Source organism: Ranitomeya variabilis, chromosome 2 (assembly GCF_051348905.1).
Source record: "Ranitomeya variabilis isolate aRanVar5 chromosome 2, aRanVar5.hap1, whole genome shotgun sequence".
Lineage (NCBI taxonomy): Eukaryota > Metazoa > Chordata > Amphibia > Anura > Dendrobatidae > Ranitomeya > Ranitomeya variabilis.
Genome location: NC_135233.1, coordinates 817,076,607 through 817,220,785, shown reverse-complemented (window position 1 = coordinate 817,220,785; position 144,179 = coordinate 817,076,607). Strand labels below are relative to the sequence as shown.

General features: G+C 47.1%; 1 long non-coding RNA gene across 1 annotated transcript; it reads left to right on the top strand.

Moving 5' to 3' along the window:
• Positions 1-45,172: 45,172 nt before the first annotated feature.
• LOC143809941 (uncharacterized) lies at positions 45,173-105,293 on the top strand. Its single transcript, XR_013222548.1, has 3 exons — positions 45,173-45,279; positions 45,622-45,689; positions 105,194-105,293. It is a non-coding gene; the product is annotated as an uncharacterized LOC143809941 (long non-coding RNA).
• Positions 105,294-144,179: the final 38,886 nt, after the last annotated feature.

Genomic DNA, 144,179 nt, shown 5'->3' with positions numbered 1-144,179 from the left:
TCAATTGGCACTTTACAGTCTAAGTTTATTTTGTCTGTGACCTTGATTTGTTCATTATCGTCAATTACCGCGGATGCCTATGTCGACTCTGGCGCCGCTTTGAGTCTCATGGATTGGTCCTTTGCCAGGCGCTGTGGGTTTGATCTAGAGCCTCTGGAAGTTCCTATACCTCTGAAGGGTATTGACTCTACACCATTGGCTAGTAATAAACCACAATACTGGACACAAGTGACTATGCGTATGAATCCAGACCATCAGGAGACGATTCGCTTCCTTGTGTTGTACAATCTACATGATGTTTTGGTGCTCGGATTGCCATGGTTACAATCTCATAACCCAGTTCTTGACTGGAAAGCAATGTCTGTGTTAAGCTGGGGATGTCAGGGGGCTCATGGGGACGTACCTTTGGTTTCCATTTCATCATCTATTCCCTCTGAGATTCCGGAATTTTTATCTGATTATCGTGATGTTTTTGAGGAGCCTAAGCTTGGTTCACTACCTCCTCACAGAGATTGCGATTGTACCATAGATCTGATTCCGGGCAGTAAATTTCCAAAGGGTCGTTTATTTAATCTATCTGTACCTGAACATGCTGCTATGCGAGAATATATTAAGGAGTCCCTGGAAAAGGGACATATTCGTCCTTCTTCATCTCCCTTAGGAGCCGGTTTTTTCTTTGTATCTAAAAAAGATGGCTCTTTGAGGCCGTGTATTGATTATCGACTCTTGAATAAAATTACAGTCAGATATCAGTATCCTCTGCCACTGCTGACTGATTTGTTTGCTCGAATAAAAGGGGCTAAGTGGTTCTCTAAGATTGATCTCCGTGGGGCGTATAATTTGGTGCGAATTAAGCAGGGGGATGAGTGGAAAACCGCATTTAATACGCCCGAGGGCCATTTTGAGTATTTAGTAATGCCTTTTGGTCTTTCAAATGCCCCTTCAGTCTTTCAGTCCTTTATGCATGACATTTTCCGGGAATATTTGGATAAATTCATGATCGTGTATCTGGATGATATTTAGATTTTTTCGGATGACTGGGATTCTCATGTCCAACAGGTCAGGAGGGTTTTTCAGGTTTTGCGGGCTAATTCCTTGTGTGTGAAGGGTTCTAAGTGTATTTTTGGGGTTCAAAAGATTTCTTTTTTGGGGTACATTTTTTCCCCTTCTTCCATTGAGATGGATCCTGTCAAGGTTCGGGCTATTTGTGATTGGACGCAACCTTCTTCGCTTAAGAGCCTTCAGAAATTTTTGGGCTTTGCTAATTTTTATCGTCGATTTATAACTGGTTTTTCTGATGTTGCTAAACCTTTGACTGATTTGACCAAAAAGGGTGCTGATGTTGCTGATTGGTCCCCTGCTGCTGTGGAGGCCTTTCGGGAGCTTAAGCGCCGCTTTTCTTCCGCCCCTGTGTTGCGTCAGCCTGATGTTACTCTTCCTTTTCAGGTTGAGGTCGATGCTTCCGAGATTGGAGCTGGGGCGGTCTTGTCGCAGAAAAGTTCCGATTGCTCCGTGATGAGACCTTGTGCGTTCTTTTCTCGAAAATTTTCGCCCGCCGAGCGAAATTATGATGTTGGTAATCGGGAGCTTTTGGCTATGAAGTGGGCTTTTGAGGAGTGGCGTCATTGGCTTGAGGGGGCTAGACATCAGGTGGTGGTATTGACCGATCACAAGAATTTGATTTATCTTGAGTCTGCCAGGCGCCTGAATCCTAGACAGGCGCGCTGGTCGTTGTTTTTCTCTCGGTTTAATTTTGTGGTCTCATACTTACCAGGTTCTAAAAATGTGAAGGCGGATGCCCTTTCTAGGAGTTTTGAGCCTGATTTCCCTGGTGATTCTGAACCTACAGGTATCCTTAAGGATGGGGTGATATTATCTGCTGTTTCCCCAGACCTGAGACGGGCTTTGCAGGAGTTTCAGGCGGATAGACCTGATCGTTGCCCGCCTGGTAGACTGTTTGTTCCTGATGATTGGACCAGTAGAGTCATCTCGGAGGTTCATTCTTCTGCGTTGGCAGGTCATCCCGGGATCTTTGGTACCAGGGATTTGGTGGCTAGGTCCTTCTGGTGGCCTTCTCTGTCTCGAGATGTACGAGTTTTTGTGCAGTCTTGTGATGTTTGTGCTCGGGCCAAACCTTGTTGTTCTCGGGCCAGCGGATTGTTGTTATCTTTGCCTATTCCAAAGAGGCCTTGGACTCACATCTCTATGGATTTTATTTCTGATCTCCCTGTTTCTCAGAAAATGTCTGTCATCTGGGTGGTGTGTGACCGTTTTTCAAAGATGGTTCATTTGGTCCCCTTGCCTAAGTTGCCATCCTCTTCCGAGTTGGTTCCTCTGTTTTTTCAAAATGTGGTTCGCTTGCATGGTATTCCGGAGAATATCGTTTCTGACAGGGGGACCCAGTTCGTGTCTAGATTTTGGCGGGCGTTCTGTGCTAGGATGGGCATTGATTTGTCTTTTTCGTCTGCGTTCCATCCTCAGACTAATGGCCAGACTGAGCGAACTAATCAGACCTTGGAGACTTATTTGAGGTGTTTTGTGTCTGCGGATCAGGATGACTGGGTTGCCTTTTTGCCGTTGGCGGAGTTTGCCCTCAATAATCGGGCTAGTTCTGCCACTTTGGTTTCTCCTTTCTTTTGCAATTCGGGGTTTCATCCTCGCTTTTCTTCTGGTCAGGTGGAGTCTTCGGATTGTCCTGGAGTGGATACTGTGGTGGATAGGTTGCATCGGATTTGGGGACAGGTGGTGGACAATTTGGAGTTGTCCCAGGAGAAGACTCGGCATTTTGCTAACCGCCGTCGTCGTGTTGGTCCTCGTCTTCGTGTTGGGGACTTGGTGTGGTTGTCTTCTCGTTTTGTCCCTATGAGGGTTTCTTCTCCTAAGTTTAAGCCTCGGTTCATCGGCCCGTATAAGATTTTGGAGATTCTTAACCCTGTGTCCTTTCGATTGGACCTCCCGGCATCTTTTTCTATCCATAATGTCTTCCATCGGTCATTATTGCGCAGGTATGAGGTACCGGTTGTGCCTTCCGTTGAGCCTCCCGCTCCGGTGTTGGTTGAGGGTGAATTGGAGTACGTTGTGGAAGATCTTGGACTCCCGTGTTTCCAGACGGAAACTTCAGTATCTGGTCAAGTGGAAGGGCTACGGTCAAGAGGATAATTCTTGGGTGACAGCCTCTGATGTTCATGCCTCTGATTTGGTCCGTGCCTTTCATAGGGCTCATCCTGATCGCCCTGGTGGTTCTTGTGAGGGTTCGGTGCCCCCTCCTTGAGGGGGGGGTACTGTTGTGAATTTGGTTTTTGGGCTCCCCCGGTGGTCGCTGGTGGTACTGGACTTGTGTGCTTCACTTTCTCTGTTCACCTGTTTCCATCAGGATGTGGGAGTATCCTATTTAGCCTTGCTGCTCAGTTATTCTAGTGCCGGCCATCAATGTAACCAGAGCCTTTCTGTTGCATGTTCCTGCTTCTAGACTACTATCAGCTAAGTTGGACTCTTAGTCCTAAGTTTGTTTGCATTTTTGTTCCAGTTCACAGTTATGTTATGTTTCTGTAGCTGGAAGCTCTTGTGGGCCGAAATTACCACTCCGGTGTCATGAGTTGACACATGAGTCTTAAAGTAATTTCTGGATGGTATTTTAATAGGGTTTTCAGCTGACCGTGAAGTTCCCTATTGTATCTTCTTACTATCTAGTAAGCGGACCTCGCTTTGCTGAACCTACCTTCATACTGCGTATGTCTTTTCCTCTGAACTCACCGTCAATATATGTGGGGGGCTTCTGTCTCCTTTTTGGGGGAATTTCCCTAGAGGTAAGCCAGGTCTGTTTTTTCCTCTATTAGGGTTAGTTAGTTCTCCGGCTGGCGCTGGGCGTCTAGGGATAAAACGTAGGTACGTCACCCGGCCACTGTTAGTTGTGTGGTAGGTTTAGCTCACGGTCAGCTCGAGATTCCATCACCCAAGAGCTAGTCTGTTATTTAAGTTCTCTGACGTTCCCTTGCCATTGGGAACCATGACAGGTGCGGTTCGCGATGACCATGAATCCCAGCCCCGCAGTGTCTTAACATTGTTAAAACACTGCGGGGCTGGGATTCATGGCCTGGCGCAGCACATATGTTAGCCTCTCACACTCGGGTCCTTACACCCGCTTCAGACTGTGCGGCGTCAGCTGATCCCTTATCGCATGCCACGGCCATGAAGCCGCACAGTCTGAAGAAGGCGGAAGGAGATGAGGGACAGGCGAACTGATACACTGATCATGCCCATCAATCACACCCTCGCAGTCCCAATAAATAAGACACCGAGGGGCGTTGTGTGGGTCAGGGCGGCCGCAGAGGCGCAGGCAGCCAAACAATGATGCCAGAAGACGGGCAGCGCTACCAAGGGGGTTGCAGCGTGTCATTACAAAGGAAAGTCACACCACCGGGACGGTTAAATGGTCACACAGAGGACACATTTTAGACGTGTTTTCAGTTCCACATGTGCGAGGAGAATACGTTTATGAGCCACCTTGCACACATGCAGCATTACCGCTGTACAAGGTGGCTGTAAAACGTACAAACGCCTGGGGGAGGGGGGACAGGTTCCCTTCAATTTCAGTTCTGGTGTCTGCGTGGCTTTTGCAGGACACGATGCCGGCTGCACAGCAGGGGAACAGCTGGCGGTGCTGAACCCCACTGACACATTGGCTGGTGTTTTTCTCTGTGCAGCTAGCAGTACCGGGCCCCAACTGGCGGTGTTAGAGCCTGGGGTCAGCAGGAGGAGGAGAGGGAGCAGAGTGTAGGCCGAAGCCTGCACTGGCGGCAGCTTTGGGTCTGTTGTGCCTGCGTGGCAGTTGCAGGACACGTTGCCGGCTGCACAGCAGGGGAACAGCTGGCGGTGCTGAACCCCACTGACACATTGGCTGGTGTTTTTCTCTGTGCAGCTAGCAGTACCGGGCCCCAACTGGCGGTGTTGGAGCCCGGGCTCTGCAGGGGGAGCAGAGTGTAGGCCGAAGCCTAATTGAACCGATTTTAAAAGTAACCTTTAACCCCCCCTCAGGGGTTACAAAGTAGAAGAGCCACAGCTTATGCAGCAGTAGTGCTGCACAAGTCAAAGGTTGCTCTTTTAATTTTGCTCCTTGCACACGCTGAATGAAACACGTATAACATTTAGCCCTTTATACAGTCAAACTGTGTTGGAGGCGCGAGTTCCCTTTGTAATGAGACGCAGCACAGATGTCAAGAATCCCACCTTGGTGCTGGGTGCAGCCTCCTGAGCGTTGTTATTTGCTGTACAGGAGTCTGCGCTGTCGTGTTATCCCCTGGTTTAGCGCTGTTAGCGCTGCCCATCTTCTGACATCATTTAATGTCGGCTGGTGCGGTTCGCGATGACCATGAATCCCAGCCCCGCAGTGTCTTAACATTGTTAAAACACTGCGGGGCTGGGATTCATGGCCTGGCGCAGCACATATGTTCGCCTCTCACACTCGGGTCCTTACACCCGCTTCAGACTGTGCGGCGTCAGCTGATCCCTTATCGCATGCCACGGCCATGAAGCCGCACAGTCTGAAGAAGGCGGAAGGAGATGAGGGACAGGCGAACTGATGCACTGATCATGCCCATCAATCACACCCTCGCAGTCCCAATAAATAAGACACCAAGGGGCGTTGTGTGGGTCAGGGCGGCCGCAGAGGCGCAGGCAGCCAAACAATGATGCCAGTAGACGGGCAGCGCTACCAAGGGGGTTGCAGCGTGTCATTACAAAGGAAAGTCACACCACCGGGACGGTTAAATGGTCACACAGAGGACACATTTTAGACGTGTTTTCAGTTCCACATGTGCGAGGAGAATACGTTTATGAGCCACCTTGCACACATGCAGCATTACCGCTGTACAAGGTGGCTGTAAAACGTACAAACGCCTGGGGGAGGGGGGACAGGTTCCCTTCAATTTCAGTTCTGGTGTCTGCGTGGCTTTTGCAGGACACGATGCCGGCTGCACAGCAGGGGAACAGCTGGCGGTGCTGAACCCCACTGACACATTGGCTGGTGTTTTTCTCTGTGCAGCTAGCAGTACCGGGCCCCAACTGGCGGTGTTAGAGCCCGGGGTCAGCAGGAGGAGGAGAGGGAGCAGAGTGTAGGCCGAAGCCTGCACTGGTGGCAGCTCTGGGTCTGTTGTGCCTGCGTGGCAGTTGCAGGACACGTTGCCGGCTGCACAGCAGGGGAACAGCTGGCGGTGCTGAACCCCACTGACACATTGGCTGGTGTTTTTCTCTGTGCAGCTAGCAGTACCGGGCCCCAACTGGCGGTGTTGGAGCCCGGGCTCTGCAGGGGGAGCAGAGTGTAGGCCGAAGCCTAATTGAACCGATTTTAAAAGTAACCTTTAACCCCCCCTCAGGGGTTACAAAGTAGAAGAGCCACAGCTTATGCAGCAGTAGTGCTGCACAAGTCAAAGGTTGCTCTTTTAATTTTGCTCCTTGCACACGCTGAATGAAACACGTATAACATTTAGCCCTTTATACAGTCAAACTGTGTTGGAGGCGCGAGTTCCCTTTGTAATGAGACGCAGCACAGATGTCAAGAATCCCACCTTGGTGCTGGGTGCAGCCTCCTGAGCGTTGTTATTTGCTGTACAGGAGTCTGCGCTGTCGTGTTATCCCCTGGCCTAGCGCTGTTAGCGCTGCCCATCTTCTGACATCATTTAATGTCGGCCGGTGCGGTTCGCGATGACCATGAATCCCAGCCCCACAGTGTCTTAACATTGTTAAAACACTGCGGGGCTGGGATTCATGGCCTGGCGCAGCACATATGTTCGCCTCTCACACTCGGGTCCTTACACCCGCTTCAGACTGTGCGGCGTCAGCTGATCCCTTATCGCATGCCACGGCCATGAAGCCGCACAGTCTGAAGAAGGCGGAAGGAGATGAGGGACAGGCGAACTGATGCACTGATCATGCCCATCAATCACACCCTCGCAGTCCCAATAAATAAGACACCGAGGGGCGTTGTGTGGGTCAGGGCGGCCGCAGAGGCGCAGGCAGCCAAACAATGATGCCAGAAGACGGGCAGCGCTACCAAGGGGGTTGCAGCGTATCATTACAAAGGAAAGTCACACCACCGGGACGGTTAAATGGTCACACAGAGGACACATTTTAGACATGTTTTCAGTTCCACATGTGCGAGGAGAATACGTTTATGAGCCACCTTGCACACATGCAGCATTACCGCTGTACAAGGTGGCTGTAAAACGTACAAACGCCTGGGGGAGGGGGAACAGGTTCCCTTCAATTTCAGTTCTGGTGTCTGCGTGGCTTTTGCAGGACACGATGCCGGCTGCACAGCAGGGGAACAGCTGGCGGTGCTGAACCCCACTGACACATTGGCTGGTGTTTTTCTCTGTGCAGCTAGCAGTACCGGGCCCCAACTGGCGGTGTTAGAGCCCGGGGTCAGCAGGAGGAGGAGAGGGAGCAGAGTGTAGGCCGAAGCCTGCACTGGCGGCAGCTTTGGGTCTGTTGTGCCTGCGTGGCAGTTGCAGGACACGTTGCCGGCTGCACAGCAGGGGAACAGCTGGCGGTGCTGAACCCCACTGACACATTGGCTGGTGTTTTTCTCTGTGCAGCTAGCAGTACCGGGCCCCAACTGGCGGTGTTGGAGCCCGGGCTCTGCAGGGGGAGCAGAGTGTAGGCCGAAGCCTAATTGAACCGATTTTAAAAGTAACCTTTAACCCCCCCTCAGGGGTTACAAAGTAGAAGAGCCAAAGCTTATGCAGCAGTAGTGCTGCACAAGTCAAAGGTTGCTCTTTTAATTTTGCTCCTTGCACACGCTGAATGAAACACGTATAACATTTAGCCCTTTATACAGTCAAACTGTGTTGGAGGCACGAGTTCCCTTTGTAATGAGACGCAGCACAGATGTCAAGAATCCCACCTTGGTGCTGGGTGCAGCCTCCTGAGCGTTGTTATTTGCTGTACAGGAGTCTGCGCGGTCGTGTTTTCCCCTGGCCTAGCGCTGTTAGCGCTGCCCATCTTCTGACATCATTTAATGTCGGCCGGTGCGGTTCGCGATGACCATGAATCCCAGCCCCGCAGTGTCTTAACATTGTTAAAACACTGCGGGGCTGGGATTCATGGCCTGGCGCAGCACATATGTTCGCCTCTCACACTCGGGTCCTTACACCCGCTTCAGACTGTGCGGCGTCAGCTGATCCCTTATCGCATGCCACGGCCATGAAGCCGCACAGTCTGAAGAAGGCGGAAGGAGATGAGGGACAGGCGAACTGATGCACTGATCATGCCCATCAATCACACCCTCGCAGTCCCAATAAATAAGACACCGAGGGGCGTTGTGTGGGGCAAGGCGGCCGCAGAGGCGCACCCAGCCAAACAATGATGCCAGAAGACGGGCAGCGTTACCAAGGAGCTTGTTGCGTGTCAATACAAAGGAAAATCACACCTGAGGGACGTTTTAATGGTCACAGAGGACACATTTTAGACGTGTTCAGTTCCACGAGTGCAAGGAGAATAAGTTTCTGAGCCACCTTGCACACATGCAGCCAGGGCCGGACTTAGCCCAAAAGGCGCCCTGTGCGAGACTGCAGGACGGCGCCCCCCCCCCTCCAAACTTTGAAAGAAAACAATAACTCTTTAATATTCACAACAACACGTTTGCTTAGAAAACTTGTGTTTCCCTGCAAAACACTTGAAGAAACACTAATATTGCAATAACGGGAATTATAAAGTGCTTTAAAGCGGACCAAAAGGAAAAAATGACGCTTGGTCCAAAGCCATATGGGCTGACAGCCAATCAGAGTGCAGAGCGGCGGCCTGCAAGGCCAAACACCGCCACACCATGACCAGATGACATATTACCACCACAGTGATCGAATAATATCAAATACAAGGAACGAATACCACAACATCATGACCAGACCACATATTACCACCACATAGTGACTGAATACTACAATACTGATCAATAATAAAAAAAACCACAATACTATCACCATAAGTGCCATTATACACAGGAGATCTGTACTTAGTATGCAGCGTCTGTGTATAGGTAATACAGTGATCACCGGTGACATACACAGGACCTCAGTATATAGTATACAGTGTATAGTGTCAGTGTATAGGTAACACACTGACTCACCAGTGACATCTCTAGGTGAAGTCCTTCATCTTTCATCCCGCACAGACCGCCATCACTTCATCCAGCCAGGACTCGTCTCTGCAGGAAATAACACAGTTATCTCGAGTTCCACTTGCAGAACACATTACTTAATTTTCCCAACTTCTACATTACACCACATGAAGAAGGCAACATAGTGTCACTCTACACAGTAATAGGACCGCCCCTCCATTTAAAACAGTATACTCAAAAAATAAAATAAATACATCACTGCAGTAATAATATCCCTTAATTAGCCCCTATGGTAATAATATTCGCCATCCTGGCCCCCGTGTGTCTCATTCCTGGCGTCAGCCATATATTCTCCCATCCTGCCCTAATGAGTATCTATCCTGCCCCATATGATCTTCCCATCCTGCCCCATCTGTCTCCATCGTATCCATCCTGCCCCATCTGTCTCCAATCCTGCCTCCAGTGTCTCCAGTCATGACGCCATGTCTGTCATCCTGCCCCGTGTCTCCATTCTGCCCCTGTGTCAAGCATTCTGCCCGTGTCCAGCATTCTGCACCAGTGTCCAGCATTCTGCACCAGTGTCCAGCATTCTGCACCAGTGTCCAGCTTTCTGCCCCTGTGTCCAGCTTTCTGCCCCCTGTGTCCAGCTTTCTGCCTCAGTGTCCAGCTTTCTGCCCCAGTGTCCAGCTTTCTGCCCCAGTGTCCAGCTTTCTGCCCCAGTGTCCAGCGTTCTGCCCCCGTGTCCAGCGTTCTGCCCCCGTGTCCAGCGTTCTGCCCCCGTGTCCAGCGTTCTGCCCCAGTGTCCAGCGTTCTGCCCCAGTGTCCAGCGTTCTGCCCCTGTGTCCAGCGTTCTGCCCCCGTGTCCAGCGTTCTGCCCCAGTGTCCAGCGTTCTGCATCAGTGTCCAGCGTTCTGCCCCAGTGTCCAGCGTTCTGCCCCAGTGTCCAGCGTTCTGCCCCAGTGTCCAGCGTTCTGCCCCCGTGTCCAGCGTTCTGCCCCAGTGTCCAGCGTTCTGCCCCCCGTGTCCAGCGTTCTGCCCTCGTGTGCAGCGTTCTGCCCCAATGTCCTTTCTGCCCCCCTGTGTCCAGCTTTCTGCCCCCCCCTGTGTCCAGCTTTCTGCCCCCCAGTGTCCAGCTTTCTGCCCCCCCCTGTGTCCAGCGTTCTGCCCCAGTGTCCAGCTTTCTGCCCCCCAGTGTCCAGCTTTCTGCCCCCCCCTGTGTCCAGCGTTCTGCCCCAGTGTCCAGCTTTCTGCCCCCCAGTGTCCAGCTTTCTGCCCCCCCCTGTGTCCAGCTTTCTGCCCCCCAGTGTCCAGCTTTCTGCCCCCCCTGTGTCCAGCGTTCTGCCCCAGTGTCCAGCTTTCTGCCCCCCAGTGTCCAGCTTTCTGCCCCCCCCCTGTGTCCAGCGTTCTGCCCCAGTGTCCAGCTTTCTGCCCCCCTGTGTCCAGCTTTCTGCCCCCCTGTGTCCAGCTTTCTGCCCCCCAGTGTCCAGCTTTCTGCCCCCCAGTGTCCAGCTTTCTGCCCCCCAGTGTCCAGCTTTCTGCCCCAGTGTCCAGCGTTCTGCCCCAGTGTCCAGCGTTCTGCCCCAGTGTCCAGCGTTCTGCCCCCGTGTCCAGCGTTCTGCCCCCGTGTCCAGCGTTCTGCCCCCCGTGTCCAGCGTTCTGCCCTCGTGTGCAGCGTTCTGCCCCAATGTCCTTTCTGCCCCCCTGTGTCCAGCTTTCTGCCCCCCAGTGTCCAGCTTTCTGCCCCAGTGTCCAGCTTTCTGCCCCAGTGTCCAGCGTTCTGCCCCAGTGTCCAGCGTTCTGCCCCAGTGTCCAGCGTTCTGCCCCAGTGTCCAGCGTTCTGCCCCCGTGTCCAGCGTTCTGCCCCAGTGTCCAGCGTTCTGCCCCCCGTGTCCAGCGTTCTGCCCTCGTGTGCAGCGTTCTGCCCCAATGTCCTTTCTGCCCCCCTGTGTCCAGCTTTCTGCCCCCCAGTGTCCAGCTTTCTGCCCCCCCCTGTGTCCAGCGTTCTGCCCCAGTGTCCAGCTTTCTGCCCCCCTGTGTCCAGCTTTCTGCCCCCCTGTGTCCAGCTTTCTGCCCCCCAGTGTCCAGCTTTCTGCCCCCCCCTGTGTCCAGCGTTCTACCCCAGTGTCCAGCTTTCTGCCCCCCTGTGTCCAGCTTTCTGCCCCCCTGTGTCCAGCTTTCTGCCCCCCTGTGTCCAGCTTTCTGCCCTGGGCCCCCCCCCGATCGCCGCTCTCAATAAAAAAAAAAAACAAAACAAGTTCTGCTTACCTGACCGCGATCCTGCTCTGTCTGGTTATCGGTGGGGGCGGCCATCTTCCTGAGGCCGCGCGTGCGCAGGTGGAGTGCTCTGCTGCCTGGGGCTTCAGGAAAATGGCCGCGGGATGCCGCGCATGCGCAGATGGAGATCGCGGCGGCCATTTTTCTGAAGCCGACATGCGAACAGGTAAATTCTGCGCCGCCGGCGACCCGCCCCCCGCATTGTGCCGCCCCCCGCATTGCGCCCCCCTTCCTACGCCACTGCTTGGCGCCCTGTGCGGCCGCACAGGTCGCACAGGGCAAAGGCCGGCCCTGCATGCAGCATTACTGCTGTACAAGGTGGCTGTAAAACATAGAAACACCTGGGGGAGGGGGGACAGGTTCCCTTCAATTTCAGTTCTTGTGTCTGCGTGGCGGTCGCAGGACACGTTGCCGGCTACACAGCAGGGGAACAGCTGGCGGTGCTGAACCCCACTGACACATTGGCTGGTGTTTTTCTCTGTGCAGCTAGCACATCTGGGCCAAAACTGGCGGTGTTAGAGCCCAGGGTCAGCAGGAGGAGCAGGGGGAGCGGAGTGTAGGCCGAAGCCTGCACTCGAGCAAGTTGAAAGGAAACCTTTAACCCCCCCCCAGGCGTTTGTAGCTGAAAGAGCCATTGTGTACAGCACTAATGCTGGAAAAGGTAAACTTAGCTCTTTTAATTATGGTCCTTGCACATGCTGAACCTAACACTTATGAAATGTGTCCCCTCACAGCGTTAAACCGTCCGGTAGGTGGAACTTTCCTTTGTCGTGTGACGCAGCACAGCCATCATTTTTACCCCCTTGGCGCCGTGCGCCGCCTCCTCAGCGTTGTTTGAATCTGTCCCGGAGCCTGCGCTGTTAGGTTAGCCCTTGGCCATGCACACATGTTGCGCTGCCCGTCTTCTGACATCATTTGGTGTCAGGCTGGCTGCACCTGTGCGGGTGCGCTGGCCGAGATCCCGCCTCACAGTGTCGTCTAATGTAATCCCACCGCGGGCCTGTGATCCGTGGCCATGCGCAGTGCATATCCTCGCCTCTCACTCCCCTCCCTACGGCTTCTTCAGACTGTGCGGTGTCACGGCCGTGGCATGCTATTAGGGATCAGCTGACACCGCACAGTCTGAAGGCGCGAGTTCCCTTTGTAATGAGACGCAGCACAGATGTCAAGAATCCCACCTTGGTGCTGGGTGCAGCCTCCTGAGCGTTGTTATTTGCTGTACAGGAGTCTGCGCTGTCGTGTTATCCCCTGGCCTAGCGCTGTTAGCGCTGCCCATCTTCTGACATCATTTAATGTCGGCCGGTGCGGTTCGCGATGACCATGAATCCCAGCCCCGCAGTGTCTTAACATTGTTAAAACACTGCGGGGCTGGGATTCATGGCCTGGCGCAGCACATATGTTCGCCTCTCACACTCGGGTCCTTACACCCGCTTCAGACTGTGCGGCGTCAGCTGATCCCTTATCGCATGCCACGGCCATGAAGCCGCACAGTCTGAAGAAGGCGGGCCTGTGATCCGTGGCCATGCGCAGTGCATATCCTCGCCTCTCACTCCCCTCCCTACGGCTTCTTCAGACTGTGCGGTGTCACGGCCGTGGCATGCTATTAGGGATCAGCTGACACCGCACAGTCTGAAGAAGCCGTAGGGAGGGGAGTGAGAGGCGAGGATATGCACTGCGCATGGCCACGGATCACAGGCCCGCGGTGGGATTACATTAGACGACACTGCGAGGCGGGATCTCGGCCAGCGCACCCGCACAGGCGCAGCCAGCCTGACACCAAATGATGTCAGAAGACGGGCAGCGCAACATGTGTGCATGGCCAAGGGCTAACCTAACAGCGCAGGCTCCGGGACAGATTCAAACAACGCTGAGGAGGCGGCGCACGGCGCCAAGGGGGTAAAAATGATGGCTGTGCTGCGTCACACGACAAAGGAAAGTTCCACCTACCGGACGGTTTAACGGTGTGTGGGGACACATTTCATAAGTGTTAGGTTCAGCATGTGCAAGGAGCACCACGAAAAGAGGCACTTTTTCCCTTTGCATCATTACTGCTGCACAAGGTGGCTCCTTCAGTAACAAACGCCTGGGGGGGGGACAGGTTCACTTAAATTTAACTTGTTGTGCCTGCGTGGCGGTCGCAGTACACGTTGCCGTATACACAGCAGGGGAACAGCTGGCGGTGCTGAACCCCACTAACACATTGGCGAGGTGTTTGGCTCTGTGCGTACAGCACTTCTGGACGGCAACTAGCGGTGTTGGAGCCCAGGGACAGGTGGAGGAGGAGGAGGTGGAGGAGGTAGGTGGAGGTAGGAGGGATTGCCACACACACAGCAGGGGAACAGCTGACGTTACTGAACCCCAATAACAGAGGAGGGACTGTTGGGACTGTGCGGACAGCACTTCTGGATGGCAACTAGCGGTGTTGGAGCCCAGGGACAGGTGGAGGAGGAGGAGGTGGAGGAGGTAGGAGGGATTGCCACACACACAGCTGGGGAACAGCTGACGTTACTGAACCCCAATAACAGAGGAGCGACTGTTGGGACTGTGCGGACAGCACTTCTGGACGGCAACTAGCGGTGTTGGAGCCCAGGAACAGGAGGAGGAGGAGGAGGTGGAGGAGGTAGGAGGAGGTAGGAGGGATTGCCACACACACAGCAGGGGAACAGCTGACGTTACTGAACCCCAATAACAGAGGAGGGACTGTTGGGACTGTGCGGACAGCACTTCTGGACGGCAACTAGCGGTGTTGGAGCCCAGGGACAGGTGGAGGAGGAGGAGGTGGAGGAGGTAGGAGGGATTGCCACACACACAGCTGGGGAACAGCTGACGTTACTGAACCCCAATAAAAGAGGAGCGACTGTTGGGACTGTGCGGACAGCACTTCTGGATGGCAACTAGCGGTGTTGGAGCCCAGGGACAGGTGGAGGAGGAGGAGGTGGAGGAGGTAGGAGGGATTGCCACACACACAGCTGGGGAACAGCTGACGTTACTGAACCCCAATAACAGAGGAGGGACTGTTGGGACTGTGCGGACAGCACTTCTGGACGGCAACTAGCGGTGTTGGAGCCCAGGGACAGGTGGAGGAGGAGGAGGAGGAGGAGGTAGGAGGAGGTAGGAGGGATTGCCACACACACAGCAGGGGAATAGCTGACGTTACTGAACCCCAATAACAGAGGAGGGACTGTTGGGACTGTGCGGACAGCACTTCTGGACGGCAACTAGCGGTGTTGGAGCCCAGGGACAGGTGGAGGTGGAGGAGGTAGGAGGAGGTAGGAGGAGGTAGGAGGGATTGCCACACACACAGCAGGGGAACAGCTGACGTTACTGAACCCCAATAACAGAGGAGGGACTGTTGGGACTGTGCGGACAGCACTTCTGGACGGCAACTAGCGGTGTTGGAGCCCAGGGACAGGTGGAGGAGGAGGAGGTGGAGGAGGTAGGAGGGATTGCCACACACACAGCTGGGGAACAGCTGACGTTACTGAACCCCAATAAAAGAGGAGCGACTGTTGGGACTGTGCGGACAGCACTTCTGGACGGCAACTAGCGGTGTTGGAGCCCAGGGACAGGTGGAGGAGGAGGAGGTAGGAGGAGGTAGGAGGGATTGCCACACACACAGCAGGGGAACAGCTGACGTTACTGAACCCCAATAACAGAGGAGGGACTGTTGGGACTGTGCGGACAGCACTTCTGGACGGCAACTAGCGGTGTTGGAGCCCAGGGACAGGTGGAGGAGGTGGAGGAGGTAGGAGGAGGTAGGAGGGATTGCCACACACACAGCTGGGAAACAGCTGACGTTACTGAACCCCAATAAAAGAGGAGCGACTGTTGGGACTGTGCGGACAGCACTTCTGGACGGCAACTAGCGGTGTTGGAGCCCAGGGACAGGTGGAGGAGGAGGAGGTAGGAGGAGGTAGGAGGGATTGCCACACACACAGCAGGGGAACAGCTGACGTTACTGAACCCCAATAACAGAGGAGGGACTGTTGGGACTGTGCGGACAGCACTTCTGGACGGCAACTAGCGGTGTTGGAGCCCAGGGACAGTTGGAAAAGCAGAGGAACACAATGTAGGCCGAAGCCTGAGAAAGTCGAAAGGGAACCTTTAACCCCCCCCCCCCAAGGCGTTTGTAGCTGAAAGAGCCAGCTTGTGCAGCACAAAAGATGCAAAAGGAAAAGGTGGCTCTTTTCATCATGCTCCTTGCAAACACAGAACTAAACACTTATAAAATGTGTCCCCTGAAACCGTGAAACCGTCCCGGAGGTGGGACTTTCCTTCGTAATATGACGCAGCACAGCCGTCATTCCTACCCCCCCGGCGCAGCGCCCCGGCTCCTCAGCGTTGTTTGATTCCATCCCGGAGCCTGCGCTGTTATGTTATCCCGTGGCCAGGCACACTTAGCGCTGCCCATCTTCTGACATCATTTGGTGTCAGGCTGGCTGCGCCTGTGCGGCCGCGCTGGCCGAGAGCCCGCCTCGCAGTGTCTTCTGATTTAATCCCACTGGGGGCCTGGGATCCATGGCCATGCGCAGTGCATATCCTCGCCTCTCACTCCCCTCCCTACGGCTTCTTAAGACTGTGCTGTGTCACGGCCGTGGCATGCTATTAGGGACCAGCTGACACCGAACAGTCTGAAGAAGCCATAGGGAGATGAGTGAGAGGTGTAGGTTCAGATATGCACTGCACATGTCCATGGATCCCAGGCCCCCAGTGGGATTAAATCAGAAGACACTGCGAGGCGGGCTCTCGGCCAGCGCGGCCGCACAGGCGCAGCCATCCTGACACCAAATGATGCCAGAAGACGGGCAGCGCTAAGTGTGCCTGGCCACGGGATAACATAACAGCGCAGGCTCCGGGACGGAATCAAACAACGCTGAGGAGCCGGGGCACGGCGCCGGGGGGGTAGGAATGACGGCTGTGCTGCGTCATATTACAAAGGAAAGTCCCACCTCCGGGACGGTTTTACGGTATCAGTGGACACATTTTATAAGTGTTAAGTTCTGCGTGTGCAAGGAGCTAAACAAAAATAGCTACCTTTTCCTTGTGCAGCATTACTGCTGCACAAGGTGGCTCTTTCAGTAACAAACGCCTTGGGGGGGGGGGACAGATTCCCTTACATTTCAGTTGTTGTGTCAGCGTGGCGGTCGCAGGACACATTGCCGGCTACACAGCTGGGGATCAGCTGACGTTACTGAAACCCAATAACACTGGGTCGTATGTTTTGACTGTGCAGACGGCACTTCTGAGCCTCAACTGGCGGTGTTGGAGCCCAGGAATTTAAGTTCAGGTGGTAGAAAGATGAACACAACAGGAGACCTGGATAACGTATACAGTGACCTAATTATTTAATCAGGAAGAGGAGTGGCAAATTCCTGCGAGATCCAGGCCTTGTTCATTTTCAGGAAAGTAAGCCGGTCAACGTTATCGGAGGATAGTCGCATGCGACGGTCAGTTAGTACACCACCTGCAGCACTAAAGACACGTTCCGATAATACACTGGCCGCAGGGCAAGACAGCACCTCCAATGCATACTGGCTTAGCTCTGGCCATGTATCCAGCTTTGAGACCCAAAACTTGAAAGGGGAAGAGCCGTCTGGGAGTACAGCAAGAGGGCAAGACATGTAGTCTGTCACCATCTGACGGAACCGTTGCCTCCTGCTGACTGGAGCCATCTGTGATGGTGTAGACTTTTGTGGGGGGCACAGAAAACTGTGCCACAGTTGGGCCATACTGGTCTTGCCTTGGGCAGAGGCACTGCTTCTGCTCCCTCTTTGTGCAGAGCCTCCACCACTGCCTGGACGCACTGAGCTGCTTTGGAATGCAGTAGCAGCACTTCTCTCAGTTGGAATGGAAAAGATGATGGAATTCACCAGTGTGTCTTGGTACTCCCGCATTTTTTGCTCCCGGTTCAACGGTGTGATGAGGCTTTCTACGTTGTCCCGGTAGCGAGGATCGAGGAGGGTGAACACCCAATAATCAGACATGTTGAGAATGTGGGCGATGCGGCGGTCATTTCTCAGGCACTGCAGCATGTAATCCACCATGTGCTGCAGACTGCCAACTGCCCAAGAAACGCTGTCCCCTGCTGGAGGCGTGATCTCTGCCCGCTCGTCATCACCCCACCCTCGCTGTACACACTGAGTACTGGACAATTGTGTAACTCCCTCCTCTGGACGGATGTCTTCCTCCTCCATTGACTCCTCCTCATCCTCCTCACAAACTGTCCCCTGCCTACGCGTTTGTGAGGAACCACGTGGCGCTGGCTGTCCAGAAGATGATGGAAATGGTGAATCCTCATCCTCCACCTCTTCCACAACATCATCCCTTAGCGCTTGCAGTGATTTTTCAAGCAGGCAGATAAGGGGGACAGTCATGCTGACTAGTGCATCATCTGCACTCGCCATCCGCGTGGAATAATCAAAGGGACGCAAAACCTGGCAGACGTCATTCGTAGTGGCCCACTCTGTGGTTGTGAAGTCTGTACGGCGCTGAGTGCGACTTCTTTGCGCCTGAAGCAGCTGGTACTCCATTACAGCTTGCTGCTGCTCACACAACCGCTCCAACATATGTAACGTGGAATTCCACCTGGTAGGTAGGTCACATATGATGCGATGTTCCGGCAGGCGGTGTCGGCGCTGCAGAGCCGCAATGCGCGCTTTTGCCGTGCTGGAACGCCGCAAGTGAGCACACTCTAGGCGGACCTTGTGCAGCAGTGCATCAAGATCCGGATAGTCCCTCAAAAAGCTCTGCACGACCAAATTGAGCACATGTGCCAGACATGGGATGTGAGTGAGGTTGCCGAGGCCCAGAGCTGCCACCAGATTTCGGCCATTATCACACACTACCATGCCTGGCTGGAGATTCGCTGGCACAAACCACACATCGCTCTCCTGCTTTATGGCATTCCAGAGCTCCTGCGCTGTGTGGCTACGATTCCCCCAAAAAATTAATTTCAAGACGGCCTGTTGACGTTTGGCCACGGCTGTGCTCATGTCGGTCGTAACAGGTACACGTTCATCACGGGTCCATGTGGAGGTGGACTGTGACGGCTCCTGCAGCGATGATTCTGAGGAACTGGTGTAAGAGGAGGAGTCAATGCGTACAGAATGGATTCCTGCAATCCTTGGAGTGGGCAGGACACGTCCTGCGCCACTCGCACGGTCTGTACCCGGCTCAACGACATTAACCCAATGGGCAGTGAGGGAAAGGTATCGCCCCTGTCCATGTTGACTGGTCCACGCATCAGTGGTGAGGTGGACCTTGCTACTGACGGCGTTCAGTAGCGCGTGTTTTATGTGTCCCTCCACATGCTTGTGCAGGGCAGGGACGGCTTGCCTGCTGAAGTAAAAGCGGCTGGGCACATTGTACTGTGGGACTGCCAATGACATCAAGTCACGGAAGCTGTCAGTCTCCACCAGCCTGAATGACAGCATTTCCAGTGACAGAAGTTTGGCAATGCCTGCAGTCAGAGCCTGTGCTCGTGGGTGGTTTGACGAGAAAGGCCGCCTTTTCTCCCATGCCTGTACTACCGATGGCTGTACACTGGGCTGGGAGTGTGTGGATGACTGGGAAAGTGGTGCTGCGGGTGGAATTACAGTGGGTCTCTGGACAACAGGGCCAGAGGTTCTTCCACGGCGATCCTGGGAGGAAGCCGAACCAGCTGCGTGTGAGCTGGAGGAAGAGGCAACACGAGCTGAAGAGGTGGTAGCTGCCGCTGTTGGTTGGCCTAGCTCTTCAGTGTGTTTTTCTAACTCCGCCGGGTGCCTGGTGCGCACATGTTTCCACATGTTGGAGGTATTGAGGTTGCTGACATTTTTCCCTCTTTTGACTTTTTGATGACACACCTTGCATCTGACATAGCAAATGTCATCTGCAACTGTGTCAAAAAAGGACCAGGCACTGCAAGTCTTGGGAGCGCCCTTTTTGGCTTTTGGAAGAGACATGCTCCTAACGGGTGCCAAAGCGGAGGCTGCAGGATCCGCAGTCTTCCCCCTCCCTCTCCCTCTTTGGGCCGTACGGGGAATCTCTTCCTCAGAGCTGCTCCCACCACCTTCCTGTCCCTCACGCCAAGATGGGTCAAGGACCTCATCATCTACACTACCCTCTGCCCCCAACTGCTCCTCCTGGGTAGTCTCAGCAGCAGAGCACGCACCAGTAAGTGGCACCTGAGTGTCATCATCAGCTGATGCGGCCTGCGATGTGGTGACCGGAGCCACTGGCCCACCCGCCTCTTCAGAGGAAGAGAGAAAAAGCTGTTGGGCATCACTGCACCCTGCCTCTTCTTCCATTTCTCCAATGCTGCTTGGCTGGCCCCCTGTTTCCAAGCCAAGAGATTCAGAGAACAGAAGTAGAGACGGCTCCTGTCCTGGGCTCTCTGTCTGCCTGGGCAATTTGGCAGGTGGTGAAGAGACAGATGGCTGCTCTCCAGTGCTCTGTGTCTGAGAGGATGTGGCACTAATTGAAGTTGATGCATTAGCTGCCATCCATCCGACAACGGCTTCAATTTGTTCTTCACGCAGCAGCGGTGTACGGCGCTCTGACACAAAGCTGCGCATGAATGACTGTTGCCTGGTGAATGTGGGTGCTGATGAGTCACCGGTGCCCGCAGCAGGCACAGAATCCCCACGTCCCCTCCCTGCTCCGCGCCCACGCCCACGCCCACGTGCCTTACTCACTGCCTTCTTCATCTTGGTTGACTGATAAAGATAAGCAGAAAAGTACTAACGGCTTTGTGTGCTTATTCCTGAACAACTCCTCCTAACAAGTATAAGAAACACTAATTTTCTAAAGTGTGGACTAGACTTTAATATGAGCTAATGTGGCCTACACAAATGTAAAGTGGTGTAACTGGTGTGTTTGGTGAACTTTATTATTTATTTATTTTTTGGGGGCTGAACTGACAACAGATAGAGCTGCAGTCACACGGAGACCGTGCAGACAGACGTAAACGGCGCTGCAAGGCCCAAAAACCCTCCTCTACGTTATCCTATGTAGTGTTTTTCCACAAGTTAGCTGGAGACGGGTGGAAAGACACTAATAGGAATTTTTTGAAAAAATGTGCAGCAGCCTGCACTACTTAAAACAAAATGAAAATTGATTTGGCGGTATGACGCAGTGAAGAACCCTGAGCTGGAGACAACCAGGCTATGGCTGCTCACAGACTACAGGGCGAGCTGCAGTCACACGGAGACCGTGCAGACAGCCGTAAACGGCGCTGCAAGGCCCAAAAACCCTCCTCTATGTTATCCTATGTAGTGTTTTTCCACAAATTAGCTGGAGACGGGTGGAAAGACACTAATAGGAATTTTTTGAAAAAATGTGCAGCAGCCTGCACTACTTAAAACAAAATGAAAATTGATTTGGCGGTATGACGCAGTGAAGAACCCTGAGCTGGAGACAACCAGGCTATGGCTGCTCACAGACTACAGGGCGAGCTGCAGTCACACGGAGACCGTGCAGACAGCCATAAACGGCGCTGCAAGGCCCAAAAACCCTCCTCTACGTTATCCTATGTAGTGTTTTTCCACAAATTAGCTGGAGACGGGTGGAAAGACACTAATAGGATTTTTTTGAATAAATTAGCAGCAGACTACACTACTTGGAAAAAAAAAAAAAGAACAGTATGAGGCAATGAACCACCCTCCCTGAACTGAATACAACCAGCTATGGATGGCCTATGTGGCTGCACTCAGACTAGAGAGTGGGCTGCACTCACACACACACACACACAGACCTTGCAGATCGCTGTGAAAACAGCGCTACAAGGCAATAGCAAGGTGAATAGTAGGTGAACACAGCGGTTGCTAAATTAGCCTTTGGAAAGCACAAAGAAGCAAATCGCTATCTCTAAACTGGCCCTCAGTCAGCAAACAGCGTCCTGTCACTAACTGAATTCACAGCAGAGTGATCGCAAAATGGCGCCAGCGACTTTTAAACTGCATCATGACATCATTTCAGCAGCCAATCACAGCCTTGCCAGTAGTTTCATGCCCTCCATGCTAAACAGGATGTGCCCACACTTGGAATCATTCTCATTGGCTGAATTTGTGCATTTTGAATCTGGGAACTTCCGATTCCGGTATCCGATACGCGGCAAGTATCGGAATACCGGTATCGGAATTCCGATACCGCAAGTATCGGCCGATACCCGATACTTGCGGTATCGGAATGCTCAACACTATTCACCACACAATAATTTTACCACTGCCTATTACAAAGAACCAATATTTTCAAAATTAGTCCATTCTTGAGGATAGTGGATCACCAAACTATGTCATCATCATAAATTCTTTCATGAAAAAAATATATAATGAGTGAACATATTGTACTTACCGGTCCACATCATTATGCCTCAACGCGTTCTCACTTGTTTGGTTTGAGGTTCATCAGGAGGTCAAAAAGCAGGATTGACAAAGGTAATGTGCAAATCCCAATCTGGAGTGCTCTGTAGGCTTCATCCCACCACCCTTTTAAAATCCCCCACTCATTTAACTGCCGGTCTACACACGATGTCAGAGGAAAAAGGTCCCATCATTACCTAATTTACTCTTTGTCCCCGAATCCTATTGCACATGCTTCCTACTGCCTCCCAAAAACATCAATACGTTCCACAAAAAACAAGCCCTCACATGACTCTGTGGGCCAAAATATGGAAAAATTATAACTCTCAAAATATGGGGATGCAAAAACTATTCTTTGCACTAAAAAGCGTTTTTTAGTGTGTTTATGTGCTGCATGTAAACAATATTTTATTGTGTGACAGCAGCCAAACATAAAAACTCGCTATAAATCTGGTATCGCTGTAGTCACACTTACCCAAAGAATAAAGTCGCCTAGTCACTTATACCGCTGGAGGAACGGAGTAAAAAATAAATAAAACCAATTCTTCACCTGCTGTTGATTTTTTCATTCTGTCTCCCAAAGATCGCAGTAAGGCTCGGCGTACATTTATCTTGCGCTCTGCGCTGAGCGCTTGCACCAGGGTTTCCTTGTAAATCTCTGAAATACATGATTCAGATAGAACCTCTGGTGGAAGGATCCCTATAATGAGGCAGATCGAGGCACTGTGGACGCCATCTGGCTTGTGATCCGGCGGTGTCTGTCTTTTTAGGATTGCATAAAAGTGCCATCAGCCACAGTTTTGTGCACTTCTGAAAAGAATTACACATCTGAATAGAGGCCAGATGCAGTCCAGAGTAACTCTGCTACCTCATTATAGTGAATGGATCCCTTGGGGGTTTCATCTGAATCATGTCACTTTGAGATTTAGATGGAAACCCCAAAGTAAGTGCTCAGAATTGAGCAGCGGATAAATGTGATGCCAAACATTATGTAAAATGTTACCAATAAAAGCTTCAACTCAATCCACAAAAAAAGCATGTCACCACTCAGCAAATTTTCCACTCCCAAATCCAAATGCCCACCCTCCCTTCTGAGCCCTACAGTGTACCTAAACCACATATAGCGTCCACAGGTTTGGCATTTCTGAAGTGATGAGAGCCCGCTTATCTTTCAGGTGCATGTCTCCAGAATCTTGGGCTGGACTTAATGTACTGGTGACTGCAACGTACTGGTCACTACAGCGTACTGGTCACTACAATGGCTGTTTGCAATTTTCACTCGGCAACATTCTTGTTTCTGGAAAATAACCATGGAGTCAAAATCGTCACTACACCTGTAGATAAATTCCCAAATGAGTATAATTTCCAAAATGGGGGTCACTTGATGGGGATTCTGCTCTTCTAGCAATTAGGGACTCTGTATATTGAGTCTGCAAACTGTTCTAGGAAAATCTGCTTCCAGGAGGCAAATAATGCTCTGTTCCTCCCAAGTCTTTCCATATGGCCATTCTTCATTCTCTATACTCCTCCTTCTAGACCTGTCCTCTGCCTTTGATACAGTTGACCACTGCCTCCTACTACAGATCCTCTCTTCCTTTGGTGTGAAAGACCTCGCCCTATTCTGGATCTCTTCATACCTCACCAACCGCACATTTAGCGTTTCCCACTCCCAGACTACCTCTTCATCTCACCCCCTTCTCTGTTGGTGTCCCTCATGCTCTGTCCTAGGATGTCTTCTCTTCTCAATCTATACCCTTGGCCTGGGACAACTCATAAAGTCCTATGGCTTCCAGTACCATCTATATGCCGATGACACTCAGATCTACCTCTCTGACCCAGATGTCACCTCTCTGCTTTCCAGAATCCCGGAGTGTCTATCAGCCATATCCTCCTTCTTCTCCTCTCGCTTCCTCAAACTCAATGTGGACAAAACCGAACTAATTATCTTTCCTCCATCTCGCACACCTTCCCTAACTGATCTATCTATCACAATAAATGAATTCATACTTTCCCCCATTCTGGTATGGCTGCCTCGGAGTAACCCTTGACTCTGCCCTGTCCTTTAAACCACACATCCAAGCTCTTGCCACCTCCTGTCACCTCCAGCTCAAAAATATTTCCAGAATCCGTCCTTTCCTCAACCCTCACTCTACCAAAATGCTTGTGCATGCCCTAATCATCTCTCGCTTCGACTACTGCAACATCCTCCTTTGTGATCTACCTTCTAACACTCTTTCACTCCTCCAGTCCGTCGTTAATTCTGCTTCCCAACTAATCTCTCTCCTCGCTACACTCCTGCTTCCCCTCTTTGCAAATCCCTTCACTGGCTCCCAATTTCCCAATTTTAAACTACTAACACTGACCTAAAAAGCCATCCATAACCTTTCTCCTCTGTATATTTCTGAACTAATCTCTCAATATCTTCCCTCACATAATCTCTGATCCTCCCAAGACCTCCTTCTCTCCTCCACGCTTATTCGCTCCTCACCCAATCGCCTCCAAGACTTCTCCCGAATATCCCCCATCATCTGGAATTCTGTGCCCCTGTAAGGATTCGGAGAAGAACCCGAGAGTGGACCCTCTGAGTTGTGACTCTAGAGCCCCGGAGGATGAGCTGACCAGATGGAACCACCCCCTATACAGGGAGCATTAGGAGCAGGCCCAAGGGGGATGTAGACACAACAGCTGGAACTACAGGGACGGCTACTAAAACAAAAGAAGAGGACAGACACAGCAGAGACACAGAGTGGGCAAGACTGGAACACGGAGAAGGAACGGCAGAGACACTGGGCTAATAAGGCAGGAGCACAGGGCAGGCACGGTGGAGAGACAGGGCTGACAAGGCAAGTACGCAGGGCAGGCACGGCGGAGAGACAGGGCAGACAAGACTGGAACGCAACTGAGAGAAGGGAGAAGCAGAGCAGCATGGAGCAGAGCCAGGAGCACGCCGAGGGACAGAAGAAGACAGGTAAGTATGTGCGGTCGTAACAGCCCCAACACGTCCGGTTATCCACCACATTTGGATCCTTCAAACGGAACCTGAAAACCCATCTCTTCAAAGAAGCTTACAACCTGTAATGACCACATGACCACCTGAACACCATCGGAGGTACCGCAACCCCCGACCTACTGTCTCCTTCCCCACAATCCTGTAGAATGTAAGCCCGTAAGGGCAGGGTCATCTCTCCTCTGTATCAGTATGTAATTGTTAGTTTATTTACTGTAAGTGATATTTGTATTTTGATGTAACCCCTTCTCATGTAGAGCACCATGGAATTAATGGTGCTATATAATAATAATAATATGGCCAAGTAGTACTGTAGAGCCACATATGGGGTAGAGTAGAAATTGGGGTACAAATTATGGTGCAATTTTTACCCACATCTTGGGTAAAAATGTAAAATCTGGGGCTAAAACTAAATTTTGGTGGTAAAAATGTAGCTATTTATTCTTCACCGCCCAATTTTATAAAATTCTGTGACACACACGTGGTATCAATATGATTATTGCACCCCTAGATGAATTCATTGAGAGGTATAGTTTTTAAAAATAGTTTCACTTATGAGGGGTTCTGCTGTTCTGGAACCTCATGGCCTCTCTCTGTGGGTCATGGCACCTGCAAACCATAACAGTAAAATTTGATGCTCCTTGCCTTCCGAGCTTTGTATTGTGCCTGAAATATATCGTCTGATTACATGTAGGGAATTGACGTACTTAGCAAAAAATGGACCTTAGTTTGTTGTAAAAAAATTTCCTCTAAGCCCTTAGAAAAATTAAAAACTTGGGGCTAAAACAACATTTTAGTGGTAAAAATGCAATTTATTTTTTCTTCTCCCTTCAATGGTATAAAATTCTGTGAGGCACATGTGGTGCCAATATAACTGCACCCCTAGATGAATTCATTAGGGAGTGTAGTTTGTAAAATCAGTTCACATATAGGGGTTTCTGTTGTTCTGGCACCTCAGGGGCTCTGCCAATGTGACATGGCACCCTCCAAACCATTCCAGCAAAATCTGAACTTCAATATGGCGCCTCTTCCCTTCTGAGCTTTGCACTGTGCCTCAAAAATAGTATTCACATATGGGGTATCAGCGTATTCAGTAGTAATTGCACAACAAATAGTATGGTGCAATTTTTCCTGTTACCCTTTTGAAAATGCAAAATTTAGGGCCAAAATAACATTTTTGGGGAAAATGTGATTTTTTTAATTTTCACGGCTCAATGTTATAAACTTCTGTAAAGCACCTGAGAGTTCAAGGTGCTCACCACACATCTAAATACATTCCTTGAGAGGTTTAGTTTCCAAAATGGGGACACTTGCTGGGGGTTTCCACTGTTTAGGCACATCAGGGGCTCTCCAAATGGAACATGTCATTCGCTAATGATTCCTGGAAATTTTACATTCAAAAAGTCAAATGATGTTCCTTCCCTTCCGAGTCTGGCCATGCAACCAATCAGTAGTGTTCTCCCTCATATGGGGTATAGGCATACTCAGGAGAAATTGCATTACAAATTGTATAGTGCAATTTTTCCTCTCACCCTTATGAAAATGCAACATTTGGGGCTAAAAACATTTGTGGAGAAAATGTGATTTTTTTTTTATTTTCACAACTCAACGTTATAAACTTCTGTGAAGCACCTGAGGGTTCAATGTCCTCACCACACATCTAAATCAGTTCCCTGAGGGGTAAAGTTTCCAAAATGGTGTCACTTGTGGGGGATTTTTATTGTTTAGGCACATTAGGGGCTCTCCAAACGCGACATGGCTTCCGCCAATTGTTCCAGCAAATTTTGCATTTAAAAAGTCAAATGGTGCTCCTTCTCTTCAGAGCTCTGCCGTACGCCCAAACAGTGGTTTTCTCCTCATATGGAGTACCTGCTTGTTCAGGAGAAATTACACAACACATTTTTGGGTCCATTTTTTCCTGTTACCCTTGTCAAAGGAAAAAAAATTGGATCTGAAGTAAATTTTTTGTGAAAAAAAGAGAAATGTTCATTTTTTTTGTACCATAATCCAAAAAATTCTATGAAGCACCTGAAGGGTTAATAAACTTCTTAAATTTTATTATTATTATTTATTTATTTATATAGCACCATTAATTCCATGGTGCTGTACATGAGAATGGGGTTAAACACAGATATAGATATCGTTTGCAGTAAACAAATTTACAATGACAGACTGGTACAGAGGGGAGAGGACCCTGTCCTTGTGGACTTACATTCTATGGGATAATGGGGAAGAGACAGAAGGTAGGGGGTGCAGCAGCTCTGTTTGGTGTGAGGCGGCAGAATGGTTATTGCAGGCTGCACACTTTCCTGAAGAGATGGGTTTTCAGGTTCCGTCTGAAGAATCTGAGGGTGGTGGATAATTGGACGTGATGAGGCGTGGAATTCCAGAGGAGGGGGGATATTCAGGAGAAATCTTGGAGGCAGTTGTGTGAGGAACGAATAAGTGTGGAGGAGAGTAGGAGGTCTTGGGAGGATCGAAGATTACGTGAAGGAAGATATTGGGAGATTAGTTCAGAGATATAGGGAGGAGACAGGTTGTGGATGGCTTTGTAGGTCAGTGTTAGTAGTTTGAACTGGATTCATTGGGGAATTGGGAGCCAGTGGAGGGATTTGCAGAGGGGAGAAACAGGGGAGTGGCGAGGAGAGAGGTGGATTAGCCGGGCAGCAGAGTTGAGGACAGACTGGAGTGGTGCAAGAGAGTTAGCTGGGAGGCCACAGATGAGGGTGTTGCAGTAATCGAGGCCGGAGATGATGAGGGCATGCACAAGAGTTTTAGTAGATTGAGGGCTGAGGAAGGGACGGATTCTGGCAATATTTTTGAGTTGGAGGCAACAGGAGGTGGCAAGAGTTTGGACGTGCGGTTTGAAGGACAGGGCAGAGTCAAGAGTTACTCCGATGCAGCGGATTTCAGGTGTGGAAGAGAGTGTGATGCCGTTTACCCTAATAGATAGATCGGGTGGGGGAGATGTGCGAGATGGAGGAAAGATGATGAGCTCGGTTTTGTCTATATTGAGTATTAGGAGGCGAGAGTTGAAGAAGGAGAATATGGCTGATAGACACTATATGATTCTGGAGAGCAGAGAGGTGACATCTGGGCCAGAGAGGTAGATCTTAGTGATATCAGCATACAGGTGGTTGTTGTGTATCCGCTTTTTGGGCTCCCCTGGTGGTTGCTGGTGGTACTGGTGACTTGTTTGCACTTTGCTGCTTCTGTTCACCTGCTTCCATCAGTGTTTGGGAGTTTCCTATTTAGCCTTGCTCTCCAGTCATTTCCTTGCCGGTCATCATTGTAACCAGAGCCTTCGGTTGCATGTTCCTGCTACTAGTCTGCTGATCAGCTAAGTGGACTTTGTCCTTTTGTTTTGTACCTTTTGTCCAGTTTGCAGTTTTTGTAATTCTCTGTAGCTGGAAGCTCTTGCGGGCTGAAATTGCCACTCCTGTGTCATGAGTTGACACAGGAGTCTTAAAGTAATTTCAGGATGGTTTTTGAAAGGGTTTTCAGTTGACCGTGAAGTCCTCTTTTGTATCCTTCTGCTATCTAGTAAGTGGACCTCTCTTTGCTAAATCTACTTTCATACTGTGTATGTCTTTTCCTCTTAATTCACCGTTATTACATGTGGGGGGCTGCTATCATCTTTTGGGGTATTTCCCTAGAGGTAAGCCAGGTCTGTTTCTTCCTCTACCAGGCGTAGTTAGTCCTCCGGCTGGCGCGTGGCATATAGGAAGCCGTAGGTATGCTCCCTGGCTACTGTTAGTTGTGTGGTAGATTTAGCTCACGGTCAACTCGAGTTTCCATCACCCGAGAGCTCGTTCGTTACTTATATGTTTCTTACGTTCCCTTGCCATTGGGAACCATGACAGTATGACCGGCCTGTGTTAAACTTATTGGCAGAAGAAAGGAGAGAAAAAAGAAGTCTGTAAATTTTTTTTTTTCCCTTTTCCCTCTATGCTTGCTCCATAGTTGGATCAGTTGTATTTCAGCTTTAATTACAGCCTTTGCCTTTCTCTCCTTATAATCCTTGAATGGCTCTGAGCTCACCTGTTTAAAGATGGATCCTCAGAGTTTGGCTGCAGGTTTAAATAATCTTGCTACGAAGGTTCAAAATTTACAAGATTTTGTTATACATGCTCCTATTTCTGAACCTAAAATCCCTACACCAGAGGTGTTTTCCGGAGATAGATCTCGGTTTTTGAATTTCAAATATAATTGTAAATTATTCCTTTCTCTCAGACCTCACTCCTCAGGAGATCCTGTCCAGCAGGTTAAGATTGTAATCTCTTTGCTGCGAGGTGACCCTCAAAATTGGGCATTTTCATTGGCACCAGGGGATCCTGCGTTGCTCAATGTGGATGCGTTTTTCCTGGCTTTAGGGTTGCTTTATGAGGAACCTAATTTGGAGATTCAAGCTGAAAAAGCTTTGATAGCCCTATCTCAAGGGCAAGATGAAGCGGAGATATACTGCCAAAAATTTCGTAGGTGGTCTGTGCTTACTCAGTGGAATGAGTGCGCCTTAGCGGCAAATTTCAGAGAGGGCCTTTCTGATGCCGTTAAAGATGTTATGGTCGGGTTCCCTGCGCCTACAGGTCTGAATGAGTCCATGACAATGGCAATTCAGATTGATCGGCGTTTGCGGGAGCGCAAACCCGTGCACCATTTGGCGGTATCTTCTGAAGAGACGCCAGAGAAAATGCAATGTGACAGAGTTATGTCCACAAGCGAGCGGCAGAATTATAGGCGTAAAAATGGGTTATGCTTCTATTGTGGTGATTCTGCTCATGTTATATCGGCATGCTCTAAGCGTACTAGGAAGGTTGACAAGTCCATTTCAATTGGCACTTTACAGTCCAAATTTATTTTGTCTGTAACCTTGATTTGTTCATTATCAGTTATTACCGTGGATGCCTATGTGGACTCTGGCGCCGCTCTGAGTCTTATGGACTGGTCCTTTGCCAGGCGCTGTGGGTTTGATTTAGAGCCTCTGGAAGTCCCTATACCTCTGAAGGGTATTGATTCTACACCTTTGGCTTGTAATAAACCACAGTTCTGGACGCAAGTGACTATGCGTATGACTCCAGACCATCAGGAGATGATTCGCTTCCTTGTGTTGTACAATTTACATGATGTTTTGGTGCTTGGATTACCATGGTTACAGTCTCATAACCCAGTCCTTGACTGGAAGGCTATGTCTGTGTTAAGCTTGGGATGTCGGGGGGCTCATGGGGACACTCCTATGGTGTCCATTTCGTCATCTATTCCATCTGAGATTCCGGCATTTTTGTCTGATTATCGTGATATTTTTGAAGAGCCTAAGATTGGTTCACTCCCTCCTCACAGGGATTGTGATTGCGCCATAGATCTGATTCCTGGCAGTAAATTTCCAAAGGGTCGTTTGTTTAACCTATCTGTACCTGAACATGCTGCTATGCGCGAGTATATTAAGGAGTCCCTGGAAAAGGGACATATTCGTCCTTCTTCATCACTTTTAGGAGCCGGTTTTTTCTTTGTCTCTAAAAAGGATGGCTCTCTGAGGCCTTGTATTGATTATCGTCTCCTGAATAAAATTACAGTCAAATATCAGTATCCGTTGCCTTTGCTGACTGATTTGTTTGCTCGCATAAGGGGGGCTAAGTGGTTCTCTAAGATTGATCTTCGTGGGGCGTATAATTTGGTGCGAATTAAGCAGGGGGATGAGTGGAAGACCGCATTTAATACGCCTGAGGGCCATTTTGAGTATTTGGTAATGCCTTTCGGCCTTTCTAATGCACCTTCTGTCTTTCAGTCCTTAATGCATGATATTTTCCGTGAATATTTGGATAAATTTATGATTGTGTACTTGGATGATATTTTGATTTTTTCTGATGACTGGGAGTCTCATGTTCAGCAGGTCAGGAGGGTTTTTCAGGTTTTGCGGGAGAATTCTTTGTGTGTAAAGGGTTCAAAGTGTGTTTTTGGGGTTCAAAAAATTTCATTTTTGGGGTATATTTTTTCCCCTTCTTCTATTGAGATGGACCCTGTCAAGGTTCGGGCTATTTACGACTGGACGCAGCCTACTTCTCTGAAGAGTCTCCAGAAATTCTTGGGCTTTGCTAATTTTTATCGTCGATTTATAGCTGGTTTTTCTGGCGTTGCTAAACCTCTGATGGATTTGACTAAAAAGGGTGCTGATGTTGCCAATTGGTCCCCTGCTGCCGTGGAGGCCTTTCGGGAGCTTAAGCGCCGCTTTTTGTCTGCCCCTGTGTTGCGCCAGCCTGATGTTTCTCTTCCCTTTCAGGTTGAGGTCGATGCTTCCGAGATCGGAGCGGGGGCGGTTTTGTCGCAGAAAAGTTCCGACTGCTCAGTGATGAGACCTTGTGCGTTCTTTTCGCGAAAATTTTCGGCCGCCGAGCGAAACTATGATGTTGGTAATCGGGAGCTTTTGGCCATGAAGTGGGCATTTGAGGAGTGGCGTCATTGGCTTGAGGGTGCCAGACATCAGGTGGTAGTTTTGACTGATCACAAGAATTTAATTTATTTGGAGTCTGCCAGGCGCCTGAATCCTAGACAGGCACGTTGGTCGTTGTTCTTTTCCCGGTTTAATTTTGTGGTCTTGTACTTACCGGGTTCTAGGAATGTGAAAGCAGATGCTCTTTCTAGGAGTTTTGAGCCTGACTCTCCTGGGAATTCTGAACCTGCTGGTGTCCTTAAGGATGGAGTGGTTTTGTCTGCTGTCTCTCCAGATTTGCGACGTGCTTTGCAAGAATTTCAGGCGGATAGACCTGATCGTTGTCCGTCTGGTAGACTGTTTGTTCCTGACGAGTGGACCACTAGAGTCATCTCGGAAGTTCATTCTTCTAATCTGGCAGGTCATCCGGGAATTTTTGGCACCAGAGATTTGGTGGCTAGATCCTTCTGGTGGCCTTCCCTGTCTCGAGATGTGCGTGTTTTTGTGCAGTCTTGCGATGTGTGTGCTCGGGCCAAGCCTTGTTGTTCTAGGGCTAGTGGGTTGTTGTTGCCCTTGCCTATTCCGAAGAGGCCTTGGACGCACATCTCTATGGACTTTATCTCGGATCTCCCTGTTTCTCAGAAGATGTCTGTCATCTGGGTGGTGTGTGACCGTTTTTCTAAAATGGTTCATTTGGTGCCATTGCCTAAGTTGCCTTCCTCATCTGAGTTGGTCCCTCTGTTTTTTCAAAATGTGGTTCGCTTGCATGGTATTCTGGAAAACATCGTTTCTGACAGGGGTACCCAGTTCGTGTCTAGATTTTGGCGGGCAGTGTGTGCCAGGTTGGGCATTGATTTGTCCTTTTCGTCTGCATTCCATCCTCAGACCAATGGCCAGACGGAGCGAACTAATCAAACTTTGGAGACTTATTTGAGGTGTTTTGTGTCTGCGGATCAGGATGATTGGGTTGCCTTTCTGCCGTTGGCGGAGTTTGCTCTTAATAATCGGGCTAGTTCTGCCACTTTGGTTTCCCCTTTCTTTTGCAATTCAGGATTTCATCCGCGTTTTTCATCTGGTCAGGTTGAATCTTCGGATTGTCCTGGAGTGAATGCGGTGGTGGATCGGTTGCATCGGATTTGGGGACAAGTGGTGGATAATTTGGAATTGTCCCAGGAGAGGACTCAGCAGTTTGCTAACCGTCGTCGTCGTGTTGGTCCCCACCTTCGCGTTGGGGACTTGGTGTGGTTGTCTTCCCGTTTTGTCCCTATGAGGGTTTCTTCTCCCAAATTTAAGCCTCGGTTCATCGGTCCTTATAGGATTTTGGAGATTCTTAACCCTGTTTCCTTTCGTTTGGACCTCCCGGCATCTTTCGCTATCCATAATGTGTTCCATCGGTCGTTGTTGCGGAGATATGAGGTACCAGTGGTTCCTTCTACTGAACCTCCTGCTCCTGTGCTGGTTGAGGGTGAATTGGAGTACGTCGTAGAGAAGATCTTGGACTCCCGTATTTCCAGACGGAGACTTCAATATCTGGTTAAATGGAAAGGCTATGGTCAGGAAGATAATTCTTGGGTAACTGCCTCTGATGTTCATGCCTCGGATTTGGTTCGTGCCTTTCATAGGGCTCATCCAGATCGCCCTGGCGGTTCTTGTGAGGGTTCGGTGCCCCCTCCTTAAGGGGAGGGTACTGTTGTGTATCCGCTTTTTGGGCTCCCCTGGTGGTTGCTGGTGGTACTGGTGACTTGTTTGCACTTTGCTGCTTCTGTTCACCTGCTTCCATCAGTATTTGGGAGTTTCCTATTTAGCCTTGCTCTCCAGTCATTTCCTTGCCGGTCATCATTGTAACCAGAGCCTTCGGTTGCATGTTCCTGCTACTAGTCTGCTGATCAGCTAAGTGGACTTTGTCCTTTTGTTTTGTACCTTTTGTCCAGTTTGCAGTTTTTGTAATTCTCTGTAGCTGGAAGCTCTTGCGGGCTGAAATTGCCACTCCTGTGTCATGAGTTGACACAGGAGTCTTAAAGTAATTTCAGGATGGTTTTTGAAAGGGTTTTCAGTTGACCGTGAAGTCCTCTTTTGTATCCTTCTGCTATCTAGTAAGTGGACCTCTCTTTGCTAAATCTACTTTCATACTGTGTATGTCTTTTCCTCTTAATTCACCGTTATTACATGTGGGGGGCTGCTATCATCTTTTGGGGTATTTCCCTAGAGGTAAGCCAGGTCTGTTTCTTCCTCTACCAGGCGTAGTTAGTCCTCCGGCTGGCGCGTGGCATATAGGAAGCCGTAGGTATGCTCCCTGGCTACTGTTAGTTGTGTGGTAGATTTAGCTCACGGTCAACTCGAGTTTCCATCACCCGAGAGCTCGTTCGTTACTTATATGTTTCTTACGTTCCCTTGCCATTGGGAACCATGACAGGTGGTCCTGGAAGCCATGGGACTTTATGAGTTTTCCTAGGCCAAGGGTATAGATGGAAAAAAGTAGGGGTCCCAGGAAAGAGCCTTGAGGGACACCAACAGAGAGAGGGCAGGATGAGGAGGTAGTGTGGGAGTGGGAAATGCTAAATGTGCGGTGGGAAAGGTATGAGGCAATCCAGGACAGGGAAAGGTCTTTGATGGCTTTGAGCACCTTGAGGGGCTTAGTGTTATGATCCTTAGTGGTTGAGGATCACAAATATCTAAGCTAAGTGACAAACATAGGACAAGCTCTTGGGAGGTGGCAAACTGGACTGACCACAAATCTGAACCTATCCAAACACACTAGAAGTAGCCGGTGAACGTGCCTAAAAATCCTAGACGTCTCGAGCCAGCCTGAGGAACTAACTACCCCTAGAGAGAAAGAAAGACCTCTCTTGCCTCCAGAGAAATAATCCCCAAAGATATAGAAGCCCCCAACAAATAATAACGGTGAGGTAAGAGGAAGGCACATACACAGGGGTGAAAGCAGATTCAGCAAATGAGGCCCACTAATACTAGATAGCAGAAAATAGAAAAGGGAATCTATGCGGTCAGTAAAAAACCCTTACAAAATATCCACTCTGAGATTTCAAGAACCCCCACACCAACTAACGGTGTGGGGGGAGAAACTCAGTCCCCTAGAGCAACCAGCAAGCGAGGAAATCACATTTTAGTGAGCTGGACTAAAAACATAATGAATGCTGATAATCAAAAAATGATCAAACAAAAACTTAGCTTGTCTTGGAGAGACTGGGAGCAAGGTAGACACAAGAAATCTGAAGAGCACTGAATACATTGATAGCAGGCAAGGAACTGAGTATCCAGGTGGGCTAAATAGGAAACCAACGAGGATAACGAACCAGCTGATGCTGCAACCTGCAGAAAGACAACACTACACAGTACCGCTTGTGACCACTAGAGGGAGCCCAAAAATAGAGTTCACAACAGTACCCCCCCCTTGAGGAGGGGTCACCGAACCCTCATCAAGACCCCCAGGGCGATCAGGATGAGCCACGTGGAAGGCACGAACCAAATCGGCCGCATGAACATCAGAGGCGACAACCCAGGAATTATCCTCCTGACCATAGCCCTTCCACTTAACCAAATACTGAAGCCTCCGTCTAGAGATACGAGAATCCAAAATCTTCTCCACCACGTACTCCAATTCGCCCTCGACCAGCACCGGAGCAGGAGGCTCAACAGAAGGAACCACAGGTACCACATACCTCCGCAACAAAGACCTATGGAACACATTATGAATGGCAAACGATGCTGGGAGATCCAAACGAAAAGACACCGGGTTAAGGATTTCCAAGATCTTATAAGGACCGATGAAGTGAGGCTTGAATTTAGGAGAGGAGACCTTCATAGGAACATACCGAGAAGACAGCCACACCAAATCCCCAACACGAAGTCGGGGACCCACACCGTGGCGGCGGTTGGCAAAGCGCTGAGCCTTCTCCTGTGACAACCTCAAATTGTCCACCACATGGTTCCAAATCTGCTGCAACCTATCCACCACAGAATCCACCCCAGGACAGTCAGACGGCTCAACCTGACCCGAGGAAAAACGAGGGTGGAAACCAGAATTGCAGAAAAAAGGCGAAACCAAAGTAGCAGAACTAGCCCGATTATTAAGGGCAAACTCGGCCAAAGGCAAAAAAGTCACCCAATCATCCTGATCAGCAGAAACAAAACATCTCAAATAAGTTTCCAACGTCTGATTAGTTCGCTCGGTTTGGCCATTAGTCTGAGGATGGAAGGCCGACGAAAAAGACAAATCAATGCCCATCTTAGCACAAAAAGTCCGCCAAAACCTGGACACAAACTGGGATCCTCTATCAGACACAATATTTTCAGGAATGCCGTGCAAGCGAACCACACTCTGAAAAAATAGAGGAACCAAATCGGAGGAAGAAGGCAACTTAGGCAAGGGCACCAAATGGACCATCTTGGAAAAACGATCACACACCACCCAGATGACAGACAGTTTCTGAGATACTGGAAGATCCGAAATAAAATCCATGGAAATGTGCGTCCAAGGCCTTTTCGGAACAGGCAAAGGCAAAAGCAAACCGCTGGCACGAGAACAGCAAGGCTTAGCCCGAGCACAAATCCCACAAGACTGCACAAAGGAACGCACATCCCGTGACAAGGAAGGCCACCAGAAGGACCTAGCCACCAAATCTCTGGTACCAAAAATCCCAGGATGACCCGCCAACACCAAAGAATGAACCTCGGAAATAACCCTGCTGGTCCATCTATCCGGGACAAACAGTCTCTCTGGTGGACAACGGTCAGGTCTATCCGCCTGAAATTTCTGCAGCACCCGTCGCAAATCTGGGGAAATGGCAGACAAAATTACTCCCTCTCTGAGAATACCAGCCGGCTCAGAAACTCCCGGAGAGTTAGGCACAAAACTCCTAGAAAGTGCATCAGCTTTCAGGTTCTTCGAACCAGGCAGGTATGAGACCACGAAGTTGAAACGGGAGAAAAACAACGACCAACGAGCCTGTCTAGGATTCAGGCGCTTGGCAGATTCAAGGTAAATCAGATTCTTGTGATCAGTCAAGACCACCACACGATGTTTAGCTCCTTCGAGCCAATGTCGCCACTCCTCAAATGCCCACTTCATAGCCAACAACTCCTGATTACCAACATCATAATTCCGCTCGGCAGGCGAAAACTTTCTTGAAAAGAAAGTACATGGCTTCATCACAGAGCCCTCAGAACTTCTCTGCGACAAAACAGCCCCTGCTCCAATCTCAGAAGCATCAACCTCGACCTGGAAGGGGAGAGAGACATCTGGCTGACATAAGACTGGAGCTGAAGAAAACCGGTGCTTCAGCTCCCGAAAGGCCTCCACGGCCGCAGGAGACCAATTAGTCACATCAGAACCCTTTTTGGTCAAATCCGTCAAAGGTTTAACCACGCTAGAAAAATTAGCGATGAAACGACGGTAAAAATTAGCAAAACCCAAGAACTTCTGAAGACTCTTAACAGACGTGGGCTGAGTCCAGTCATGAATAGCCTGGACCTTGACTGGGTCCATCTCCACAGTAGAAGGAGAAAAAATAAAACCCAAAAAGGAGACTTCTGTACTCCGAAGAGGCATTTTGAGCCCTTCACAAATAAAGCATTAGCACGCAGGACCTGAAACACCATCCTGACCTGCTTCACATGGGACTCCCAATCATCAGAAAAGACCAAAATGTCATCCAGATAAACAATCATAAATTTATCCAGATATTCTCGGAAGATGTCATGCATGAAGGACTGAAACACAGAAGGAGCATTAGAGAGTCCAAAAGGCATCACTAAGTACTCAAAATGGCCTTCGGGCGTATTAAATGCTGTTTTCCATTCATCTCCCTGCTTAATGCGCACAAGGTTATACGCACCACGGAGATCTATCTTGGTGAACCAACTGGCACCCTTAATCCGAGCAAACAAATCAGACAATAGTGGCAAAGGATACTGAAATTTGACTGTGATTTTATTCAGAAGACGATAATCTATACAAGGTCTCAAAGAACCGTCCTTCTTGGCCACAAAAAAAAATCCTGCACAAAGAGGGGAAGAGGATGGGCGAATATGTCCCTTCTCCAAAGACTCCTTTATATAACTCCGCATCGCGGCATGCTCTGGTATAGACAAATTAAAAAGTCGTCCCTTAGGGAATTTACTACCAGGAATTAAATTTATAGCACAGTCACAATCCCTATGAGGGGGCAGGGCACTGGACCTGGGCTCATCAAATACATCCTGGTAGTCAGACAAAAACTCAGGGACCTCAGAAGGAGTGGAAGAAGCAATAGACACCAACGGAGTATCGCCATGAATTCCCTGACAACCCCAACTTGACACAGACATAGCTTTCCAATCTAAAACTGGATTATGAGCTTGCAGCCATGGCAGACCCAAAACGACAACATCATGCAAATTATGCAGAACAGGAAAGCGAATCACCTCCTGATGTACGGTAGTCATGCACATGGTCATTTGCGTCCAATACTGAGGCTTATTCTCAGCCAATGGCGTAGCATCAATTCCCCTCAGAGGAATAGGAAATTCCAAAGGCTCCAGGACAAAACCACAGCGCCTGGCAAATGACAAATCCATCAGATTCAGGGCAGCACCCGAATCCACAAAAGCCATAACCGGGTAGGACGACAAAGAACAAATCAAAGTAACAGACAAAATAAATTTAGGCTGTATAGTACCAATGGTGACAGGTTTAGCGATTTTTTTTAAGCGTTTAGAGCATGCTGAGATAACATGCGTAGAATCACCACAGTAAAAGCACAACCCATTTTGACGTCTATGACTTTGTCGCTCAATTCTGGTCAGAGTTCGGTCACATTGCATAGACTCAGGTCTCTGTTCCGAAAATACCGCCAAAGGATGAGCAGATTTGCGCTCCCGCAAACGCCGATCAACCTGAATGGCTAAAGCCATAGAATCACTCAGACTTGTAGGGGTGGGAAACCCCACCATAACATTCTTAATGGCCTCAGAAAGACCTTCTCTGAAATTTGCAGCCAGGGCACACTCATTCCATTGAGTAAGCACCGACCATTTCCGAAATTTTTGACAATACACCTCTGCTTCATCCTGACCTTGAGAGATAGCCAGCAACGCTTTTTCTGCCTGATTCTCAAGATTAGGCTCCTCATAAAGCAGTCCAAGAGCCAGAAAAAATGCATCTACATTAAGCAATGCAGGATCTCCTGGCACCAGAGAGAAGGCCCAATCTTGAGGGTCGCCACGCAACAAGGAGATAACAATTTTAACTTGCTGAGCAGAATCACCAGAGGAACGAGGTCTCAGAGATAGAAATAACTTACAATTATTCTCAAAATTTAGGAACCTAGATCTATCTCCAGAAAACAACTCAGGAATGGGTATCTTTGGTTCTGACATAGGGCTATGAATAACAAAATCCTGAATACTTTGCACCCGTGCAGTAAGATGATCCACACTAGAAGTCAGAGTCTGAACATTCATGTCTGCAGCTGAGCTCAAAACCACCCAGAGTTCAAGGGGATGAAAGAAGCTAAACAGACTGCAGCAAAGGAAAAGCGGGAGAAAAAAAAAAAAGGTACTCAGGTCTTCTTTTTATCCCACTTCTGCGATGCATTAAACACTTTTTGGCCTGCTATACTGTTATGATCCTTAGTGGTTGAGGATCACAAATTACTCCAGCTAAGTGACAAACATAGGACAAGCTCTTGGGAGGTGGCAAACTGGACTGACCGCAAAAGTGAACCTATCCAAACACACTAGAAGTAGCCGGTGAACGTGCCTAAAAATCCTAGACGTCTCAAGCCAGCCTGAGGAACTAACTACCCCTAGAGAGAAAGAAAGACCTCTCTTGCCTCCAGAGAAATAATCCCCAAAGATATAGAAGCCCCCAACAAATAATAACGGTGAGGTAAGAGGAAGGCACATACACAGGGGTGAAAGCAGATTCAGCAAATGAGGCCCACTAATACTAGATAGCAGAAAATAGAAAAGGGAATCTATGCGGTCAGTAAAAAACCCTTACAAAATATCCACTCTGAGATTTCAAGAACCCCCACACCAACTAACGGTGTGGGGGGAGAAACTCGGTCCCCTAGAGCAACCAGCAAGCGAGGAAATCACATTTTAGCGAGCTGGACTAAAAACATAATGAACGCTGATAATCAAAAAATTATCAAACAAAAACTTAGCTTGTCTTGGAGAGACTGGGAGCAAGGTAGACACAAGGAATCTGAAGAGCACTGAATACATTGATAGCAGGCAAGGAACTGAGTATCCAGGTGGGCTAAATAGGAAACCAACCATGATAACGAACCAGCTGATGCTGCAACCTGCAGAAAGACAACACTACACAGTACCGCTTGTGACCACTAGAGGGAGCCCAAAAATAGAGTTCACAACAGCGTAGTTTTTAGAATGGTGTCACTTTTGGGTATTTATATCATATAGACCCCTGTGAAGTGACTTCAAATGTGAGGTGGTCCCTAAAAAATGGTTTTATAAATTTTGTTGGGAAAATTGAAAATTGCTGGTCAACTTTTAACCCTTATAACTTCTTAACAAAAAACAGTTGCTTCCAAAATTGTGCTGATGTAAAGTAGACATCTGGGAAATGTTATTTATTTACTATTATTTTATGTGACATATCTCTGTGATTTAAGGACATGAAAATTCAAACTTTGAGAATTGCGAAATTTTCTAACTTTTTGCCAAATTTCCATTTTTTTCACACAAATAAACGAAAGTCATATCGAAGACATTTTACCACTATCATGAAGTACAATATGTCACGAAAAAACAATCTCAGAATCTCCATGATTGCCTCATAAAGTGTCAGTGGTCAGAATTATAAAAATTGGCCTTTTTATTAATGTCCAAATCACTTTCGGGTGTAATGAGGTTAATAAAGAATAATTTTAATCAGTTTTGTTTTTCCGTTACAATACCCAGAAGTAGTAACCCATCAATGCCCCTTAATCACATCATGGGGCTGCTGGATGCTAGTGCGCAAGTTCCATGTAAATGCCTCTTAGCAGAAGCATTTACGGTAAGTGGTTAACAGCAGCGTTCAGCTCCAGCCACAACTGGTAGAGACAGATGCCAGCTCTGTCATAAAGCTGACATCAGCTGCATTAGGAGAACACTCAGCTCATGAGCCCCCTCTACACAGGCTGACTCCTTCCCTGTACATTCATTTGAGTCCTAATGTGGTAGAGGTTAACTGTGTTATGCTCATTACACATCCACCAAAGACACGTTATTTATTAGCACACCAGCTTTCCTAAACATGATTATTGTATTTTCCTTAGAACACCCTTGTTTTACAGTACCTGTATTATTTAATCTAAAAAAAGTGTCAAATTAACCCCTTTACCCCCAAGGGTGGTTTGCACGTTAATGACCAGGCCAATTTTCACAATTCTGACCACTGTCCCTTTATGAGGTTATAACTCTGGAACGCTTCAACGGATCCTGATGATTCTGACATTGTTTTCTCGTGACATATTGTACTTCATGATAGTAGTAAAATTTCTTTGATATTACCTGCGTTTATTTGTGAAAAAAATGGAAATTTGGCAAAAATTTTGAAAATTTTGCAATTTTCCAACTTTGAATTTTTATTCAATTAAATCACAGAGATATGTCACGCAAAATACTTAATAAGTAACATTTCCCACATGTCTACTTTACATCAGCACAATTTTGGAACCAAACTTAATTTTTTGTTAGGGAGTTATAAGGGTTAAAAGTTGACCAGCAATTTCTCATTTTTACAACACCATTTTTTTTTAGGGACCACATCTCATTTGAAGTCATTGTGAGGGGTCTATATGATAGAAAATAACCAAGTGTGACACCATTCTAAAAACTGCACCCCTCACGGTGCTCAAAACCACATTCAAGAAGTTTATTAACCCTTCAGGTGTTTCACAGGAATTTTTGGAATGTTTAAATAAAAATGATCATTTAACTTTTTTTCACAAAAAATTTACTTCAGCTCCAATTTGTTTTATTTTACCAAGAGTAACAGGAGAAAATGGACCCCAAAACTTGTTGCACAATTTGTCCTGAGTATGCCGATAACCCATATGTGGGGGTAAACCACTGTTTGGGCGCATGGCAGAGCTCGGAAGCTAAGGAGCGCCATTTGACTTTTCAATGCAAAATTGACTGGAATTGAGATGAAACGCCATGTTGCGTTTGGAGAGCCCCTGATGTGCCTAAACATTGAAACCCCCCCACAAGTGACACCATTTTGGAAAGTAGACCCCCTAAAGAACTTATCTAGATGTGTGGTGAGCACTTTTACCCATTAAGTGATTCACAGAAGTTTATAATGCAGAGCCGTAAAAATAAAAAATCATATTTTTTCACAAAAATGATATTTTCACCCCCAATTTTTTATTTTCCCAAGGGTAAGAGAAGAAATTGGACCCCAAAAGTTGTTGTCCAATTTGTCCTGAGTATGCTGATACCCCATATGTGGGGGTAAAGCACTGGTTGGGCGCATGGGAGAGCTCGGAAGGGATGGAGCACCGTTTGACTTTTCAATATAAAATTGACAGGAATTGAGATGGGACGCCATGTTGCGTTTGGAGAGCCACTGATGTGCCTAAACATTGAACCCCCCAACAAGTGACACCATTTTGGAAAGTAGACCCCCTAAGGAACTTATCTAGATGTGTGGTGAGCACTTTGACCCATTAAGTGATTCACAGAAGTTTATAATGCAGAGCCGCAAAAATAAAAAATCATATTTTTTCACAAAAATGATCTTTACACCCCCAATTTTTTATTTTCCCAAGGGTAAGAGAAGAAATTGGACCCCAAAGGTTGTTGTCCAATTTGTCCTGAGTACGCTGATACCCTATATGTGGGGGTAAACCACTGTTTGGGTGCATGAGAGAGCTCAGAAGAGAAGGAGTGCCGTTTGACTTTTCAATGCAAAATTGACAGGAATTGAGATGGGACGCCATGTTGCGTTTGGAGAGCCACTGATGTGCCTAAACATTGAAACCTCCCACAAGTGACACCATTTTGGAAAGTAGACCCCCTAAGGAACTTATCTTGATGTGTTGTGAGAGCTGTGAACCCCCAAGTGTTTCACTACAGTTTATTACGCAGAGCCATGAAAATAAAAAATCTTTTTTTTCCACAAAAATTAATTTTTAGCCCCCAGTTTTGTATTTTCCCAAGGGTAACAGAAGAAATTGGACCCCAAAAGTTGTTGTCCAATTTGTCCTGAGTACGCTGATACCCCATATGTGGGGGGGAACCACCGTTTGAGCGCATGGCAGATCTCAAAAGAGAAGGAGCGTCATTTGGAATGCAGACTTAGATGGATTGGTCTGCAGGCGTCACATTGCGTTTGCAGAGCCCCTAATGTACCTAAACAGTAGAAACCCTCCACAAGTTACCCCATATTGGAAACTAGACCCCCCAAGGAACTTCTCTAGATGTGTTGTGAGAACTTTGAACCCCCAAGTGTTTCACTACAGTTTATAACGCAGAGCCGTGAAAATAAAAAATCTTTTTTTTTCACAAAAATTATTTTTTAGCCCCCAGTTTTGTATTTTTCCAAGGGTAACAGAAGAAATTGGACCCCAAAAGTTGTTGTCCAATGTGTCCTGAGTACGTTGATACCCCATATGTTGGGGTAAACCCCTGTTTGGGCGCACGGGAGAGCTCGGAATGGAAGGAACACTGTTTTACTTTTTCAACGCAGAGTTGGCTGGAATTGAGATCGGACGCCATGTCGCGTTTGGAGAGCCCCTGATGTGCCTAAACAGTGGAAACCCCCCAATTATAACTGAAACCCTAATCCAAACACATCCCTAACCCTAATCCCAACGGTAACCCTAACCACACCCCTAACCCTGACACACCCCTAACCCTAATCCCAACCCTATTCCCAACCGTAAATGTAATCCAAACCCTAACCCTAACTTTAGCCCCAACCCTAACCCTAACTTTAGCCCCAACCCTAACTGTAGCCTTAACCCTAGACCCAACCCTAACCCTAACCCTAGCCCTAACCCTAACCCTAACCCTAGCCCTAGCCCTAACCCTAGCCCTAACCCTAGCCCTAACCCTAACCCTAACCCTAGCCCTAACCATAAGCCTAACCCTAGCCCTAACCCTAGCCCTAACCCTAACCGTAGCCCTAACCTTAGCCCTAACCCTAGCCCTAACCCTAGCCCTAACCCTAGCCCTAGCCCTAACCCTAGCCCTAACCCTAATAGGAAAATAGAAATAAATACATTTTTTTAATGTTTTAATTTTTCGCTAACTAAGGGGGTGATGAAGGGGGATTGAATTACTTTTATAGCAGGTTTTTTAGCGTATTTTTATGATTGCCAGCCGTCACACACTGAAAGACGCTTTTTATTGCAAAAAATATTTTTTGCGTTACCACATTTTGAGAGCTATAATTTTTCCATATTTTGGTCCACAGAGTCTTGTTTTTTGCGGGATGAGTTGACGTTTTTATTGGTAACATTTTCGGGCACGTGACATTTTTTGATCACTTTTCATTCCGATTTTTGTGAGGCAGAATGACCAAAAACCAGCTATTCATGAATTTCTTTTGGGGGAGGCGTTTATACCGTTCCGCGTTTGGTAAAATGGATAAAGCAGTTTTATTCTTCGGGTCAGTACGATTACAGTGATACCTCATTTATATCTTTTTTTATGTTTTGGTGCTTTTATATGATAAAATTATTTTATAGAAAAAATTATTATTTTTGCATCGCTTTATTCTGAGGACTATAACTTTTTTATTTTTTCTTTGATGATGCTGTATGGTGACTTGTTTTTTGCGGGACAAGATGACATTTTCAGCGGTACCATGGTTATTTATATCCGTCTTTTTGATTGCGTGTTATTCCACTTTTTGTTTGGCGGTATGATAATAAAGCGTTGTTTTTTGCCTCGTTTTTTTTTTTGCGGTGTTTACTGAAGGGGTTAACAAGTGGGATAGTTTTATAGGTCAGGTCATTACGGACGCTGCGATACTAAATATGTGTACTTTTATTGTTTTTTTATTTAGATAAAGAAATGTATTTATAGGAACAATATATATTTTTTGGGGGAATTTTTTTGGGGATTTTTTTTTTTTTTACACATGTGAATATATATTTTTTTTACACTATAACATTGCCCCAGGGGAGGCATCATGTTATATTGTAAGATCGCCGATCTCACACTTTGCTGTGCACTGTGTCAGATCGGCGATCTGACATGCACAGCTCCTGGAGGCTTCCCGGCGCCTGCTCTGAGCAGGCGCAGTGAAGCCACCTCCCTGCAGGACCCAGATGCTGTGGCCATCTTGGATCTGGGCTCGCTGCAGGGAGGAAGAGGTAAGAGACCCACATCGCGTTGCTCCGGGGGTCTCAGGGAAGCACGCAGGGCCCCCTCCCTGCGCAAATCTTCTCTGTACCGCCTTGTACCGATCGTCTCATCTCAGGGAAGCACGCAGGGAGCCCACTCCCTGCGCGATGCTTCCCTGTACCGCCGGAACACTGCGATCATGTTTGATCGCAGTGTGCCGGGGTTAATGTGCCGGGAGCGGTCCGTGACCGCTCCTGGCACATAGTGCCGGATGTCAGCTGCGAAATTCAGCTGACACCCGGCCGCGATCGGCCGCGCTCCCCCCGTGAGCGCGGCCGATCGCGCTGGACATACTATCCCGTCGGTGGTCATACGGGCCCACCCCACCTCGACGGGATAGTACGTCCGATGTCAGAAAGGGGTTAAAAAGAAAATACCATTTACTTTCCAGAACTGAATGGTATATTTTTCTAACCTAAAATTTACATTTTCACAATAATTAACATTGCAAAATATTTATTTTAAAATCCTTAAAGGAAGACATGTTTTCTTTTCCCCTTTTTTACTTTGCTTCTTGACACAATGGAAAAAAAAATATTGTGGGAAATCATTAAACAAAATATTCAAAATTAACCTATACATTGAAATAAGTCAGTGTTCCATTTCTCCAATACCTCACAATGGAGAATAAAGAGAATGCGGCAGACATGCTGTATTTCATAGCACTGTACAGAGCAGATGCTTTGTTCTTCAAGCTATTGTGCTTTCCTTGTATTCCTTTGGGCGGAGGAATCATTTTGCACTTGCTAAAGAATTGGTAAGCTCAGGTCTTGCATTTGAATGACTCCTGGTGCATCAGATCTACATTTTGAAAGTCATCTTTTGAGATAAAAAGAAGCATCAGTTGGGAAAAATAATCATCACATCAATTCAGGGTCAGGAAGAATTTCCTATGCCACAAATGAAATATGAGCTGGTGGAGCCATCTGATCCAGAATAAGAAGCATGACCATTTACAACAGAATTCACAATGTCTTTTGCACCTTAAGGGGATTTTTTTTTTTAAAGCTCAAACATGTAGTCTTTCTTGGTCAATGAGATGTATTGCCTCTCCAGTTTAAATGTAAAAAATGTATTTCCCTATTCTTTTTTTTAATAGCAGGTTTTGCAAGTCCCTGTAGAAGCATTGCGGCTGTGAATAAAAGAAGAGTGGCAAATATGTGAAAAGTAAGAAATGTTAAAAATTGCTAGGTTAAAATTACTTTTTTGGTTTAAATTCAAATTATTGCAGATACCAGTGAAGAAGTAGTACAATGCACAAGTGGATTCAATGCGCATAGATCAAAGTAAAAATCCATAAAGGGTTTATATTTCAAAATAAACACTTCTTTATTTCTATAATTAAAGGAAGCACAAGCGGTAATGAAAGAAAGGAAAATAGAAAAGTTACTTTGTTACAGAGTTACTTTGGTTTTCCCAGTGTGCCAGTCTCTAGCACAGTTAGCATACAAATTAATTTTTATTAATAGTGACTTCAAGCTGTAATTATTGAACTATATTTTCCATTATTTAAACTCTGCAGCATAGGGATGTACTAGAATAAGAAGATATTAATATGATGGAATATGCCATTGTTTTAGATATGTTTCTGTATATTAGCATACAATGTATTTGTTGGACAATAAGTGGGGAACAAAGAAAGGGCAATAGAGTGCTATCCTGATTACATGATGACCAGAGGTGGTAAGGCTCACCTGCTATGGTTGTGTGAGACACAATACTGAAATGGTATAAAAGATAATTCCAGCTGATGCAACCCCTCAGGTTGGTAAATATGACGTGTTAATAGTAGTAGTAGGGAAACAGCAAGTGATCTGCCCTGTTGGTGTGCATCTGATCAAGACATCAGAGTCTTCCAAAGAGATAACGGTGCGGTCTATTCTCTATGCGTTTCACAGTAACCACAGACATTTGTAGTTCTCTTAAAGAAGTTGTAATTACTTTGAAATGTGTAGAGAATAATTAGCACTCTCATCTCTTCTTCTGACTTCTTGATTGTATGCACACCAGCAGCGCAGATCACCCGCTATTTTCCTCCTACTACTATACAATGGATTTGGGTATTTTACAGAAGCATAATTTAGATGACTTGATGTATTTGGCACAGGGATGTGGCTGTCCTTTTCTAATATCCTGCAGATTCCCAGTCTTTCTTAGTCCAACTTGGTGGTCAGTGCCAGTAGCCACAGACTGCCCTCTTCCTCTTTGGGGTTGGCCATTGTTGCTGTGGTTTTATGCTGGTGGGTTGGCGCGGTTTGAAGACAGCATGTTGTCTGCCCTGCCTGTGCATTGCCGCTGTGGCAGTGGTCGGCGCGTGGCTCTGCTCCCTTTGGGTGGTAGAACCCACAACGAGGTTTGCCATGATGTGGCAGTGGGCTTCATACAGTCTGATCAGAATGTTAAACTAAAAACCTCATGTTCAATTATATATTGTAATGTGCTGCTGTAGTGTAGTATTGTGCAACCTCCACCAGGGGGAGCTGGTACAGGAAAAGAGGTTGTACACACAGCACAGCAATACGGAACAACAACACAGGTGTCACAGGTAATGCAAGAGAAGTCAGACAAGCCAAAGGTCATACACATAGAGGTAAGCGCAGTACACAGGGGAAGTCAGAAGAATGGTCGGGGACAAACAAGAAGTCAGAACCTACCGGGAACGTGGTAACAAAACGTGAGACGTAAGACGAAGTCGGGATACAAGCCAAGGGTCAGAACAAGTCATAAACGGGTACAGGCAGTCAGAGGCAAAAAGGAACACTAGTACAAGTGAACAGGTCAGGTGCTCAAGCCGTGCAGCATGAACTATAGCAGACACTGGGCCACAGGCTGCAGAGGACTTAAATAGCTCAGCCAGCTTTAAAGTGAGGCAGAGGGAATTAACTCCCACATGACCAGTCCAGAGACAAGACAGCTGAACATAAACACAGAACTGGATCATGACATATATATTTTTGCCCAGCGGCATTAGATCATTGTATGATTTTTTTTATAGGTGCTGTCCACTCCCTTTGTATCAGCATAAAATCTATTTTGTTTTGCATTTTTAAAGGGTTCTCTGAGAAATGTGTTACGATAAATAATATGTAAGGATTTAAAGATGCCAGCTACTATCAATCACACCCCTGTCCTAGATTTCAGGCCTACGGAAAGCACAAGACAGAGTCCTGTCAGGACTCCTCCATGTCCTGTCAGGTTCAGTGAACGGAGGAATGCAGGTTCAGGATGCTCTAATGTGACCTCTGTCTCCTGCTTTACCCAGCCCCGTCCTGAAATCTAGGACGCGGTGTGATTGATGGTAGATGCCATCTTTGAATCCTGACAGAGTACAGTACATAAAGCATACCTTTTTGCTAAATGAAGGTATTTATAAAAATGTTTACTATTTAAATGTGTATTAATTATTTATTTTAGCACATTTCTCGGAGAACCTCTTTAAGTGCTTGGATAGTGTGCAAAAGTTTAAATTTATTTTAATGAGTTTTGTATGTTTATTTTTGTTTTGTGTCTAATTATTAATATTTGTATTTATGCTTAAAATGTTCGCATGTTTTCTCTACACTTTTTCCTTTTTCTTTAATACTATATTTTGAGGTGTACTGTACAATATAAAATAAAAAACAAACAAAAAAAACAACAACTCGTTTCTGGTATATGGCTCTCCAGTATTCTGGCAGTAATTGTATGCATTTTGTTCCTCCACATAAAAAAGTTTAAATCATGAAATATTACATTCTGTGGTGTACAGCCAAAAAGAAATGACACAAGAAAAATACCTACATTTAATGCACTCATTAATTACTTTCCCTTGAAGAAGGCATTAAATACTGTACAATTATGAATAATCTCTTAGCAAGTATCAGCGCACTAAGAGATAATGCAGTGCATGCTGTAAAAGGTGCTTCAGGCACAGCTTAAACTATCTAATGAATTAGTTCTTAAGTATTCTACATGACTATAAATTCTCAAGACTATATCCTATTTGCATTAAGATTACAGTATGTGAAAATTGTAATGCACTATAATACAGAATTCAGGGGAAGCAGCTTTATAGTTCTATGTCAACCACAATATATTGAGAGATAATTTCAGACTTAATTTTAACCTGTTAAGTGTGACTTAGCAAAGTTTGCAAAGCTGTTTGGCCTGATACATATTAAAGAATTCAATACTTTTTGAATGTTATCCCCTGTTGACTATACAGTATATGTATTGTATACAGCCCATGCTAGCACAGGCTTAATGTCTCAGTGACAGCTACTTTATTACTTTGTCTTCACTAATTGCTGCTTCAATTGGTCACATTTTCTGACACTCAGTTTTGTCTTTACATTTTTTGCACTTTATGTCCTTTTCTCAGGATACTTATTTATATACATTGTATGTCCCTTTTTTAATGACCTAGCATCTTTCTCATTATAATTGTTATATATATATGATTGTATCACTAAAAATTATTTTTTAAGAAGTTCCTTTTGGTCACCACAGCGTTTTACTTTGTGGGTTACCAATTCTGTGATTATTTTAGTCAATTAGTAAAAAATGTATGAAATAAGATAAAATTAGAATTGTAATTCTAGCACTGCTCATTAAAATAGGCTGCTAGGCTCACCTGGTGAGGTGGACTCACAAAGCCATAGTCATGGTAGACACATGGACCCAGGACATTAGCACATGTGGTTGGAAGGAACATGGAACAGAGAGGACTTGGACACATAAGAAGACACAGAACCAAGAGGGTAGATTAAGAAGAAAATGTCAGATCTGAAGTGTCACACTCACACTCTGACTGGTGGGCGTGAGCTTGGGGGGTTTGTACCACTGTACCACAAACCAGACTACCCTGGAAGGGGCGTGACTATGACAGCTGCCTGGGTTTTCACTGGAGCCTCTGATGGTGAGGTCAGGCTTGTGCAGCAGGCAGCTGCCATTTGCTACTCCAGGGTGGTGTCTGGCTGTGGCTGCTGATCCCACTTGGAGAACAGGAACACTAGGACAGGTGCGGGCATCAGGCAGGACTGGCAGAGGAGCACGGCTGAAACTCAGACGAGTAGGCTGGCATGGCTGAGACACAGGGCTGGCAGAGACACGGCAGAGAACACAGGGCTGGCAGGCATGGCAGAGAACACAGGGCTGGCAGTCACAGCAGAGAACACAGGGCTGGCAGGCACTGCAGAGAACACAGGGCTGGCAGGCACGGCAGAGAACACAGGGCTGGCAGGCACAGCAGAGAACACAGGGCTGGCAGGTACGGCAGAGAACACAGGGCTGGCAGGCATGACAGACACAGGGCTGGCAGGAACAACAGAGACACAGGGCTGGTTGGTGTGGTGTATGAAGGAACAGGTAGGGACCTGTTCACACAGGAGGTGCAGGTACGGATATGAAGTATGAAGGAACAGGTTAAGACCTGTTCACACAGGAGGTGCAGGTAAGGAAACAAGCAGGAAGGAATGAAGTATGAAGGAACTGGTTGGGGCCTGTTCACACAGGAGGTGCAAGCAAGGAAGATAAGCAGGAAGGAATGAAGTATGAAGGAACAGGTTGGGACCTGTTCACACAGGAAGAGAAGTGCAAGGCTGCAGATAGGAGTGGAAGAGCAGCAAGAGATTGCGTAGCAACAAAAGCTAAGCAGAGCAGAACCGCAAGGAATGCGGAGAGGAGCTGCAGCAAGAGATTTCTGCAGAATCTAAGCAGAGCGGAGCCACAAGGAATGTGGAGAGGAGCTGCAGCAAGAGATTACTGCAGCAACGGAATCGGAGCAGAGTAGAGTAGAATGGAGCAGAGGTAAAGCCACAAAGGTACAGAGCAGGCAGAGCCGCAAGAGTGCGGAGCGTAAGCAGACTGAGAACACAAGGAAAGACACAGCAGGGAAGGAAGCCACAGACAAGGAGACTGAGATAAGACTAACTTCAGACAAGAAACAAGAGCAAAGACACAGGGACCAGGATATTCTGCCTCCTGGAGGGCGGACAACAAGATCAAGGCAAGAACACTGAGAGAAGCCTCCAGAGAGGGAGTAACACAGAGCAAACTCAGAAGCTAAACACAAACTGAGCTAACACATTGCACAGGCCCAGTCCACTGGGTGGAGCTGCACTAAATACTGGAGGCCTCTTGGTAATTGGTCAGGAACAGATTAGACAGGTGCACCTGATTCCTATAAGAACCAGAGAGTTCAGGCTCCATCCTCCATGCACACAGCCAGGAAGCATGCAGAGAGCAGAGAAACAGAATATGGAGCTGGCAAGAATCAGAAACCACATCATGGCCTGGAGCAGTGGGTAAGATAGTGTGAGAGATGAGAGGCCATGCCGTGATGCCAGCAAAGTTGTTACATGAAGCATCAAACAGATGAAATCACAGCAGATTGTGTTAGGGCTGGCGGAACGCACCGAGTAAATATTGAGGTAGAATAGGTGCGGTTCGCAGACCGGGGTCCACCGTGCAGGAGTGGAACCTGCTGCTAGTAAATGGCGGCACTACCCCTGAATAGACACGGGTTCCATCACCCGGCCTGCACAGGAGCGAACTCTGTTACTTCACAGAGTCGCCGGGATTAAAGAAGACGCTGTGCTCTGTTAACCTCACAGGGGATCAAAGCTCATAAACATAGCAGGTAGCGTACAATGGTCGTACAGTCAGCAACAGCACTCAAACAATTCCTCTCCGGAGGTGCTGGAATTCTAGTGGCTATACGCCAGCCCTGAATTCATACACACAACCTCCTCTCCGGAGGAGCCAGAATTCTAACGGCTTACAGCCGACCTGTCATGAATCCCCAATGGCTAGGGATAGCACAGGATTAGCAAAGTATAATAAATATCGGACGAGCTCTAGGGTGATGGAACCTGGACTGACCACTGCCCTACGCCTGACAAACGCAACTAGAGATAGCCAGGGAGCGTGCCTACGTTGGTTCTAGACGCCACGCACCAGCCTAAGAGCTAACTAGTACTGCAGAGGAAACAAAGACCTCACTTGCCTCCAGAGGAATTAACCCCAAAGATATAGTTGCCCCCCACATGTATTGACGGTGAAATGAGAGGAAGGCACACACATAGAGATGATGTATATAGCTTTAGCAAATAGAGGCCCGCTGAAAACTAGAAAGCAGAATGACACAAAAGGGGACTGAGCGGTCAGCAAAAAACCCTAATCAAAAAAACCATCCTGAGATTACAAGAACCCATGTGCCAACTCATGGCACATGGGGAGAACCTCAGTCCACTAGAGCAACCAGCTAACAAAGAGACATTCTAAGCAAGCTGGACAAAAAAACCAAACAACTGAAAATCAGCACTTAGCTTATCCTGAAAGATCTGGGAGCAGGTAGGCAGGAACCAAACAGAGCACATCTGAACACATTGATAGCCGGCAAGGGAAATGACAGAAAGGCCAGGTAAAATAGGAAACACCCAGCCTCTGATGGACAGATGGAAACCAAAGGCCGCAACCCACCAAAGTCACCCAGTACCAGCAGTAACCACCAGAGGGAGCCCGCAAACAGAATCCACAACACCGACCCTGAGCACATGTTTACAAAGACCACGAGGCAGCTAAGCTCATACACATATAAACATAAGTTGATACTAGCGCATGGCCATGCGTCCATGCGAACCTTTTATAGAGGAAGCTCTCCAGGACCTTCCTAGTGGTCCAATTGGAACTGCTTCAGGACCTGAGCATGTCACCCCCGACCTCCAATGAGAGGACGCCCCTTGGGCATGCTCAGTAGCGGAAAAGCAGGACTTAGTCCCAGGAGCATCTGCTTGCTGCTGAACAGTGCTGGTTACAATGGCTGAACCTCGAAGATCAGCAGTAACCAAGCGCACAGTATCTGACTGAGCCAGATGCTAGGACCGACGTCTCCGCTGAGCAGGCTCCACTGCGACTGAAGAAGAATGGGAGACCGCAGTGGAGGTGGCTCAAGATTCCCCCTGTGCAGCGGCCGGAACTCGACACCTAACATATTGCAATGTAAAGTGATCAGTCTCTAACATCTGTTTGTGATGCTAGTAGCAAACGATGGACCAAACAGCAGCTAACAAGTGGAGACTTAACTAGCAGTTCTGAGTATTTTATATTAACCACTGGCATTTCCAAAGATGAATGCAGTGTAGCATAAATAGTCTCTAAATATCTGTTTGTGATGCTTACTGCAATCAATGAGTTAACTAGCAGGTAGCAAGTAGATGCTTTAACAGCAGGTCAGAGGGTTTGTAGAGATTACTAAAGTTTATAAAGGTCACTGCAACAGAAAACACTGGTTGGGATAAACTCCAAATGCACAGTAACTGAAACTATTCAACTATCTGAATTCTCTGACACAAGGCCTTGGGAGAATGATGTCACTGAAGAATACTAGGCCACTTGTAAGACCATGGAGAAAGAGATCAGAGCTTGGCCCTGAAGGATGTGTAACATTACACCCCCCCCATCTTTTTTTTTTATTTGGGGCCCCTCGAGAATAGACAGTTGAAGAATAAAGAAAAAACTTGGAATTCAATCTCTTAAGCAAAATTGAAGCATTAATGTACTCTTTTGGTACCCAGCCTCTCTCCTCATGACTGTATGCTTTCCAGTCTTATAGTAGAAGAGATTTCCTCTTACAATACACAACTTGGTTAATCTTATATCATACTCTGTGTCTGTATCAGAGGTAAAAGCAGGAACTGTTTTGACTACAGGAGAAAATGTGTTTAGAACCCAGTACATATTGGGGAAATATGAAAAATATTAGGATTTTTTTTTTAGCTCAGAAGGTAGTTGTAGATGTAAAGTGAATGGATACATATCCTGAATTACTTGGAATGGGCTGATGAGCTTAGGAACTAATTTTCTGCAATGAGTCTTCAAACTGATGTTTTTCATTGAAACTGAAAGCTTATCTCCAGTAAAGATGCTGGAAACAGGTCTACAGTCTATCAGCACTCTTCTTTTCCTTTGCCACTGGCAGATTGGATTGCACCGCATCCAGATGTTTTGCTCGCCCTGAGAAATGCTGCACACAGTGAGAACTAGACTTCTTAGTGCAACTGGCAGTGGAAGATGAGGTTCTTGACCATACACTGTAACAAATTGAGATTTCCCAGGAGACTCTGAAGCTAAATTGTTGTGGGTGAATTTTGCCCGAGGAAGTAGATTCAGCTAATTATCAAGATGGAAGTTGAAGAAAATTTGTAGCTATTGCTCCATGAACGGATTAATTATCTCAGTTTGCTCATTACTTTGGTGACGATAGGCTGAGGAGAAGTCTAAAGAAACTTTTAAATTCTTTCAAAGGACCTTCTAGACCCTCCAAACAAATTGCACACCACTGTCAGAAACTGTGCAAGATGTGAGTCCATGGAACTGGAAATTTATTTTGAGAAAAACTTGCACCAACTGTGAAGCAGATGAAATCCTGCTAATAAAACAATACAAGGTATCTTGGCAAAAAATGAAGAAAAAGAAGCCACTATATGTTATGCACACCACCCAAGATCATGTAGTATAAAACAGGAAACTTTTTTGGCAACAAGGTTAAAAGCAATTAAAAACAATGCAACACTCCACCACATAAACCCAATTCCTGTGTAAACAATAGCAATACACAATTATGCAAACTAGAACAGTAAACAATGGCAACCAGAAAAAAGTGTACCTGAGGTAATATGCAGATATAGAATTCTAAACCGCACACTGACCAGGTGGATGGTGCACAGCACCAAGGCATAAGAATATAAATAACACCTTGAATCAAATAAACAACAAAGAATGTGCAACAAGGATATTATAAAACCCTGTAGAGGGATAAGGTGCTAGAGTATAGGTGCAAGGTCCAACCTGTCAGGAGCGGGAGGTGGGGAAGTGGACACCCAACGCGTATCACTGTTACCAGGACAGCTTCGTCAGGGGAAGTGGATATGGAGCTACCAATATGGTGTATAAATACCTGTATCTTTAATGGTAAATGTCGCCCGGTGTGTGTAGCTGGCAGGCCGGAAGATGGAAGTGACGGCTCCTGATCACATAATGCAAGCAGACGTCTCTGCTGTAGTGTGTCTAGTGTGCACACGCTGTTCAAAAGATCAGCGTGCCACACGAGACAGGAAATGAAGCGCATGCGCGTCTCCCATGAGTCAAGACGATAAGGGTTTAGGTACCAGTTAGGTCCCTGGAATCTAAGGACATTAGAGGAACAGTACGCTATGACATTAGTAATATGAGTGAAGGGACTTAGTATGAGGTAAATAGGAATCCCTTAGGATAATAAAAAATGAAAACAAAGAATCTCCTGCGAAAGTCCCCAAGAGCCCCAGGGCTAATCAAACAAGAGTGAAATAGTAAAAAGTAACAAGTAAATTCTTACATTTATTTAAATCCATTTGAATGTGCAAAAGTATGGAATCTGCCAAGAACAATTACAAGATAAAGCATCATTAGATTGGCATGCCCATGTGCAGACTAATATGGAGTAAAAGGAATGGTCGGTATATGTCACATGGACCAGAAAGAATGTAATGGTCCATGCAGCGTGCACCGGGACCAAGTAGTGGGAAAAGATGATATATGTAAATAGGGAAACCCCAAGCAAAAAGGTTGACACAACCATTATTAAAATAAAATATAAGGTATCTTGGATAATTGAACCACTGCAACCCGGATAGAGGTGAAGCCGTGTTCCTCAGGGAGATCCATAAGAAAGTCTATAGAAATTTCAGACAAGGGCTCTAATTGTACAGTTGTGTAGAATGAGTTTGAAGAGAAACAAGAAGTGCTTGATGTGAGGATTTGAACTGCGCACACCGAGGGCAGGATGGTCTAAATTCTTTGACGTCCTGTCTAAATTTGGTCCCCTGTAGAAACCAGTGAGGAGTACAGCAATTTGTTTAACTCCAGGGTGATTGTAGTGAAGAGACGTGTGGGCAGAAGGTAAGCCTTTGCAGCAGAGAGCTTTTGAGATTAGAGAATGTCTGTTAGGTGGAGAATTAGAAGAAGAGATGGTAGTAAAGATACATTGAGGTTCAATTACATGTTAAAATGCATCTTTAGTGGTTTTTAAAAAGATCAAAGGACCTGGATAGGGAGTCAGCCCAGAGGTTTTCTTGCCTGGATGGCAGGTGAGAATAAGAAGGGCAATTGAGCTTGTCAGGGATTCAGCCTATGGTCTGACTGCAGACATTCCATATTTTTATGGTCGGTATAGATGATCACTGGGAAATTATCTACATGAAGACATGTCACCATTATTCAACAGTTAATTTTATGTTTAAGAGCTCATGATCACCATTGGAATAATTTGGCTCTGCTGAAGAAAATTTTGTGAGGGAATAGCTCATACACCAAAAGCAGAGGCTTCCACTTTAAGTAAAAATGATCTGTTGACATCAGGATGGTGTAGGACAGGAGCAGTGAAAAAACAAGATTTTGCTTCTTGGAAAACTTAGAGGAATCCGACCACTTCCAAGAATTGGCTCCCATCTGAATTAGAGCCGTAAGAAGATCAACCACTTCAGAATAGTTTTAAATGCACTGGAAGTAATAATTAGCAAAGCTGAGGAATGTTTAGAGTACTTTGAGAACAACTTGTTGTGGCATAGTCAAAACAGTGTTATTTTATTCTGGATCCATATGTAGACATCCAGAAGAGATGATGTATCAAAGGAATGGAAGTTCATGATGCTCAAAGAGACATTTCTCCAACTTACCATAAAGATGGGTTTGTCGAAATCTTTTCATAATGGAGCAGATGGTGAGACATGCTTGAAAAAGACCTGTAACAGCTAGAGGCGTCGCATCCTGTGTATGGCATAATAGAGATGTTTTGAACTTCATCACCTACTGGACGCTGTTTACTATAATCCTGTGCATGCTTATTCCAAGTATGTTCCTTGTATTTTGGAACTTGAGTCTTCATACTAGAGAATGTCCTGATCTGCTCTTTGGTCTTTTGAAGAGTGCTGAGAAATAACCCTATACGTTTTATGATTGTCATCCAGATAGACAAGTTCCTACTGCTGCATAATGAAAGATCTAATTTACAAATGGCTGGAACCCAGCAGGTTTGTTGCATAACTCAAAATCGTAATTAGATTTGCATAGTGACCATTATGGATATTCAACACAAACTTCCATTCATAGCGTTGTTTAATACAGGTTAGGTTCTAAGCTCCACATGTGTTTAATTTGGTAAAGATGGTAGCACCTTTAGCCCTGTCAAATTGAAATGGACCTGGGAGTATGGGTGGATGACAAACTCACATTTAGTGGCCAGTGTCAGGCAGCTGCTACAAAGGCAAATAAAATAATGGGATGCATTAAAAGAGGCATAGATGCTCATGAGGAGAACATAATTTTACCTCTATACAAGTCACTAGTTCGACCACACTTAGAATACTGTGTAGAATACTGTGTACAGTTCTGGTCTCGGAAAGTTTGGAAAAACAAAGGCTAAGGTGTGATCTTATGTTAATGTATAAATATATGATGGGACAGTCCAAAGACCTTTCTGATGATCTTTTTAATCATAGACCTGAGACAGGGGCATCCTCTACGTCTGGAGGAAAGAAGGTTTAAGCATAATAACAGACGCGGATTCTTTACTGTAAGAGCAGTGAGACTATGGCACTCTCTGTCGTATGATGTTGTAATGAGTGATTCATTGCTTAAATTTAAGAGGGGACTGGATGCCTTTCTTGAAAAGTATAATGTTACAGGGTATATATATTAGATTCCTTGTTAGGGTGTTGATCCAGGGAACTAGTCTGATTGCCGTATGTGGAGTCGGGAAGGAATTTTTTCCCCAGTGTGGAGCTTACTCTTTGTCACATGGTGTTTTTTTGCCTTCCTCTGGATCAACATGTTAGGGCATGTTAGGTTAGGCTATGGGTTGAACTAGATGTACTTAAAGTCTTCCTTCAACCTTAATAACTATGTTAGTAAATATTTCTGAGATGAGGGGTAAATGATATCAGTCTCCCACAGGATTTGATTTAAACCCTGATAGGCTATGCATAGTCTCAGATGCCCAACTTTCTTTTTTATTAAATCAGATCATTTTCATACAACCCTCCTTTCGAGTTTCTAAAGTATGTGGACATTGCCTAGGTCCCTGGAACAGATAGTGGATAAACATAAACTCTCCCTCTGAGTGGTTCATTACCAGGAGAAGGGGAAATGGCACAGTCAAATGGCCACAGAGGAGGTAGTGTCTCAGCATTTTGATTAGTTCAGGCATGATGCAGGCAAATTGGAAGCAATGGAAACAGAGTAGAGTTTCAGAGAAGGTGGTTGATCTAGAGATTTGTGGCATTAGATGGCTGCCAGACAAAAGATGTTTCAGCCTACCGTTCAGCGGGTAGCCATCACAACTGACTATCTCATAAATAGGAGCGCTCCTGAGTTCTTCATGAGAAAGATGTCAGCATCTCCCAAACAATCACTCGACCGATGCAGCCTACATATCATAATGTCACTGAACCTGTCAATATCAGCAGGTTAGGCTAATATTTGTCTAATATTTATGGGGACCTACAGAAAAGGAAGGTCCATAAAACATCATAAAGTAGCAAACTTTAATCAGAAATTAAGCGAAACGGATCGAACATTTTCAAAAGTCGCCGACTTTTGGCAAAGTCGGGTTTCGTGAAAACCCGACCCGATCCCAGCGTGGGATCGGCCACGCGGTCGGCGATCTTCGCGCCAAAGTCGCGTTTCGTATAACGCTTTCAGCGCCTTTTCTCAGCCAATGAAGGTGGACGCAGAGTGTGGGCAGCGTGATGACATACGTCTCGATTCCCACCATCTTAGAGAAGGGCATGACAGTGATTGGCTTGCTTTCTGCGGCGTCACAGGGGCTATAAAGGGGCGTGCACGCCGACCGCCATCTTACTGCTGCCGATCTGAGCATAAGGAGAGGTTGCTGCCGCTTCGTCAGAAGCAGGGATAGCGTTAGGCAGGGTACATTAACCCCTAAACCGCTTGTGCTGTAACGATTTCCACTGTCCGACACCACCTTTTCTTTGCAGGGACAGTGGAGGCTAGATTTCTCTTCATCAGCTCTGTAGCTTATTGGGCTGCCCTAGAAGGCTCCCTGATAGCTGCATTGGTGTTTGCACGCTGCTGTGCAAACCAACTGCTTTTTTAAAAGCACAAATCCTGTTGCTCCTTCCTTTCTGCACAGCTATGTTGTTTGTTTGTCCACACTTTTTGTGTGCAGCAGTCCTTTTTATTGCTGCCTGCCATACTTTTCAGAGATTATTGTAGGGAGATAGTAATTGTAGTACAGTCCCTTGTATTTTTTTTTTTTATATATCTTCCAGCCACTTTCAGCCCCTGAAACTGTGTAGTGTAAAACAGTGGGCCTGTATTTTTCTGCACTGTCCCACACCTGAAAAGGGAGATTAATATTGCCAATCAGTGCATCTGTGCCAGTCCTGTCTGTGGTATCTTTGTCAGTCATTTTGTGCCACAGAAACTATACTGTAATATAGTGGGCCTGATTTATTCACTAGTCTCCCCCCAAAAAATAAAAATAAAGGGAGAATAATTTTGCCAAATCTGTGCATCTGTGCCAGTCCTGTCTGTGGTATCTCTGTCAGTCATTTTGTGCCACAGAAACTATACTGTCATACATTGGGCCTGATTTATTCACTAGTCTCCCATATAAAAAAATAAAAATAAAGGGAGAATAATATTGCCAAATCTGTGCATCTGTGCCAGTCGTGTCTGTGGTATCTCTGTCAGTCATTTTCAGCCACAGAAACTATACTGTCATACATTGGGCTTGATTTATTCACTAGTCTCCCATATAAAAGAAATAAAAATAAAGGGAGAATAATATTGCCAAATCTGTGCATCTGTGCCAGTCCTGTCTGTGGTATCTCTGTCAGTCATTTTGTGCCACAGAAACTATCTGTCATACATTGGGCCTGATTTATTCACTAGTCTCCCATATAAAAAAAAAAAAATAAAGGGAGAATAATATTGCCAAATCTGTGCATCTGTGCCAGTCCTGTCTGTGGTATCTCTGTCAGTCATTTTGTGCCACAGAAACTATACTGTAATATAGTGGGCCTGATTTATTCACTAGTCTCCCATATAAAAAAATAAAAAATAAAGGGAGAATAATATTGCCAAATCTGTGCATCTGTGCCAGTCGTGTTTGTGGTATCTATGTCAGTCATTTTCAGCCACAGAAACTATACTGTCATACATTGGGCCTGATTTAATCACTAGTCTCCCATATAAAAATAAATAAATAAAGGGAGAATAATATTGCCAAATCTGTGCATCTGTGCCAGTCCTGTCTGTGGTATCTCTGTCAGTCATTTTGTGCCACAGAAACTATACTGTAATATAGTGGGCCTGATTTATTCACTAGTCTCCCATATAAAAAAATAAAAAATAAAGGGAGAATAATATTGCCAAATCTGTGCATCTGTGCCAGTCGTGTTTGTGGTATCTATGTCAGTCATTTTCAGCCACAGAAACTATACTGTCATACATTGGGCCTGATTTAATCACTAGTCTCCCATATAAAAAAAAATAAATAAAGGGAGAATAATATTACCAAATCTGTGCATCTGTGCCAGTCGTGTCTGTGGTATCTCTGTCAGTCATTTTCAGCCACAGAAACTATACTGTCATACATTGGGCCTGATTTATTCACTAGTCTCCCATATATAAAAAAAATAAAAATAAAGGGAGAATAATATTGCCAAATCTGTGCATCTGTGCCAGTCCTGTCTGTGGTATCTCTGTCAGTCATTTTGTGCCACAGAAACTATACTGTCATACATTGGGCCTGATTTATTCTCTAGTCTCCCATATAAAAAAAAATAAATAAAGGGAGAATAATATTGCCAAATCTGTGCATCTGTGCCAGTCCTGTCTGTGGTATCTCTGTCAGTCATTTTGTGCCACAGAAACTATACTGTCATACATTGGGCCTGATTTAATCACTAGTCTCCCATACAAAAAAAATAAAAATAAAGGGAGAATAATATTGCCAAATCTGTGCCAGTCGTGTCTGTGGTATCTCTGTCAGTCATTTTCAGCCACAGAAACTATACTGTCATACATTGGGCCTGATTTAATCACTAGTCTCCCATATAAAAAAAATAAATAAATAAAGGGAGAATAATATTGCCAAATCTGTGCATCTGTGCCAGTCCTGTCTGTGGTATCTCTGTCAGTCATTTTGTGCCACAGAAACTATACTGTCATACATTGGGCCTGATTTATTCACTAGTCTCCCATATAAAAAAAAATAAGTAAAGGGAGAATAATATTGCCAAATCTGTGCATCTGTGCCAGTCCTGTCTGTGGTATCTCTGTCAGTCATTTTGTGCCACAGAAACTATATTGTCATACAGTGGGCCTGATTTATTCAGCACTCACCCACACATAAAAAGGGAGATTTATATACACAACAAGTTAACATACACCTTCTACCTTGTTTTCAGTACCATATAACGGTTGTTAGTTTGGTTACATTTTCCCAAGAATGAGGAAGGCTGGTGGAAGAGGTCGTGGCCGTGGGCGGTCATTGCCATCTGGTAATGCTGATGGTGGTGGTGCTGGTGGAGCATCGGGTGGTAGAGGGAAAATCAAAATAGCACCTAAGTCTCAAGTTGTTGAGCCAGCGTCATCGTCCGGCTACACAAGGCCTCGAACGCTACCTTTTCTGGGAGTAGGAAAACCGCTGTTAAAGCCGGAGCAGCAGGAAAAAGTTTTGGCTTTCCTTGCTGACTCTGCCTCTAGCTCTTTCGCCTCCTCTTCGGATAGTTCAAAATTGAAAAGTAGCCAGTCGTCGGTGGATGCTCCCGGTCAGAAACAAGTTGATTCCTTGTGTCCTTCCCCCAAAACAACAGTGAAGGATGCGTCAGGCGACACAACAGTTTACTCCATGGAGCTGTTTACACATACCGTGCCTGGGTTAGAAAGGGAAATAGTTAACAGCCCACTAGAAGATGATTCGGACATGGAGTGCACTGATGCACAGCCACAGCTAGATTGTCATGCTGTTCCATCGACTCACATCACTACATTGCCCTCGCAGTGTACTGAGCCAGAAACTGACCCTGATGAGACGATGGTGCCCATTCCCGAACGTTATAGCACCTTACACGGTGACACAGAGATAGCTGAACATGAGATTGAAGAGGAGGTGATAGATGACCCATTAGTTGACCCAGATTGGCAGCCATTGGGGGAAGAGGGTGCCGCTGGCAGTAGCTCAGAAACGGAGGAAGAGGATCGGCAGCAGCCATCTACATCACATTTGCATTAATCTGGCAGGCCCGTCTCTGGCCAAAAAAGTTTGGCAAAACCAAAACCATTTTTCGGACAGTGTGGCCATCTGGTTAAAGTAGCACAGTGTGCAATGCCTGAAAAGGTATTCAATAGTAGGAAGAGTGCAGTCTGGCAATTTTTTAACCAAGATCCGAATGATCAGTGCAAAGTGATCTGTAAGAAATGCTCAAGGACATTTAGCAGAGGTCAGAATGTCAAAAGTTTAAATACAACTTGCATGCGTCGACATTTAACCAATATGCACTTGCAAGCCTGGACAAGCTACCAAACATCCCGTAACATTGTTGCACCCACTCACAATGAAGCTAGTCAGCAAAGCTACATTCCTTCCCTTACTGTAAGCCCACCGGTTAGAACAACAACAGCAGCAAATGTGGAGGTGTCGTCGCTAGGGCAAAGCAGTCAGGGAATCAGAAGTTTATTGGTAGGAAACAAAGCATGTAGGCCTACATCGAGAATACCATCACCAACCCTCTCTCAATCCGCCATGTCCACCACCACCACCACCGCAAGTCCCACCATATGCACCTTGCCAGTCCAGCTCACCCTCCAAGAGACTCTCATTAGGAAAAGAAAGTACTCACCCTCTCATCCGCGTACACAGGGTTTGAACGCCCACATTGCTAGACTTATATCGTTAGAGATGATGCCCTACCGGTTGGTTTTGAAAGCGAAGCTTTCAAAGCCTTGATGGCCTACGCAGTACCACGCTATGAGCTACCCAGTCGACACTTCTTTTCGAGAAAAGCCATCCCAGCCCTCCACCAGTATGTCAAAGACCGCATTCTCCATGCACTGAGGGAATCAGTCAGTAGAAAGGTGCACCTCACAACTGATGCATGGACCAGTAGGCATGGTCAGGGACGTTACGTGTCCATCACGGAACACTGGGTTAATGTGGAGGATGCAGGGTCCACAGGGGACAGCCACAGTGGGACAGTTCTGCCTAGCCCACGGTCTAGGAAACAGTTGGCTGTAGGCGTTTGCCACCCCTCCTCCTCCTCCTCTTCCAGCCGAAGCGAAAGCTCATCCACAGAGCGCAGTCGCATGACCACTCCATCCGCAGCTGCCAGTGTTGCACATGAGGTGTCCCATTATGGAACAGCTAGTGGTAAGCATCAGCAGGCTGTGTTGGAAATGAAGTGCTTGGGTGACAACAGACACACAGCGGAAGTTCTGGCCGAGTTCTTGCAGCAAGAAACTCAGTCATGGCTGGGCAGTGTACATCTTGAGGCAGGCAAGGTAGTCAGTGATAACGGGAGGAATTTTATGGCTGCCATAGCCCTTTCAGAACTGAAACACATACCTTGCCTGGCTCACACCTTGAACCTGGTGGTGCAGTGCTTCCTGAAAAGTTATCCGGGGTTACCAGCCCTGCTCCTCAAGGTGCGACGACTTTGCTCTCACATCCGCCGTTCGCCCGTACACTCCAGCCGTATGCAGAACCATCAGCGATCGTTGAAGATTCCCCAGCACCGCCTAATAATCGACGTTGCTACAAGGTGGAACTCTACACTGCACATGCTTCAGAGGCTGTGCGAACAGAAGCGTGCTGATGCAAAAAGTTTGACGCACATTAAGGAGCAGGCGTCTGCAGCCGAGGAGGAGGGAAGCCTTGATTACAGTCAGCCATTGTCTGCTCAGGGAAGTCTCGGGGACGAGGTTGCTGACGAAGAGGAGGAGGAGGAGGAGGGAGATGGGGATGATTATTTATGGGAGGAGGAAGCATCTCAGGGGGGAATAGAAAGTGTTGGTGGTGCAAGGTCAGGTACAGGTTTTTTGTGGGAGACAAGTGATGTGGATTTGCCAGAAAGTGCTCCTCAACCCAGCACAAGCATTGATTTGACACCTGGAACATTGGCCCACATGGCTGATTATGCATTGCGTATCCTAAAAAGGGACCCCCGCATTATCAAAATGATGACCGATGATGATTACTGGTTGGCCTGCCTCCTGGATCCACGCTATAAAGGGAAATTGCAAAATATCATGCCACATGAGAACCTTGAGCAAATATTGGCTACCAAAAAAGCAACTCTTGTAGACTGTTTGGTTCAGGCATTCCCAGCACACAGTGGCGGTGATGGTTCTCACACGAGCTGAAGGGGGCAACATGCAAGAGGTGTTAGAGGGGCACAAATCAGAAGTGGCGTTGGACAGAGGGGTTTTATGACCAGATTGTGGAGTGATTTCGCAATGACCGCAGACACGACAGGTACTGCAGCATCAATTCAAAGTGACAGGAGACAACATTTGTCCAGTATGGTTACTAACTATTTTTCCTCCCTTATCGATGTTCTCCCTCACATGTCATTCCCCTTTGATTACTGGGCATCTAAAATAGACACCTGGCCTGAATTGGCAGAATATGCATTACAGGAGCTTGCTTGCCCAGCTGCTAGTGTGCTATCAGAAAGAGTATTCAGTGCTGCTGGTTCAATACTGACCGAAAAAAGGACTCGTCTGGCTACCCAAAATGTTGATGATCTAACCTTCATTAAAATGAACCAATCATGGATTTCTAATTATTTTGCTCCACCTTTCCCTGCTGACACCTAGCTTTCCTGTAAAAAGGTCTTGCTTTTGGACTCGTCTTACTGACTGCTCCAATTTCTCCATTTGCAGCTGCTGTATGTCCACCATAGGCCTTTTTTACACCTCCCTAAATGGGCTGACTCCCCCCACGGGGCCGTGGTCACCACTTGGCGCAAGCACCCGTGCGAGTGCCGTTTGGCTGAACAGGTGGGTGTGCCCACTTTTGGGCGACGGCACTGGCACAGGGTCCCTCATAGTACAATGAAGTGTCTCTGGCGGTGGTGGTGCACACGCAACGTCAGACACACCGTCATAACATGAGGGGCCCTGGGCCAGTACCGCCGCCCACGAGAGAGTGTCCCCCCCAGCTCAAACAGTGCTCTACCACTTGCAAAATTACCTCTCACTGCTCCACCACTGTTTAGTGCTGTTAAATCCTTCAATGGCACTGCCAATACCAATTCGTTGACATGATTGTTGATAGTAAAAATATTCAGGGGCCCTGCCCTACATTTACACCAGTTAATACTTTACGCCAACTACCACTGTCTGCAAGTGAGCAGAGGAGCCCACCCCTGTACCTAGGTATGCCACCTGTTTATTTTTTTGCCAGACATTAACCTCACTTTATTATTTTGGCCTACTAACTGTGTCAGACACTCCTTAAAGTTGTCCTCCACTGAACAAAGCTAGGCCGCCTGCGTACTCCTGTAACCTATTTTTAACTGCATTTTGCCTATTACTTTTTTGGGCCTACTAACTGTGTCTGCCCCTCGGTGCAATCGTCCTCCGCTGACCACACCAATGCTGCCTGTGTACCCCTGTAGCCTAATTTAAACTGCATAGAGCCTGCTTTTTTATTTTAGGCCTAGGAAGTCTGTCTGCGGTCCCTCCTTGCAATCGTCCTCCGCTGACCACACCAATGATGCCTGTGTGTTGTGAATTAGACTTTTTGGCTCCCTCTTGTGGTTACTAGTGATATGACTCTGGGATTGTCTTTCCTCAGTTTGGCACCCACCTGGGTCGTTAGTCCAGGGGTGTTGCTATATAAACTTCCTGGATCCTTAGTCCAGTGCCTGGCATCGTTGTAATCAGATCCTTTCTGTTTGCTCCTGTCTGCTGATCCTGGTTCGTGCAAAATTAAGCTAAGTCCTGCTTCTTTGTTTTTTGGTTATTTGCTTTGCTCTTATTTTTGTCCAGCTTGTACTAAATGTGATTCCTGACTTTGCTGGAAGCTCTAGGGGGCTGGTGTTCTCCCCCCAGGCCGTTAGACGGTTCGGGGGTTCTTGAATATCCAGCGTGGATATTTTGATAGGGTTTTTGCTGACCATATAAGTCATCTTACTATATTCTGCTATTAGCTAGTGGGCCTCTCTTTGCTAAATACCTAGCTCATTCTTACGTTTGTCTTTTCCTCTTACCTCACCGTTATTATTTGTTGGGGGCTTGTATCCAACTTTTGGGGGCTTTCCTCTGGAGGCAAGAAAGGTCTTTCTTTTCCCTTCTAGGGTTAGTTAGTTCTCCGGCTGGCGCGAGACGTCTAGAACCAACGTAGGCACGTTCCCCGGCTGCTGCTATTTGTGGTGCTAGGATTAGATATATGGTCAGCTCAGTTACCACTGCCCTATGAGCTGGTTTTTGGTGTTTGCAGACTTAGTAATTATTTCTGAGACCCTCTGCCATTGGGGTCATAACACCTGTGTACCCCTGTAACCAATTTAAACCTGCATAGAGCCTGCTTTTTCATTTTAGGCCTAGGAAGTCTGTCTGCGGTCCCTGTTATGGTTTCCAATGGCAAGGAAACATCAGAAGCATAGAATAAACGGACAAGCTCTCGGGTGATGGAAACTAGAGCTGACCGCGATGCTAAACCTACACACCACACTAGAAGTAGCCAGGGGGCATTCCTGCGTTGTCTCTAGATGCCGCGCGCCAGCCGGAGAACTAACTACCCCTGGTAGAAGAAAACACAGTCCTGGCTTGCCTCCAGAGAATGTCCCCACAGGAGATAGCAGCCCCCCACATATAATAACGGTGAGAGCAGATGAACAGACACACGTAGTATGAAAGCAGATTTAGCACAGAGAGGCCCGCTAACTAAATAGCAGAAAGATACAACAGAGGACTTCGCGGTCAGCTGCAAAACCCTTCAAAACACCATCCTGAAATTACCTTAACTCATGTGACAACTCATGCCACTGGAGTGGTAATTTCAGCCCAACAAGAGCTTCCAGCTGCAGAGATTCACATAAGTGCAAACTGGACAAAACATACAAAAATAGACTTAAGGACTAAAGTGTCCAACTTAGCTGAGCAGAAAACTGGGAGCAGGAACATGCAACAGAATCACTCTGGATACATTGATGGCCAGCATTAGAATGACTGAGGAGCAAGGTTAAATAGGATACTCCCACATCCTGATAGGAACAGGTGAACTGAAGGCAAAGCTTGCAGGACACCAGTACCACAAGAGACCACCGGGGGAGCCCACGAACCGAATCACAACAGGTCCCTCTTTGCAATCGTCCTCCGCTGACCACACCAATGCTGCCTGTGTATCCCTGTAGCCTAATTTAAACTGCATAGAGGCTGCTTTTCCATTTTAGGCCTAGGAAGGCTGTCTGCGGTCCCTCCTTGCAATCGTCCTCCGCTGAACACACCAATGCTGCCTGTGTACCCCTGTAACCTATTTAAACCTGCATAGAGCCTACTTTTTTATTTTAGGCCTAGTAAGTCTGTCTGCGGTCCCTCCTTGCAATCGTCCTCCGCTGACCACACCAATGCTGCCTGTGTACCCCTGTAACCTATTTAAACCTGCATAGAGCCTACTTTTTTATTTTAGACCTAGTAAGTCTGTCTGCGGTCCCTCCTTGCAATCGTCCTCCGCTGACCACACCAATGCTGCCTGTATACCCCTGTAACCTATTTAAACCTGCATAGAGCCTACTTTTTTTATTTTAGGCCTAGTAAGTCTGTCTGCGGTCCCCCCTTGCAATTGTCCTCCGCTGACCACACCAATGCTGCCTGTGTACCCCTGTAGCCTAATTTAAACTGCATAGAGGCTGCTTTTTCATTTTAGGCCTAGGAAGTCTGTCTGCGGTCCCTCCTTGCAATCGTCCTCCGCTGACCACACCAATGCTGCCTGTGTACCCCTCTAGCCTAATTTAAACTGCATAGAGCCTGCTTTTTCATTTTAGGCCTAGGAAGTCTGTCTGCGGTCCCTCCTTGCGATCGTCCTCCGCTGACCACACCAATGCTGCCTGTGTACCCCTGTAACCAATTTAAACCTGCATAGAGCCTACTTTTTTATTTTAGGCCTAGTAAGTCTGTCTGCGGTCCCCCCTTGCAATCGTCCTCCGCTGACCACACCAATGTTGCCTGTGTACCCCTGTAACCAATTTAAACCTGCATAGAGCCTACTTTTTTTCCCTCCTTGCAATCGTCCTCCGCTGACCACACCAATGCTGCCTGTATACCCCTGTAGCCTATTTAAAACTGCATAGAGCCTGCTTTTTTTATTTTAGGCCTAGGAAGTCTGTCTACGGTCCCTCCTTGCAATCGTTCTCCGCTGACCACACCAATGCTGCCTGTGTACCCCTGTAACCAATTTAAAACTGCATAGAGCCAACTTTTTTATTTAACACATACTACCTTTGTCTGTCTGCGCCACTCAATACCGCTGTCCTCCACTGAAAAAGCTGAGCTTCAATCTGCAGGCTTTCGGCCAGTATTTAGAATTTTAAACTGCATTTGGCCTACTAGTTTGGGTAGGCCTAGTAACGGTGTCTGCTGCTCCTGGGTTTTCTCCTGTTTGGTTTTCCTGAGCTTCAATCTTCAGGCTTTCGGCCTACATTTTAAATATTTAACTGCATTTGGCCTACTACTTTGGTTGGGCCTAGTAACGGTGTCTGCCGCTCCTGGGTTTTCTCCTGTTTGGTTTTCCTGAGCTTCAATCTTCAGGCTTTCGGCCTACATTTTAAATATTAAACTGCATTTGGGCTACTAGTTTGGGTGGGCCTAGTAACGGTGTCTGCCGCACTTTGGTGTTGTCCTGTCTTGGTTTTCCTGAGTTTCAATCTTCAGGCTTTCGGCCTACATTTTAAATATTAAACTGCGTTTGGGCTACTAGTTTGGTTGGTCCTGGTAACGGTGTCTGCCGCACTTTGGTGTTGTCCTGTCTTGGTTTTCCTGAGCTTCAATCTTCAGGCTTTCGGCCTACATTTTAAATATTAAACTGCATTTGGCCTACTACTTTGGTTGGGCCTAGTAACGGTGTCTGCCGCTCCTGGGTTTTCTCCTGTTTGGTTTTCCTGAGCTTCAATCTTCAGGCTTTAGGCCTACATTTTAAATATTAAACTGCATTTGGGCTACTAGTTTGGGTGGGCCTAGTAACGGTGTCTGCCGCACCTTGGTGTTGTCCTGTCTTGGTTTTCCTGAGCTTCAATCTTCAGGCTTTCGGCCAACATTTTAAATATTAAACTGCATTTGGCCTACTACTTTGGTTGGGCCTAGTAACGGTGTCTGCTGCTCCTGGGTTTTCTCCTGTTTGGTTTTCCTGAGCTTCAATTTTCAGGCTTTCGGCCTACATTTTAAATATTAAACTGCATTTGGCCTACTACTTTGGTTGGGCCTAGGAACGGTGTCTGCCGCTCCTGGGTTTTCTCCTGTTTGGTTTTCCTGAGCTTCAATCTTCAGGCTTTCAGCCTACATTTTAAATATTAAACTGCATTTGGCCTACTACTTTGGTTGGGCCTAGTAACGGTGTCTGCCGCTCCTGGGTTTTCTCCTGTTTGGTTTTCCTGAGCTTCAATCTTCAGGCTTTCAGCCTACATTTTAAATATTAAACTGCATTTGGCCTACTACTTTGGTTGGGCCTAGTAACGGTGTCTGCCGCTCCTGGGTTTTCTCCTGTTTGGTTTTCCTGAGCTTCAATCTTCAGGCTTTCGGACTACATTTTAAATATTAAACTGCGTTTGGGCTACTAGTTTGGGTGGGCCTACTAACGGTGTCTGCCGCTCCAAGGTGTTCTCCAGGTTTACTTGCCTGAGCTTCAATCTTCAGGCTCTCATTAAGTAGTTGGTAATATAACACTGCAGTTGGCCTACTAGTTTGGTTGGGGCCTACTAATGGTGTCTGCTGCTCCAAGGTGTTCTCCAGGTTTACTTGCCTGAGCTTCAATCTTCAGGCTTTCATTAAGTAGTTGGTAATATAACACTGCAGTTGGCCTACTAGATTGGTTGGGGCCTACTAACGGTGTCTGCCGCTCCTTGGTGTTCTCCTCCACTGAACAGAGCTGAGCTTCAATCTTCAGGCTCTCATTAAGTAGTTGTTAATATAACACTGCAGTTGGCCTACTAGTTTGGTTGGGGCCTACTAATGGTGTCTGCTGCTCCAAGGTGTTCTCCAGGTTTACTTGCCTGAGCTTCAATCTTCAGGCTCTTATTAAGTAGTTGGTAATATTAAACTGCATTGGGCCTACTAGTGTGGTTGGGCCCTTAAAATGGTGTCTGCCACTCCTGGGTTTTCTCCTGTGTTGTTTTCCTGAGCTTCAATCTTCAGGCTTTCGGCCTATATTTTTAATATTAAACTGCATTGGGCCTACTAGTGTGGTTGGGCCCTTAAAACGGTGTCGGCCGCTCCTGGTTTTTGTCCTGTGTTGTTTTCCTGAGCTTCAATCTTCAGGCTTTCGGCCTATATTTTTAATATTAAACTGCATTGGGCCTACTAGTCTGGTTGGGCCCTTAAAATGGTGTCTGCCGCTCCTGGGTTTTCTACTCCACTGAACAAAGCAATGCCGCCTGATTAGTCCTGTTACCAATTTTGAACTGCATTTAGCCCACTTTATTATTTGGGCCTATATCTGTGTTTCCTCCTCATCCTGCCCATTGCCCAGCCAGTGCTAGATGAGTCTTGTGGTACATTGACCCAGACCACTACATTCCCCTTGCATGCTACACAGCCACAATCTGACCCTGCTGAAAGTCAGGTTCCCCTTCCCGCATACCACCTTACACAGGGACAAAGAGGAAGGTGCAGATGAAAGTGCAGGTTCCTTCATCAGGTGGGGGGGCATACTCGTTGGCGACGTCACTGGCACAGGGCCCCTCAGAGTACGCATAAGTGTCGCTGCCGGTGGGAGGCGCCCCCGCCGTGCAAACACACCGCCGTACTTTGAGGGGCCCTGTGCCAGTGCCAATGCAAACAAGTGGGCCCCCCCGCTTGCTCAGGATCACAGCACTTGCAAAGTTGAAATACTTACCTCTCACTGCTCCACCGCCGTGACGTAGTCCACGTTTCCTGGGCCCACTAAAAACTTGAACTAGCCCTACCCCCACAACTTTAGCAAAATGACCCCTAATTTCCAATGCCTAACTATTATTATAAAGTAAATTAAGATTGACAAGCTTCGGTAACAAGAATGGATGTTTTTGCCATTAAAATGGGCACTGTAGGTGTTTTCCTGGCCTCCACTCACTGCCGACTATGCTTCCCCTTTGACTTGCATTGGGTTTCGTGTTTCGGTCGATCCCCGACTTTTGGCGATAATCGGACGATTTCACTCGCCTCGACTTTTGACAAAGTCGGGTTTCGCGAAACCCGACTCAACCCTAGTCTTCAATAATGGTAACATGTAGTGCTCCACCTTCTCTGTTTGGAATTGGAAATGACCTACAGGAATTCAGGAGTCATTTGTGAGGATTAGCATCAGAGGCATTTGCAAAGAAGCAAAATTAATTTTAAGCATTTTGGCCTTATAGAAGTCAAGATTCTCAGATGCACTCGAAGCAATGAAAGTTTGTAGTGTAAAAACAAAGGAACTAAAGGAAATAGCATCACAAGCTAGTCTTCAGTGGAGGATAAAGTTGAAGCAGGTATAAATAGGTACAAATGGTAGGAAATGATGTAGGCAGTGAAATCATGGCTTGAAACATCACTACATCCATGTCCATGTGCATAGGCTAAAATAATGTATGAATTAAGGTAGGCAGTGGCATAAAGGATTGAATGGTATTGATGATCGAGCACTAAAATGCTCGAGTGCTCGGTACTCGAATCGAGCAGGTTGGACGCTTGGACAGGTTCTAGACTAGACTAGACTAGACTAGGGACTAGAGTACCAAGTATAATGGAAGTCAATGGGAAACTCAAGCATTTTCCCAGAAGACCCTTGCAGGAGGGCTGGGGAGATAGGAGAATAGCTGAAATGGATGGAAACACGGGCTCAAATGGAATGGAAATTGCATGGGGAAGACGCCTGGACTCATCTCTGACTCCCAGGTTCCTGCTTTGAACAATGTTGTCAGAGTATTACTCCAGTTTTCTGGACTTACAATAAAACATACAAAACCGAAGATAAAATGTAGATTACAGGAAAAAATGTTAGGCAAAATTTAAAAGAAAAAGAAAAAACCTCCACCCTTAACCCCTTCCCGATCTGTGACGCCACGTTGGCGTCATGAAAGTCGGTGCCAATCCGACTTGTGACGCCTATGTGGCATCATGGAGGGATCGCATCCTGTCAGGGAGAGACTAGGTGAGCGAGAGCTAATAACCCGGGCCCCTGCAGTTTCCCTCAGACTAGGGAAATCCTGACTGACCCTCTACCTGGAGTTTACACTGAAGGTGTGCATGTCCAGGCCTCAAACCTCACCCTGTCTCCTGAGCTCAGCCCTAGGCTGAAACCTCCGCCCACCACCCAGTGAAGATGTTATTCCCCAATACCCACAGTTAGCACAGACAAGGATAAAGGAAAATATACACCACGCCGCAGTCACTCAGGAATACACTATAAATGTGCAGGGCAAAATAAATACAAATATAGGAAGGAGTAAATAAGGCAAAGGAAAATACACCACCAGCAACGAATCTCCAACCACCAGCTCTCCTCACCAGACCGAGATCACAACGCACAAGACAGAAGCTATAATCGGCGATGCCCAAAGATCAGGAGAACTATTTAAAGGCAGTGGGCATGGCCCAGCTTCCAATCCAAGGATTAGGTAAATTAACCCCAGAACAACTAGATAAAATCTAGCAGACGCCAATGAGCAAATAGTGGTCAAAAGCGGAATTACCGCTGTCTGTCGGATGACCTGGTCTGAACAGCGTCCGACATGACAGTACCCCGCCTTCTACGAGGGACCCCAGGGCCCTCACGGCTAATAGGACCCGGCTTGTCCTGATGACGGCGGTGAAACAACCTGACCAGCCGGTCAGCATAAACGTCCGAGGCTGGTACCCAGGACCTCTCCTCAGGCCCATAACCACGCCAATGTACCAAGTACTGTAAAGTGCGACGCACTACACAAGAGTCAACCACCTTGGAGACTTCAAACTCCAAATTACCATCCACCAAGACTGGAGGTGGCATAGGCGCCGCGTCCACAGAACCCACCACCTTCTTTAGAAGAGACCTGTGGAACACGTTGTGTATCTTATACACCATAGGGAGCTCCAATCGGTACGCTACTGGGTTAATGACGGCGGTGACCCTAAATGGACCAATAAACCGTGGACCCAATCTAAGGGATGGTATTTTGAGTCTTATGTTTTTTGTGGATAACCACACCCAGTCATCCACACTCAGGTCCGGACCTGGCACACGCCTACTGTCAGCCACACGTTTGTACCTAGCACCCACACTCAACAGGCGCTGTTTAACTCTCCTCCAGACTGATGACAATTGTGTTCCTAACTGGTCCTCCTCCGGAACGCCGGAAGAGCCCCTCTGACTCAAGGTACAAAATTGAGGATGTAGCCCGTAAACACAAAAAAATGGAGACTCCCCAGATGACTCCTGGCGGTGATTATTGATGGCAAACTCAGCCAAAGGAAGAAAGGTAGACCACTCCTCCTGGTTATCAGAGACAAAGCAGAGTAAGTACTGTTCCAAATTTTGGTTCATACGCTCAGTCTGACCATTTGAGGATGAAACGCCGAAGAATGAGATAGCTTGATTCCCAGCCGTGAGCAAAACGCTCTCCAAAATTTTGCCACAAACTGAGACCCCCTATCAGACACGATGTCAGACGGAACACCATGAAGTCTGACCACCTCCTGCACAAATACTTGGGCCAGAGTCTTAGCGTTAGGCAACGCAGGCAAAGACACAAAGTGCTACATTTTAGAAAACCGATCAACAATCACCAAGATGACCGTGTTTCCAGCTGATGAGGGCACATCAGTGATGAAATCCATGGAGATTTCCGTCCATGGCTTACTAGGTACCTCAAGAGGAAGTAGTGTTCCAACAGGACGGGAGCGAGGCGTCTTAGCCCTAGCGCACGTGGTACAAGCTGACACGTATGAGACCACGTCCTGTCGGATCTTGGGCCACCAAAACCGACGTGACACCAACTCCAAGGTACCTCTAACCCCTGGGTGGCCAGCCATGACAGCATCATGATGCTCCGCCAAAACCTTTAGGCGGAGATGAAGCGGTACAAAAGATTTGTTGAAGGGAAGCTCAGATGGTACCTCCTCCTGAGCCTCGGCAATCTCAGCCTCAACCTCGGTAGTGAGAGCCGAAACCACAACACCCTTTTGGAGGATGGGTACTGGATCTTCCCGAGGTTCGCCCCCCGGAAAACACCTGGACAGAGCATCCGCCTTAGTGTTTTTAGACCCCGGTCTGTAAGTGACCACAAAATTGAACAGCGTGAAAAACAATGCCCAGCGAGCCTGCCTGGGGGACAGACGCTTGGCAGACTCCAAATACAGCAGATTCTTATGATCGGTAATAACAGTTACCTGATGTACCGACCCCTCCAAGAAGTGTCGCCATTCCTCAAAGGCCAACTTAATTGCCAACAACTCCCTGTTGCCGATATCGTAGTTACGTTCGGCGGACGACAGTTTCTTGGAGAAATAGGCGCACAGACGTAAACCACTCAAAGATGAGCCTTGAGATAGTACCGCCCCCACACCTACCTCAGGGGCATCGACTTCCACAACAAAGGGTTTAGATACGTCTGGCTGCACAAGAATGGGGGCTGAAACAAAACTGCTCTTAAGAAATTCAAATGCGCGCACAGCAGCCTCAGGCCAAACGGAGAAATTGGTACCCTTTTTAGTCATGTCAGTTTGCGGTTTAGCAATGATGGAAAAATCCTTGATAAATTTCCTATAGTAGTTAGAAAACCCAAGGAACCGCTGAAGTGCTTTCAGGTTATCAGGACGTTCCCAACGCAGCACCGCCTGCACCTTAGCGGCGTCCATTTTAAAACCAGAAGCAGACACAATATAACCCAAGAAAGGCAACTCTTGAACAGAAAATACACATTTTTCAAGTTTAGCATACAGCTTATTCTCTCTGAGAAGCTGTAACACCTGCCTGACATGATCTAAATGCGTATCACGGTCGCAAGAATATATGAGAATGTCATCTAGGTACACGATAACGAATTTCCCCAAAACATGCGAGAACACATCATTGATGAAATGTTGGAACACTGCAGGTGCGTTAGTCAACCCAAACGGCATCACCAAATTTTTAAAATGACCCTCAGGGGTATTAAAAGCCGTCTTCCACTCATCACCTTGATGGACTCTTATGAGGTTGTACGCCCCCCTGAGGTCAAGCTTGGTAAACCACTTAGCACCTGCCACCTGGTTGAACAAATCTGGAATCAGAGGCATAGGGTATGGATCACGAACCGTAATCTGGTTCAACTCCCTGAAATCCAAACACGGGCGTAATCCGCCATCTTTCTTCTTCATGAAGAAGAACCCTGCTGCCACCGGCGAGGATGACGGCCTGATGTGCCCATTGCTCAAGCTTTCAGCAATGTAATCTTTTAACGCTTGTCTCTCCGGACCGGAGATGTTAAACATCCTTGCTTTAGGCAATTTGGCCCCTGGTTTAAACCTGATAGAACAGTCATAAGGACTGTTATAGGAAGGAGTAAATAAGGCAAAGGAAAATACACCACCAGCAACGAATCTCCAACCACCAGCTCTCCTCACCAGACCGAGATAACAACGCACAAGACAGAAGCTATAATCAGCGATGCCCAAAGATCAGGAGAACTATTTAAAGGCAGTGGGCATGGCCCAGCTTCCAATCCAAGGATTAGGTAAATTAACCCCGATACAGCTAGATAAAATCTAGCAGACGCCAATGAGCAAATAGTGGTCAAAAGCGGAATTACCGCTGTCTGTCGGACGACCTGGTCTGAACAGCGTCCGACATGACACATCCCTGCAGATCGGGTGAAAGGGTTAACTCCAATTTCGCCCGATCTGCAGGGACAGGGGGAGTGGTACTTCAGCCCAGGGGGGGTGCCTTCACCCCCTCATGGCTACGATCGCTCTGATTGGCTGTTGAAAGTGAAACAGCCAAGCAGAGCGATTTGTAATATTTCACCTATGAAAATGGTGAAATATTACTATCCAGCCATGGCCGATGCTGCAATATCATCGGCCATGGTTGGAAACCCTGATCTGCCACCGATCACCTCCCCAGTTCTCCGTCCTGTGCTCCACTCCCCTCTGTTGTGAATTCTGTTCTCGAGCTCCCTCCGGTGGTTATGAATGGTACTTCGGCGAGTTCTGTTCATGGACTCCCTCTGGTGGCTGTGAGTGGAGCTGCTGGTTCTGAGGTTCCTTCTCCAGCTGACCTCGTTTAGGCCTTGGCTGGCTGCTCTATTTAACTCCACTCAGATCGTTACTTGATGCCAGCTGTCAATGTCCTAGTACTGGTTCATGTCTCTTAGATCTTTCAGATTACCTGTCTACTTCAGCAAAAGCTAAGTCCCTGCTAGCTATTTGTTACCACTGTGTTTTTGTCCAGCTTTCTATTATGAGTTTATCTTGTTAGCTGGAAGCTCTGGAATGCAGAGTAGCACCACCGCGCTGTGAGTCGGTGTGGTGGTTTCTTTTGCACACTCTGCGTGGTTTTTTGTTTTGTTATTTCTTTGCTACGTGGCGACTCTTAAGACTGGGCATTTTCCCTTGCGCCAGGAGATCCTGCATTGCGTAATGTAGATGCGTTTTTTCTGGCGCTTGGATTGCTTTATGATGAACCAGATTCAGTGGATCAGGCAGAGAAAATTTTGCTGGCTTTGTGTCAGGGTCAGGATGAAGCGGAGGTATATTGTCAGAAGTTTAGAAAGTGGTCAGTGCTTACTCAGTGGAATGAGTGTGCCCTGGCGGCAATTTTCAGAAAGGGTCTGTCTGAAGCCCTTAAGGATGTTATGGTGGGATTCCCCACGCCTGCTGGTCTGAATGAGTCTATGTCCTTGGCCATTCAGATCGATCGACGCTTACGTGAGCGTAAAAATGTGCACCATTTGGCGGTATTTTCTGAGCAGAAGCCTGAGCCTATGCAATGTGATAGGACCTTGACCAGAGCTGAACGGCAAGAATACAGACGTCAGAATGGGCTGTGTTTTTACTGTGGTGACTCCACTCATGCTATCTCTGATTGTCCTAAGCGCACTAAACGGTTTGCTAGGTCTGCCACCATTGGTACGGTACAGCCAAAATTTCTTTTGTCTGTTACTCTGATTTGCTCTTTGTCGTCCTATTCTGTTATGGCATTTGTGAATTCAGGCGCTGCCCTGAATTTGATGGACTTGGAGTTTGCCAGGCGCTGTGGTTTTTTCTTTGAGCCCTTACAGTATCCTATTCCATTGAGAGGAATTGATGCTACACCTTTGGCCAAGAATAAAGGCCCCGTCTCACATAGCGAGATCGCTAGCGAGATCGCTGCTGAGTCACAAGTTTTGTGACGCAACAGCGACCTCAGTAGCGATCTCGCTATGTGTGACACGTACCAGCGATCAGGCCCCTGCTGCGAGATCGCTGGTCGTGTCGGAATGGCCTGGACCTTTTTTCGGTCGTTGAGGCCCCGCTGACATCGCTGAATCGGTGTGTGTGACACCGATCCAGCGATGTCTTCACTGGTAACCAGGATAAACATCGGGTTACTAAGCGCAGGGCCGCGCTTAGTAACCCGATGTTTACCCTGGTTACCAGCGTAAATGTAAAAAAAAACAAACAGTACATACTCGCCTTCTGATGTCCGTCAGGTCCCTTGCCGTCTGCTTCCTGCTCTCACTGACTCCCGGCCGTACAGTGAGAAGTGAGAGCACAGCAGTGACGTCACCGCTGTGATCTGCTCTCACTGTACGGCGGCACTCAGTCAGAGCAGGAAGCAGACGGCAAGGGACCTGGACACCGAAAGGCGAGTATTTACTGTTTGTTTTTTTTGGTAACCAGGGTAAACATCGGGTTACTAAGCGCGGCCCTGCGCTTAGTAACCCGATGTTTACCCTGGTTACCCGGGTGCTGCAGGGGGACTTCGGCATCGTTGAAGACAGTTTCAACGATGCCGAAGTCGTTCCCCTGATCGTTGGTCGCTGGGGAGAGCGGTCTGTGTGACAGCTCCCCAGCGACCACACAGCGACTTACCAACGATCACGGCCAGGTCATATCGCTGGTCGTGATCGTTGGTAAATCGCTTAGTGAGACGGGGCCTTTAGCCTCAGTACTGGACTCAATCGACCATGTGCATGGCTCCTGCACATCAGGAGGATATTCGCTTTTTGGTGTTGCATAATCTGCATGATGTGGTCGTTTTGGGTTTGCCATGGCTACAGCTCCATAATCCAGTATTGGATTGGAAATCAATGTCTGTATCCAGTTGGGGTTGTCAAGGGGTACATGGGGATGTCCCATTGTTGTCTATTTCGTCTTCCCATCCTTCTGAAGTCCCTGAGTTCTTGTTAGATTACCGGGATGTATTTGATGAGCCCAAATCCAGTGCCCTACCTCCTCATAGGGATTGTGATTGTGCTATTAATTTGATTCCTGGTAGTAAGTTTCTGAAGGGCCGACTGTTCAATTTATCTGTGCCAAAACACGCCGCAATGCGGAGTTATATAAAGGAGTCCTTGGAGAAAGGGCATATTCGCCCGTCGTCGTCACCGTTGGGAGCATGGTTCTTTTTTGTGGCCAAGAAGGATGGTTCTCTGAGACCTTGTATAGATTACCGCCTTCTCAATAAAATCACCGTCAAATTTCAGTACCCTTTGCCGCTACTGTCTGATTTGTTTGCTCGGATTAAGGGGGCTAGCTGGTTCACCAGGATAGATCTTCGAGGGGCGTATAATCTTGTGCGTATTAAACGGGGCGACGAATGGAAAACAGCATTTAATACGCCCGATGGCCATTTTGAGTACTTGGTGATGCCATTCGGGCTTTCTAATGCTCCATCTGTGTTTCAGTCCTTTATGCATGACATCTTCTGAAAGTACCTGGATAGATTCATGATTGTATATTTGGATGATATTTTGGTCTTTTCGGACGATTGGGAGTCTCATGTGAAGCAGGTCAGAATGGTGTTCCAGGTCCTTCGTGCTAATTCCTTGTTTGTGAAGGGGTCTAAATGTCTCTTTGGAGTCCATAAGGTTTCATTTTTGGGCTTCATTTTTTCCCCTTCTACTATCGAGATGGACCCTGTTAAAGTTCAGGCCATTTATGATTGGACTCAGCCTACTTCTGTGAAGAGCCTTCAGAAATTTCTGGGGTTTGCTAATTTTTACCGTCGCTTCATCGCTAATTTTTCTAGTGTTGTTAAACCATTGACTGATTTGACCAAGAAAGGTGCTGATGTGGTCAATTGGTCCTCTGCGGCCGTTGAGGCTTTTCAGGAGCTGAAGCGTCATTTTTCTTCTGCCCCTGTGTTGTGTCAGCCAGATGTTTCGCTCCCGTTTCAGGTCGAGGTGGATGCTTCTGAGATTGGAGCAGGGGCTGTTTTGTCTCAAAGAGGTTCTGATGGCTCTGTGATGAAACCATGTGCTTTCTTTTCTAGAAAGTTTTCGCCTGCTGAGCGCAATTATGATGTGGGCAATCGAGAGTTGTTGGCTATGAAGTGGGCGTTTGAGGAGTGGCGACATTGGCTTGAAGGAGCCAAACATCGCGTGGTGGTCTTGACGGATCACAAGAATCTGACTTCTCTCGAGTCTGCCAAGCGGTTGTATCCTAGACAGGCTCGATGGTCGCTGTTTTTCTCCCGCTTCAATTTTGTAGTTTCGTACCTTCCGGGTTCTAAGAATGTGAAGGCTGATGCCCTTTCAAGGAGTTTTGCGCCTGATTCTCCAGGACTTCCTGAGCCGGCTGGTATTCTCAAAGAAGGGGTAATTTTGTCTGCCATCTCCCCTGATTTGCGGCGGGTGCTGCAGGAGTTTCAGGCTGATAGACCTGACCGTTGTCCAGCGGAGAAGCTGTTTGTCCCTGATAGATGGACTAGTAGAGTTATCTCTGAGGTTCATTGTTCGGTGTTGGCTGGTCATCCTGGAATCTTTGGTACCAGAGATTTTGTGGCTAGATCCTTTTGGTGGCCTTCCTTGTCACGAGATGTGCGTTCTTTTGTGCAGTCCTGTGGGACTTGTGCTCGGGCTAAGCCCTGCTGTTCTCGTGCCAGTGGGTTGCTTTTGCCCTTGCCGGTCCCGAAAAGGCCCTGGACACATATTTCCATGGATTTTATTTCAGATCTCCCTGTCTCTAAGAGGATGTCAGTTATCTGGGTGGTTTGTGATCGCTTCTCTAAGATGGTCCATTTGGTACCTTTGTCTAAATTGCCTTCCTCCTCTGATTTGGTTCCATTGTTTTTCCAGCATGTGGTTCGTTTACATGGCATTTCGGAGAACATCGTGTCGGACAGAGGTTCCCAGTTTGTTTCAAGATTTTGGCGGTCCTTTTGTGCTAAGATGGGCATTGATTTGTCTTTTTCTTCAGCTTTCCATCCTCAGACAAATGGCCAAACCGAACGAACCAATCAGACTTTGGAAACATATCTGAGATGCTTTGTTTCTGCTGATCAGGATGATTGGGTGTCCTTCTTGCCTTTGGCTGAGTTCGCCCTTAATAATCGGGCCAGTTCGGCCACTTTGGTTTCGCCTTTTTTCTGTAATTCTGGTTTCCACCCTCGTTTTTCTTCAGGGCAGGTTGAGCCTTCGGACTGTCCTGGTGTGGATTCTGTGGTGGACAGGTTGCAGCAAATTTGGACTCACGTAGTGGACAATTTGACTTTGTCCCAGGAGAAGGCTCAACGTTTCGATAACCGCCGTCGCTGTGTTGGTCCCAGACTTCGTGTTGGGGATTTGGTTTGGTTGTCGTCTCGTTTTGTTCCTATGAAGGTTTCGTCTCCTAAGTTTAAGCCTCGTTTCATTTGTCCTTATAAGATTTCTGAAATTCTTAATCCTGTGTCATTTCGTTTGGACCTTCCAGCTTCTTTCGCCATCCATAATGTGTTCCATAGGTCGTTATTGCGGAGATATGTGGCTCCTATGGTTCCCTCCGTTGATCCCCCTGCCCCGGTGTTGGTTGAGGGGGAGTTGGAGTATGTGGTGGAGAAGATTTTGGATTCTCGTATTTCGAGACGGAAACTTCAGTACCTAGTCAAGTGGAAAGGTTATGGTCAGGAGGATAATTCCTGGGTGGTTGCCTCTGATGTTCATGCTGCCGATCTTGTTCGTGCCTTTCATTTGGCTCATCCGAATCGGCCTGGGGGCTCTGGTGAGGGTTCGGTGACCCCTCCTCAAGGGGGGGTACTGTTGTGAATTCTGTTCTCGAGCTCCCTCCGGTGGTTATGAATGGTACTTCGGCGAGTTCTGTTCATGGACTCCCTCTGGTGGCTGTGAGTGGAGCTGCTGGTTCTGAGGTTCCTTCTCCAGCTGATCTCGTTTAGGCCTTGGCTGGCTGCTCTATTTAACTCCACTCAGATCGTTACTTGATGCCAGTTGTCAATGTCCTAGTACTGGTTCAGTTCTCTTGGATCTTTCAGATGACCTGTCTACTTCAGCAAAAGCTAAGTCCCTGCTAGCTATTTGTTACCACTGTGATTTTGTCCAGCTTTCTATTATGAGTTTATCTTGTTAGCTTGAAGCTCTGGGATGCAGAGTGGCACCACCGCGCCGTGAGTCAGTGCGGTGGTTTCTTTTGCACACTCTGCGTGGTTTTTTGTTAGTTTTTTATGCTGACCGCAAAGATACCTTTTCTATCCTCAGTCTGTTTAGTTCAGTCTGGCCTCCTATGCTGAAACCTGTTTCATTCCTGTGTTTGTGACTTCCATCTTAACTCACAGTCAATATATGTGGGGGCTGCCTATTTCTTTGGGGAATTTCTCTGAGGCAAGGTAGGCTGTATTTTCTATCTTTAGGGGTAGTTAGTTCTTAGGCTGTGAAGAGGCGTCTAGGCAGAGTCAGGAACACTCCACGGCTATTTCTAGTTGTTGTGATAGGATTAGGGGTTGCGGTCAGCAGAGCTCCCACTTCCCAGAGCTCGTCCTGTATTGCTAGTTTGCTCATCTGGTCATTTCTAGTGCTCCTAACCACCAGTTCAATCATAACATCCCTCCATCCGCCTGTCCGCTCCCCGTTCTTCTGTCCGCTCCCCCCGTGCTCCGATCCCCCAGTGCTCTGATCCCCCCCTCATACTTACCGAGCCTCCTGGTGTCCGTCCATCTGCTCCATGGGCGCCACCATCTTCCAAAATGGCGGGCGCATGTGCAGTGCGCCCGCCAAATCTGCCGGCCAGCAGATTCGTTCTAGGTACATTTTGATCACTATGATAAAACCTATGACAGTGATCAAAATAAAAAAAAATTGTAAATGAACCCCCCCTTTATCACCCCCATAGGTAGGGACAATAATAAAAATAAAGAAAATATATTTACTTTTATTTTTACACTAGGGTTAGGGTTAGAACTAGGGTTAGGGTTAGGGTTAGGGCTAGGGTTAGGGCTAGAGTTAGGGCTAGGGTTAGGGTTAGAATTAGGGTTAGAATTAGGGTTAGGGTTAGAATTAGGGTATGTGCACACGCTGCGGATTTAGCTGCGGAACCGCAGCGTTTCCACAGCTGCGGGTCCGCAGTGGTTTCCCATAAGTTTACAGTACAATGTAAACCTATGGGAAACAAAATCCGCAGTGCACATGCTGCGGAAAAAAACGAGCGGAAATGCAGCGGTTTATATTCCGCAGCATGTCAATTCTTTGTGCGGATTCCGCTGCGGGTTTACACCTGCTTCAATAGAAAACTGCAGGTGTAAACCCGCAGTGGAAACCGCACTAGAAACCGCTATAAATCCACAGTAAAAACCGCAGCGGTTTTGCGGATTTATCAATTCCGCTGCGGAAAATTCCGCAATGGAATCTGCAGCGTGGGCATATACCCTAAGGCAATGTGCACATGGAGTGGATTTGGCTGCGGATCCGTGGCGGATTGGCCGCTGCGGATTCCTAGCAGTTTTCTATCAGGTTTACAGTACCATGTAAACCTATGAAAAACCAAATCCGCTGTGCCCATGGTTCGGAAAATACCGCGCAGAAAAGCTGCATTTTATTTTCCGCAGCATGTCAATTCTTTGTGCGGATTCCGCAGCGTTTTACACCTGTTCCTCAACAGGAATCCGCAGGTGAAATCTGCACAAAAAAATGCTGGAAATCTGCAGTAAATCCACAGGTAAAATGCAGTGCATTTTACCTGCGGATTTTTCAAAAATGGTGAGGAAGAATCTCACACGAATCCGCAACGTGGGCACATAGCCTTAGTGTTAGGGTTGGAATTAGAGTTAGGGTTGGAATTAGGCTAGGGTTGGAAATAGGGTTAAGATTAGGCTTGTGGTTAGGGTTATGGTTAGGGGTGTGTTGGGGTTAGGGTTGTGGTTAGGGTTGGAATTAGGGTTAGGATTAGGGTTGGGATTAGGGTTAGGGGTGTGTCGGGGTTAGGGTTGTGGTTAGGGGTGTGTTGGGGTTAGGGTTGTGATTAGGGTTATGGCTAGAGTTGGGATTAGGGTTATGGGTGTGTTGGGGTTAGTGTTTGAGTTAGAATTGAGGGGTTCCACTGTTTAGGCACATCAGGGGTCTCCAAACGCAACATGGCGCCACCATTGATTCCAGCCAATCTTGCGTTCGAAAAGTCAAATGGTGCTCCCTCCCTTCCGAGTCCTGATGTGCGCCCAAACAGTGGTTTACCCCCCCATATGGGGTCCCAGCATACTCAGGACAAACTGAGTAACAACTATTGGGGTCCAATTTCTCCTGGTACCCTTGTGAAAATAAAAAATTGCTTGCTAAAACATAATTTTTGAGGAAAGAAAAAAGATTTTTTATTTTCATGGCTCTGCGTTATAAGCTTCTGTGAAGCACTTGGGGGTTCAAAGTGCTCACCACACATCTGGATAAGTTCCTTGGGGGGTCTAGTTTCCAAAATGGGGTCACTTGTGGGGGGTTTCTACTGTTTAGGCAGATCAGGGGCTCTGCAAACGCAACGTGACGCCCGCAGACCATTCCATCAAAGTCTGCATTTCAAAACGTCACTACTTCCCTTCCGAGCCCCGACGTGTGCCCAAGCAGTGGTTTACCCCCATATGTGGGGTATCAGCATACTCAGGACAAACTGGGCAGCAACTATTGGGGTCTAATTTCTCCTGTTACCCTTGTGAAAATAAAAAATTGCTTGCTGAAACATAATTTTTGAGGAAAGAAAAATGATTTTTTATTTTCATGGCTCTGCATTATAAACTTCTGTGAAGCACTTGGGGGTTTAAAGTGGTCACTGCACATCTAGATTAGTTCCATGGGAGGTCTAGTTTCCAAAATGTGGTCACATGTGGGGGAGCTCCAATGTTTAGGCACACAGGGGCTCTCCAAACACGACATAGTGTCCGCTAACGATTGGAGCTAATTTTTCATTCAAAGAGTCAAATGGCGCTCCTTCCCTTCCAAGCCCTGCCATGTGCCCAAACAGTAGTTTACCCCCACATGTGAGGTATCAGTGTACTCAGGAGAAATTGCCCAATAAATATTAGGATCAATTTTATCATGTTGCCCATGTGGAAATGAACAAATTGAGGCTAAAAGAAATTTTTTGTGAAAAAAAGTACTTTTTCATTTTTACGGATCAAATTGTGAAGCACCTGGGAGTTCAAAGTGCTCACTATGCATCTAGATAAGTTCCTTGAGGGGTCTAGTTTCCAAAATGGGGTCACTTGTGGGGGAGCTCCAATCTTTAGGTACACAGGGGCTCTCCAAACGCGACATGGTGTCCGCTAACGATTGGAGCTAATTTTTCATTCAAAAGTCAAATGGCGCTCCTTCCCTTCCGAGCCTTGCCGTGTGCACAAACAGTGGTTTGTGACCACATATGAGGTATCAGTGTACTCAGGAGAAATTGCCCAACACATTCTAGGATCCATTTTATCCTGTTGCCCAAGTGAAAAAGAAAAAATTGAGGCTAAATTAAATTTTTTGTGAAAAAAAGTACTTTTTCATTTTTACGGATCAATTTGTGAATCACGTGGGGGTTCAAAGTGCTCACTATGCATCTAGATAAGCTCCTTGGGGGGTCTAGTTTCCAAAATGGGGTCACTTGTGGGGGAGCTCCAATGTTTAGGCACACAGGGGCTCTCCAAACGCGACATGGTGTCCGCTAAAGATTGGAGCCAATTTTTCATTGAAAAAGTCAAATGGCGCTCCTTCCCTTCTGAGCCCTGTTGTGCGCCCAAACAGTGGTTCCCCCCATATGGGGTATCGGCGTACTCAGGACATATTGTACAATAACTTTTGGGTTCCAGTTTCTCTTTTTACCCTTGGGAAAATAAAAAAATTGTTGCTAAAAGATCATTTTTGTGACTAAAAAGTTAAATGTTCATTTTTTCATTTTTTTTTCCTTCCATGTTGCTTCTGCTGCTGTGAAGCACCTGAAGGGTTAATAAACTTTTTGAGTGTGGTTTTGAGCACCTTGAGGGGTGCAGTCTTTAGAATTGTGTCACTTTTGGGTATTTTCAGCCATATAGACCCTTCAAACTGACTTCAAATGTGAGGTGGTCTCTAAAAAAAATGGTTTTGTAAATTTCGTTGTAAAAATGAGAAATCGCTGGTCAAATTTTAACCCTTATAACTTCCTAGCAAAAAATGTTTTTTCCAAAATTGTGCTGATGTAAAGTAGACATGCGAGTAATGTTATTTATTAACTATTTTGTGTCACATAACTCTCTCGTTTAATTTTCGACCTAAATTTACGACTAACATGAAGCCCAATATGTCACGAAAAAACAATCTCAGAACCGCTAGGATCTGTTGAAGCGTTCCTGAGTTATTACCTCATAAAGGGACACTGGTCAGAATTGCAAAAAAAACGGCCAGGTTATTAAAGGGAACCTGTCACCACGTTTTTGGAAGATGGGATAAAAATAGTGTTAAATAGGGGCAGAGGTGGGCGTTACATTAGTGTGTGTGTTATGCGTTTATTACCCACCTAAGTTGCCGAAATAACTTTGCAAAGTCTCCGTTTTCGCCTGTCAATCAGGCTGGTCAGGTCACATGGGCGTGGTGTCTTCACCCAGATTTGGCGTAGTTTTCCGTTGGTGGCGTAGTGGTGTGCGCATGCCCAAAGTCCGGAATCCTCTTCCAGGGGATTTAAAATAGCGCGGTGTTCGTTATTGCATTGGTGATCGGTGGGCGCGGCCATCTTCCTTTGGCCGCGCGTGCGCAGAAGCGGCGCTCTGCTGGCCGCGGCTTCAGGAAAATGGCCGCGGGATGCCGCGCGTGCGCAGATGGATATCGCGGCGGCCATTTTCCTGAAGCCGCGGCCAGCAGAGCGCCGCTTCTGCGCACGCGCGGCCAAAGGAAGATGGCCGCGCCCACCGATCACCAATGCAATAACGAACACCGCGCTATTTTAAATCCCCTGGAAGAGGATTCCGGACTTTGGGCATGCGCACACCACTACGCCACCAACGGAAAACTACGCCAAATCTGGGGGAAGACAACGCCCATGCGACCTGACCAGCCTGATTGACAGGCGAAAACGGAGACTTTGCAAAGTTATTTCGGCAACTTAGGTGGGTAATAAACGCATAACACACACACTAATGTAACGCCCACCTCTGCCCCTATTTAACGCTATTTTTATCCCATCTTCCAAAAACGTGGTGACAGGTTCCCTTTAAGGTCAAAATAGGCTGGGTCATGAAGGGGTTAATAGCCGGGCCATCTCTACCCATATTTCCACATCACCTATGATTACTATAGATGACATAGTAGAGGGGAAAATAAAACTACACCCTAAGGCAGGCACCATTAAATGTAATTTTAACATTTTACTATCTTATCTGGGCATGTGGTGTGTGTCACATGGTCAGACACATCCTGTTTAATTTATCATGAAGGGACACTGAAACTCGCAAAGCCTATGAGAACAATGGAAGAACTGCCAAAAATCAGAAGGAACAGGGACACCGATACACCCTTTCTTAGACACATAGGAGTGCCTCATTACACTGTGTCTTATCTTCATCAACCTCTTGAAAGACTAATTGCCATTCCCCACTGTCATCTTCTTCTGACCGTGGCTGCTCAAATATTTCTCTTCATGTCCCTCTTGAAATATGCAGGGCAAGAGGCCCGAATTATTGAATGGAAATGTAAAGAGTTCCCCGGAGTGTCCGAGTGTGGGATCACTTGTCTCCTGGGACTCATCATGGTGGGAGGAAGGATGATTAGGGTGAGGATTATGTGATCCAGACTCTTAGTTAGTGAGGCTGAACCATGTGGAAGATAGGATGATGTTGGGAAACATATTGGAAGCATTATCTGCCATCCAACTAACCACCTGTTCTGTTCTGGCTTCAAGCGTGGTGCCCCGTGCCCCTGTATAGTGGGACAAGAAGCTAGGTCTCATAGATGAGTGTGTATGTTGTGCTCCTGCAGCAAGCACAGTTTCACCTGGACCACGGCCTTGGCCTCTGCGGGCACCATCTGTAGCACGTCCACGTCCCCTTTCCTTACCTTCGCTCCTTGTGCATTTTAGATTAGGTATATAATATATGCCTGCAAACTTTTTGGTATTAATAGGGAAAAGAACACATGAAACCTTGAAAAGGCTTTTGCTTTTAGGTTGCAGCAGCAGTGTACCTATAGAAGGACTGTAAGGCAATAAACCCTGCCTTTATGCCTCTAATTCAAAACTATCTCTCTTCCACCAGTTATCCCTACACTGAATGCAGGTAACAGTGGTTTACTAGAGAAAGGACGGTATGTAGCCCTGATGAGGAATTTTGTTTTAATGGTACAGCAGTGGTATAGAAGTACTGCAATAACACTTAAACACTGCCTATATGTCTGCTCTAATCTAAGATCTCCCTCCTAGATCAACTCCCCCTTAACTGCTTCCAGAGGAGAGTGTGCTGAGCATTGTGTCACCGGGTCTTATATAAGACCTGATGATGCAATGCAGCCGGCCAATCACAGTAATTCCAGTAGCCAACATGGCTATGGCATTACCATGTATAGCAGGCAATTCCTGCATGTTCATTGGTTGTCTAACAGCCACGAAACATGCGGGGCAGGGACTTGAGCATGGATCTCGAGCACCTGCGATACGTGATTGAGTGATAGGCGTAACTGAGCAGAAAGTATAGAACAGTGGGAGCCCACTCGTTCATCACTATTGAATGGTCAATCCATCCATATGCATACCCCACGAGGCGAGATTTTGCATGGTGCCCCAGATCGATTTCGATTGACAGTCATTTTATATTTCTTCCATTTTCCTACTATTGCACCAACAGTTGTCTCCTTCTCACCCAGAGTCTTACTTATGGTTTTGTAGCCCATTCCAGCTTTGTGCAGGTCTATGATCTTGTCCCTGACATCCCTATAAAGATCTTTGGTCTTGCCCATGTTGTGGAGGTTAGGGTCTGACAGCTGTTTTTAATGCAGGTAACTAGTTGATTAGGAGCATCTAACCCGTCTGTAGGAGCCAGAACTCTTAATGATTGGTAGGGGATCAAATACTTATTTCTCACTGCAAAATGCAAATACATTGATATAAATTATACAATATGATTTTTTGGATTTTATGTTTGATATTCTATCTCTCAATTTTAAAATTAACCTACCGTTAAAATTATAGACTGTTCATGTGTTTGTCAATGGGCAAACTTACAAAATCAGCAAGGGATGAAATACTTATTTCCCCCACTGTATATTAGATTTTCTACACATTTTATATATTTTTTACAGGGTGCAGCCAAGCCCATCAATTGTGACCATGTAAACTGTGAAGCACTTTTAGGGTATGTGCACACGTTGCGGATTTGGCTGCGGATTTGGCTGTGGATCCGCAGCGGATTTGATGCTGTGGATTCGCAGCAGTTTTCCATGCGTTGTACAGTACCATGTAAACCAATGGAAATCCAAATCCGCAGTGCACATGCTGCAGAAAATTCCACACGGAAGCGCTGCGGTTTATTTTCTGCAGCATGTCAATTCTTTGTGTGGATTCCGCAGCGTTTTTCACCTATTCCTTTATAGGAATACGCAGGTGAATTCCGCACAAAATCCGAGGTAAACCTGCAGGTAATCTGCAGCTAAAATGCAGGGCGTTTCACCTGCGGATTTTTCAGAATCCGTGAGGAAAAATCTGCAATTGAATCCTCAATGTGTACACATAGCCTCAGAGTTCAGGGCAGTCCGCCTGATCTAATATTATGGGCTTGTAATAGGCTGTTAGCTGGGCAGTGTGCTTTACATGTGCGTGACCTGTGCTCTATTTCAAGCCTCATCTGTGTACAATTCTAATACTGGGCAATCACCCCCTTCATTTACTGGTAGTTTGTGAGTGGGGTGAGTGGGTGCTTCATATTATTAAGGGGTTCTGCTGCATCCTGTTTGTGCATTAGTTTCTGTGACCTGAGCAGATAAATACTATTGCGTTTTTGCGGTGTTTATAAATAAGGATAAAGATGAAGCAGGTATAAATAGGTACAAATGGTGGAAATGATGTAGTCACTGACATTATTATATAGGTCACTTGTCAAATTTCTTAGTTAAAAGAAGCTATATACTTGTTAGAAAACATGGAAAATATTTTGGGTGATTGTATGCTTTCAACTTCATGGGAGTGGTTTAAAGAAGGCCATTTTCTGTTGCAACATAACTGTGCACCAGTGCACAAAGCACGGCCCATAATGGTATGATTGGATGACTTTGTTGTAGAACAAAATGACTGTCCTGCAGAGTTTCCTGACTTTCACCCTATTGAACATGTTCAGGAGGAGCTAGAATGGATATTAAGAGCCAAACACTCATGTTCAACATTAGTGTCTGAACTCATAAATCATCCAAAATCTTGTAGGAAGCCTTCTCAGAGTAGTGGAATCTATTTTAGCTGCAAATGGAGGGGGTTGAACAGAGATGTTGTAGTTAGGGGTTCAGCTCTGGTTGGATGAAATTTCTGAGTGTGCCCTTAACCAGGTACATATGTTAGGCGCAACCTAATAGTGGGTCTAGAGGAACCCCTGCAGATGGCTATGCTGATAATGAAAATAGATCAGTATACATTTACCAACATCGTTATATTACCACCATACGTTGACCATATAGCAGTAGATACCAGTTCTGCAGAATACAGTGGGTACGGAAAATATTCAGACCGCTTTAAAGTTTTCACTCTTTGTTTCATTGCAGCCATTTTGTAAATTCAGAAAAGTTCATTTTTTCACATTAATGTACACTCTGCGCCCCATCTTGACTGAAATATAAACAGAAATGTAGACATTTTTGCAAATTTAATAAAAAAGAAAAACTGAAATGTCACATGGTCATAAGTATTCAGACCCTTTGCTCTGACACTCATATTTAAGTCATATGTTGTCCATTTACATGTGATCCTCCTTGAGATTGTTCTACTCCTTCATTGGAAACCAGCTGTGTTTAATTAAACTGATAGGACTCGATTTGGAAAGGCACAAATCTGTCTATATAAGACCTCACAGCTCACAATGCATGTCAGACCAAATGAGAATCATGAGGTCCAAGGAACTGGCCAAGGAGCTCAAAGTCAGAATTGTGTCAAGGCACAGATCTGGTCGGGGTTACAAAATAATTTCTGCAGTCCTCAAGGTTCCTAAGAGCACAGTGGCCTCCATAATCCTTAAATGGAAGAAGTTTGGGACCACCAGAAGTCTAACTAGACCTGGCCGTCCAGCCAAACAGAGCAATCGTGGGAGAAGAGCCTTGGTGAGAGAGGTACAGAAGAACCCCTAGATCACTGTGGCTGAGCTCCAGAGATGCAGTAGGGAGATGGGAGAAAGTTCCACAAAGTCAACTGCAGCCCTCCACCAGTCGGGCCTTTATGGCAGAGTGACCTGACGGAAGCCTCTCCTCAGTGCAAAACATATGAAAGCCCATAGAGTTTGCTAAAAAACACATGAAGAATTCCCAGACCATGAGAAATAAGATTCTCTGGTCTGATGAGATGAATATAGACCTTTCTGGTGATAATTCTAAGCGGTATATATGGAGAAAACCAGGCACTGCTCATCACTTGTCCAATACAATCCCAACAGTGAAGCATGGTGTTGGCAGCATCATGCTATGGGGCTGTTTATCAGCTGCAGGGACAGGATGACTGGCTGCTAGGGTTGAGCGACTTTCATTTTTTAAAGATCGAGTCGGGTTTTGTGAAACCCGACTTTGTCCAGAGTCGAGTCGAGTGCAGTCGGCCGATTATCGCTAAAAGTCGGGGATCGACCGAAACACGAAACCCAATGCAAGTCAATGGGGAAGCATAGTCGGCAGTGAGTGGAGGCCAGGAAAACACCTACAGTGCCCATTTTAATGCCAAAAACATCCATTCTTGTTTCTGAAGCTTGTCAATCTTAATTAACTTTATAATAATAGTTGTTCAATGGAACTTGGGGGTCATTTGGCAAAAGTTGTGGGGGGTAGGGCTGGTTCAAGGTTTTAGTGGGCCCAGGAATCGTGGACTACGTCACGGCGGTGGAGCAGGGAGAGGTAAGTATTTCAACGTTGCAAGTGCTGTGATCCTGAGCAAGCAGGGGGTCACACTTGTTCGCATTGGCACTGGCACAGGGCCCCTCAAAGTACAGCGGTGTGTTTGAACGGCGGGGGCGCCTCCCACCAGCAGCGACACTTTTGCGTACTCTGAGGGGCCCTGTGCCAGTGACGTCGCCAACGAGTATGCCCCCCCCACCTGATGAAGGAACCTGCACTTTCATCTGCACCTTCCTCTTTGTCCCTGTGTAAGGTGGTATAACATGCGGGAAGGGGAACCTTACTTTCAGCAGGGTCAGATTCTGGCTGTGTAGAGTGCAAGGGGAATGTAGTGGTCTAGGTCAATGTACCAGCAGACTCATCTAGCAGTGGCTGGGCAATGGGCAGGATGAGGAGGAAACAGATATAGGGCCAAAGAATAAAGTAGGCTAAATGCAGTTCAAAATTGGTAACAGGACTAAACAGGTGGCATTGCTTTGTTCAGTGGAGTAGCAAACCCAGGAGCAGCAGACACTGTTTTAAGGGCCCAAACACACTAATAGGCCAAATGCAGTTTAATATCTGATACTTTAGGCCAAAAGCCTAAGACTGAAGCTCAGCTTTATTCAGTTGAGGGCAAACACCAGGGAGGGGCAGACACCGTTAGTAGGCCCTAACCACCAATTTTTAAAAACACAGCACTTAATGAGAGCCAGAAAGTTGAAGCTCAGCTTTATTCAGTTGAGGATAAACACCAGGCAGGGGCAGACACCGTTAGTAGGCCGTAACCAAAGTTGAAGGCCAAATGCAGTTTAATATCTGATACTATAGGCCGAAAGCCAGAAGGTGGAAGCTCAGCTTTATTCAGTTGAGGTCAACACCAGGGAGCAGCAAACAGAAGTATTATGCCCCAACCAGCACTTAAAAAAAAAAAAAAATTAGAGCCAGAAGGTTGAAGCTCAGCTTTATTCAGTTGAGGAAAAACACCAGGCAGGGGCAGACACCGTTAGTAGGCCGTAACCAAAGTTGAAGGCCAAATGCAGTTTAATATCTGATACTATAGGCTGAAAGCCAGAAGGTGGAAGCTCAGCTTTATTCAGTTGAGGGGAAACACCAGGGAGGGGCAGACACCGTTAGTAGGCCCTAACCACCAATTTTTAATAACACAGCACTTAATGAGAGCCAGAAGGTTGAAGCTCAGCTTTATTCAGTTGAGGACAAACACCAGGCAGGGGCAGACACCGTTAGTAGGCCGTAACCAAAGTTGAAGGCCAAATGCAGTTTAATATCTGATACTATAGGCCGAAAGCCAGAAGGTGGAAGCTCCGATTTAGACAGTGGAGGACAATTTGAATTAGGGACTGCAGACAGACTTAGTAGGCTGTCCCCTGTGGACCATGCATCCACCACATTAACCCATTGCGCCGTAATGGACACGTAATCTTCCGTGGCCATGCCTACAGGTCCATGCGTCTGTTGTCAGGTGCACCTTTGTACTCACAGATTGCCAGAGTGCATGGACAATGCGGTCTTTTACATGCTGGTGGAGGGTTGGGATGGCTTTTCTCGCAAAAGAAGTGTCGACTGGTTAGCTTGTAGCGTAGTACAGCGTAGTCCACCATGGCCTTATTAATAGTAAATAAAATATATAACTAGGCTCTATGAACTTTTAAATAGGTTCCAGGGGTACACGGGCAGCATTGGTGTGGTCAGTGGAGGAGTATTGCAAGTAGGGGCCGCAGACAGGCTATCAAAGGCCTAAAATAACAAACAATAGGCAGGCATGGCAGTTTTAAATCGGTTACATGGATACACAGGCAGGCAGCATTGTGGTCAGTGGAGGAGTATTGCAAGTAGGGGCCGCAGACAGGCTATCAAAGGCCTAAAATAACAAACAATAGGCAGGCATGGCAGTTTTAAATCGGTTACATGGATACACAGGCAGGCAGCATTGTGGTCAGTGGAGGAGTATTGCAAGTAGGGGCCGCAGACAGGCTATCAAAGGCCTAAAATAACAAACAATAGGCAGGCATGGCAGTTTTAAATCGGTTACATGGATACACAGGCAGGCACTCCAGGCAGCATTGTGGTCAGTGGAGGAGTATTGCAAGTAGGGGCCGCAGACAGGCTATCAAAGGCCTAAAATAACAAACAATAGGCAGGCATGGCAGTTTTAAATCGGTTACATGGATACACAGGCAGGCAGCATTGTGGTCAGTGGAGGAGTATTGCAAGTAGGGGCCGCAGACAGGCTATCAAAGGCCTAAAATAACAAACAATAGGCAGGCATGGCAGTTTTAAATCGGTTACATGGATACACAGGCAGGCAGCATTGTGGTCAGTGGAGCAGTATTGCAAGAAGTGTCTGATACAGTTAGTACTCCCAAAAAATAAATAGATGTTAATGTCTCGCAAAACAACTATAAATAAAAAAAAGGGTGGCATGCTTAGGTACAGGGGTGGGCTCATCTGCAGAGTTTATGACAAAGTAATTTGGCAGTAAATTAGTATTTACTGGTGTCAATATAGGACACTGACCCAGACTACTTTAACTAGCATCATAGATGTCAACAAATTGGTATTGATTGTCAGTGCCAGGCATTGAATGATGTCAGCGCATAGACTAAACATTGGTGGAGCTGTGCGAGATAATTTTGCACGTGGTAGAGCACAGTTTGAGCGGGGGGGGGGAACTCTCTTGTGGCCGGCGGTACCGCCCCAGGGCCCCTCATGTTACAACGGTGTGTCTGACGTTGGGTGCGCACCACCACCGCCAGAGACACTACATTGTACTATGAGGGACCCAGTGGCAGTGCCGTCGACCAAAAGCGGGCACACCCACCTCTTCAGACAAACAGCACTGTAACGGGTGCTTGCACCAAGTGGCGAGACCACGGCCCCGTGGGGGGAGTTTTCCCATTGGGGGAGGTGTAAACATGTCGTATGCTGGACAAACAGCTGCTGCAAATTAACAGATTGGAACACTCAGTAAGACCAGTCCACAAGCAAGCAATTTTTATAGGAAACTAGGTGTCAGCCGGGAAAGGTGGGGCAAAATAATTTGAAATCCAGGAGTGGTTCATTTTAATGAAGGTGAGATCATCCACATTTTGGGTAGCCAGACGAGTCCTTTTTTCGGTTAATATTGAACCAGCAGCACTGAATACTCTTTCTGATAGCACACTAGCTGCTGGGCAAGCAAGCTCCTGCAATGCATATTCTGCCAATTCAGGCCAGGTGTCTAATTTGGATGCCCAGTAATCAAATGGGAATGACGGTTGAGGGAGAACATCGATAAGGGATGAAAAATAGTTAGTAACCATACTGGACAAATGTTGTCTCCTGTCACTTTGAATATATGCTGCAGTACCTGTCCTGTCTGCGGTCATTGCGAAATCACTCCACAACCTGGTCAGAAAACCCCTCTGTCCAACGCCACTTCTGATCTGTGCACCTCTAACACCTCTGCCATGTAGCCCCCTGCAGCTTGTGTGAGACTGAGAACCGTCACCGGCGCTGTGTGCTGGGAATGCCTGAATCAAACGGTCTACAAGAGTAGCTTGTTTGGTTGCTAATATTTGTTCGAGGTTCTCATGTGGCATAATATTTTGCAATTTGCCTTTATAGCGAGGGTCAAGGATGCAGGCCAACCAGTAATCATCATCGCTCATCATTTTTATAATGCGTGTGTCCCTTTTGAGGATACGTAAGGCATAATCCGCCATGTGAGCCAAAGTTCCAGTTGTCAAATCTGTGGTTGTGCTGGTTGGAGGGGCAGTTACAGGCAAATCTATGTCACTTGTCTCCCTTAAAAAAACAGAACCCGGCCTTGCAATGCCACTAATTTCTGTTGGCCCAGGAGAAGCTTCCTCATTCAAAAAGTACTCATCCCCATCATCCTCCTCATCCTCCTCCTCCTCTTTGCCCGCTACCGCGTCCTCTACACGGCCCAGACCAGACAATGGCTGACTGTCATCAAGGCTTTCCTCTTCCTCGGCTGCAGACGCCTGCTCCTTTATGTGCGTCAAACTTTGCATCAGCAGACGCATTAGGGGGATGCTCATGCTTATTATGGCGTTGTCTGCATTAACCAGCCGTGTGCATTCCTCAAAACACTGAAGGACTTGACACAGGTCTTGTAGCTTCGACCACTGCACACCTGACAACTCCATGTCTGCCATCCAACTGCCTGCCCGTGTATGTGTATCCTCCCACTAAAACATAACAGCACGCCTCTGTTCGCCCAGTCTCTGAAGCATGTGCAGTGTGGAGTTCCACCTTGTTGCAAGGTCAATGATTAGGCGATGCTGGGGAAGGTTCAAAGACCGCTGATAGTTCTGCATACGGCTGGAGTGTACGGGCGAACGGCGGATATGCGAGCAAAGTCTGCGCACTTTGAGGAGCAGGTCGGGTAACCCCGGGTAACTTTTCAGGAAGCACTGCACCACCAGGTTTAAGGTGTGAGCCAGGCAAGGAATGTGTTTCAGTTTGGAAAGGGCTATGGCAGCCATGAAATTCCTTCCGTTATCACTCACAACCTTGCCCGCCTCAAGATGTACAGTGCCCAGCCATGACTGAGTTTCATTCTGCAAGAACTCGGACAGAACTTCCGCGGTGTGTCTGTTGTCGCCCAAACACTTCATTGCCAATACAGCCTGCTGACGCTTGCCACTAGCTGTCCCATAATGGCACACCTGGTGTGCAACAGTGGCAGCTGCAGATGGAGTGGATGTGCGACTGCGGTCTGTGGACGAGCTCTCGCTTCTGCAGGAGAAGGAGGAGGAAGAGGAGGAGGGGGGGCGAACGCCTACAGCCAACTCTTTCCTTGACCGTGGGCTAGGCAGAACTGTCCCAATATTGCTGTCCCCTGTGGACCCTGCATCTACCACATTCACCCAGTGTGCCGTGATGGACACGTAACGTCCCTGGCCATGCCTACTGATCCATGCATCTGTTGTCAGGTGCACCTTTGTAGTCACAGACTGCCTGAGTGCATGGACGATGCGGTCTTTAACATGCTGTTGGAGGGCTGGGATGGCTTTTCTAGAAAAGAAGTGCCGACTGGGTAGGTCGTAGCGTGGTACAGCGTAGTCCATCAGCGCTTTGAAAGCTTCGCTTTCAACTAAGCGGTAGGGCATCATCTCTAATGAGATTAGTCTAGCAATGTGGGCGTTCAAACCCTGTGTACGCGGATGCGAGGATGAGTACTTCCTTTTCCTAACAAGAGTCTCATGTAGGGTGAGCTGTACTGGAGAGCTGGAGATCGTGGAACTAGCGGTGGTGCCGGTGGACATGGGTGACTGAGAGAGGGTTGGAGATGGTATTCTTGCCGGTGCCCTACATGCAGTGTTTCCTACTACTAACCTGGTGATTCCCTGACTGCTTTGGCCTGGTGACGAAAGCTGCACAGATACTGCAGGTGGCACGAGAAATGGTGGGCTTACAGGGAGGGAAGGGAGACTGACTAGCGTTGCTGACTAGCTTCATTGGCCGAGGGTGCTGCAACCTCTAGGGACGTTTGGTAGTTAGTCCAGGCTTGCAAATGCATGGTGGATAAATGTCTATGCATGCAACTTGTATTTAGACTTTTAAGATTCTGACCTCTGCTTAAGGTAGTTGAACATTTTTGACAGATGACTTTGCGCTGATCATTTGGATGTTGTTTAAAAAAATGCCAGACTGCACTCTATCTACTATCGGATACCTTTTCAGGCATTGCAGACTGAGCTTCTTTAACTGGATGGCCACGCTGTCCTCCAACTGGTTTTGGTTTTGCCACACGTTTTTGGCCAGATACGGGCCCGGTAGATGGAACCTGTTGTGATGTTGATGCCTGCTGCGGCTCCTCCTCCTCCGCTTCAGAACTACTGCCGCCTGCACCCTGTTCCCCCAATGGCTGCCAATCGGGGTCCACAACTGGGTCATCTATGACCTCCTCTTCTATGTTGTGTGCAACTTCGTCTGTGTCACCATGTAAGCCGGTGGTATTGCGTTCGTGACGGAGCACCATAGTCTCCACTGGTTTTGATTCTGCCTCAGTACACTGCGAGGGCAATGTTCTGGTCTGAGTCAAAGGAACAGCATAGTAATCTGGCTGTGGCTGTGCATCTGTGCACTCCATGTCCGATTCAACTTCTAATGGGCATAGCCTGTTAAATGTTTCACTGTGTAACCCAGGAACGGTATGTGTAAAGAGCTCCATGGAGTAACCTGTTGTGTCGACTGACGCATCCTTAACTGTTGTTTTTAGTGAAGGACACAAGGAAGCGACTGGTTCCTGACCGGGAGCATCCACTGACGATGCACTGCTCTGACATTTGGCACTTTCCGAGGAGGAGGCGAAAGAGTTAGAGGCAGAGTCAGCAATGAAAGCCAATACTTGTTCCTCCTGCTCCGGCTTCAAAAGTGGTTTTCCTACTCCCAGAAAAGAGAGCGTTCGAGGCCTTGTGTAGCCAGACAACGAACCTGGCTCAACAACTCGAGACTTAGGTGCTGTACTGCTTTTATCACGACCACCTGATGCTCCACCACCACTACCATCATTACCAGCTGACAATGACCGCCCACGGCCATGACCTCTTCCACTAGACTTCCTCATTGTTTGCAAAACGTAACCAAAGTAACGCTATTTGTTACTGTAAAACAACTTATCAGGTGAACTCAAACTTCTGTAGGATTTATATATACCTTTATAGGTGCCTGACACTGAAAGGAAAATCAGGCCCAATGTTACACACTAGGTTTTCTGTGCCCCAATAATTTGAGACAGACGGCACACACAGGACCAGCACTCAAGCAGAAATGCCAATCTTAATCTCCCACTATTTTTTTTTTTTCTGGGAGAATTTACCCCCCCCCCAAAAAAAATGGCCAAGTATTACGCAGTGTTTTCGGTGGCACACAATGAGAGACAGATACCACACACAGCAATGGCACGGAGGCAGACTTGCCAATATTTATCTCCTACTAATTTTTTTTTTTGGAAAAGGGAGAATTTAGCAAAAAAAAAAAAAAAATGGCCAAGTATTACACAGTGTTTTCGGTGGCACACAATGAGAGACAGATACCACACACAGCAATGGCACGGAGGCAGACTTGCCAATATTTATCTCCCACTAATTTTTTCTTTGGAAAAGGGAGAATTTAGCAAAAAAAAAAAATGGCCAAGTATTACACAGTGTTTTTGGTGGCACACAATGAGAGACAGATACCACACACAGCAATGGCACGGAGGCAGACTTCGCAATATTTATCTCCCACTAATTTTTTTTTTTGGAAAAGGGAGAATGTACCCCCCCCAAAAAAAAAGGCCAAGTATTACACAGTGTTTTCGGTGCCACACAATGAGAGACAGATACCACACACAGCAATGGCACGGAGGCAGACTTGCCAATATTTATCTCCCACTAATTTTTTTTTGTGGAAAAGGGAGAATGTACCCAAAAAAAAAAAAAAAGGCCAAGTATTACACAGTGTTTTCGGTGCCACACAATGAGAGACAGATACCACACACAGCAATGGCACGGAGGCAGACTTGCCAATATTTATCTCCCACTAATTTTTTTTTTTGGAAAAGGGAGAATTTAGCAAAAAAAAAAAAAATGGCCAAGTATTACACAGTGTTTTCGGTGGCACACAATGAGAGACAGATACCACACACAGCAATGGCACGGAGGCAGACTTGCCAATATTTATCTCCCACTAATTTTTTTTTTGGAAAAGGGAGAATTTAGCAAAAAAAAAAAAAATGGCCAAGTATTACACAGTGTTTTCGGTGGCACACAATGAGAGACAGATACCACACACAGCAATGGCACGGAGGCAGACTTGCCAATATTTATCTCCCACTAATTTTTTTTTTGGGAAAAGGGAGAATTTAGTAAAAAAAAAAAAATGGCCAAGTATTACACAGTGTTTTCGGTGGCACACAATGAGAGACAGATACCACACACAGCAATAGCACGGAGGCAGACTTGCCAATATTTATCTCCCACTAATTTTTTTTTTGGACAAGGGAGAATTTAGCAAAAAAAAAAAAATGGCCAAGTATTACACAGTGTTTTCGGTGACACACAATGAGAGACAGATACCACACACAGCAATGGCACGGAGGCAGACTTGCCAATATTTATCTCCCACTAATTTTTTTTTTGGAAAAGGGAGAATTTAGCAAAAAAAAAAAAAATGGCCAAGTATTACACAGTGTTTTCGGTGGCACACAATGAGAGACAGATACCACACACAGCAATGGCACGGAGGCAGACTTGCCAATATTTATCTCCCACTAATTTTTTTTTTGGAAAAGGGAGAATTTAGCAAAAAAAAAAATATGGCCAAGTATTACACAGTGTTTTCGGTGGCACACAATGAGAGACAGATACCACACACAGCAATGGCACGGAGGCAGACTTGCCAATATTTATCTCCCACTAATTTTTTTTTGGGAAAGGGAGAATTTAGAAAAAAAAAAATGGCCAAGTATCACACAGTGTTTTTCGGTGGCACACAATGAGAGAAAGATGCCACCCACAGCAATGGCACAGAGGCAGACTTGCCAATATTTATCTCCCTGCAGTAATCTCAGAAAAGTATGGCAGGCAGCTATAATAAGGACTGCTGCACACAAAAGTGTGGACAAACACACAAGATAGCTGTGCAGAAAGGAAGGAAAAACAGGATTTGTGCTTTGAAAAAAGCAGTTGGTTTGCACAGCGGCGTACACACAGGCACAGCAACGCAGCTATCAGGGTCAGGGAGCCTTCTAGGGCAGCCCAATGAGCGACAGCGCTGAGGAAAAAAAAATGTAGCTTCCACTGTCCCTGCAAACAAAAGGTGGTGTTGGACAGTGGAAATCGCTACAGCACAAGCGGTTGGGTAGCTTTATGTACCCTGCCTATCACTATCCCTGCTTCCGAAGAAGCTGCAGCAACCTCTCCCTACGCTCAGAGCAGCAGCAGTAAGATGGCGGTCGGCGGGAACGCCCCTTTATAGCCCCTGTGACGCTGCAGAAAGCAAGCCAATCACTGCAATGCCCTTCTCTAAGATGGTGGGGACTGAGATCTATGTCATCACGCTGCCCACACTCTGCGTCCACCTTCATTGGCTGAGAAATGGCGCTTTTAGCGTCATTGAACCGCGACTTTGGCGCGAAAGTCGCGTACCGCATGGCAGACCCCACACAGGGATCGGCTCGGTTTCATGAGACGCCGACCTTGACAAAAGTCGGCGACTTATGAAAATGAACGATCCGTTTCGCTCAATCCTACTGGCTACCATTGAAGGAAACATGAATGTGGCCAAGTACAGAGATATCCTGGATGAAAATCTCTTCCAGAGTGCTCTGGACCTCAGACCTGGCCAAAGGTTCACCTTCCAAAAAGACAATGACCCTAAGCACACAGCTAAAATAACAAAGGAGTGGCTTCAGAACAACTCTGGCCCAGCCAGAGCCCTGACCTAAACCAATAGAGCATCTCTGGAGAGACCTAAAAATGGCTGTCCACCATCGTTCACCATCCAACCTGACGGAACTGGAGAGGATCTGCAAGGAAGAATGGCAGAGGATCCCCAAATCCAGGTGTGAAAAACTTGTTGGCTCATTTCCAAGAAGACTCATGGCTGTACTAGCTCAAATGGTGCTTCTACCCAATACTGAGCAAAGGGCCTGAATACTTATGACCATGTGATATTTTAGTTTTTCTTTTTAATAAATTTGCAAAAATTACTACATTTCTGTTTTTTTCATTCAATATGGGGTGCAGAGTGTACATTATTGTGAAAAAATGAACTTTTTTGAATTTAGTAAATGGCTGCAATGAAACAAAGAGTGAAAAATGCAAAGGGGTGTGTTAGGGTTGGGGGATTACACTAAACAAAATATAAATGAAAGTGCAATTGCAACCCGGGGTCCACCGTGCAGAGATGGAGAACTGCTGCTAGCGTGAACAATGGCGGAACGAAGCTGAGAGCATTAACCTAAATCATACTGCGTTAACTCCACACAGTATGAACAGAACGCAAAGTACCAAGCTCAGTTACTTCATTGAGAGGTACTGCACTCAGACTGCTGAGTACTATACCCTGTTAAATGTCACAGGGATGGAAGCACGTGGATTGCGCTCGCTCTGCAACTAAACTGTGTCAATCGCACACAAGAATGAAGCAGATGCTGAGCCAAAGGAAGAGCTCATGTGATGCTAGGTGCAAAGCCCTGACGCTTTCCGTGAGCGGTGTAGCCTGAGGGTTGGATTTGCTCTGTAACTCAACTTTGCTAACCGCACACATGTAGGAAACAGATGCTAAGCCAAGGGGTAGCTACCCAGTACTAACCCTACCTGCCAATGTAAGAACTCTCAAGGTAAAGAGCGACACAAGAAAACTGAGTGGTAGAGTGTCCACTCACAAACACCACACATAAGTGATACTAGTGCACCTGCATGCACCGCTGAGGGCCTTTCATACACAAGGCTCCACCCCAAACACTCACACCCAGTTGGGACCAATCTGGAGCTGCCACCTCACCAGAGCAGCAAATGTCCAACCACCAATGAGCAGACACCACATCACGGACATGTTCAGTCAGATGAACTCTAGACTTAGACTGCACCTGTCTCTCAAATATTGCCATAGACTTGGCTGGAGAGCCAGCAGTAACCACAAGAATATCACGAGCCTGAGCAATATGCTGGGACTGATGTCTGTGCTGAGTAGCACTCTCCTTGGCCGGAGCTGAATGGGAGACCGCAGGAGCAGAAAATGCTTGGGATCTATCCCACGCAGTGGGAAAATCCCGATGCCTAACAGGGTCTGAATATTTTCTTTACCCAGGAACCGGCATTAGCGGCAGGCAGACCAGGCAGCTGCCTAGGGCCCCCGATCCCTCAGGGGCCCCCAGCAGGTGGCATGCCACTAATAGTGGCACATCACACAGCCGTTATGGAGCCCGTGAGTCAGGGGGCCCGCCTGCCACCAGCGCTGACTTATTCCCCACCGCCGCATTCAACTATGCCGGCGTCTATGATGCCGATACAGTTCAAAGCAATGATGGAATAGAGAGAGCGTCAGATGACGCTCCCTTTCCCATCATTCCCCTCTGACACTGCGGGTGTGCGATGATGTCACTTCATTGTGCTGCCACTGAGAAGGAGCCGAGCTTGGCTTTTTTTAGTATATCAGTGAGTGAGTACTGGACTGTGGGGCCATATTTGGGGGGGGAGCTGAACATTATATTCTATGGGGGGCTGTATTATATTCTATAGGGGATTACAGTATATTCTGTGGGGAGGTGGGCTGTATTATATTCTATGGGGGTTACAGTATATTCTATGGGGGACTGTATTATATTCTATGGGGGTTACAGTATATTCTATGGGAGGCTGTATTATATTCTATGGGGGGTTACAGTATATTCTATTGGGCCTGTATTACATTCTATGGGGGTTACAGTATATTCTATGGGGTGCTGTATTATATTCTATGGGGGGCTGTATTATATTCTATGAGGGAGGATTTTATCATACTCTTTGATGGAGCTACATTATATTCTATGGGGAGGTGGGCTGTATTATATTCTATGGGGGCTACATTATATTCTATGGGGGCTGTATTATATTCTATGAGGGAGGATTGCATCATATTCTTTCACTGGGCTACATTTATATTCTATGGGGAGGTGGGCTGTATTATATTCTATGTGGGGCTACATTATAGTCTATGGGGGCTGTATTATATTCTATGAGGGAGTACTGCATCATACTCTGAGGGGGCTACATTGAATTCTATTGGGGGCTGCATTATATTCTATGGAGGGCTAGATCATATTGTATGGGGGCGTCATTATACTTCACATGTAAAGCGCCATGGAAAAATGGAGCTATAAAAATGTCTAATAATAATAATAGTTTATGAGGGGGCTACATTACATTCTATGGGGGGCTGCATTATACTATATAAGGGGGCTGCATTATATTCTATGGAGCGGCTGCATTATATTCTATGAGGGGGCTGCAATATATTCTATGGAGGGGCTGCATTAGCATTATACTATATGAGGGGGCTGCATTATATTCTATGGGGGTTACTTTATATTGTATGGTGGGGCTGCATTATACTCTTGAGGAGGCTACATTATATTTTGTGGGGTGGCTGGATTATACTCTGTGGGGTGTCTGCAATATACTGTATCGAGGACTATGGAGAATACATTATACTACACTCACTGGCCACTTTATTAGGTACACCATGCTAGTAACGGGTTGGACCCCCTTTTGCCTTCAGAACTGCCTCAATTCTTCGTGGCATAGATTCAACAAGGTGCTGGAAGCATTCCTCAGAGATTTTGGTCCATATTGACATGATGGCATCACACAGTTGCCGCAGATTTGTCGGCTGCACATCCCAAAGATGCTCCATACAAGGCAGGATGGATCCATGCTTTCATGTTGTTTACGCCAAATTCTGACCCTACCATCCGAATGTCGCAGCAGAAATCGAGACTCATCAGGCCAAGCAACGTTTTTCCAATCTTCTACTGTCCAATTTCGATGAGCTTGTACAAATTGTAGCCTCAGTTTCCTGTTCTTAGCTGAAAGGAGTGGTACCCGGTGTGGTCTTCTGCTGCTGTAGCCCATCTGCCTCAAAGTTCGACGCACTGTGCGTTCAGAGATGCTCTTAGGCCTACCTTGGTTGTAACGGGTGGCGATTTGAGTCACTGTTGCCTTTCTATCAGCTCGAACCAGTCTGCCCATTCTCCTCTGACCTCTGGCATCAACAAGGCATTTCTGCCCACAGAACTGCCGCTCACTGGATTTTTTTTCTTTTTCGGACCATTCTCAGTAAACCCTAGAGATGGTTGTGCGTGAAAATCCCAGTAGATCAGCAGTTTCTGAAATACTCAGACCAGCCCTTCTGGCACCAACAACCATGCCACGTTCAAAGGCTCTCAAATCACCTTTCTTCCCCATACTGATGCTCGGTTTGAACTGCAGGAGATTGTCTTGACCATGTCTACATGCCTAAATGCACTGAGTTGCCGCCATGTGATTGGCTGATTAGAAATTAAGTGTTAACAAGAAGTTGGACAGGTGTACCTAATAAAGTGGCCAGTGAGTGTATATGAAGAACTGTGGGGTGCATTATACTATGGGAAGTGAACTGTACTACATGGATGACTTTAGCGGTGCATTATACTATATGGAGCACTATGATCAGTGTATTATACTATGTGAAGGACTGAGCAGTGTATTTTAATAGATGGAGGACTGTGAGGCGTGTATTATACTATATGGAGGACTGAGGAGTGTATTTTTCTATATGTAGGACTATGGGAAGTGTATAATACTATATAGAGGACTGAGGAGTGTATTTTAATATATGGAGTACTATACGGAGTGTATTATACTATATGAAGGACTATGGGGAGTGTATTATACTATATGGAGGACTATGGGTCGTGTATTACTATGGAGGACTATTGGGCACATTATATTACATGGAAGACTATGGGGTGTGCATTTTGCAATATGGAGGACTGTGGTGCACATTATAATTTATGGAGAACTATGGGGTGTATTATACTAAAGAAGCAAAATGCTGCATATTCATCGAGCGATTGGATTGTTTATGCTGGAACAGAAATCATTGTTCTCAGCAGCACATCGCCACCGTAAACTGTAGATGTGCTGCTGATAACATGATACTGTATGGGGACAGATTGATTTAATAGTGATTGTTCTGTCCCATCATTCTTTCTCAGGTAGTGTAAAGAGGCCGGGAAACAAGTGTCGAATGACTTCAATATTGTCGATCACACTCATTTAGCAGCCTGAACTCAGCGCATGTAAATACAACAGAACTGCTCCTGTGTGATGTCCAATATGTTAGCATTTGGGGCCCCATTTTAAACTTTTGCCTAGGGCCCCACGTTGCCTAAAACCAGCCCTGTCCGTACCCACTGTATATCAGGAATTATAGTAGAGTTATAGATAATGACATAAAGGTGATGTTCATTCTGATGGAGTCATTCACTTTTTCCATCTTTTCCATTTTTCCCAGACCGACACGACAACTTCTCCAGCCACAACTCGTCTGCAGAGATTACAACACAAACACGTTTGACTTCTCACGTTTATAGCTTCATCCCCAGCTATTGCCAAACTGCAAAACCTCTTCATCCTTCAAACTAAAATGCCTCCTTTATGTCATCAAGATGGTAAAAATGTACTTCTATGAATCCCTGGCACAGGGCATTATAGGAGATTGTTAAATATACAATACACTGCAATAAAGATGTTTAGAAGTGCAATGAAGCTGTATTGTACCTTAACCCCCGGAGCTTTTTTTGGGGTTTTTGTTTTTCACTCCCCTTCTTCCCAGATTCATAACTTTTTTATTTTTCCATCAATATGGCCATATGAGGGCTCATTTTTTGCGGGACGAGTTGAACTTTTGAACAACACTATTGGTTTTACCATGTCGTGTACTAGAAAACGGGAAAAAAATTCCAAGTGCGGTGAAATTGCAAAAAAAGTGCAATCCTACACTTGTTTTTTGTTTGGCTTTTTTACTAGGTTCACTAAATGCTAAAATTGACCTGCCATTATGATTTTCCAGGTCATTTTGAGTTCATACACACCAAGCATGTCTAGGTTCTTTTTTATCTAAGTGGTGGAAAAAATTCCAAACTTTGTTAAAAGAAAACATTGCGCCATTTTCCAATACCCGAGGCGTCTCCATTTTTAGTGATCTCCGGTTGGGTGAGGACTTATTTTTTGCCTGCCGAGCTGATGTTTTTAATGATACCATTTTGGTGCAGATACGATGTTTTGATCGCCCATTATTGCGTTTTAATTCAATGTTGCGGCGTCTAAAAAACGTAATTCTGGCATTTTGACTTTTTTTCTCATTACGCCATTTAGCAATTAGGTTAATCCTTTTTTTATTGATAGATTGGGCATTCAGAATTGGGGTCTATTCTCTGGCTCTCCCCCCACATTGTCCCTCCTATTGGTAAGCTTGGCCTTCTGCCTATCAGACTCCTTTTATTTGTTATAGTATTGAGTAATATTTAAGATACATTTTTGGGTTGTCTGTGATAGAAATATATATATCATGTAGATCTCACTTGCATGTATACTGCTCTATAATCATATATACTCATATACTCACAGCTAATATATACATTATAATCAATGGCTTAAAATGGCTGACATAAACTGATATAAGCCAGACAGATTGTATGGGGTTTTCCATCTCAAAAGCGGAGCAACGCCAGATGTATTAAGTGCTGATCAGATGTCTCAACTCTGTCCTAGATGCAGAGAGCTCAATTTTAGTTGCTTAATCAGCAGTCATATGTGCATTAATCACAATATTCCATATATGTTTAGATAACCAATGACAGAGGAGCTAGACAATATGGTAATTAACTAACCACCCCTAACAACCCCTAACCACTCCTTTCTATATGCTATCATAAAACTATGTATGTACAATAAAGTATCAGTATTGATGGAATGTTATTGACACAACAATGATGTGCAGTCTCATTCCTTGAGCGCTCAAAATACTCAGTCTTATTGGGAACGGCAGCAGCACACACACAGGGATAAATTTATCCAACCCAAATTTCCATATCATGTCGGTGGTCATGATTTTTTACCTTGTGTAGCTGGCTTACTATTTGTTATTTATGACTAATTTAAATTATTAAATTATGGGGGTTTTCTTCCTTTGGGGTGTTGTGGGTGGTTTTCAGCATTGGATTGGCATCATCTTGTGATTGAGTTACTCTATGATACAAACAAATTTTAACTTTTATATGAATCATTAATTAAATAAACTTTGTTACTTACTTTTCATCGATGCTCCTTATGTTCTCCTTATTTACATGTAAAAGGGTAGAACACTGTTTTCAATAAAAGGTATGGCTTAGTGAATAAACATTTCCAAACACATTTTTAAAGTTATTTTTTTTAAATAGTAAAACCTAAGAAAAATAAATAATTTTGGCATCTGAGTAGCCGCACAAGACTTGTAAAGTAAAATGTACTAGGTCATTACCAAATTCTAATGCCCTAGAAACAAAAGACTAGTCAAAAAAATCTCAATCCGGAATTACGTCTTTCTCACCATGCATTACCCTCAAATATTTTTTTCAATATTTTTAAGTACATTTGTTCAGTGAATGATGTCTTTCAAAATAATAACTCATCCTGCAAAAAGCAAGCCCTAGTCTACAGACAGAAAAGTAAAAAGTATGTTTTATGGAAGTTGACCAAAGGGGATAAATAATGTAGATGACATTGATGTTAGTGGTGATGATGAAGACTATTTAAAACACAGAAACACAAGTCTATATATCTTCTATTAAGCTGTGTAAACCGCTTTCTTATGTCCTTCGTTAGCGCTATCAACAACATAGCCGGAGTGGAGAATCAGTAACATGTCCCTCGACAATGCAGACATACAGTATATTTGCTCAACTTGCTCTCAGCAATGATTAGAAGTGTTTTGCCGTTTTCTCTAATTGGTGCTGTGGGAGGTCACAGGATGGAGCTAGCAAGTTTGCGGTGCATATAGTTACAAAGCACCTTGAAAATTACATTGTTTGTAAGGCCTTGGGCAGGACATTGCTGCTAATGCTAATGTATAACTGCATGGAGACTTGGCTTTCGAATGAACTGTATCTTTCGAACCTTAGGCTACTCGTGTTCGTGTCAGGCTGAAATGACTTTTCCAAAAGCAAAATGTTTGTGATCAAGCTGAGCTGTACAGGGGACAAACAAAATGTGAGCCTCTGATTCTTTACTGAGGCCAATTATATTTGTACCCATTAACATCATTACCCAAAAAGACAGAAAACCTAATGTAACTTTTTAAGCAGGAATGGCAATTCCAACAAAAAGTACAGAATGAGGCATTTCTAAGTTTAATTTCTTCTATCACATACACTAAATGAGTAGTAAAAGTTTTGTAAGAAAGGCTAAGTCTAGGAATAAGAAAAGTAACTTTTTTAAATTAAGCCTTATTATTTTCCTGTTTGTGAATGATTGCAAATAATTTTAAAATTTTGGTTGTCATGTCAACATTTATGTATTTACCGCAATGTCACTACTTTTACATTTTTATTTTTTTACTTGGGTGTTTATGAAACTTTATACTATGGTAGACCAGCTCACACATGGGTATACAGAGGTAGAAACGGAACACTGTCTCTTTAAATCCTTCACTGGTTTATTTGTTACATACTGCATGAACCATGGTGAAGTAAAATAAACACAGCTCTTTGGAAAAAACAAAAAAACAAAATGGTATCTCACAATCCATACATGTGCTGGGATCTGCCCTGCTCAGGGTTAGCAAAACCTCCTGGTGTGATGGTCCTGCACCATCACAAGCACTTTCCTGGAGTTACTCCCTCCAACCATGCTGAACACTGACTGCCTTTGGAGGTCATTTATTTAAACCCCAGACCACACCCTGGGTTGGAGATAAGGTGGACAGTCTCCCACCCGCTCTATGGTTGTCCACAAAAAAACAGCCGTTAAACAAATTGGCTAGTTAACCCCTCACAACACTTGTGCTGGAGGAAAACTTCTGGGTTTTACATCCCTGATGCTATTAGCCTCAGGGAAACATATCTCCCCTCCAGCACCTTGCCAGTGACTTTGTCACAACACATACAATAGAATAAGGTTGTGTTCACTCCGATGTCAAAGATTTTGAGATATTTAAAAAAATAGCTAAAAACATAGAATGCTGCTTTATTTTTTGGGTAGCTCAACCAGTCAGCCAGCACCCTATTCTGTCCTCATGAAGTGCAAGATCCCCAAAACAGCTCTCTCTGCAGATGAAGAGTTTTTTATTTAGGAAAAAAACTTCTTGTCTGGCTAAATATCTTGTACTGTGTCAAGGGCTGACATTAACTTGTAGGGTGGCTACCTTCAATAGGAGGCATTAGAGACAGCTTTCTTCCTCTTGGAAGATGGTAAATTTAAATACATTTCATGGTAATATGGGAGAAACCTTGTTAGAAATACCCTACATTCTAAGCCAGTGTGGTCCATTAGATACCATTGGTGTCTCGCATGTGACACATCTTCCCCTTCATTAATTTAATTGTCAATTGAATAATGGAGATGTGATTAAAGTCTAAATTATTCTAGTCTTATACTATAGTCTTGTATAGACCCGAGGAAATATTATTCTTTCCTGTCTGTCACGATAACTACGGTTCTGCAGTGGTATAATATTTTATCAACTGGGGATAGACTCATGACCACTACCATTTCCCACATGTCCAATTGTGAAATAAATGGCCAATCATTTCAAATTCTACAGTATATTAATCATGGGGATGCTTTCACTTGTAAAAGGGGTGTTAATGAGCCAAGCTCCAATTGTTAGAGAAGTACACAACTTCAAGGGTTGGTGAAGTTAGACCTAAAGTGGCACATTTTAGTGGTTAGTAGTTAGGTTTTGGTTGGGGTATAACTGCTAGTTAAGTATTGTGATGGGGTATGCGACAGAGCAGAAAGAGACACCAGGCTGATAAACAATCCAACAAGATTTATTGGAACAGGGAACTGGGACGACACAAAAGAAAGTAATTATGCAGCATCCATAATGAGTCCACAATGCACCCACAATGAGTCCACACAAAGAAAGCAGATCCGGGGGTGCCACCCGGCAATCCGACGCCAGGGAAATAGAAATAGTCCTTGAGTGAATTCAATGGCTCTAGCAGATGGGGGACACAACACAGTCGCACGTGGCAATACACACGGTCACCGGCATAAGATCCCAACCCTTCACAAGTTACCACACAACAACAGTCTTCAGATTCAGTCCTTAAATCCAGTAGGGTGGTGAGTAGTGTTGAGCATTCCGATACCGCAAGTATCGGGTATCGGCCGATACTTGCGGTATCGGAATTCCGATACCGGGATTCCGATACTTGCCGCGTATCGGATACCGGAATCGGAAGTTCTAAGATTCAAAAAGCAGAAATTCAGCCAATGAGATTGATTCCAAGTGTGGGCACATCCTGTTTAGCATGGAGGGCATGAAACTACTGGCAAGGCTGTGATTGGCTGGTGTAATGATGTCATGATGCAGTTTAAAAGTCGCTGGCGCCATTTTGCGATCACTCTGCTGTGAATTCAGTTAGTGACAGGACGCTGTTTGCTGACTGAGGGACAGTTTAGAGATAGCGATTTGCTTCTTTGTGCTTTCCAAAGGCTAATTTAGCAACCGCTGTGTTCACCTACTATTCACCTTGCTTTTGCCTTGTAGCGCTGTTTTCACAGCGATCTGCAGGGTCTGTGTGTGTGTGTGTGTGAGTGCAGCCCAGTCTCCAGTCTGAGTGCAGCCACATAGGCCATCCATAGTTGGTTGTATTCAGTTCAGGGAGGGTGGTTCATTGCCTCATACTGTTCCTTTTTTTTTTTTTTTTCCCAAGTAGTGTAGTCTGCTGCTAATTTATTCAAAAAAATCCTATTAGTGTCTTTCCACCCGTCTCCAGCTAATTTGTGGAAAAACACTACATAGGATAAAGTAGAGGAGGGTTTTTGGGCCTTGCAGCGCCGTTTACGGCTGTCTGCACGGTCTCCGTGTGACTGCAGCTCGCCCTGTAATCTGTGAGCAGCTGTAGCCTGGTTGTCTCCAGCTCAGGGTTTTTCACTGCGTCATACCGCCAAATCAATTTTCTTTTTTTTCAAAGTAGTGTAGTCTGCTGCTAATTAATTTAAAAAAATCCTATTAGTGTCTTTCCACCCGTCTCCAGCTAATTTGTGGAAAAACACTACATAGGATAAAGTAGAGGAGGGTTTTTGGGCCTTGCAGCGCCGTTTACGGCTGTCTGCACGGTCTCCGTGTGACTGCAGCTCGCCCTGTAATCTGTGAGCAGCTGTAGCCTGGTTGTCTCCAGCTCAGGGTTTTTCACTGCGTCATACCGCCAAATCAATTTTCTTTTTTTTCAAAGTAGTGTAGTCTGCTGCTAATTAATTTAAAAAAATCCTATTAGTGTCTTTCCACCCGTCTCCAGCTAATTTGTGGAAAAACACTACATAGGATAAAGTAGAGGAGGGTTTTTGGGCCTTGCAGCGCCGTTTACGGCTGTCTGCACGGTCTCCGTGTGACTGCAGCTCGCCCTGTAATCTGTGAGCAGCTATAGCCTGGTTGTCTCCAGCTCAGGGTTTTTCACTGCGTCATACCGCCAAATCAATTTTCTTTTTTTTCAAAGTAGTGTAGTCTGCTGCTAATTAATTTAAAAAAATCCTATTAGTGTCTTTCCACCCGTCTCCAGCTAATTTGTGGAAAAACACTACATAGGATAAAGTAGAGGAGGGTTTTTGGGCCTTGCAGCGCCGTTTACGGCTGTCTGCACGGTCTCCGTGTGACTGCAGCTCGCCCTGTAATCTGTGAGCAGCTATAGCCTGGTTGTCTCCAGCTCAGGGTTTTTCACTGCGTCATACCGCCAAATCAATTTTCTTTTTTTTCAAAATAGTGTAGTCTGCTGCTAATTTATTCAAAAAAATCCTATTAGTGTCTTTCCACCCGTCTCCAGCTAATTTGTGGAAAAACACTACATAGGATAAAGTAGAGGAGGGTTTTTGGGCCTTGTAGCGCCGTTTACGTCTGTCTGCACGGTCTCCGTGTGACTGCAGCTCTATCTGTTGTCAGTTCAGCCCCCAAAAAATAAATAAATAATAAAGTTCACCAAACACACCAGTTACACCACTTTACATTTCTGTAGGCCACATTAGCTCATATTTGTGTCTAGTCCACACTTTAGATAATTAGTGCTTCTTATACCTGTTAGGAGGAGTTGCTCAGGAATAAGCACACAAATCCGTTAGTACTTTTCTGCTTATCTTTATCAGTCAACCAAGATGAAGAAGGCAGTGAGTAAGGCACGGGGGCGTGGGAGCCGTCGCGGAGCAGGGAGGGGACGTGGGGATTCTGTGCCTGCTGCGGGCACCGGTGACTCATCAGCACCCACTTTCACCAGGCAACAGTCGTTCATGCGAAGCTTTGTGTCCGAGCGCCGTACACCGCTGCTGCGTGAAGAACAAATTGAAGCTGTTGTCGGATGGATGGCAGCTAATGCATCAACTTCCATTAGTGCCACATCCTCTCAGACACAGAGCACTGGAGAGCAGCCATCTGTCTCTTCACCACCTGCCAAATTGCCCAGGCAGACAGAGAGCCCAGGACAGGAGCCGTCTCTACTTCTGTTCTCTGAATCTCTTGGCTTGGAAACAGGGGGCCAGCCAAGCAGCATTGGAGAAATGGAAGAAGAGGCAGGGTGCAGTGATGCCCAACAGCTTTTTCTGTCTTCCTCTGAAGAGGCGGGTGGGCCAGTGGCTCCGGTCACCACATCGCAGGCCGCATCAGCTGATGATGACACTCAGGTGCCACTTACTGGTGCGTGCTCTGCTGCTGAGACTACCCAGGAGGAGCAGTTGGGGGCAGAGGGTAGTGTAGATGATGAGGTCCTCGACCCATCTTGGCGTGAGGGACAGGAAGGTGGTGGGAGCAGCTCTGAGGAAGAGATTCCCCGTACGGCCCAAAGAGGGAGAGGGAGGGGGAAGACTGCGGATCCTGCAGCCTCCGCTTTGGCACCCGTTAGGAGCATGTCTCTTCCAAAAGCCAAAAAGGGCGCTCCCAAGACTTGCAGTGCCTGGTCCTTTTTTGACACAGTTGCAGATGACATTTGCTATGTCAGATGCAACGTGTGTCATCAAAAAGTCAAAAGAGGTCGAAATGTCAGCAACCTCAATACCTCCAACATGTGGAAACATGTGCGCAACAGGCACCCGGCGGAGTTAGAAAAACACACTGAAGAGGTAGGCCAACCAACAGCGGCAGCTACCACCTCTTCAGCTCGTGTTGCCTCTTCCTCTACCTCACACGCAGCTGGTTCGGCGTCCTCCCAGGATCGCCGTGGAAGAACCTCTGCCCCTGTTGTCCAGAGACCCGCTGTAATTCCACCCGCAGCGCCACTTTCCCAGTCATCCACACACTCCCAGCCCAGTCTACAGCCATCGGTAGTACAGGCATGGGAGAAAAGGCGGCCTTTCTCGTCAAACCACCCACGAGCACAGGCTCTGACTGCAGGCATTGCCAAACTTCTGTCACTGGAAATGCTGTCATTCAGGCTGGTGGAGACTGACAGCTTCCGTGACTTCATGTCATTGGCAGTCCCACAGTACAAAGTGCCCAGCCGCTTTTACTTCAGCAGGCAAGCCGTCCCTGCCCTGCAGAAGCATGTGGAGGGACACATAAAACACGCGCTACTGAACGCCGTCAGTAGCAAGGTCCACCTCACCACCGATGCGTGGACCAGTCAACATGGACAGGGGCGATACCTTTCCCTCACTGCCCATTGGGTTAATGTCGTTGAGCCGGGTACAGACCGTGCGAGTGGCGCAGGACGTGTCCTGCCCACTCCAAGGATTGCAGGAATCCATTCTGTACGCATTGACTCCTCCTCTTACACCAGTTCCTCAGAATCATCGCTGCAGGAGCCGTCACAGTCCACCTCCACATGGACCCGTGATGAACGTGTACCTGTTACGACCGACATGAGCACAGCCGTGGCCAAACGTCAACAGGCCGTCTTGAAATTAATTTTCTTGGGGAATCGTAGCCACACAGCGCAGGAGCTCTGGAATGCCATCAAGCAGGAGAGCGATGTGTGGTTTGTGCCAGCGAATCTCCAGCCAGGCATGGTAGTGTGTGATAATGGCCGAAATCTGGTGGCAGCTCTGGGCCTCGGCAACCTCACTCACATCCCATGTCTGGCACATGTGCTCAATTTGGTCGTGCAGAGCTTTTTGAGGGACTATCCGGATCTTGATGCACTGCTGCACAAGGTCCGCCTAGAGTGTGCTCACTTGCGGCGTTCCAGCACGGCAAAAGCGCGCATTGCGGCTCTGCAGCGCCGACACCGCCTGCCGGAACATCGCATCATATGTGACCTACCTACCAGGTGGAATTCCACGTTACATATGTTGGAGCGGTTGTGTGAGCAGCAGCAAGCTGTAATGGAGTACCAGCTGCTTCAGGCGCAAAAAAGTCGCAGTCAGCGCCGTACAGACTTCACAACCACAGAGTGGGCCACTATGAATGACGTCTGCCAGGTTTTGCGTCCCTTTGATTATTCCACGCGGATGGCGAGTGCAGATGATGCACTAGTCAGCATGACTGTCCCCCTTATCTGCCTGCTTGAAAAATCACTGCAAGCGCTAAGGGATGATGTTGTGGAAGAGGTGGAGGATGAGGATTCACCATTTCCATCATCTTCTGGACAGTCAGCGCCACGTGGTTCCTCACAAACGCGTAGGCAGGGGACCGTTTGTGAGGAGGATGAGGAGGAGTCAATGGAGGAGGAAGACATCCGTCCAGAGGAGGGAGTTACACAATTGTCCAGTACTCAGTGTGTACAGCGAGGGTGGGGTGATGACGAGCGGGCAGAGATCACGCCTCCAGCAGGGGACAGCGTTTCTTGGGCAGTTGGCAGTCTGCAGCACATGGTGGATTACATGCTGCAGTGCCTGAGAAACGACCGCCGCATCGCCCACATTCTCAACATGTCTGATTATTGGGTGTTCACCCTCCTCGATCCTCGCTACCGGGACAACGTAGAAAGCCTCATCACACCGTTGAACCGGGAGCGAAAAATGCGGGAGTACCAAGACACACTGGTCAATTCCATCATCTTCTCCATTCCAACTGAGAGAAGTGCTGCTAGTGCATTCCAAAGCAGCTCAGTGCGTCCAGGCCGTGGTGGAGGCTCTGCACAAAGAGGGAGCAGAAGCAGTGCCTCTGCCCAAGGCAAGACCAGTATGGCCGAACTGTGGCACAGTTTTCTGTGCCCGCCACAAAAGTCTACACCATCACAGACGGCTCCAGTCAGCAGGAGGCAACGGTTCCGTCAGATGGTGACAGACTACATGTCTTGCCCTCTTGCTGTACTCCCAGACGGCTCTTCCCCTTTCAAGTTTTGGGTCTCAAAGCTGGATACATGGCCAGAGCTAAGCCAGTATGCATTGGAGGTGCTGTCTTGCCCTGCGGCCAGTGTATTATCGGAACGTGTCTTTAGTGCTGCAGGTGGTGTACTAACTGACCGTCGCATGCGACTATCCTCCGATAACGTTGACCGGCTTACTTTCCTGAAAATGAACAAGGCCTGGATCTCGCCGGAATTTGCCACTCCTCCTCCTGATTGAATAATTAGGTCACTGTATACGTTATCCAGGTCTCCTGTTGTGTTCATCTTTCTACCACCTGAACTTAAATTCCTGGGCTCCAACACCGCCAGTTGAGGCTCAGACGTGCCGTCTGCACAGTCAAAACATACGACCCAGTGTTATTGGGTTTCAGTAATGTCAGCTGATCCCCAGCTGTGTAGCCGGCAATGTGTCATGCGACCGCCACGCTGACACAACAACTGAAATGTAAGGGAATCTGTCCCCCCCCCCCCAAGGCGTTTGTTACTGAAAGAGCCACCTTGTGCAGCAGTAATGCTGCCCAAGGAAAAGGTAGCTATTTTTGTTTAGCTCCTTGCACACGCAGAACTTAACACTTATAAAATGTGTCCACTGATACCGTAAAACCGTCCCGGAGGTGGGACTTTACTTCGTAATGTGACGCAGCCCAGCCGTCATTCCTACCCCCCCGGCGCCGCGCACCGGCTCCTCAGCGTTGTTTTATTCTGTCCTGGAGCCTGCGCTGTTATGTTATCCCGTGGCCAGGCACACTTAGCGCTGCCCGTCTTCTGGCATCATTTGGTGTCTGGATGGCTGCGCCTGTGCGGCCGCGCTGGCAGAGAGCCCGCCTCGCAGTGTCTTCTGATTTAATCCCACTGGGGGCCTGGGATCCATGGACATGCGCAGTGCATATCTGAACCTCCACCTCTCACTCATTTCCCTATGGCTTCTTCAGACTGTTCGGTGTCAGCTGGTCCCTAACAGCATGCCACGGCCGTGACACCGCACAGTCTGAAGAAGCCATAGGGAGATGAGTGAGAGGTGGAGGTTCAGATATGCACTGCGCATGTCCATGGATCCCAGGCCCCCAGTGGGATTAAATCAGAAGACACTGCGAGGCGGGCTCTCTGCCAGCGCGGCCGCACAGGCGCAGCCATCCAGACACCAAATGATGCCAGAAGACGGGCAGCGCTAAGTGTGCCTGGCCACGGGATAACATAACAGCGCAGGCTCCTTGACGGAATAAAACAACGCTGAGGAGCCGGTGCGCGGCGCCGGGGGGGTAGGAATGACGGCTGGGCTGCGTCACATTACGAAGGAAAGTCCCACCTCCGGGACGGTTTTACGGTTGCAGGGGACACATTTTATAAGTGTTTAGTTCTGTGTTTGCAAGGAGCATGATGAAAAGAGCCACCTTTTCCTTTTGCATCTTTTGTGCTGCACAAGCTGGCTCTTTCAGCTACAAACGCCTTGGGGGGGGGTTAAAGGTTCCCTTTCGACTTTCTCAGGCTTCGGCCTACATTGTGTTCCTCTGCTTTTCCACCTGTCCCTGGGCTCCAACACCGCCAGTTGCCGTCCAGAAGTGCTGTACGCACAGTCAACAGTCCCTCCTCTGTTATTGGGGTTCAGTAACGTCAGCTGTTCCCCTGCTGTGTGTGTGGCAATCCCTCCTACCTCCTCCAACCTCCTCCTCCTCCACCCGTCCCTGGGCTCCAACACCGCCAGTTGCCGTCCAGAAGTGCTGTACGCACAGTCAACAGTCCCTCCTCTGTTATTGGGGTTCAGTAACGTCAGCTGTTCCCCTGCTGTGTGTGTGGCAATCCCTCCTACCTCCTCCTACCTCCTCCAACCTCCTCCTCCTCCACCTGCCCCTGGGCTCCAACACCGCCAGTTGCCGTCCAGAAGTGCTGTACGCACAGTCAACAGTCCCTCCTCTGTTATTGGGGTTCAGTAACGTCAGCTGTTCCCCTGCTGTGTGTGTGGCAATCCCTCCTACCTCCTCCAACCTCCTCCTCCTCCACCCGTCCCTGGGCTCCAACACCGCCAGTTGCCGTCCAGAAGTGCTGTACGCACAGTCAACAGTCCCTCCTCTGTTATTGGGGTTCAGTAACGTCAGCTGTTCCCCTGCTGTGTGTGTGGCAATCCCTCCTACCTCCTCCAACCTCCTCCTCCTCCACCCGTCCCTGGGCTCCAACACCGCCAGTTGCCGTCCAGAAGTGCTGTACGCACAGTCAACAGTCCCTCCTCTGTTATTGGGGTTCAGTAACGTCAGCTGTTCCCCTGCTGTGTGTGTGGCAATCCCTCCTACCTCCTCCTACCTCCTCCAACCTCCTCCTCCTCCACCTGCCCCTGGGCTCCAACACCGCCAGTTGCCGTCCAGAAGTGCTGTACGCACAGTCAACAGTCCCTCCTCTGTTATTGGGGTTCAGTAACGTCAGCTGTTCCCCTGCTGTGTGTGTGGCAATCCCTCCTACCTCCTCCTACCTCCTCCAACCTCCTCCTCCTCCACCTGCCCCTGGGCTCCAACACCGCCAGTTGCCGTCCAGAAGTGCTGTACGCACAGTCAACAGTCCCTCCTCTGTTATTGGGGTTCAGTAACGTCAGCTGTTCCCCTGCTGTGTGTGTGGCAATCCCTCCTACCTCCTCCTACCTCCTCCAACCTCCTCCTCCTCCACCTGCCCCTGGGCTCCAACACCGCCAGTTGCCGTCCAGAAGTGCTGTACGCACAGTCAACAGTCCCTCCTCTGTTATTGGGGTTCAGTAACGTCAGCTGTTCCCCTGCTGTGTGTGTGGCAATCCCTCCTACCTCCTCCTACCTCCTCCAACCTCCTCCTCCTCCACCCGTCCCTGGGCTCCAACACCGCCAGTTGCCGTCCAGAAGTGCTGTACGCACAGTCAACAGTCCCTCCTCTGTTATTGGGGTTCAGTAACGTCAGCTGTTCCCCTGCTGTGTGTGTGGCAATCCCTCCTACCTCCTCCTACCTCCTCCAACCTCCTCCTCCTCCACCTGCCCCTGGGCTCCAACACCGCCAGTTGCCGTCCAGAAGTGCTGTACGCACAGTCAACAGTCCCTCCTCTGTTATTGGGGTTCAGTAACGTCAGCTGTTCCCCTGCTGTGTGTGTGGCAATCCCTCCTACCTCCTCCAACCTCCTCCTCCTCCACCCGTCCCTGGGCTCCAACACCGCCAGTTGCCGTCCAGAAGTGCTGTACGCACAGAGCCAAACACCTCGCCAATGTGTTAGTGGGGTTCAGCACCGCCAGCTGTTCCCCTGCTGTGTATACGGCAACGTGTACTGCGACCGCCACGCAGGCACAACAAGTTAAATGTAAGGGAACCTGACCCCCCCCCCCCCCAGGCGTTTGTTACTGAAGGAGCCACCTTGTGCAGCAGTAATGATGCAAAGGGAAAAAGTGCCTCTTTTCGTGATGCTCCTTGCACATGCTGAACCAAACACTTATGAAATGTGTCCCCACACAGCGTTAAACCGTCCGGTAGGTGGAACTTTCCTTTGTCGTGTGACGCATCACAGCCATCATTTTTACCCCCTTGGCGCCGTGCGCCGCCTCCTCAGCGTTGTTTTAATCTGTCCCGGAGCCTGCGCTGTTAGGTTAGCCCTTGGCCATGCACACATGTTGCGCTGCCCGTCTTCTGACCTCATTTGGTGTCAGGCTGGCTGCGCCTGTGCGGGTGCGCTGGCCGAGATCCCGCCTCGCAGTGTCGTCTAATGTAATCCCACCGCGGGCCTGTGATCCGTGCCCGTGCGCAGTGCATATCCTCTCCTCTCACTCCCCTCCCTACGGCTTCTTCAGACTGTGCGATGTCAGCTGGTCCCTAATAGCATGCCACGGCCGTGACACCGCACAGTCTGAAAAAGCCGTAGGGAGGGGAGTGAGAGGAGAGGATATGCACTGCGCACGGGCACGGATCACAGGCCCGCGGTGGGATTACATTAGACGACACTGCGAGGCGGGATCTCGGCCAGCGCACCCGCACAGGCGCAGCCAGCCTGACACCAAATGATGTCAGAAGACGGGCAGCGCAAAATGTGTGCATGGCCAAGGGCTAACCTAACAGCGCAGGCTCCGGGACAGATTAAAACAACGCTGAGGAGGCGGCGCACGGCGCCAAGGGGGTAAAAATGATGGCTGTGCTGCGTCACACGACAAAGGAAAGTTCCACCTACCGGACGGTTTAACGCTGTGAGGGGACACATTTCATAACTGTTAGGTTCCGCATGTGCAAGGACCATAATTAAAAGAGCTAAGTTTACCTTTTCCAGCATTAGTGCTGTACACAATGGCTCTTTCAGCTACAAACGCCTGGGGGGGGGGGGTTAAAGGTTTCCTTTCAACTTGCTCGAGTGCAGGCTTCGGCCTACACTCCGCTCCCCCTGCTCCTCCTGCTGACCCTGGGCTCCAACACCGCCAGTTGGGGCCCGGTACTGCTAGCTGCACAGAGAAAAACACCTCGCCAATGTGTCAGTGGGGTCCAGCACCGCCAGCTGTTCCCCTGCTGTGTAGCCGGCAACGTGTCCTGCAAAAGTCACGCAGACACAAGAACTGAAATTGAAGGGAACCTGTCCCCCCTCCCCCAGGCGTTTTTACGTTATCCAGCCACCTTGTACAGCGGTAATGCTGCATGTGTGCAAGGTGGCTCAGAAACGTATTCTCCTCGCACATGTGGAACTGAAAACACGTCTGCAATGTGTCCTCTGTGTGACCATTTAACCGTCCCGGTGGTGTGACTTTCCTTTGTAATGACACGCTGCAACCCCCTTGGTAGCGCTGCCCGTCTTCTGGCATCATGGTTTGGCTGCCTGCGCCTCTGCGGCCGCCCTGACCCACACAACGCCCCTCGGTGTCTTATTTATTGGGACTGCGAGGGTGTGATTGATGGGCAGGATCAGTGCATCAGTTCGCCTGTCCCTCCTCTCCTTCCGCCTTCTTCGGACTGTGCGGCTTCATGGCCGTGGCATGCGATAAGGGATCAGATGACGCCGCACAGTCTGAAGCGGGTGTAAGGACCCGAGTGTGAGAGGCGAACATATGTGCTGCGCCAGGCCCTGAATCCCAGCCCCGCAGTGTTTTAACAATGTTAAGACACTGCGGGGCTGGGATTCATGGGCATCGCGAACCGCACCGGCCGACATTACATGATGCCAGAAGATGGGCAGCGCTAACGGCGCTAGGCCAGGGGATAACACGACAGCGCAGACTCCTGTACAGCAAATAACAACGCTCGGGAGGCTGCACCCAGCACCAAGGTGGGATTCTTGACACCTGTGCTGCGTCTCATTACAAAGGGAACTCTCGCCTCCATTACACAGTTTGACTGTCTAAAGGGCTGAATGTTATACGTGTTCCATTCAGCGTGTGCAAGGAGAAAAATTACAAGAGCAACCTTTGACTTGCGCAGCACTGCTGCTGCATAAGCTGTGGCTCTTCTACTTTGTAACCCCTGAGGGGGGGTTAAAGGTGACTTTTGAAATCGGTTCAATTAGGCTTCGGCCTACACTCTGCTCCACCTGCAGAGCCCGGGCTCCAACAACGCTAGTTGCTGTCCGGAAGTGCTGGCTGCACAGAGCCAAACACCTCGCCAATGTGTCAGTGGGGTCCAGCACCGCCAGCTGTTCCCCTGCTGTGTAGCCGGCAACGTGTCCTGCAAAAGTCACGCAGACACAACACACCCAAAGCTGCCGCCTGTGCAGGCTTCGGCCTACACTCCCCTCCCCCTGCTCCTCCTCCTCCTGCTCCTCCTCCTGCTGTCCCTGGGCTCTAACACACCGCCAGTTTTTGCCCAGATGTGCTAGCTGCACAGAGAAAAACACCAGCCAATGTGTCAGTGGGGTCCAGCACCGCCAGCTGTTCCCCTGCTGTGCAGCCGGCAACGTGTCCTGCAAAAGCCACGCAGACACAAGAACTGAAATTGAAGGGAACCTGTCCCCCCTCCCCCAGGCGTTTTTACGTTATCCAGCCACCTTGTACAGCGGTAATGCTGCATGTGTGCAAGGTGGCTCAGAAACGTATTCTCCTCGCACATGTGGAACTGAAAACACGTCTGCAATGTGTCCTCTGTGTGACCATTTAACCGTCCCGGTGGTGTGACTTTCCTTTGTAATGACACGCTGCAACCCCCTTGGTAGCGCTGCCCGTCTTCTGGCATCATGGTTTGGCTGCCTGCGCCTCTGCGGCCGCCCTGACCCACACAACGCCCCTCGGTGTCTTATTTATTGGGACTGCGAGGGTGTGATTGATGGGCAGGATCAGTGCATCAGTTCGCCTGTCCCTCCTCTCCTTCCGCCTTCTTCGGACTGTGCGGCTTCATGGCCGTGGCATGCGATAAGGGATCAGATGACGCCGCACAGTCTGAAGCGGGTGTAAGGACCCGAGTGTGAGAGGCGAACATATGTGCTGCGCCAGGCCCTGAATCCCAGCCCCGCAGTGTTTTAACAATGTTAAGACACTGCGGGGCTGGGATTCATGGGCATCGCGAACCGCACCGGCCGACATTACATGATGCCAGAAGATGGGCAGCGCTAACGGCGCTAGGCCAGGGGATAACACGACAGCGCAGACTCCTGTACAGCAAATAACAACGCTCGGGAGGCTGCACCCAGCACCAAGGTGGGATTCTTGACACCTGTGCTGCGTCTCATTACAAAGGGAACTCTCGCCTCCATTACACAGTTTGACTGTCTAAAGGGCTGAATGTTATACGTGTTCCATTCAGCGTGTGCAAGGAGAAAAATTACAAGAGCAACCTTTGACTTGCGCAGCACTGCTGCTGCATAAGCTGTGGCTCTTCTACTTTGTAACCCCTGAGGGGGGGTTAAAGGTGACTTTTGAAATCGGTTCAATTAGGCTTCGGCCTACACTCTGCTCCACCTGCAGAGCCCGGGCTCCAACAACGCTAGTTGCTGTCCGGAAGTGCTGGCTGCACAGAGCCAAACACCTCGCCAATGTGTCAGTGGGGTCCAGCACCGCCAGCTGTTCCCCTGCTGTGTAGCCGGCAACGTGTCCTGCAAAAGTCACGCAGACACAACACACCCAAAGCTGCCGCCTGTGCAGGCTTCGGCCTACACTCCCCTCCCCCTGCTCCTCCTCCTCCTGCTCCTCCTCCTGCTGTCCCTGGGCTCTAACACACCGCCAGTTTTTGCCCAGATGTGCTAGCTGCACAGAGAAAAACACCAGCCAATGTGTCAGTGGGGTCCAGCACCGCCAGCTGTTCCCCTGCTGTGCAGCCGGCAACGTGTCCTGCAAAAGCCACGCAGACACAAGAACTGAAATTGAAGGGAACCTGTCCCCCCTCCCCCAGGCGTTTTTACGTTATCCAGCCACCTTGTACAGCGGTAATGCTGCATGTGTGCAAGGTGGCTCAGAAACGTATTCTCCTCGCACATGTGGAACTGAAAACACGTCTGCAATGTGTCCTCTGTGTGACCATTTAACCGTCCCGGTGGTGTGACTTTCCTTTGTAATGACACGCTGCAACCCCCTTGGTAGCGCTGCCCGTCTTCTGGCATCATGGTTTGGCTGCCTGCGCCTCTGCGGCCGCCCTGACCCACACAACGCCCCTCGGTGTCTTATTTATTGGGACTGCGAGGGTGTGATTGATGGGCAGGATCAGTGCATCAGTTCGCCTGTCCCTCCTCTCCTTCCGCCTTCTTCGGACTGTGCGGCTTCATGGCCGTGGCATGCGATAAGGGATCAGATGACGCCGCACAGTCTGAAGCGGGTGTAAGGACCCGAGTGTGAGAGGCGAACATATGTGCTGCGCCAGGCCCTGAATCCCAGCCCCGCAGTGTTTTAACAATGTTAAGACACTGCGGGGCTGGGATTCATGGGCATCGCGAACCGCACCGGCCGACATTACATGATGCCAGAAGATGGGCAGCGCTAACGGCGCTAGGCCAGGGGATAACACGACAGCGCAGACTCCTGTACAGCAAATAACAACGCTCGGGAGGCTGCACCCAGCACCAAGGTGGGATTCTTGACACCTGTGCTGCGTCTCATTACAAAGGGAACTCTCGCCTCCATTACACAGTTTGACTGTCTAAAGGGCTGAATGTTATACGTGTTCCATTCAGCGTGTGCAAGGAGAAAAATTACAAGAGCAACCTTTGACTTGCGCAGCACTGCTGCTGCATAAGCTGTGGCTCTTCTACTTTGTAACCCCTGAGGGGGGGTTAAAGGTGACTTTTGAAATCGGTTCAATTAGGCTTCGGCCTACACTCTGCTCCACCTGCAGAGCCCGGGCTCCAACAACGCTAGTTGCTGTCCGGAAGTGCTGGCTGCACAGAGCCAAACACCTCGCCAATGTGTCAGTGGGGTCCAGCACCGCCAGCTGTTCCCCTGCTGTGTAGCCGGCAACGTGTCCTGCAAAAGTCACGCAGACACAACACACCCAAAGCTGCCGCCTGTGCAGGCTTCGGCCTACACTCCCCTCCCCCTGCTCCTCCTCCTCCTGCTCCTCCTCCTGCTGTCCCTGGGCTCTAACACACCGCCAGTTTTTGCCCAGATGTGCTAGCTGCACAGAGAAAAACACCAGCCAATGTGTCAGTGGGGTCCAGCACCGCCAGCTGTTCCCCTGCTGTGCAGCCGGCAACGTGTCCTGCAAAAGCCACGCAGACACAAGAACTGAAATTGAAGGGAACCTGTCCCCCCTCCCCCAGGCGTTTTTACGTTATCCAGCCACCTTGTACAGCGGTAATGCTGCATGTGTGCAAGGTGGCTCAGAAACGTATTCTCCTCGCACATGTGGAACTGAAAACACGTCTGCAATGTGTCCTCTGTGTGACCATTTAACCGTCCCGGTGGTGTGACTTTCCTTTGTAATGACACGCTGCAACCCCCTTGGTAGCGCTGCCCGTCTTCTGGCATCATGGTTTGGCTGCCTGCGCCTCTGCGGCCGCCCTGACCCACACAACGCCCCTCGGTGTCTTATTTATTGGGACTGCGAGGGTGTGATTGATGGGCAGGATCAGTGCATCAGTTCGCCTGTCCCTCCTCTCCTTCCGCCTTCTTCGGACTGTGCGGCTTCATGGCCGTGGCATGCGATAAGGGATCAGATGACGCCGCACAGTCTGAAGCGGGTGTAAGGACCCGAGTGTGAGAGGCGAACATATGTGCTGCGCCAGGCCCTGAATCCCAGCCCCGCAGTGTTTTAACAATGTTAAGACACTGCGGGGCTGGGATTCATGGGCATCGCGAACCGCACCGGCCGACATTACATGATGCCAGAAGATGGGCAGCGCTAACGGCGCTAGGCCAGGGGATAACACGACAGCGCAGACTCCTGTACAGCAAATAACAACGCTCGGGAGGCTGCACCCAGCACCAAGGTGGGATTCTTGACACCTGTGCTGCGTCTCATTACAAAGGGAACTCTCGCCTCCATTACACAGTTTGACTGTCTAAAGGGCTGAATGTTATACGTGTTCCATTCAGCGTGTGCAAGGAGAAAAATTACAAGAGCAACCTTTGACTTGCGCAGCACTGCTGCTGCATAAGCTGTGGCTCTTCTACTTTGTAACCCCTGAGGGGGGGTTAAAGGTGACTTTTGAAATCGGTTCAATTAGGCTTCGGCCTACACTCTGCTCCACCTGCAGAGCCCGGGCTCCAACAACGCTAGTTGCTGTCCGGAAGTGCTGGCTGCACAGAGCCAAACACCTCGCCAATGTGTCAGTGGGGTCCAGCACCGCCAGCTGTTCCCCTGCTGTGTAGCCGGCAACGTGTCCTGCAAAAGTCACGCAGACACAACACACCCAAAGCTGCCGCCTGTGCAGGCTTCGGCCTACACTCCCCTCCCCCTGCTCCTCCTCCTCCTGCTCCTCCTCCTGCTGTCCCTGGGCTCTAACACACCGCCAGTTTTTGCCCAGATGTGCTAGCTGCACAGAGAAAAACACCAGCCAATGTGTCAGTGGGGTCCAGCACCGCCAGCTGTTCCCCTGCTGTGCAGCCGGCAACGTGTCCTGCAAAAGCCACGCAGACACAAGAACTGAAATTGAAGGGAACCTGTCCCCCCTCCCCCAGGCGTTTTTACGTTATCCAGCCACCTTGTACAGCGGTAATGCTGCATGTGTGCAAGGTGGCTCAGAAACGTATTCTCCTCGCACATGTGGAACTGAAAACACGTCTGCAATGTGTCCTCTGTGTGACCATTTAACCGTCCCGGTGGTGTGACTTTCCTTTGTAATGACACGCTGCAACCCCCTTGGTAGCGCTGCCCGTCTTCTGGCATCATGGTTTGGCTGCCTGCGCCTCTGCGGCCGCCCTGACCCACACAACGCCCCTCGGTGTCTTATTTATTGGGACTGCGAGGGTGTGATTGATGGGCAGGATCAGTGCATCAGTTCGCCTGTCCCTCCTCTCCTTCCGCCTTCTTCGGACTGTGCGGCTTCATGGCCGTGGCATGCGATAAGGGATCAGATGACGCCGCATAGTCTGAAGCGGGTGTAAGAACCCAAGCGAGAGGCGAACATATGTACTGCGCCAGGCCATGAATCCCAGCCCCGCAGTGTTTAAACTATGTCAATACACTGCGGGGCTGTGATTCATGGGCATCGCGAACCGCACCGGCCAACATTAAATGAGGTCAGAAGATGGGCAGCGCTAACGGCGCTAGGCCAGGGGATAACACGACAGCGCAGACTCCTGTACAGCAAATAACAACGCTCAGGAGGCTGCACCCAGCACCAAGGTGGGATTCTTGACATCTGTGCTGCGTCTCATTACAAAGGGAACTCGCGCCTCCAACACAGTTTGACTGTATAAAGGGCTAAATGTTATACGTGTTTCATTCAGCGTGTGCAAGGAGCGAAATTAAAAGAGCAACCTTTGACTTGTGCAGCACTACTGCTGCATAAGCTGTGGCTCTTCTACTTTCTAACCCCTGAGGGGGGGTTAAAGGTTACCTTTGAAATTGGTTCAAGTAGGCTTCGGCCTACACTCTGCTCCCCCTGCAGAGCCCGGGCTACAACACCGCTCGTTGCTGTCCGGAAGTGCTGGCTGCACAGAGCCAAACACCTCGCCAATGTGTCAGTGGGGTCCAGCACCGCCAGCTGTTCCCCTGCTGTGCAGCCGGCAACGTGTCCTGCAAAAGCCACGCAGACACTTGCTCTTGTACCTTCTGCTCCACATCCTGGTTCCAGTACCGTCAGCTGGTTCCGGGCAGAGCCTTTGGCTTAGGTGCCTCCCTCTGGGTATCCGAGTTCCACCAACGTCAGGTGGTCCTTGGTAGTGCTTTCAGGCACGGGTACCTCCTGCTTAGTAACCGGGTTCCAGTAACGTCAGCTGGTCCTCGGTAGTTCCATTGGCTCTTGGACCTTCGGCTACCCATCCGGGTTCCAGCACCGTCAGCTGGTTCTCGGCAGTGTCTTTTGCTCTTGTACCTTCTGCTCCCCATCCTGGTTCCAGTACCGTCAGCTGGTTCCGGGCAGAGCCTTTGGCTTAGGTGCCTCCCTCTGGGTATCCGAGTTCCACCAACGTCAGGTGGTCCTTGGTAGTGCTTTCAGGCACGGGTACCTCCTGCTTAGTAACCGGGTTCCAGTAACGTCAGCTGGTCCTCGGTAGTTCCATTGGCTCTTGGACCTTCGGGTAGCCATCCGAGTTCCAGTTCCATCAGCTGGTTCTCGGCATTTTCTCAGCCTTCTTGTACCTTCTGCTACATTTCCAAGTTCAAGAGACTAAACACGATGACCCGGAAGAACACCCCTAAGATGACGACGACACCAGAGACGACAACCACCGTGATGACGACGACCCTGGAGACGATGACCCTGAAGACCACCCCGATGACGACGACCCCGGAGACCACCCCGATGACGACGACCCCGGAGACGACGACCCTGGAGACGACGACGACCTGGAAGACCGAGAAGCAGAAGAACAAGAGGCTGCAGAACAAAGAGCAGAAGGACATTAAGCATAACACAAAATATCAGAGCAAAAAAATATTATGTAAATTATAAGCAGAAGAAGACTAAGCAGTGTATGGGGGTGAGTCCGTTCCTCCTCGTGGTGCCCCTGGATAAAGCCTGATGCTGCAGGCCAAACTGAACGCGGACAAATGTAACTGGTTTGTGACAGGCAGAACGGAAGGTGTAATCTTCAAACTTTTATAGATAACAACTACGGGAATGCCTGTCACAAATAAGAATATGATGAAGAAGTTGAATATGATGAAGATAATAGTAAAATAAAAAGAATATGAACAATGTAACCCAAAAAATAATAGGTAGAAGATGAAGAAGAAGATGAATAAGGTGAAGAAGTTGATGTCAAAGAAGCTGATGATGAGGATAATTAAGAAGAAAGCGTGGGAGAAGTAAAAAAGAAGGTGAAGGGCGTGGAAGTAGTGAAACATCAATATCTGACATAAAAAAAAAAAAAAATTACATAGTCAAATTCTTTCTAACGCCGAACTTCATAAAAAAAAAATAAAAATCCTGCTATTCTATTACATTGGGCTAAACCTCTGTCCCTTTAATATCTCCGCCACGTCCCCCAATACATCCTACATTATTCTTAGTTGTTTTCCTTCATGTAGAATGAACCTACAAGTTTATAAAGGGTTTATTTTAATTCCGATATTTTCGTCCCATTGACTTGCATTGGGATCGGGTATCGGTATCGGATTGGATCCGATATTTTGACGGTATCGGCCGATACTTTCCGATACCGATACTTTCCGATATCGGAAAGTATCGCTCAACACTAGTGGTGAGACATCACAATTCCATGTGGCAAAATGATCTCCAATCTCCATGCATGATACCAGGATCCAGCTACAGTTGCAGATCCTTGTCCTTCAAAGCACACAGCATCAACTACGAGAAGATGTGGCTTGTTGTCCTACCACTCTTAAGGTACCGTTACACTAAACGACTTACCAACAATCACGACCAGAGATACGACCTGGCCGTGATCGTTGGTAAGTCGTTGTGTGGTCGCTGGGGAGCTGTCACACAGACAGCTCTCTCCAGCAACCAACGATCAGGGGAACAACTTCGGCATCATTGAAACTGTCTTCAACGATGCCGAAGTCCCCCTGCAGCACTCGGGTAACCAGGGTAAACATCGGGTTACTAAGTGCAGGGCCGCGCTTAGTAACCCGATATTTACCCTGGTTACCATTGTAAAAGTTAAAAAAAAAAAAAAAAACACTACATACTCACATTCCAATGTCTGTCACGTCCCCCGCCGTCAGCTTCCCGCACTGACTGTGTCAGCGCCGGCCGTAAAGCAGAGCACAGCGGTGACGTCACCACTGTGCTCTTCTTTACGGCCGGCACTGACAGTCAGTGCGGGAAGCTGACGGCGGGGGACATGACAGACATCGGAATGTGAGTATGTAGTGTTTTTTTTTTTTTTAACTTTTACAATGGTAACCAGGGTAAATATCGGGTTACTAAGCGCGGCCCTGCGCTTAATAACCCGATATTTACCCTGGTTACAAGTAAACACATCGCTGGATCGGCGTCACACACGCCGATCCAGCGATGACAGCGGGTGATCAGCGACCAAATAAAGGTCCTGATCATTCCCTACGACCAACGATCTCCCAGCAGGGGCCTGATCGTTGGTCGCTGTCACACATAACGAGATCATTAGCGGGATCGTTGCTACGTCACAAAAAAGCGTGACGTTGCAACGATATCATTAACGAAATCGTTATGTGTGAAGGTACCTTTAGTATCTCTGCCCAACAAAGGGGCTGATCCCATAACCCACCCCCTTAAACATAGCTCCAAGGATAAAGAACGATCCAGAAACCCTGTCTGCAATCTCTCTACAGGTTTGTATATTGGAGATGCCCCCTGCAGAGGGGAACAAAAACAAGCATGCCCCCACCAGATACAAGACAAGGAATGCTAATGTAAGCCTGATTACAGTATGGTCCATGTGTACAGGATGGGGTGACACTCTGTTACAAGTATGTAATGTCTTGTGGCACACAGATGACATTTCGCCAGACCAGCTAATCATAAGCTGAGTCTCAGGTCCTGGAGGATAAGGAAATTTGTGCTCCTCCTGTCCATGGCCAGAGACTACTGACCTTGGACGGGGTACCAGAAAGTGATCTGCTCATCTCTAGTTAGTGTTCTTAATTGTACTATGTGTGCTTAATTGCGTAGAAGCTTCTGTCTTACAGTTCTACTGGTTCTTCTCAAAGGGGATGCTTGTGCTTCAGTTTCTATCACAGTTTATAGAAAATGTCAAATGCTCTTTTGTACTCCCCTGCTGGCTTGCCATGGGCTCCATCTGTCTGACAGACTCTGTGTCATCTCTGACTAAAAGACCTCTTAGTGAATATTTACTAAGTGAGTGATAGTAGACGCTGGAGAAGAAAATACACACATGAAATTGTAACGGGGGCCAGGGTGGTAGCCATACCGAGGGATTGCTGCTGCTTCCTCATCACACCCCGACGCTCCGCTACAGAAATATCATGTCCATTTTGTGGTGTGCTGTGTGTGTCACGTATTTCACCCACCTGTGGGTCAGAATCCTTTACAGCATACAGGGCTCCAATCCCTCGCAGACACACACAAATGTTCTCAAAGTCCAAGTTCATTTTCAATAAAACTTTACTTAACTCGTGCATCTTCATAACAGTTACAGTCCATCCATTTTCCCAATACATTAGTAATCCATCTCCTGCATTTTCCCTGGTCTGCTCCCTCAGCTTTTCTTCCTGCACCATGGCTCCCAGGCCCGCAGCTTCCTGAACCATCCAGCTAGCTGATACTGAGTGCTCGACATCCACTTTCCCCATCTTGGGTGAAAATTCAGGTTGCCTCCGCAATTCCTGTTCGGACCGTAAGTCCCGGACGTCACGGGAGGTAACCCACAGACTAGCCACTGATTCTTCCAGGCTGCCGCGCTCTCTTAACTCTACACTCTTGCTCTGTTCAGCTTTCTGTCACAACTCCTTCTAGAACAATTCTCCTCACACAGCTTTAGCTCCTCCCACTACCTGAAAATTACCTCAGGAAGGCACTCTCCCTGCCACTACACTGGCTCCGCCCCCTTTCTCAGCTGTCACTACTCTGACTGAAACCAGTTCTCCACACAATCTAATCTCCTACTCTACAGTGCCCCCTTTAACACTAACCTGTAACTACAATGCCATAACCCTTAACAATGCTGACCTACCACTGCCACTGACTGTCCCTATTCCTGTCCCTAACACACAGATATCGGAACAGTGTCAGCCGTTATCATATTAAACAGTGTCAAATATCATAAACGACACAGGGCACACAGCAAACACAAAAAGTACCCAGTTTCATTAGGTAGGCATGCACAGGCATGCAGGGCTCAAACCAGCTGCCTGCATACCCCCTTACATACCTCCCTCCTAAAACCATGGTCGTCCCCGACCATACGGTACCGGCAGAATATACACATCACAATAAGCACAATGTAATGGCATCTTATTAAAACATCAATAACTTTAACAATTATTATACATTATAACAAAAGAACTTTGCTCCAGTCCACCACGTTTAACCCATTTCTGGTCAGGACTGGTATCGGTCCCACTTGGTTGGGACCCTGGAACAAATAGTTCAGTTCTTTTCTCACCAGCTCACCATCACGTGAGCACAATCCTGGCGTAACCCGGCTCGACCCTCGGGTTGTCCAGACACCAATATAGATCCATTTGACCCCGGTCTTCTCTTCCTGAGACCCGGACAGACAGACAGTTCTCTATAGGACTCTCCAGGTCCACTGACCAGTCCTAAACTGACTTGAATGTCCACACTCTTCTTCATGGCCCACATGGCCAAATTACTACAGCGCCAACCATTCAGGAGCATGCAGTCCATTCTCTTCTGACCTGGCTCACTCATCAGGTCATCCTGCATATGTTTCCTCCCCCTCCCTCCTATTTCCAGACCACGGTCCCTTTAAAACATGTGTGCTGCTCAGTTTACCTCCTGCAAACAAAATTCAGGTTGAACATCGACATTTCACACATCTTATCACAGTCTCTGGAGCAGCCACACACAATTCAGCAACAGTTCATAGGGCACCATCTCTTCATAAGTTCTGTGTCCTGCAATCCAGCAGAAGGGGCGCAACAGGCGCAACAAAACTTGGAGTAGGGAAAACAGTTCAAAACAATTCTTTAACTGCAGCCATTCTCACCGCACTGTCTTCTGGGCTCCTGCCCATGGGACGCAGAACAGTCCCTCACAGCATTACAGGGCTCTTGCCCTCAGGGACACAGAACAGTCCCACTTTTTCACATCTGGTGCAACTAGCACAACTTTCTGATCTGGGGTGCAGTGATAGTCACTGTCCCCACTTATCATCAAAGGGGGTACTGGAGGAGCGTCCACTAGCCTCTGCTCCACTTCCCCTCCAGTCCCATACATCATCTAAAGGGCTCCATACCCGAGCTCCAGTGGTCACCGGGGACTCCAGAACTGCTGCTGATGGATCATCCTTCCATTCTCCAGGAATCTGCTGCTGGGGATGAGGTTTCTTTTTCTTTCGCTGCGCCCACCGCAGGCGGGCACCGTTAACAGGGGGATCTACCCTGGCCTCAGGCCACAGTCTCTGCCCGACAGATTTTTGCGCCATTTTCAGTTTAGAATGCCCACGATGGATGGAGCTATCTCCTGCTTCTGCACCATCATCCGCCAATTTAAAGTCTTTAACGACCGCCATCTTTGCCGTTTCAGGGGTTTCTCCATTTTCCAAATGCAAGGCATCTGGATCCTGCCGACTACGCCACTTTGTAACGGGGGCCAGGGTGGTAGCCATACCGAGGGATTGCTGCTGCTTCCTCATCACACCCCGACGCTCCGCTACAGAAATATCATGTCCATTTTGTGGTGTGCTGTGTGTGTCACGTATTTCACCCACCTGTGGGTCAGAATCCTTTACAGCATACAGGGCTCCAATCCCTCGCAGACACACACAAATGTTCTCAAAGTCCAAGTTCATTTTCAATAAAACTTTACTTAACTCGTGCATCTTCATAACAGTTACAGTCCATCCATTTTCCCAATACATTAGTAATCCATCTCCTGCATTTTCCCTGGTCTGCTCCCTCAGCTTTTCTTCCTGCACCATGGCTCCCAGGCCCGCAGCTTCCTGAACCATCCAGCTAGCTGATACTGAGTGCTCGACATCCACTTTCCCCATCTTGGGTGAAAATTCAGGTTGCCTCCGCAATTCCTGTTCGGACCGTAAGTCCCGGACGTCACGGGAGGTAACCCACAGACTAGCCACTGATTCTTCCAGGCTGCCGCGCTCTCTTAACTCTACACTCTTGCTCTGTTCAGCTTTCTGTCACAACTCCTTCTAGAACAATTCTCCTCACACAGCTTTAGCTCCTCCCACTACCTGAAAATTACCTCAGGAAGGCACTCTCCCTGCCACTACACTGGCTCCGCCCCCTTTCTCAGCTGTCACTACTCTGACTGAAACCAGTTCTCCACACAATCTAATCTCCTACTCTACAGTGCCCCCTTTAACACTAACCTGTAACTACAATGCCATAACCCTTAACAATGCTGACCTACCACTGCCACTGACTGTCCCTATTCCTGTCCCTAACACACAGATATCGGAACAGTGTCAGCCGTTATCATATTAAACAGTGTCAAATATCATAAACGACACAGGGCACACAGCAAACACAAAAAGTACCCAGTTTCATTAGGTAGGCATGCACAGGCATGCAGGGCTCAAACCAGCTGCCTGCATACCCCCTTACATACCTCCTTCCTAAAACCATGGTCGTCCCCGACCATACGGTACCGGCAGAATATACACATCACAATAAGCACAATGTAATGGCATCTTATTAAAACATCAATAACTTTAACAATTATTATACATTATAACAAAAGAACTTTGCTCCAGTCCACCACGTTTAACCCATTTCTGGTCAGGACTGGTATCGGTCCCACTTGGTTGGGACCCTGGAACAAATAGTTCAGTTCTTTTCTCACCAGCTCACCATCACGTGAGCACAATCCTGGCGTAACCCGGCTCGACCCTCGGGTTGTCCAGACACCAATATAGATCCATTTGACCCCGGTCTTCTCTTCCTGAGACCCGGACAGACAGACAGTTCTCTATAGGACTCTCCAGGTCCACTGACCAGTCCTAAACTGACTTGAATGTCCACACTCTTCTTCATGGCCCACATGGCCAAATTACTACAGCGCCAACCATTCAGGAGCATGCAGTCCATTCTCTTCTGACCTGGCTCACTCATCAGGTCATCCTGCATATGTTTCCTCCCCCTCCCTCCTATTTCCAGACCACGGTCCCTTTAAAACATGTGTGCTGCTCAGTTTACCTCCTGCAAACAAAATTCAGGTTGAACATCGACATTTCACACATCTTATCACAGTCTCTGGAGCAGCCACACACAATTCAGCAACAGTTCATAGGGCACCATCTCTTCATAAGTTCTGTGTCCTGCAATCCAGCAGAAGGGGCGCAACAGGCGCAACAAAACTTGGAGTGGGGAAAACAGTTCAAAACAATTCTTTAACTGCAGCCATTCTCACCGCACTGTCTTCTGGGCTCCTGCCCATGGGACGCAGAACAGTCCCTCACAGCATTACAGGGCTCTTGCCCTCAGGGACACAGAACAGTCCCACTTTTTCACATCTGGTGCAACTAGCACAACTTTCTGATCTGGGGTGCAGTGATAGTCACTGTCCCCACTTATCATCAAAGGGGGTACTGGAGGAGCGTCCACTAGCCTCTGCTCCACTTCCCCTCCAGTCCCATACATCATCTAAAGGGCTCCATACCCGAGCTCCAGTGGTCACCGGGGACTCCAGAACTGCTGCTGATGGATCATCCTTCCATTCTCCAGGAATCTGCTGCTGGGGATGAGGTTTCTTTTTCTTTCGCTGCGCCCACCGCAGGCGGGCACCGTTAACAGGGGGATCTACCCTGGCCTCAGGCCACAGTCTCTGCCCGACAGATTTTTGCGCCATTTTCAGTTTAGAATGCCCACGATGGATGGAGCTATCTCCTGCTTCTGCACCATCATCCGCCAATTTAAAGTCTTTAACGACCGCCATCTTTGCCGTTTCAGGGGTTTCTCCATTTTCCAAATGCAAGGCATCTGGATCCTGCCGACTACGCCACTTTGTAACGGGGGCCAGGGTGGTAGCCATACCGAGGGATTGCTGCTGCTTCCTCATCACACCCCGACGCTCCGCTACAGAAATATCATGTCCATTTTGTGGTGTGCTGTGTGTGTCACGTATTTCACCCACCTGTGGGTCAGAATCCTTTACAGCATACAGGGCTCCAATCCCTCGCAGACACACACAAATGTTCTCAAAGTCCAAGTTCATTTTCAATAAAACTTTACTTAACTCGTGCATCTTCATAACAGTTACAGTCCATCCATTTTCCCAATACATTAGTAATCCATCTCCTGCATTTTCCCTGGTCTGCTCCCTCAGCTTTTCTTCCTGCACCATGGCTCCCAGGCCCGCAGCTTCCTGAACCATCCAGCTAGCTGATACTGAGTGCTCGACATCCACTTTCCCCATCTTGGGTGAAAATTCAGGTTGCCTCCGCAATTCCTGTTCGGACCGTAAGTCCCGGACGTCACGGGAGGTAACCCACAGACTAGCCACTGATTCTTCCAGGCTGCCGCGCTCTCTTAACTCTACACTCTTGCTCTGTTCAGCTTTCTGTCACAACTCCTTCTAGAACAATTCTCCTCACACAGCTTTAGCTCCTCCCACTACCTGAAAATTACCTCAGGAAGGCACTCTCCCTGCCACTACACTGGCTCCGCCCCCTTTCTCAGCTGTCACTACTCTGACTGAAACCAGTTCTCCACACAATCTAATCTCCTACTCTACAGTGCCCCCTTTAACACTAACCTGTAACTACAATGCCATAACCCTTAACAATGCTGACCTACCACTGCCACTGACTGTCCCTATTCCTGTCCCTAACACACAGATATCGGAACAGTGTCAGCCGTTATCATATTAAACAGTGTCAAATATCATAAACGACACAGGGCACACAGCAAACACAAAAAGTACCCAGTTTCATTAGGTAGGCATGCACAGGCATGCAGGGCTCAAACCAGCTGCCTGCATACCCCCTTACAAAATCATAACTCAAAATAATCTTAACCCATTAAGGACCATGGGTAGTTTCATTTTTGTGCTTCCATTTTTTGCTTCCCTTCTTCCCACGGCCATTTTATTTTTCTGTCAATATGGCCATGTGAAGGCTTGTTTTTTGTGGGACGAGTTGAACTTTTGAATGGCACCATTGATTTTACCATATCATGTACTGGAAAACAGGAAAAAAATTCAAAATGCGGTGAAATTGCAAAAAAAGTGCAATTTCACAATTGTTTTTTGGATTTTTTTTTACCATTGTTCACTAAATGCTAAAACTGATCTGCCATTATGATTCACCAGGTAACTGCGAGTTCACAGACACACAGACACCAAACATGTCTAGGTTCTTTTTTTATTTAAGTAGTGAAAAAAAAATCCAAAGTTTGCAAAAAAAAAATAAAAATGTTGCCAATTTCCGAGACCCGTAGTGTCTACATTTTTTGGGATCTGGGGCCTCCGGGTGATGGCTTATTGTATGCGCACCGATCTGATGTTATTATTGATATCATTTTGGTGTGTATACGATCTTTTGATAGCCTGTTATTGCATTTTATTGCAATGTTGCTGCTACCAAAAAAACGTTATTCAGGCATTTCGATTATTTTCTCGCTACACCGTTTACAGATTGGATTAATTTTTTTTTTACTTTTAACTTTTTTTAAAAATTTTAAATATTTTTAAAATATTTTTTTTTTTTACAAGCTTCAATAGTCTTCATGGTAGACTAGAAGCTGCCATAACCTGATCGGCTCTGCTACATGCAGGCGATGGTCAGATCGCCTGCATGTAGAAGAATATTTCACTTGCTATGGTGCCAACCACTGGATGGTGCTCATAGCTATCCGGCTATGACAACCACAGGGGTCTCCTGCTTACCCCGGGTTGTCATACCAACCCATCGGCGACCCGCATTCATGTGACACGGGCACCTATGGGAGGAGGTAAGGATGAGCTTCCTGCAAGGGCATGTTAAATGCCGCTGTCAGAGTTTGATAGCGGCATTTAACATGTTAACAGCCTCGAGTGAATTGCGATTCCACCCGTGGCTGTTCTGGGCACATGTCAGCTGATCAGATCAGCTGTGATGTGCCGGAAAAGGTGCGGGCTTCAACAGAGCCCGCACCATAAGGTGGAAGGCGTTCAATTAGAATATCATCAGAAAGTTAACTTATTTCAGTTCTTCAATACAAAAAGGGAAACGCATATATTATATAGAGTCATTAGAAACAGAGTGATCTATTTAAAGTGTTTATTTCTGTTAATGTTGATGATTATGGCTTACAGCCAATGAAAACCCAAAAGTCATTATCTATCTAAATTAGAATAATTTATAACACCTGCTTGAAAAATGATTTTAAAATCTGAAATGTTGGCCTACTGAAATGTATGTTCAGTAAATGCACTCAATACTTGGTCGGGCTCCTTTTGCAACAAGTACTGCATCAGTGTGCAGGGCCGGTTTTAGACAAAGTGGGGCCCTAGGCAAAAGTTTAAAATGAGGCCCCCAATGCTCACATACATATTGCACCATGACGCTCAAACATTTTGGTTGCATTTACATGCGTTGAGTTCAGACCGTTCGATGCGTGCGATTGACAACATTGAAGTCGTTTGGCTCTTGTTTCTCGGCCTCTTTACATCGTCTGAGGACGAATCGAATGATGGGGACAGGACACTAGTAGATCAATCTGTCCCCATATAGTATCATGCTATAAGCAGCAGGGCTGTGTGTGTGTGTGTGTGTGTGTGTGTCATATATATATATATATATATATATATATATATATATATATATATACATACACACACACACACACACACACACACACACTCTAGTCTGTTCAACCATTATTTTAAAATGTGCATGGAACACACACACTATCACTGTATGTTTATATAGAATAATGCAAAAAATTATATATATACATATATATATATATATATATATACACACACAATTAAACACACACGCACATGACATGCTTATACACACACACTTATACACACATTCATACATGTACATGGCACGCACGTATACACACATACACGGCACACACTTATATACACACACATATATATGGCATGCACTTATACACAGACACATACATAGCATTCTTATACATACACACATACATAGCGTATATATATATATATATATATATATATATATATATATATATTACACACACATAAACACACATATGGCACGCACTTATACACACAAATATATACATGGCACGTACTTATACACACACATATATACATGGCACGCATTTATACACATACATGGCACGCATTTATACACATACATGGCACGCATTTATACACACATACATACACTCACATATATATACACATAGATACACACACATATATATATATATATATATACACACACACACACACACACACACACACACACACACACACGGCAAGCAAAGACACACTTATACACACACATACACGGCACACACATGCAGCACAACAAATGCTCATTTGATACATGTGATTCACATAAGCACACACTACACATGACACACGCTATACACACCACACACACACACCTTTATGCTGGAGGGAATGAGATGATGCACACTATCAGATGCAGCTCCTCCTGCTCCCAGCAGACACCTTTCTGCCCTCTCCTCTGCTGGGACTGCCGACAAGAGCAGGAGTTGCTGACAGCAGGACAGGAGCCACCATCACCAGGAGCAGCACACACAGTGGGACGGTGCTCTTTACTTATCTGCTGGCTCAGGTTGTTACTGGTGCTGGGTCTCTCTCCCTTCCCCTCAGAGGCTCCGTTCAGCAGGACAGGGCGCTGGCCAATGAGCACTTCTATCACGCTGATGGGGGAGGTTCAGTGGCCGCTGCTCCTGTGTTTCACTGCAGGCTCCTATTTTACTGCTACAAACATTCCCAGAGTACATGGCCTGTGGTGACATCACGGTCACATGGCAGGTCACCTGATCGTGATGTCACTACAGGTCCTTAACCAGTCTCTACTCGGAAGCTTCACTGATAATGCTATTATCAGTGAAGCTTCTGCTGTAGATGCTGGGGGCCCCCAATGGAGTGGGGGCCCCAGGCAGCTGCCTAGTCTGCCTGGCCCTAACGCCGGCCCTGTCAGTGTGGTGTGGCATGGAGGCAATCAGCCTGTAGCGCTGCTGAGGTGTTATGGAAGCCCAGGTTGCTTTGATAGCACCCTTCAGCTCATCTGCATTGTCGGGTCTGGTGTCTTTCATCTTCCTTTTGACAATACCCCATAGATTCTCTATGGGGTTAAGTTCAGGCGAGTTTGCTGGCCAATGAAGCATAGTGATGCTGTTGTTTTCGAACCAGGTATTGGTATTTTGGCAGTGTGGACAGGTGCCAAGTCTTTTCTAACATTTACAGCTAAAAATGTTTAAATAAGTGGATAATCCCCTTAATTGCAGTTTTGTACGAGACACTGAGCATACTTATTTCTCGATGAAATTGTAAAGTGGTAGGTTCTTTTTAAGAGAATTTGATCATAATTGTCAAATAGCTCTATGCAAATTGACCAAACCTAACAAAATAAGAACACATTCATTTCTGTCCAAAAAATGTATATTTTGTGAGTAAATATAATTTATAGAAGTGATGGAGATTTATTCTTGACATTATCTGTATCAATTCATACATAAAATGTAAGAAATATGATACTAGCTGAGATCTGTATGTTGTTTGTGCTGCACAGTAAACAGTGCTCAAAGACAACACACTCAATTTTAGCAGCTTTTGGCAGTTTTATGTTCTTGTTATCAACCTGTTCATCTTCTCTGGGGTTTTCAGCATTTGTGTTATACTAGTACTGCCTCTTCAAATCAAAGTAATGAGGCTCAGACAACATATCCTTCCGTTTCTTGCTGTCTGTAATTGACATTGTTTATGTTAACTTTTACTTGCAACACTTCAGCCGTTCCATAAAATATATCAAGTGCAAAAAAAATAGTTACCGCATCATATAAGATCCTAAATATATTAGTACACATGTATATTTCTTATATTTGTTTTAGTCCTCAAGTGACCCAATGAATCATGTGTCCAGTTGTTTAATTTTAACCCCTTCGATCCCCAGCCTGTTTTCACTTTACTGACCAGGCCAATTTTTTCAATTCTGACCACTGTCACTTTATGAGGTAACAACACTTTAACAAATCCCAGTGATTCTGAGAATGTTTTTTTCATACATTTTGAAATTCATGGTAGTGGTAAATTTTGGTCAATATAATTTGCATTATTTATGAAACTTTCAAAAAATAATAATTTGAATTTTTATTCCCTTAAACCATCCCTCGATCAAAACTGTGCCGCTAATTATAGACCTGTCTCTAATCTTCCCTTCATCTCCAAACTGCTCGAACGCCTGGTCCACTCCCGTCTTACCCGCTATCTCTCAGATAACTCTCTTCTCGACCCTCTTCAATCTGGTTTCCGCTCTTTACACTCTACTGAAACTGCCCTCACTAAAGTCTCTAATGACCTACTAAGGCTACGTTCACATTTGCGGCCAGCGCCGCAGCGTCGGGCGCCGCAGCGGCGCCGCATGCGTCATGCGCCCCTATATTTAACATGGGGGCGCATGGACATGCGGCGCACTTGCGTTTTGCGCCGCATGCGTCGCTGCGGCGCCCGCGTCGGGTCGCAGAGGACGCAGCAAGTTGCATTTTTGCTGCGTCCAAATTCAATGAAAAAAACGACGCATGTGGCGCAAAACGCAGCGTTGTGCATGCGTTTTGCTGCGTTTTTGTTTGCGTTGTGCGCTGCGGCGCCGACGCTGCGGCGCACAACGCAAATGTGAACGTAGCCTTACAGCTAAATCTAATGGTCACTACTCCATGCTAATTCTCTTGGATCTCTCCGCAGCATTCAACACTGTGGATCATCAGCTCCTCCTCACTATGCTCCGCTCCATCGGCCTCAAGGACACTGTTGTCTCCTGGTTCTCCTTCTATCTCTCTGACCGCTCCTTCACTGTATCTTTTGCTGGTTCCTCCTCCTCTCACCTTCCCCTTACTGTTGGGGTTCCTCAAGGATCAGTCCTAGGCCCCCTCCTCTTCTCTTTGTATACTGCCCCTATTGGACAAACAATCAGTAGATTTGGTTTCCAGTACCATCTCTATGCTGACGACACCCAATTATACACTTCTCCTGGTATCACGCCGACCTTTTTAGAAAACACCAGTGATTGTCTTACCTCTGTTTCTAACATCATGTCCTCCCTCTATCTGAAACTGAACCTGTCAAAAACTGAACTCCTCGTGTTCTCTCCCTCTATTAACCTACCTTTGCCTGACATTGCCATCTCCGTGTGCGGTTCCACCATTACTCCAAAGCAACATGTCTGCTGCCTTGGGGTCATACTTGATTCGGAGCTTTCATTCACCCCCCACATCTGATCACTGGCTTGCTCTTCTTATCTGCATCTCAAAAACATTTCTAGAATTCACCCTTTTCTTACTTTCGACTCTGCATAAACTCTTACTGTTTCACTTATTCATTCTCGTCTGGACTATTGTAACTCTCTACTAATCGGCCTCCCTCTTACCAAACTCTCCCCGCTCTAATCTGTCCTGAATGCTGCTGCCAGGATCATATTCCTCACCAACCGTTACACCGATGCCTCTACCTTGTGCCAGTCATTACACTGGCTACCCATCCACTCCAGAATCCAGTACAAAACTACTACCCTCATCCACAAAGCACTCCATGGCTCAGCACCACCCTACATTTCCTCTCTGGTCTCAGTCTACCAACCTACCCATGCCCTCCGCTCCGCAAATGACCTCAGGTTAGCATCCTCAATAATCAGAACCTCCCACTCCCGTCTCCAAGACTTTGCACGTGCTGCGCCGACTATTTGGAATGCACTACCTAGGTTAATACGATTAATCCCCAATCCCCACAGTTTTAAGCGCGCCCTAAAAACTCATTTGTTCAGATTGGCCTACCGCCTCAACGCATTAACCTAACTATCCCTGTGTGGCCCATTCAAAAAACAAACAAAAAAAACATAATCAGGTTCCTCGCATCATGTTCTCATACACTTCATGCAGTTAGTAGCCTCTGTGTCTGTACTGCTACTTACTTAGGCAGTTAACTGGTTAATGCAGCTTTACATGAACACCCGATCCTTACACTATGGCTGGTCTGAATAACTAAAACAATTGTTACCATCCACCTCTGGCGTCTCCCCTTTTCCTGATAGTTTGTAAGCTTGCGAGCAGGGCCCTCATTCCTCTTGGTATCTATTTTGAACTGTGATTTCTGTTATGCTGTAATGTCTATTGTCTGTACAAGTCCCCTCTATAATTTGTAAAGCGCTGCGGAATATGTTGGCGCTATATAAATAAAATTATTATTATTATTATTATAATTATACCACACAAAATAGTTAACAACTACCACATGTCTACTTCACAGAAACATCATTTTTGAAACATCATTTTTTGTTGGGAAGTTAGAAGGGTTAAAAGTTTATCAGGAATTTCTCAATTTTCCAACAAAATTTACAAAACCAATTTTTTTTTAGAGACAGCATCCAATCTGAAGTGAATTTGAGGAGCCTATGTGACAGAAAATGCTCCAAAGTGACAAAATTATAAAAACAACACCCCTCAAAGTGCTCAAAACTGCACTCAAGAATTTTATTAACTCTTCAGGAGCTTCACCGAGCTTCACCGGGTGACTGGAATTAAGGCAATGTGGAAGGAAAAAATGCAAATTTAACTTTTTCCCATAAAAATATCACTTTAGCCACAAATTTAGCATTTTCAAAACGGTAACAGGAGAAAATATACCACACAATATATTGTTCAGTCTTTTTCTACAATGATGCCCCATATGTGGTAGAAAACTACTGTTTGGGTGTACGACAAGGCTTGGAACGGAAGGAGCACCATTTAACTTTTGTAGCTCAAAATTGGCCATGTTGAGTTTGCAAATCCATCGCAGCAGCGATCAAAACGCGTAGCTCATGTCCTCCTGTGCGTTGTCCGTGGGACTGTTTGTATTTTAAATGCATGAAATAAAGTGAAGTATTTTATCAAGAAGAGCTGGAACATTTTTTTTTTTTTCACAGTACTCTATGTGCGGTCTAACCAGGGATTTGTACAGAGGCAGTATAATGCTCTCATCATGTGTATCCAGACCTCTTTTAATGCACCCCATGATCCTGTTTGCCTTGGCAGCCGCTGCCTGGCACTGGCTGCTCCAGGTAAGTTTATCATTAACTAGGATCCCCAAGTCCTTCTCCATGTCAGATTTACCAAGTGGTTTCCCGTTCAGTGTGTAATGGTGATATTGATTCCTTCTTCCCATGTGTATAACCTTACATTTATCATTGTTAAACTGCATCTGCCACCTTTCAGCCCAAGTTTCCAACTTATCCAGATCCATCTGTAGCAGAATGCTATCTTCTCTTGTATTGACTGCTTTACATAGTTTTGTATCATCTGCAAATATTGATATTTTACTGTGTAAACCTTCTACCAGATCGTTAATAAATATGTTAAAGAGAATAGCTCCCAACACTGACCCCTGCGGTACCCCACTGGTCACAGTGACCTTGTTAGAGAATATACCATTTATAACCACCCACTGCTTTCTATCACTAATCCAATTACTTACCCATATACACATTTCCCCCCAGACCCAGCATTCTCATTTTGTGTACCAACCTCTTGTGTGGCACGGTATCAAACGCTTTGGAAAAATTAAGATAAACCACGTCCAATGACTCCCCTTGGTCCGGTCTTACCTCTTCATAAAAGCTGATTAGATTGGTTTGACAGAAGCGATTCCTCATAAACCCATACTGATATGGAAAAACAGTTATTCTCATTGAGATTATCCAGAGTAACATCCCTCAGAAACCCTTCAAATATTTTACCAACAATACAGGTTAAACTTACTGGCCTATAATTTCCAGGTTCACTTTTAGAGCCCTTTTTGAATATTGGTATGTTATGAAGACTGAACTAACTGTGGTCTATCTAAAGAAAAAAAAGACAAACTAGCAAAGAGAAAACTTCTTCTTTTCAAAATATATTTAGCTCCATCTGCAGGGATTGCCATAGCCCATGCCTTGTAGTAACATGACACATTGAAGTTGTAATTAGCTGTGAGTATTTATTTTACTTACTCCTTTAGCTCTTCAAGATAAAATCCTTCAAGCTTGTACAAATGCTCTTAAGGCATAAACAAATCCAAGCTGTCTAATTTATGTAGCAGTTGATCGAGTGAAATTAAGCACAAATGATGAAAAAACATATGACATTGGTGTAATGGGAGTTTATATATCTTAGGCTTTTAAAAGTAGTTCATGCGCTATAAATGTATCAACAATTTAAAACTCTCGGCTGATGAGATACTTTAGCACTCTGACAAAGAGTACACCTAGAGGCGTACAAACTCATACTTGAGTCATGCAGGTGAAGACAGTTTATCCACCTTAGTACATGATAACTAGAAATATCTTGTCAGAATTGTCTAAAATCTTTATCTGCTTCTTTGTATTTGTTTTAAAGCATTTCAGGAGCTATTGTCAACTCAATTAACCGATGCACTAACATTCATAGATTGTAGGGAAGGAAAAAAGGGCCAACACCACCATCTAGGAGTCTACTCCGCCATGAGAATACCATAAGTCTCTGATGAAAACTAAGCTAATCTCTATTATTGGAGCTTGTATAATTTGATATTTTCACTTTTCAATCAGTATTTAGGGAGTTCATGACATTACTATTGGGTATTAAGATTGCATTATTTTGATACGGTATGAAATTGTTACTTTCTTACTTAATGGTAAGGCTTTGAAAATCATAATTATTTTTGCTTTCTCTTAAAGGCGTTGTCTCAAGATGCAGCTTCAGGAGCTC